The sequence below is a fragment of the Hyla sarda genome, chromosome 8 (assembly GCF_029499605.1).
Source record: "Hyla sarda isolate aHylSar1 chromosome 8, aHylSar1.hap1, whole genome shotgun sequence".
In the NCBI taxonomy this organism is placed as follows: domain Eukaryota; kingdom Metazoa; phylum Chordata; class Amphibia; order Anura; family Hylidae; genus Hyla; species Hyla sarda.
Genome location: NC_079196.1, coordinates 34,497,794 through 34,641,972, shown reverse-complemented (window position 1 = coordinate 34,641,972; position 144,179 = coordinate 34,497,794). Strand labels below are relative to the sequence as shown.

At 44.6% G+C, this 144,179-nt stretch overlaps 2 long non-coding RNA genes and 1 pseudogene across 2 annotated transcripts; 2 read left to right on the top strand and 1 right to left on the bottom strand.

Moving 5' to 3' along the window:
- Window positions 1-44,535: 44,535 nt before the first annotated feature.
- Window positions 44,536-100,240, top strand: LOC130285215 (uncharacterized). The gene is made up of 3 exons (XR_008847297.1): window positions 44,536-45,048; window positions 93,325-93,435; window positions 99,058-100,240. It is a non-coding gene; the product is annotated as an uncharacterized LOC130285215 (long non-coding RNA).
- Window positions 71,130-97,603, bottom strand: LOC130285216 (uncharacterized). Its single transcript, XR_008847298.1, has 3 exons — window positions 97,470-97,603; window positions 81,623-81,710; window positions 71,130-71,530 (listed from the first exon to the last, which is right to left on the bottom strand). It is a non-coding gene; the product is annotated as an uncharacterized LOC130285216 (long non-coding RNA).
- Window positions 92,181-92,272, top strand: LOC130289964 (U2 spliceosomal RNA; annotated as a pseudogene).
- Window positions 100,241-144,179: the final 43,939 nt, after the last annotated feature.

Below are 144,179 nucleotides of genomic sequence, written 5' to 3'. Positions count from 1 at the left end.
GTTGGATCAGGAATGATAGCTAATCTAATGGTATGACCAGCTTAGAGATGTATTCCCATCTTAGATATTTATAGTACATCAATAGGATGACACAGGTCCCACCAATGGGGCCCAAAGCTATCTCAATGTCACCACCCCCACCTCCCCCGGCTTGTAGTCAGAGGTGGTTGGGAAACCAAAACCAACTAAACGGCCTGTTTTCCACAGTTTACAAAACTCCTATAGAGGTTCAAAAAGGATGCCTTATTAGCGTAGTACTGTGAGCTATACTGATTCTGTAATTCAGGAGACACATCAACAACAGTGTACCTGTCACTTTAAAAAAAAAAAATTCACGTGTCTCTGGAACATGTTTTAATGGGTCAGGGTCTGAGTATTCAGACCCCGACCTATTGCTAGAACAAGTGAGGAGAGAAGTGCGGCTCTGTGTTCTTAGGTCACACTTTTCCCAGTTTGTTCTAGCGACTGGTCTGGGTCTGAATATCCAGATCCCAATCAATCGAAACTTTAGATATGTCTCCACAACATGTTTAAAGTTTTCGAAAATGAAAGTGCACATTTAAAAACGGTGTAAACAGCCAAAATAGCTGCTTTCAACTTCCGGATCACCTCCTGTGGCTGCACACCACACTGGAGGAAGTCAAGGAGCCTTCACTCTCAAAAAAGGCGCATGTCTCAGACGAGGGACCTCCTTCTCTCAGACATTTATGGAAACACCTGTGGATATGCATAAATGCCCAGAAGGGAATAGGTAGCGGGGAATGTTTGCAGACACACTGCGTTGTGCGATTCACAGTATACTCGCACATCGCGGGAGCTCTCTGCCTAGCTCAGAGCAGGGAGAGTGGCTGCGATGTGCGAGTACACCGCGCACATCGCTGCAATGTGTCTGCTCGTTGCGGCGTATTGCCACTACGAGCAGGCACATGTAAAGACAGCATAGAGCGGGGCCTTCACCATCGGATCCGCAGTGTAAAATACGCTGTAAATCTGCTCGTGTGAACGTACCCTTAAAAGGATAGGGGATAAAATGTCTGATCAGGGGGGTACTGCCGCTGGAGACCCCCGTGATCTCCCTGCTGCACCCTGCATTCGTTTAGAGCGTCGGGTGCAGCACCGGAGGCTTGTGATGTCACGCCCCCTCAATGCAACGTCACACCCCCTCCCATAGACTTGATTTGGGGGGTGTGGCCAAGACGTCCCAAACTGGGCGTGACCATGGCGTAACAAGCCTCCGCCCCACATGACCAGTCATCCGGCACGGAGGGGATAAGATGCCTAGGGGAGGAGTAACCCTTTAAGAGTATGTCTTGCCTTAAATAACTTGTGAAGTAGTTACATAACTGGTCATATTGATGCTGAAGATAATACTCAGTGACACTTACTGTAACTTAAATATGTTGAGTCAAAGTAAAGTTTGCATTACCTAATGTAACTACCGTCGGCAGCTCGAGCCGACCTGACAGCTCTGATGTTCAGAGGAAGTGAAATGCTGATGTGGAGTGCAGAATGCTTGCACTGCAGAATGGACTATGCTGTCCAGCAGAGCATCAGATAATTGATCCGACTCGCTCCGGACCTCGGGGCTCTTGTCAGTAAAATTATCTGGCACATGAGAGCACAACAAATGGAAGTGCATGACGGCTAAAATAAGAGAAGCATGCAGGCATCTAATAGCAGGCAGATGAATGGGAACTCTTTTTACACATACAGATGGGATTCCTTTTCTTCTGCCCAAGTGTCAGAAAACTGAAAACGTGAAATAATATGAAGGCCTGAGAGATGATGGGCTATCCACATAGTCGCTGGATCTAAATGGTTAAGTACACCTCTAAATATCTTTTAAAATATCACTGAGACAATCAAAAGATGTTATTGGTCATGATCCATGAGCCAAGACCTCGTCAAGACCCTCACCGGCCTGCAGTATGCTGGAGAGCACTATGACCCTTCGGCTACCATCCAATGTTTTCTATGAGTTGAACTGACGGATCGTTCCATTGATTCTCTACATGAGCGTTCTCCAACCGGTGGCCCTACAACTCCCAGTAATAGGTGGAGGTCTTAGCCTTCTGAACTCCATTCACTATCGATGATATCTCAATGTTCTAAGGGTTAATCATTTTAAAGAAATCCTTAAAGGGGTACTCCGCTGCTCAGCGTTTGGAACAAACCGTTCCGAACGCTGGCGCCGGGAGCTTGTGACGTCATAGCCCCGCCCCTCATGACGTCACGCTCTGCCACCTCAATGCGCCCCCTCCCATAGACTTGCATTGAAGTGGCGGGGCGTGACGTCATGAGGGGGCGGGGCCATGACATCACAAGCTCCCGGATCCGGCTCCAGCGTTCAGAACAGTTTGTTACTTTAGTCACTCCAAAGCTCAAAAAAAAAGAGGTTGCAGTTACCAGTAGATACTTTAGGGGGGGGGGATGTGATCACTAGTGTTGAGTGTGAATATTCGAATAGTGAATTGTTATCGCGAATATCGGCACTTCATGAATATTTTGAAAAATATATTCATTATGACGAATATTCCTTTATTTATTTATTTTTTTCACACTACATGTGACAATGATGTATACTGTGTAAATAAAAAGTGATCATCCCTCCCTGCTTCCAGCTAGTGGTCCAGGCGAATATGCGAAAATTCATGAATATCGACACTTCCAGAGGACACTGATTCTTCCCTTCTTTTAGCTTGTGGGCCAATGAGAAGAATGTAAATACAGTTGTCAGAGGTTAGCAACATCCCTAGCAACCAATAGGAAAGTAGTTAGTCGAAAGATATAATCGTGCATGCGCATTTTGCTAATTTCATTACGAATTGCGCATGGAAAAAAGCTAATGGAAAATTTGCGAATATATGACGAATATTATATTCGTCCATATATTCGCTAAATATTGTGAATTCGATTATATGGCCTATGCCGCTCATCACAAGTGATCACATACCTGTTAACAGAATGATGATCACCCCCCCAAGCTATCTACTGGTTACTGACACAGGCCTTCTTTAAATGGATTGGCCCATTTGGATAAACCCTTTCTGTATGGCCTATTAGGCCCTATGGATGTCATAACGGGGTAATCTGCTCTATGAGACAAATTTTTATTGTCAATAGAATCAACAGGTCCTACTCAGAAACATTTGATTGTGTATTTAAAGGGGTATTCCGGCCTTAAACATCTTTGGATAAGGGATAAGATGTCTGAACACGCGATCTCGGTGGAGCTCCCGGCATTCTGTGCCAGGTGCTGCTCCAAGATGGAGACATGACGTCATGCCACGCCCCCTTATGATGTTACACAACGCCCCCTTAATTCATGTCTATGTGAGGGTGTCTGTCGACCGTCAGATTCCCTCCCATAGACATAAATGAAGGGGGCATGGCGGGACTTCATGTCTCTGTCTCGAGAGCAGCGCCCGGCACCGATTGCCGGGAGTTGCACCAAGTTCGCCAGTGTCCCATCGGCGGGCCCCCACGGTCAGACATCTTATCCCCTATCCTTGGTGTGACGTCACACCACACCCCCTCAATGCAACTCCCATAGACTTGCATTGAGGGGATGTGACCGTGTCATCACTACCCCCGTGGCCCGCTCCAAACGTCGTAACAAACGCTGGGGCAGCAGAGTACCCCTTTAAGATGGGCCCAGCGTTGGTCGGTTCAGGGTAAATTGTTTACTATACAGGATTATAAAAAGAGAGTTGATTTCTTCTAATAACAGCACCACACCTGTGTCCAGGTTGTGTGGGGTATTACAACATGCCTCCATTGTGGTATTACATCCTCACACCTTATTAGCCCAGAAGATTCCTGTTTAAAAAAAATAAAACACACAGATAATAAAAATGTATTAGGCTTTCATTAGAACAAATTCATATTTCATTCCGCTAATGGATTTGCATTGGCTTATTTTTTTTCAAGGTAAAAAAAATTCTGAATCTACATTCCGGATGGGCCGGCTTCCATTAGTAATTAATTATCCCAGGATCTTTAATGAGATCGGTCCGACAAAATCCATTTAGCGCTGGCGGTGACCAGAATCGGGTTGAGACAGTTAACAACTAAAGTTATTTGCATCCGTTTATCTTCTTTGCGACAACAGCAAAACCTTACAAGTCCTGCCTCTTTATTCTTTTTCCATTTAGAATTTAAAGGGGCACTCCGGGGAAAAACACGCCCCCTCCCAGAGACTTGCATTAGGGGGGCGGGGTGTGACGTCATGAGGGGGTGGGGCTATGACGTCACGAGCTCCCGGCCCCTGCTCCAGCGTTCGAAACAGTTTGTTCCAAGCGCTGAGCAGCAGAGTACCCCTTTAAGTGCTGCAACATCCTCTTCCATGGTGTTATGTGAGTCAATCAGAGAGTTGTGGGAGTTGGCAAACTCACCAAATTTAGTTTCCAAGTGATCTACTCTGCCACCTAGGTCATCATTTGTAGCATACATGGGGTGCACCATACAATGTCTTGGAGAAATGTCTTTCTGAGTAGCATCAGCATATCTTTTATTGCTGTATCAGTGAGGTGTTGCCCTGTAACTGGATTATTTTCTAGCAAGTCTTCCTCTGCTCTTGGAGTGTTTAAAGGGGTTAGTCAGGAAAAAACTTTATATATATATATATATATATATATATATATATATATATATCAACTGGCTCCAGAAAGTTAAACAGATTTGTAAATTACTTCTATTAAAAAATCTTAATCCTTTCAGTACTTATGAGCTGCTGAAGTTAAGTTGTTCTTTTCTGTCTAAGTGCTTTCTGATGACACCTGTCTCGGAAACCACCCGGTTTAGAAGCAAATCCCCATAGCAAACCTCTTCTACTCTGTGCAGTTCCCGAGACCAGCAGAGATGTCAGCAGAGAGCACGGTTGAAAGACAGAAATCAACAACTCAACTTCAGGAGCTGGAAATTATTGAAAGGATTAAGATTTTTTAATAGAAGTAATTTACAAATCTGTTTAACTTTCTGGAGCCAGTTGATATAAAAAAAAAAAAAAAGTTTTTTCCTGGAATACCCCTTTAAGGGGAGAACCATCTGTCCTACCTTAGTTTCTGGAGAGGCAGGTGAGACGTTGTTTTGCAGGGCTCTGAGAGGGAGAGCATGCAGGAGAGCGAGCCGCCATGCCAGGTGAAGAGCAGCTGCTGTATTGCCCGGAGTACCGCCCCTGGAGTACGGCTATGCAGCGGGAGGACCTCATCTTGGAGGTCTGATGGAGGAAGCTGGACCTGTGACAATCTCAGCTCCGGATCTGAAGAGGAGCAGCGGTGAGATGAAGTATGTGAGGTGCTGCCGCGAGCTCCTGTAGGATGCTGTGAGCGCGGTGTGCGGTCATCACCGCCGGCGCCATCTTGGCAGCAGGCCGTGCAGAGGTAAAGCTGAATTTCGCTAGCGTGGCGGCTTGTACCTGCTTTCTTTCTTTCCGCGCATTGCTGCAGGTGCCAAGGGTTGTCCCCGAGCTGTCAGCGTAGAAATTTCCTGGTGGGGATTGCTGGAAATGGTTGATGGAGCAGGCTTATGTGTGGAGCTCTGCTAGTGTGCGTCCATCCTTCTCGGCAGCCAAGGCCACGCCTCCCTCGTATGCTTGATTAATCCAATGCCTCTCTTAGTAAATCCCCCTCTTTGTGTCTCAGTAAGGGTACGTTCACATGTAACAAATTTTGATACCATTGACTTCAATAGGTGTGCGGAATAATAGTGGCAGATTTGCGGATTTTCCGTAAACCCATTGAAGTCAATGGAATTAAAATCTGTTATGCGTAAACCTACCCTTACAATTTTCACTATACATCAGTGGTTTTCAGATTGCGGGCCTCCAGCTGTTGCAAAACTACAACTCCCAGCATGCCCGGACAGCCAGCGGCTGTCCGGGCATGCTGGGTGTTGTAGTTTTGCAACCGCTGGAGGTCTACAGTTTGGAGACCACTGCTATGCATGATGGGTTACAATGTAGCTGCTGTAGTAAAAATGCTCACACAAAAAAACGCAAAACGCTTGCCACAGTCATACAACCAATGTCCGTAGTCATCACCCCAAAGATCGCGAATGTGATGAATAGCCTAGTTTGCCAGGAAAAGCTTTGTCCAGCCCTGTCCCAGCAGCCAATATAAACAAGAATGTGCCGATTCACGGGCAGCAAGCAGGATTTTTCATCCTGAAGCTATTAAATTGGGTTGTCCAGCTTTGTTTAAATAAAGTTTTATCATTCTATAATGAAATATTAGGCAACCATGCATCGGTCAGGCTCCGGTTGACACTGTGCATTTCATTAATGACTTCAAAGTCCATTAATCATCGGAAAAAAATAAATTATACACACACACACACACACAATAATGTGTGATATTTTGCTTTCATTAGAACAAATTAATATTTCATTCTGTTAAGGGATTTGCATTAGTTTCTTTTTTTTATTTTTTTTTATTTTTTTCAGTTAAAAAACTTGGTGAAGAATAAACTGATGTATTTTTCTGAATCTACATTCCGGACGGGACGGCTTCCGTTAGCAATTAATTATCGCCGAATCTTTAATGAGATCAGTCTGACAAAATCCATTTAGTGCTGGCGAAACAGTTAAAGAGTACCACTCATTAACTTGATACATTTTATAATCCTCCCAGTTCACTCCCCCCATCATGATAAACCACCCTCTGCCTTTATTTTTATTATTTTTTAGTTTTCTACCTTGATATTGCTCTGTATTTTCTGCTCAGTCTCAGTCATATTCACAGACTGGGAAGGGGCGTTCCCCAGCAGGCGTGACATCATCTGAAGCCATACAGGGGAGAACTTCCTCCCTCACAGCCCAGAGCAGTTCAATGTGAGATGAGCTATGATTGACTAAGGCTGGACACACACACCCTCAGCACTCCAGACTGCATTTCCTGTGTTTGGACTTCTGCCAGGCCAGCAGGAGTCCAAAGTCGGTGCAAAAGATGGGGGGAAATGTGCTCTGGACAAGTAGGTATGAGCCAAATCACCCCAAAGGGCATAAGGAGCCCTTCTATATGCAATTTAACGCAACCCCAGGGCCGTAGCCCGGGGTAAAACACCCTTTTTGATATACCCCGAAAATATAACTTTTAATAAGTGCTCAATTAAAGTATAATATAAACCCAGAACTTGTTAAAATAGATGCCAGATAGGTAATGTATGTGTAGTTCCTCTATTTGTGGTACTGCAGATAGCAATAAACCCTATCTGGAGATCATTAAAATAGTCACACTATATAGCCAGCTATAATCCAACACAGCCAATCACCACCCAGAAGTTATAAATAACATAAACAGACAGAAAATGGGCCATTGATGGCGCTGTTCCTGATGGAAAGAAAGTTCTAAAGACCCTTCTCAGTGTCTAAAAACCGAGAAGGGTCTATAGAACTTTCTTTCCATCAGGACCAGCGCCATCAACGGCCCATTTTCTGTCTGTTCATGTTATTTATAACTGCTGGGACATCGCTGTTGCTCCAGAGGACCGTGGCTGCAGACCTGAGATCTTATCTAAGGCTATCAAAGGTGTTGTGCTCTCAGCGCAACGCAAATCGGTGAGTGCAACAATTATACCTGTCTCCATCTCACCTTAAACATCCTTCACTAGGGGGCGCATATCCCTGTTTTTTCTTTATCTTTTCTATAACCACCACCCAGAGGGAATGAAGTGGCTGAAATCCACTTGGGCATGTTGGTGGGCATGGTTTTGCAAGCTGATTACCTGTAAAATCATGCGACCATTGTGTCTATTTATTAATGGGCGTGCAAACCACGCTAAGCATCATGTCTGCGCAGCCTTCAGCTGGATCGCGATACTGTACACAAAGTCTTCTACGAGTCACTGATCAGAGACCTCCTTAAAGGGGTCCAAAGGATAAGGGATAAGATGTCTGATCTCCAGCGTGGCACCCCAGTCATCCGTGCGTGGTGCTAACTCCGCTCCATGCCAGATGAATGGCGACTGCAGCTGCTACCCACCTCCATTCATGTCTATGGGAGGAGGCATGACGGCTACGAAGTAGCCGTCATGCCTCCTCCCATAGACATGAATGGAGTGGGTGTGGCGTGACACCACAAACACGGAAGCTCCAAACTTCCGTGTTCCGGACGCCGCTGCTTGCCGGCTCGGAGATCGCAGGAGTCCCTAGCAGCAGGACCCCCACGATCAGACATCTTATCCCCTATCCTTTGGATAGGGGATAAGATGTTTTTCGGCCGAGTACCCCTTTAAGCCAAAGGACTGGCCATACACGAACCCTGCGGATAATTCTTCTTCTATGTAATTTGCTTTTGCACCGTGTATCTTACCGTAATCTTTCTTAATAACCATCTATGGCATAAATTCATTACTTTGCTTTTACAGTAACGAACGGCACTAAATTTAAAGACGACCGTAACAATTAAAAACGTCAAGTTCTGTTTCACCTCATTTCCACTGCCGTGAAGCGCATTGTTCCTAATACTTCCGTGAAACATTGAAACATTCTTGTCAAGATTTCCTTTCCTTTGCTCTTCATGTGTATACCATGCTGTCAAGAAAAATCAGATAATCCCCATATAAAGAATGACCTTTAGTTAGTACTGTAACAGTTTAAGCCTCACGTTGAATCTCATGAATTTCTGTGGATATAAAACGTCAGTCAGCTGCTTCAGTTCTGTCAGTCCTCAGAATAATAACACAAAGTAAGCACAAGACATACTTTAAAGTGAAGAGCTATTTTGGCACATGTAATAAATAATGCAACCTTCAAAAAACAGGGGACAAGAGTTTAACTCATTCAGCACAGCTGAACCTGCAGAGGTGGAGATATCATCAGATGTAATTCTGGGTTATACGTTCTACAAATTAAAGACATATAGAGAAATATTTTAATGTCTAAATATGCTCAGGGTGGCAAGAAAGATAAAAGCACACATACTTGTGTTGCTCAGGGATGAGGGGTGAACAGGGGTGTTGCAGTGTAGTGTTGCTGGGTATAGGATTAATCCTTGATTGTCGTGACGCCAGGGTGAAGATTTCCTCAATGTATATATATATATATATATATATATATATATATATATATGTCCAACCGCCACCCGTAGGGAGGAATAAAGGATTGTCCACAACCGGAATTGTATTGAACTTGGAATAACTTTACTGCAGATTTTATGCAGGATGCAATTAACAACTGTCTTTACAAGAGGACTGGAATTTAGGCTCCTCACAGGTTGGCTGGGACCTTGTAGGGAATAAGCTTTGAATCCTTGGTTTATGCTGTTCCACTGAATTTAGGGGGATATTTTAGGTTCAGTAGTCACGTAGGATTTTAGGATGGAGTTGGATAAACTCACGGTTCAGTATGCAGCTGAAATTGATAGGCTTCAGGCCTAATTTGCTTGTAGAATTGTACAGAGCTCCGCTCGCTGTCATATCCCGGAGGAAAAAGAGCGATCATTGGATACAGCGCCCTTATATCTGAAGGGGCAGGTTCAAAGCTTATTGGTTCCCCAAACCTGTCAGTCCTAGTACAAAGGATTGTGGTTAAAACACATCACCTAGTCACATGACCCGAAGGTCCTTAACCTCCAATACAACACAAATATCATTGATCACGTGACCTAAGGTCCTGTACATTACTTGCACTACATTATAATATATTAAATATATACAATTTTAAGAAGACTAGGAGGCAACTAGGGACTATCCCACCAGAAGAGCCCTATCAGCTTGAGGAACTCTGACTATGGGACCGAGTCCAGTACCAGGACACCACATACTCACCTGCCCTCAATCCCTTGCAGGTGCTGTTCCCTTAGTGTCAGTCCCACTGCTCAGAGCTTCATGTTCTCCATCCTGGCATGCATGTAATGTCCCCTCAGCCAATCTGAGACTGAGAGTGGTCACCTTTGTGGCTTTGTGTCAGGCAGGGCTGGTGCAAGGATTTTTGCCATCCTAGACAAAATCTAATTTTGCCGCCCCTTGACCCGCCCATTGACGCTGCCCTTTGACACGCCCCACCTTACTACTGGGGTGACACACTGTAATAAACCTCCTCCTTACGGGGCAGATGTATGGAGGCGCGCTCGATGTCAGGATGCTAGATGGACCTGACCTGCCTGTCTGGCCTTGGAGGTGGCACTGCGCTCCTCCAGCAAGCTGAAAAATGCAGATTATTATGGTACCGTGAAGGGGGGGATGTTGCAATGATGGTGCTGGCTGGGTGGGTGCTTCGGATGAGCGATGGGGGCTTTGGATGCTGGCTGGCTACTAATTTTCATGCAGTAGGGAGAGCGGGACCCCCATCAAGAGGTCGCTCTATGCGGCTGCCTATTTTGCCTATAGGCAGAACCGGCCCTCGTGTCAGGAGAGAGAACAGGAAGCAATGGAGCTGACATCATCTGAATGGCATTAGTGAGGGATCAGCAGCATATGAGTAGGCGTTATTATTACTCCCGACACCCTGAGTACATTTAAACATTAAAGTAGTTATCTTTGTTGTGTCCCGGTAAAGAACGTGGTTCTGTACAGTTCCTAAAGTCCCCTCAGGCAGAGTCCCTCAAGTCCACAGGGCTCTCCTGCAGGATTCCCCTAGGTCATTATTATGATGTCTATTGTACATTAATTATGTATGTTTATTTCAGGTATTATAATGTGACTATAAGCTATGTGCAAAGGTTATTAGGATGTTTAAACTGTATAGGACCTTCCTAAGGTCATGTGACATGGTCATGTGATATGTGATCACCTGATACCCAGAATTGCAGAGGCACAGGTAACCACAGGTAACCAGCTACCAATGGGCTTTAGTCCAGCCCCTGAGATATAAAGGGTTGTAGTCTCCACACTCTTCTCTTCCTGGCTCTCTTGGTTCCTTCTCTTTGTTCCTGGACAGTGAGGCAAGCACCAGTCCTGTACGAGTTCAGTCCAGTCCAGCTAGGTCAACACCTATAAGTCTGCAGCCACATCTAATCTATAAGTCTCTTCTATGTCTACAAGTCAAGTCTCTACTGTCCCTTCCAAAGTCATAACAGTAGCAGCATAACAGTGGCTGCATCATCATTATTACCACTACAAATCCAAGCAAGCCTGAGAGGTTCCCTGTGTCCCGGTCACCTCTGTGGAAGTTCGCTATCAGTAAGAAATGTTATACAGTGACCCCCCGACCTACGATGGCTTCGACATACGATAATTTCAACATGCGATGGTCTCTCAGAGGCCATAGCATGTTGAAGGCAGCATCAACATACGATGCTTTTGTGTGTCGGGGCCATCGCATAAACGGGTATCCGGCAGTGCTGACTGCTTCAGCTGCCGCCGGATAGCCGTTTACTGTGCCCCGTGTGCTCCAGTGATGGTCTCCTACCTGTCTCTTCGGGATCCCCTCCATCGTCGTCATCACGTTGCGCGCACGCCGTCCCATCGTGCAATAGGAGCAGCGTGCTTAGTGACGTGATGACGGCGACGTGAGAGCGACGATCCCGGACGATCCCCGAGCAGTGGGGACATCACGGGGACGTGGCAACAGCGATGGAGCGCAACATCCAGGGCAGCGGTGACGAGTGGTGACGGTCCGGAGCAGCGGGGACAGGTGAGTACAACTTCCTATTCTTTACATTGCACGGATCCCTCAACATACGATGGTTTCAACAAACGATGGTTCATTTGGAACGGATTACCATACTATGTTGAGGAACCACTGTACTGCCTTCTTCAGTAAAGTTCCAGTTGCATCAAAACCTGCTTTGGACTCTCATTTAATACATGCCGTTCCTGGGTTGGTTGTCAGCGGTACCCTACACCAGACAACCACATCCTGGCATCACGAACACTAGGGGTTAACAACATCTCGCCCCAGGGGTTAATACCATCTGGCCCCCCCACCTACACCGCTAAACCCTGTGGTCCCGCCATACACCGTGTGTCACCACATCTTGACGTACTGAGCTGTACTGCACCTAATGTGGGGAGCTGTACTGCACCTAATGTGGGGGAACTGTACTGCACCTAATGTGGGGGAAATGTACTGCACCTAAAGTGGTGGAACTCTATTGCACCTAATGTGGGGGAATTGTACTGCACCTAATGTAGGGGAATTGTACTGCACCTAATGTGGGGGAATTGTACTGCACCTAATGTGGGGGAACCGTACTGCACCTAATGTGAGGGAACTACAACCTAATGTGGGGGGATCTATACTGCAAACCTAATGTGGGGGGGGGACTGTGCTGCATACTTAAAGGGATAGTCCACTAATAAGATATATAAGTCTGCATAGGAATTTGTTCATGTTTTTTAATCTATAGTCCGGCCTGAGGGACCGTGAAGTGGCCAAAATCAAAAGTGGGGCCCAAAAAGTCGTAATAGTGCACTAACCAGATTTGCACATTTTTGGTCACTTCAAATACCATAAAAATATCTAATAAGCAATTGAAAAGTCCCATCAAAACAAAAATGGTACCGATAAAAACTACAAATCACAGCACAAAAAAATTACCCTCATACATCCCCGTATACAGAAAAATAAAAGTTAAAGGGTTTAGAATAGCACAATTTTATATTTTTGTATAATTCCCCCACATTAGGTTGGCAGTATAGTTCCCCCACATTAGGTTGGCAGTATAGTTCTCCCACATTAGGTTGTAGTTCCCCCACATTAGGTTGTAGTTCCCCCTCATTCAGTTGGCAGTATAGTTCCCCCACATTAGGTAGGCAGTATAGTTCCCCCACATTAGGTTGGCAGTATAGTTCCCTTACATTAGGTTGTGGTTCCACCACATTAGACTGGCAGTATAGTTCCCCCAGATTTTTGGTCACTTCAAATACCATAAAAAATATCTAATAAGAAATTGGAAAGTCCCATCAAAACAAAAATGGTACCGATAAAAACTACAAATCACAGTGCAAAAAATGACCCTGATACATCCCCATATACAGAAAAATAAAAGTTATAGGATCAGAATAGTACAATTTTATATTTTTGTACAATGCCCCCACATTAGGTTGGCAGTATAGTTCTCCCACATTAGGTTGTAGTCCCCCCACATTAGGTTGGCAGTATAGTTCCCCCACAGACATACAGCCTGTATATCTGTGTATGTCCCCACTTCAGTGCTCCGTCCACCGCTCCTCCGATCCGGGGTCACGATCTACTGCTATGGCCTATAGGCCTTAGCAGTAGGTCTCGGGACCGGAGAAGTGGTGGTTGGTGCAGCTGGTAAATTACCAGTCCGCCAGCACATGTCCTCCTACAGGATGCTCCGCTGCTCCGTTCCTATGGGCGCTCACACAGGACGTCAGTGACATCCCTACGTGCGCTACCTCCCGGCGGCCCCTGCATTTCTATAGTTAACGTGGGTCTGCAGAAAGGTAACCGGGACATCCTTGTGTCCCGAAAAGATCTTTCGGGACACAGGGATATTCCCAATGTGAAGGGCGCCCCCTGCGGACTGCTCAGTAGCGGATGATGGGGGCCCAGGGCAATTGCCCGGTTTGCCCCATCTTAACGCCGGCCCTGTGTATATCCATTAGGTCTCAGTGGCCCTAGTACTGATAAAAACAGATGCTACACTTGATCTTAGCCAAAAGGCTCGAGTTGCCACTGCAGGGAAATTGAGTAGAGACACCTTTAATTGGCAATGTCATTTGAAAATACGGGGGACAAGCAGGGCTATAGACACACCCCCGGCTCACCCAGCAGGCTAATGGACAAGCCAGGAGCTTGCACAGAGCCCTGCTTGTCCCGCCCACACTTCCTATATTTTAACTCTGCACAATTAACTCTGCGCATTCTTTAACCAATGTATATTACAAATACACGTATTGTAATTATCTACAATTGTTACATAAATGGTTTTTACAAATGACAGTGCCCATTTAAGTAAAAAAAAAAATATATAAATTATAATTACTAAATATGTTTGTATCATTCACAGCTATGGATACAGAGCTCCAAATCCTCTGGAACTACATAGATTTATGTCTGTAACTAGGACTATGTTATGCTCACAGCAGTCTGGTGTATAACTTTATTTAACTTCTTCCCTCACAACAACGTAAGTGTCCAGTGAGTTTTGCACATTGAGTTCTCTACATGGAATGCCTAGTTGCAACTTGATATACAGTTACTTTGCGGAGGTCAAGACCTGTGCTTGTAGCCATCCGCAACGGGAGCCAGCTGAAATATACTGCCAATCTCCCACTACAATGGGCAGGATTGGAAGTAGTACCCTCTGTAACCTAGTTGGCACCCTGCAAATACAATTGCTGACATATGATGAATTGCCATGGTTGCCGGGGGTACGAAAGGCCTGTAGGCCACCCCATCTGCCAAGTGTTTCTGTCTCTAGGACCTATTAAATTGCTCATCGACAAAACAGCTTGAGCTCACACCAGTGTTTCCCAACCAGGTTGCCTCCAGCTGTTGCAAAACTACAACTTCCAGCATCCCCGGACAGCCGAAGGCTGTCCGGGGATGCTGGGAGTTGTAGTTTTGCAACAGCTGGAGGCACCCTGATTGGAAACCACCGGCCTACACACACATACACAGCTCTGCTTACATGTCCTCAGGATAAGGTGAAAGAAACAAAAAATAGGGAGGACAGCGCCTTGTGTAATTCTGTGGATCCAAGTGGCTGTCTGTGAGGGTCTGTGATGGGACTCTCACCTGGATATAGCCTTGAGGTAAAGCATATGACCCCTGTAATTGGGGTACTCTGGGAGACTTGGAAGCCGTATGGGATTCGACCGGAGCAAACTGTGTGGAACCTATAAGGAATATGCAGAGAAGAAAGGATAAAAGACTGTCCCCACTAGGCGCTATCTCCAGAGGAAGAAATAAAAAGTGAGGAGAATCCTCTTAATCCAATAAAAACTTGTTTATTAAATTGTTACGCCGAGCGCTCCGGGTCCCCGTTCCTCCCCGGAGCGCTCGCCTCATCTTCGTTGTTGCAGCGCCCCGGTCAGATCCACTGACCGGGTGCGCTGCGGTCCCGCCTTCAGCCGGGGTGCGATTCGCGATGCGGGTAGCGCCCGCTCGCGATGCGCACCCCGGTCCCCGTACCTGACTCGCTCTCCCTCGGTCCTGTCCCGGCGCGCGCGGCCCCGCTCCCTAGGGCGCGCGCGCGCCGGGTCTCTGCGATTTAAAGGGCCAGTGCACCTATGATGGTGCCTGGCCCAATCTTCCCAATTAGCTTAATTGGCTCCCTCCTGTGCACTTCCCTATATCTAGTCACTTCCCTTGCACTTCCTTGCCGGATCTTGTTGCACTTGTGCCTAGTGAAAGCATTCCTTGTCTGTTCCTAGTCCGTGTTCCTGACCTCCTGCCGTTGCCCCTGACTACGATCCTTGCCGCCTGCCCCCGACCTTCTGCTACGTCCGACCTTGCTTCTGCCTACTCCATTGTACCGCGCCTATCTTCAGCATCTTCAGCAGCCAGAGAGGTGAGCCGTTGCTAGTGGATACGACCTGGTCACTACCGCCGCAGCAAGACCATCCCGCTTTGCGGCGGGCTCTGGTGAAAACCTGTAGTGGCTTAGAACCGGTCCACTAGCGCGGTCCACGCCATCCCTCTCTGGCACAGGGGATCCACTACCTGCCAGCCGGCATCGTGACAGTAGATCCGGCCATGGATCCCGCTGAGGTTCCCCTGCCAGTTGTCTCTGATATCGCCCGACAGATCGCCCATCTAACCCACCAGCTGTCGGAAGTGTCCACCATTTTGCACCAACATCCCCTGCCAGTTGCCTCTGATATCGCCCGACAGGTCGCCCTTCTAACCCACCAGCTGTCGGAAGTGCGCCAACATTCGCAACTTCTTCAGCAATCATCTCCTCCGCCAGCTCCTGCACCTCCTCCGCAGCGAGTGGCCACTCCTAGCCTCTGCCTGTCCTTGCCGGACAAATTTGATGGGGACTCTAAGTATTGCCGTGGCTTTCTTTCGCAATGTTCCCAGCACTTGGAGATGATGTCGGACCAGTTTCCTACTGAAAGGTCTAAGGTGGCTTTCGTGTTCTGCCTTCTGTCTGGAAAAGCCCTGTCATGGGCCGCACCGCTCTGGGACCGCAATGACCCCGTCACTGCCTCTGTACACTCCTTCTTCTCGGAAATTCGAAGTGTCTTTGAGGAACCTGCCCGAGCTTCTTCAGCCGAGATTGCCCTGCTGAACCTGGCCCAGGGTGTTTCTTCCGTTGGCGAGTACGCCATTCAGTTCCGTGCTCTTGCTTACGAGTTGTCCTGGAATAGTGAGGTTCTCTGCGCGACCTTTAAAAAAGGCCTATCCAGCAACATTAAAGATGTTCTGGCCGCACGAGAGACTCCTGCTGACCTACATGAACTCATTCATCTAGCCACTCGCATTGACATGCGTTCTTCCGGATGGCGTCTGGAGCTCCGCCTGGATATGGACTTTGTTCGCACGAGGCGTTTTTTCTCCCCGGCTCCTCTCTCCTCTGGTCCTCTGCAATCTGTTCCTGTGCTTCCCGCCGCGGAGGCTATGCAAGTTGACCGGTCTTGCTTGACACCTCAAGAGAGGACACGACGCCGCATGGAGAATCTTTGCCTGTACTATGCCGGTACCGAACACTTCCTGAAGGATTGTCCTATCCGTCCTCCCTGCCTGGAAAGACGCACGCTGACTCCGCACAAAGGTAACACAGTTCTTGATGTCAACTCTGCTTCTCCACGCCTTACTGTGCCTGTGCGGATATCTGCCTCTACCTTCTCCTTCTCTACAGTGGCCTTCTTGGATTCCGGATCTGCAGGAAAATTTTTTTTGGCCTCTCTCATCAACAGGTTCTACGTTCCTGTGACCAGTCTCGCCAGACCCCTCTACATCTATTGTTTTTACAATAAAAGATTGGACGGTCTCGTTCGTTTCCACACAGAACCCCTCCTAATTTGCATCGGACCTCATCACGAAAAAATTGAGTTTTTCTTTCTCAGGTTCTTTGGCCCCAAGAAGAGGGGGAGACCCAAGGGGGGGGGTACTGTTACGCCGAGCGCTCCGGGTCCCCGTTCCTCCCCGGAGCGCTCGCCTCATCTTCGTTGTTGCAGCGCCCCGGTCAGATCCACTGACCGGGTGCGCTGCGGTCCCGCCTTCAGCCGGGGTGCGATTCGCGATGCGGGTAGCGCCCGCTCGCGATGCGCACCCCGGTCCCCGTACCTGACTCGCTCTCCCTCGGTCCTGTCCCGGCGCGCGCGGCCCCGCTCCCTAGGGCGCGCGCGCGCCGGGTCTCTGCGATTTAAAGGGCCAGTGCACCTATGATGGTGCCTGGCCCAATCTTCCCAATTAGCTTAATTGGCTCCCTCCTGTGCACTTCCCTATATCTAGTCACTTCCCTTGCACTTCCTTGCCGGATCTTGTTGCACTTGTGCCTAGTGAAAGCATTCCTTGTCTGTTCCTAGTCCGTGTTCCTGACCTCCTGCCGTTGCCCCTGACTACGATCCTTGCCGCCTGCCCCCGACCTTCTGCTACGTCCGACCTTGCTTCTGCCTACTCCATTGTACCGCGCCTATCTTCAGCATCTTCAGCAGCCAGAGAGGTGAGCCGTTGCTAGTGGATACGACCTGGTCACTACCGCCGCAGCAAGACCATCCCGCTTTGCGGCGGGCTCTGGTGAAAACCTGTAGTGGCTTAGAACCGGTCCACTAGCGCGGTCCACGCCATCCCTCTCTGGCACAGGGGATCCACTACCTGCCAGCCGGCATCGTGACATAAATAAACAAAAGAATAACAGACTACATCAAAGCAAAACGCGTTTCGGTTGTTGTACCACCCTTCCTCATCTGCAACTGAGGAAGGGTGGTACAACACCCGAAATGCGTCTTGCTTTGATGTAGTCTGTTATTTTTTTGTTTATTTAATAAACAAGTTTTTATTGGATTAAGAGGATTCTCCTCACTTTTAATGTCTTCCTCTGGAGATAGCGCCTAGTGGGGACAGTCTTTTATCCTTTCTTCTCTGCATGTCCTCAGGATGGTCTGAACAGGTTCCTTAGAACACCTATATGAAGGAGCCTGTTCAGACCATCCTGATTATGCCACAATGGCTACTGCAGAAAAGGGTTACGGAGCCCTTGAAAGGCCTTTAGCTAGTAGACTTATCAAGTGCCCACCAGTGAAAGATTGATCTTTTGCCATTCTTCACCTTTCATATCCCTTATCTCTTTCAGCGCATTGAATACAAAGAGGGCCCACTCTAACACACGGACCCCCATATTACACTGCATTAATAAGACTTCTTCCTCTAGGCACTTTCGTGCGGGCGGCTTGCTATCCCATATCGGCCGCTCATGATTGCGAGAGCCGAGGACACAGTAGAAAGAAGCAAAAGACTGCGCTCCGGATCATCACATCAGGAACAGCACGCTCCTACAGCAGGATCATCCGTAGAGGGGTGAGCGGTACATAGCACCAAGACTTTTCTTTCCTCACAGGAATTACAAGCTGTATCTTCAGAAAAAGCGTTCACCTACAACTGTGCAGACGCACCGAAAAAAAAACTCCAAGCAAAAGTAAGAAGTAGAACTAATTCAATAAATCTTTATTTAGTATACAACAAATATATTAAATCCCCATAGAAAACTTATCCTGCTCTGGACAGTTCTTAAAATGGACAGAGGTGTCAGCAGAGAGCACTTTGGCCAGACCGAAAGGAAATTCAAATAGAAAAGAACTTCCTGTGGATCATTACAGCAGCTGATAAGTACTGGAAGGATTAAGTAATTTACAAATCTCTTTAACCTTCTGGCACCAGTTGATAAAAAAAAAAAAAATGTTTTCCAGTGGAGTACCCCTTTAAAGGAACATAAACCGATAACTTAGTATAGCATCTTATGATTATCTTATGAACAGACATACAGCTGACAACCATATCAGGACTTTCATCCAAGTACCCCTGTGCATATATGCATATATATATATATATATATACCAAAAAACAAAGAGAGCGGCACTCCAAATACGTGTAACCCCGTGCGGGTGTATTTATTCACACATCTGTAGAAAAGCGCTTTTCTACAGATGTGTGAATAAATACACCCGCACGGGGTTACACGTATTTGGAGTGCCGCTCTCTTTGTTTTTTGGTGAATTACTTGGGGCCTGAGTCGGACCCTGGAGCTGAGCACCCAACAGGATCTGGAATCCTTGGCAATAGCCACGCATGGTGCTTCTTCATTTGGATTGTTACTATATATATATATATATATATATGTGTGTGTATATATGTATGTATTTTCTCCATTCTTTGTGTGATCCCTTATATTTGTTTTCAATATATTTTTTGTATACTAAATAAAGATTTTTTGAGTTAATTCAACATCTTACTTTGCTTGGGGTTTTTTGGTGCGTTTGCACAGTTGTAGGTGAAGATTATTATGTTTTAGGCAAACCTCCTTTTCATGTATTTAACATTGGAGCCTATTTAGGGGAAGGGCTTTATAGGTTAAAGGGGTATTCCGGGAAAAAACATTTTATCCCCTATCCAAAGGATAAGGAATAAGATGTCTGATCGCGCGGGGCCCGCTGCTGAGACACCCCTCGATCTCCCTGTAGCACCCTCATTCTATGTGGGTGCTGAATCTCCAGTTTCGGAAACCTCCGGGTTTCCGGGACTGGGGACGTGACATCGCGCCACGCCCCCTCCATTCATGTCTATGGCCGTCACGCCCCCTCCCATAGACATGAATGGAGGGGGCGTGACGTCACATCCCCAGTCCCTGAAACCCGGAAGTTTCCGAAACTGGAGATTCAGCACCCGCATTGAATGCGGGTGCGGCAGGGAGATCACAGGGGGTCTTAGCAGCAGGCCCCCCGCAAGCAGACATCTTATCCCCTATCCTTCGCCCCCTCCCATAGACTTGCATTGAGGAGGCGGGATGTGACGTTACATGACGCGGCGTGACGTCACGAGGGGGCAGGCGTGAACACGGAAGCCCGCACACAGCGTTAGGAACTCAATGTTCCGGATGCTGGGTAGCGGATAAACCCTTTAAGTTGTGTCTCTGAAAGACCTTATCAAAACCTGTGCAGAGGAAAAATTGCCCAGTTGCCTATAGCAACCAATTAGCTTTCTTCTTTCATTTTTGAAAAGGCCTCAGAAAAATGATTGGTTGCTACACAGGTTTCCGCTACACAGGTTTTGGTAAATCTCCCCCTATGTTCTTAAAGTACTTTACATTACAAATGTATTCTTCTGTTTTACAATGCAGTGATCCCTCAACTTACAATGGCTTCAACATACAATAGTTTCAACATACAATGGTCTTTTCTGGACCATTGTAAGTTGAAACCAGACTCAACATACAATGACAATCTGAACAAAGACAGACCAGATCTGTGAAACTTGTCAATGGCCAAGAGAACTGACCAATCAGAATGGGCAATTTACTGGTAAAACACCTGTATTACTGAAGTGCATGCACTGACTGATGTCTGGTAGTGCCCCCTACAGTACAGAGAGGTATTACATGTTCTGTACACTTTACCTGTGCCAGGGTTACCTGCTCCTTTGGACACCAGGTGAGGGAGTCTCCATGTTACTTTTTTAGGACATTGCGTGTACTGTACAGGACCCCGAAAAAGCTCCTGTCCTCTACATAGACCAGTGTTTCCCAAGCAGGGTGCCCCCAGCTGTTGCAAAACTACAACTCCCAGCATGCCCGGACAGCCTTTGGCTGTCCGGGCATGCTGGGAGTTGTAGTTTTTCAACAGCTGGAGGCTCCCTGCTTGGGAAACACTGACATAGACAGTGATTTACAGCTCCCAGCAGATCTTTCTTACTTTTATATGTAAGGACTTGCTTTATATATATATATATATATATATATATATATATATATATATATATATATATATATATTAGTGTTCTACTTATTTTTCTTTAATCCTCACTTTTTCCTATTTTTGGATGACATTTTAGGGCTTTAGAACCAATTACCAGGTTTCCATATAGTTCTGGTCTCAACATACAATGGTTTCAACTTACAATGGTCGTCCCAAAACCAATTAATATTGTAACTTGAGGGACCACTCACATAGAGAGTAAAGGGTTAAGAATTTCTACTCAAAAGCCCATTTCACTGTAAGAGCATTGGTAATCTTAACATGTCCACCCCTTAGCCAATTAGGGTTAAGGTCTGTCCTGTCCTCAACCCACCTACGCACCACCCCCCGATCCTGGAAAAAGGGAGAGGATCCAAAAAGCCAGTGGTGTAGGCAGCATTGGTGTCACCTGGGATGGTAGAAAATGGCAGCTGCTTCTGGGCTCACAAGACTTCAGTGTGCAGAGGCAGCAGAACAGGAATGTGGGAGGAGCCCAGGCTGTCAATCATGTTTGAGTAGGCGTGGTTACGGAGCTCAGTGACTACCTGAGGATGCCGCACCGCCCCGGGGACTATTTTCGGCTAATAAGCAAACAACGTGGAATAACTTTAAAACCTATTTTCGGCACTATCTCTGCCGACCCTGAGGACATGAGGACATGCTGAGCAAGATGATTTTACCCTATACATTCTGTTGCCAATGGTTATATAGGGTAAAATCTGTTGACAGGTTCCCTTTAAGTATTTACACAGGAGATTAGCAGCTCTAGAATAAAGAGTTGCCATCCTGCTGCCTTTGCGCTCATACTGTTAGTTTAATGTTAGTTTATGGGTTTCTGGGATTTTTTTTGGTTGTTTTTTTGGTTATGTTATGTGTTGATTTTGTTTTTGTTTCACGTTTCTAGGTTCCACTGCTGATTCCCATTCTGGACACTGTCCCAGTTCTTATCCTAAGGGCTCGTTCACACTGCAGAAAGTCAAGACAGAATCCACAAAGAATGTCCGCGTTAATTTTCACAGGGATTCCACCTTGTATCCGATGCCTATTAGGTTCAGTGGGTTTTTGGCTAATCTTTGTACAAAGAGTCATTTCCACGTGGACATTTTTGACGCAGAAACTTTTTCCGGCCGAGAAATGAACATATAAAAACCCTTTGAATTTCAGTAGTAAATTCGGAACAAAATAGCTAATTTCACATAATTTCTGCTTCATTTCTCCATGGAACAGAAATAGGATTTCAGCAAGAAAAATCCTGCAGGATAGGGGATACGATGTCTAATCGTGGGGGGCCCGCCGCTGGGAACCCCTGCAATCTCCGTGCTGCGTTCGTTTAGAGCGTCGGGTTCAGCGCCGGAGGCCTGTGACATCACAGCCGCACCCCGCTCATGATATCGCCACCACGCCCCATCAATCCAAGTCTATGGAAGGAGGTGTGACGGCCGTGAAGTCCCATAGACTTGCATTGAGGGGGCATGGCCGTGACATCACCAGTCATCCAGCACTGCGCGAAGTTTGCTCCATGCACCAGATGTCTGGGGTGCCGCAGCTGAGATCGTAGGGGTCCCCAGCGGCGGGACCCCCGCAATAAGACATCTTATCCTCTGTCCCTTGAATAGGGGATAAGATGTCTAGGGGCGGAGTACCCCTTTAACTAGTAGAACAACAAAATGCAAAAAAAAACATGAAAAAGAAGCACTGCGGGAAAAAAGAACATGCAACATAGGCCATAAAAAAGTAAAAAAAAAATAATAAAATGTTCTCCCCATAGTCTTGTAATCTATGTATTCTATGTCCTTATCTAGGAATGTTCCAGGGACTATAATTCCTAGCATGCTGGGAGTTTTAGAACAGCTAGGGTGCACTTATGTACAGTTTGGCCAGCACTTGGACAGCTCCTGCATCTTTTGCAGTGTTTTTGGCCATTGATTTACTATACCTGATCCTAGTCTGGGAAAACAGGGACATCTGGTTCTCTAAACTGTTTATTGAGCTTCATGGCAGTCAGAATCCTCCGTGAACCGTGTTATCAGCGGGATCATCTGGGACTTTTATTGTTTGCTATCAGAATAGACAAGTCCTCTGGATACGATTCCTTTTATGGCATTCTGAGAAGTAGAATATTACTTGCATAATTGTGTCACACAGCATTATACAATATTGTAGTGACCAGGGTGATCATAAAGCGCAAGTTATTGGTTCTAATGAATATTAAATGAGTTTTATAGAATTTGGAGAACATGGCGGCTTTCTTTCAAAAACAGAACCACACCTGTTCATGGTCACTGAAATGGAGCAGAGCTGCAATACCAGGCTTAACCCATGGGCAGATGTGGTACTCTTATTTCCATTTATGTAGTGCATTCATGCATGTACAACAAACCCCCCCCCTCCCCCCCAAAAAAAAACACTTCTGTGAAGGCCACCCCCCCTATCCAGACTAGACTTCCAGTGACAGTCATTTCCATCATATTCTATGCATGCTGTTCCAGACTCCTTTTCCTTTTGCTATTTTGTTGTCAGAACTTTTGATCCCATCAGGTCTCACTCCTGAGACCCGCTGAAATCACCATTTATAAATCGAAGACAAAAAGAAAAAAGGACACGCGCCCCTAGTGTAATACTTCAAAAACTTTGGGGTAAGGGAAGGGGTTGGTATTCCACTTACCAGATGGTGTTGCGCTATGGGCACAACACCTAGATGAGCTCGAGTGATGATGCAGTGTGCTGAATGCAGCCTGGATCCTCCGGTATCAGCGTGGCTGGCCGGCTTGCAGAGATATCAGGAACAGGAAAGGGGAAAAAGGATCCTCAATAGGCGCAATGGACAGCAGTGAAGGAGAATTCAATGGTCATCCATCATTAATATAAAGATATTTATTGAGCACACAATGGCAACGCGTTTCTTGCCCGGATCGGGCACTTCCTCAGGCAAATGTGCATGTCAGGTCTTGGGAGTAATGTGCATGTCAGGTCTTGGGAGTAAGACACAAAACATTTCACATGTATGGACAACATGTGAAAAGTTCTTTTTTAAACAATAGTAACCTTTTTAATTCTTGCAACCAGGGCCCTGTATACAAGCAGTGCCACCGTTGTTTTGTTTTTTACTTTATAAAGAATTGAATAAGACCAGCGATCTTGTTTGTTTCTTTTCCCATTTCCCATGACGGAGCTTCCACTTTTAATTAGAAGCATTATTATTCAGAGCTTTCAAAATATGCAAATATGATGTACAAAAATAAAATTATCATCAAAGATAGAAATTTGGCAGCTGAGCCGGTGACCCATGGCGCGCATTCTGTGACCCCCAAAGAACATTCAAATCCCAAATCATTGCGTCTGTAAGGTTGGCTTTATCTGCTTGTTGTCCTTCATGGATTTCTATGTCATTTCTGAATAATGGAGTTCTGAGTAGAGAGAAACTCATCAAGGACTGGACTAATATTGGTTATGCACACAATAGACATGGTGATTTAAGTGGGGCCCACGGACCATCTAATGTGTATGGTGACTGAGCATTACATGCATGTGACAGCTAACTTATGTGTATGACCAGCACTCCAGTACCTATACTCTAGGACGAGTGTCTAATCACGAGGGGTGTGACCTCTGAGACCTTGACCCTCCCAATCTCCAGATCAAGGGTGCTGGCTATCCCTGAGCATGTAGGGGTGGGGTCGCCGGAGATACAAAACACTTGTGTAACTCTTGTGCTCCTCTAGACAGTGCATGAAGCACGCGCTTACCCTACTGCTCCATGTAAAGTAGGGGGTCTCAGAGGTCAGATCTTCTATCCTGTATGTAGGGGATAAGATTTAACCCCTTAAGGACTCAGCCCATTTTGGCCTTAAGGACTCAGACAATTAAATGTTTACGTTTTCATTTTTTCCTCCTCGCCTTCTAAAAATCATAACTCTTTTATATTTTCATCCACAGACTAGTATGAGGGCTTGTTTTTTGCGCGACCAGTTTTCCTTTGTAATGACATCACTCATTATATCATAAAATGTATGGCGCAACCAAAAAACACTATTTTTGTGGGGAAATTAAAACGAAAAACGCAATTTTGCTGATTTTGGAAGGTTTTGTTTTCACGCCGTACAATTTATGGTAAAAATGACGCGTGTTCTTTATTCTGAGGGTCAATACGATTAAAATGATACCCATTATTATATACTTTTATATTATTGTTGTGCTTAAAAAAAATCACAAACTTTTTAACCAAATTAGTACGTTTATAATCCCTTTATTTTGATGACCTATAACTTTTTTATTTTTCCGTATAAGTGGAGGTATGGGGGCTCATTTTTTGCGCCATGATCTGTACTTTTTTTTGATACCACATTTGCATATAAAAAACTTTTAATATATTTTTTATAATTTTTTTTTAATAAAATGTATTAAAAAAGTAGGAATTTTGGACTTTTTTTTATTTTTTTTCGTTCACGCCGTTCACCGTACGGGATCATTAACATTTTATTTTAATAGTTCGGACATTTACGCACGCGGCGATACCAAATATGTCTATAAAAAATGTTTTTTACGCTTTTTGGGGGTAAAATAGGAAAAAACGGACGTTTTACTTTTTTATTGGGGGAGGGGATTTTTCACTTTTTTTTTACTTTTACTTTTACATTTTTTTACATTTTTTTTACACTTGAATAGTACCCATAGGGGACTATTCATAGCAATACCATGATTGCTAATACTGATCTGTTCTATGTATAGGACATAGAACAGATCAGTATTATCGGTCATCTCCTGCTCTGGTCTGCTCGATCACAGACCAGAGCAGGAGACGCCGGGAGCCGCACGGAGGAAGGAGAGGGGACCTCCGTGCGGCGTTATGAATGATAGGATCCCCGCAGCAGTGCTGCGGGCGATCCGATCGTTCATTTAAATCGCGAACTGCCGCAGATGCCGGGATCTGTATTGATCCCGGCACCTGAGGGGTTAATGGCGGACGCCCGCGAGATCGCGGGCGTCGGCCATTGCCGGCGGGTCCCTGGCTGCGATCAGCAGCCGGGATCAGCCGCGCATGACACGGGCATCGCTCCGATGCCCGCGGTTATGCTTAGGACGTAAATGTACGTCCTGGTGCGTTAAGTACCACCTCACCAGGACGTACATTTATGTCCTGCGTCCTTAAGGGGTTAAAGGGGTACTCCGGTGGGAAAAAATTTATTTATTTTTTTAATCAACTGGTGCCAGAAATGTAAGCAGATTTGTAAATGACTTCTATCAAAAAATCTTAATCCTTTCAGTACTTATTAGCTGCTGAAGGAAATTCTTTTCTTTTTGGAACACAGTTCTCTCTGCTGACATGAGTAGGAGAAAATCGCCATAGAAAACATATGCTGCTCTGGACAGTTCCTAAAATGGACAGAGATGTCAGCAGAGAGCACTGCTTTCCACTGGAGTACCCCTTTAAAGAACTGGAGTATTCCCTTAATGTGTACGGGTGAGTGGAAAAACAAGGGTGTAAAAAAGCACATGGGCTTCTCATCATAATCCAGGCATAACTTTTTTATTTTAATAATAATTTTCAGCGCAGAGATATAAGACTTTTGGTCAGTATGTAAATTAGACTTGCATACGCTTGCCCTGCCTTTGATTGACAGCAGACACAGAGGCAGATAATAAGAGGAAATGAGTTGGCCAACCCAGGGCTCTTGCCGTTCTGGGGAACGCCCACTAGGCACTTGAGAACTATTGAAATAAATAAGGTACGTCAGGATGACGTGTTCTAACTAACCAGGGGCTTATTTACACCCCTGTTTTCTTGGTCTGCTTTAAAGAGGACATGTGGCCCACCTCAAAAAGTGAGATGTTACTGTTATTAAATAGCTAAGGGTGCCCTGATTAAACACCTTTTTACAGATTATTGATATGCCTTTCTGTTCCCGCTTGTCTGTCAACTCAGCCCACTTTTAATCTGCCTAATACCAGTTGCACAACTATGAACATTCTAGAACAGTGGTCTTCAACCTGCGGACCTCCAGATGTTGCAAAACTACAACTCCCAGCATGCCCGGACAGCCAACGGCTGTCCGGGCATGCTGGGAGTTGTAGTTTTGCAACATCTGGAGGTCCGCAGGTTGAAGACCTCTGTTCTAGAACTTATTTATTCATTTGTTTATATATTTATTTATTTACCGTATATACTCGAGTATATGCCGAGTTTTTCAGCACGATTTTTCGTGCTGAAAACGCCCCCTCGGCTTATACTTGAGTGAACTGTGAGGGGTGACTTAGCTGTGAGGGGATGGTCCGGGCCGTCCATCTTCGGCCATCTATGCTGCAGGGACTGTCCGGTGGGGAGGGTTAGTCGTTCTGGGCTGTCCATCTTCACCGGGAGGCCCTCTTCTCCGCTCCGGGCCGGCCCCAAACTAGTGACGCTGCATAGACGCCACCGCGCAGGGACATTCATGCGCAGGGACGTCACTGCGCGTCGTCGTCAAGGCAACGTCACTAGTACGTGGCCGGCCCGGAATGGAGAAGAGGGCCTCCCGGTGAAGATGGACAGCCCGGAACGACTAACCCTCCCCACCGCACGGTCCCTGCAGCATAGATGACCGAAGATGGACCGCCTGGACCAGCTCACCCTTCCTTCCCACCGACAAACTGGGTAGGTGAGTAGGAAACAAAAGGGGGGTCTGGATGATGACGAAGGCCGCAGTGGTCTTCAACCTGCGGACCTCCAGATGTTTCAATACTACAACTCCCAGCATGCCCGGACAGCCGATGGCTGTCCGGGCATGCTGGGAGTTGTAGGCTTGCAACATCTGGAGTTCTGCAGGTTGAAGAGTGAAGACCACTGAAAGAGATTGACAGGCGGTGATGATGACGAGGGTGATGATGATGGGGGTGTTAATGACGGGGTCTGGATGATTACAGGGGGGAATGATGACATGGGGGGGATGATGTATTTACCACCCTAGGCTTATAGTCGAGTCAATAACTTTTCCTAGGTTTTTGGGGTGAAATTAGGGGCCTCGGATTATATTCAGAACGGCTAATACTCGAGTATATACGGTATGTATATATATATATATATATATATATATATATATATATATATTTTTTAAGATAACTTCTCTCCGTTCACTTTTCTACTTTTCTACAACTCAGTCTACTTTATTTTCCTTTCCGGGAAGCTAATTCCCTGTTCTCAGATAATCCCAAAAAAGTTTTGCAGAACTGATGACAAGTTGCAGAAATGTAGCGGGACAGATGTTATAAATCAGGAGTCTACTGCTGTCTAATGATGTTAGGAGTCAGACAGATGTGATTGATCTCGGTGACTGTCCAGAGCCATAGTCTCACCTTACATGTTTCTCTCTGCTAAATAGATTAGATGTTTCCCAAAGAGACTGAAAATGGGATCACATATCCTTGAACTTTAGACACGAGCCTTCATCCAAGACAATTGAAGCTTGTTATAATCCTTGCAATATGATTTAATGACTTACAAGGGAACTGTAAAGTTCTAGGCCGGGTTACTGCACTGTATTCTGTACGACTGACCTTGGATGAAGGAAATCTTCTTGTACATAATTCATACCCGGTAAAATATAAAAGCAGACTTCCAGCTATATTCAGCCATTCCTAAAGTAGAAAATATTTGGGGCACTGGTCCATAAAAAAAAAAAATAGACAGAGCTGGATAAACCTTTAGGGTGCGTTCACACGCTTTTTGCGGGTTTTCCGTATTTGAAAGGGGGCGGGCTCTTCTCGGCTGTCCGCAGCAGATTTTCCACAGAGGAATTTACACTGCGGAAAATCCGCCGCAAGCCCCGTTGAAGTCATTAGGAACTGCGGCCGTTTTTTTCGCAGCGTAAATTCCGCTGCGGAAAATCTGCTTCGGACAGCCGTGAAGAGCCCGTCCACTTTCAAATATGCAGCGGAAAACCCACAAAAACTAAAAGCGTGTGAATGCACCCTCAGGGTGCTTTCCCACTTGGCGTATACTGCGTATTCCTTGCTCACTATACACACAGGGCTTTACAACGGCAGTCCTATGTGTGTAGTGAGTTTTGGAGGCGGAGCCGTGTGCCGGCGTGACTGTGACGCGCGGCTTCACCTCCAAAACTCACTACACACATAGAGGGAGATTTATCAAAGCCTGTGCAAAGGAAAAGTTTCCCAGTTGCCCATAGCAACCAATCAGATTTCTTCTTTCATTTTTAACAAGGCCTCTGCAAAATGAAAGTAGCAATCTGATTGGTTGCTATGGGCAACTCAGCAACTTTTCCACTTCACTATTATTGATAAATCTCCCCCATAGCGCTGCCGCCATAAAGCCCTGTGTGTATAGTGAGCAAGGAATATGCAGCGTATTTCCCGCTGCTGCCGTAAATTTTGAGCAGCGTGATTTACGCTGCGTATACGCCAAGTGGGAACGCACCCTTAGTACGAATCTGAAACTTCTTATAAAAATGAAGACTGATATTATCTAAGAAATTAAAGCAGTCGGGGAGATTTATCAAAACCTGTGCAGAGGCAGATTTGCCCAGTTGCCCATAGCAACCAATCAGATCGCTTCTTTCATTTTTCACAGGCCTTGTTAAGAATGAAAGAAGCGATTGGATTGGTTGCTATGGGCAACTGAGCAACTTTGCCTCTCCACAGGTTTTGATAAATCTCCCCCAGTATTCTTATTTCCTTTAATGGCTTCCCAAAGCCCTCCAGTCTGTTTGTGGCTCCTGAAGGGGGTCAGAAAGGCAAAAACAGTTGCTGCAGGTGAGTTACATTGTTTGCTTAAAGGGGTACTCCGGTGGAAAACTATTTTTTTTTACAAATCAACTGGTTCCAGAAAGTTAAAAGATTTTTAAATTACTTCTATTTAAAAATATATATATATATATTAACCCTTCCAGTACTTATCAGCAGCTGTATGCTCCACAGGAAGTTGTGTAGTTCTTTTCAGTCTGACCACAGTGCTTTCTGCTGCCACCTCTGTCCATGTCAGGAACTGTCCAGAGCAGGAGAAAATCTCCATAGCAATCCCCTGCTCCAGACATGGACAGAGGTGTCAGCAGAGAGCACTGAGGTCAGACTGAAAAGAACAACTCAACTTCCTGTGAAGCATAAAACAGCTGATAAGTACTGGAAGGATTAAGATTTTTTAATAGAAGTAATTTACAAATCTGTTTATCTTTCTGGCACCAGTTGATTTGATAAAATAAAAATAAAAAAATTCCACCGGAGTACCCCTTTAAAGAGAATCTGACAGCTGGTTCACCCGCACTAAAACCCAGGATACTGGGTTATAGTGCAGGTGAAGAGCTGTAAAATAATGGGTCACTTACTTAAAGGGGTACTCCCCCCTAGAGGATAGGGGATAGGATGTCTGATCATGGTGGTCCGGCTGCTGGGACCCTCGTGATCTCTGAACCGGCACCGTGGCACTCTCTGAACACAGAAGCTTGCAGCTTGAACTATCCATCCCACCCCCTCCCATAGACATGAATGGAGGGGGCGTGACGGCTGTGGTTGCCTGTCATCCGACTTCGCTCCATGCACCAGATGACTGATGTGCCGCGCCATATCCTTTGTATAGGGGATAAAATGTCTAGGGGCGGAGTACCCTTTTAAATCTGTTCTTTAGGTGCATCGTTATGGTAGTAAATAGCTTTATTCCTAATGTGCCCCAGCGCACACACGGAGGTGAGAAGCAAGCTGGCTAGGCTCCCCTGCCTCATTTATATTCTGCCTGTGGACTGTCCCCAGCTTCATTATTAAAATCCTTCACTCTCACGTCACTAGGATGTGAGAGCCAGCTGGGTGAGGTGAGCACTGGCTTGCTGCACCCGGAATTTGGGTGTAGTGAGGCTTCAGTGGCGCAGGTAAAAAGACTTGCTCACTTACCCCGTCTGCTCTCATGTCCTAGTGACGTGGTGGGCTCCCAGCAGAAAATAGATGGGACAGGCGAGCCCGGCCAGCCTGCTCCCTACCTCCAATAAGCACTAGGGTGCATTAGGTATAAAGTTATTTACTATTGTGACACTGCAACTAAGAAATGGATCTAAGTACTGTACAGCTCTTCACCTGCACTATAACCAGGGCTCAAGTCCTGCAGGAACGCATGGGAACTGAGTTCCTGCACTTTTTCCACAGCAGGAACCCCGTTCTCATTAGCAGGACCAGCCCTTTAGTAAAAATCATGGGTGAGTTCCCACACTTTTTTTCCCCAAGACTTGACCCCTGACTATAACCCAGGTTTAATGCGGGTGAACCAGCTGTCTGATTCTCTTTAATTCCCATTGATTAATTGGGACTGCTGTTAAGAAAAGAGTGTAGCTTGTGGGGCCATCCCATTGATGCAATTCTCGCTGATGTCAATGGGAGTTATGTAAATTGCATAACTGGTTGTTTTCAGCTTCACAGCCACCTCGGACTGCTGCATTCTGGCTGGAGGGTGATGGGAATAACCCTTTGACTTTCTTCTTGTGACTTTGGACCACGAGTGAGAGAGCATTTAATGACCAAATATGTAAAGTAGCTGCCCTCCAGAAGAAAAAGAGTTGGCTTTCTAGTGGCATCCCTGTTAATCAGTGCTCGATCCCTAAAAGAGCCTTAAAACATGTCAGAATTTCCTCCAAAAGGAAGAGAACCCATCTGTAGACAGCTGTGTCAAGGTTCTTGTCTTTTGTCAGTACAAAGCAGGGTGCTTGTTGGCTGGGTGAGAGGCCTTTCTTTCATATGGGTCTGAAGTGTGTGCATTATGCCCATCCTTATACATGGGTGTAACTACCAGAGTAGCTTCTATGAGGTCCAGCAGCCCAGGGGGCCCATCCCAGTTAGTGGGAGGAGTAAAAAGGGGCAAATTAAAATCAATTCAGACCACTACGAGACCAAGTAATGTAGAAAAAGAACTGTAGTCTGAGCGCATACAAAAGTAACCATAAGCTTTCCATGTCTTGAACTCACTTGCTATTGAAGTGTTCTGTAGTAGTTCTTCTACATGGGCCAATGGTTCCATGTTACATGCACCTGCTAGCATTCATACATGGATTGAATAGTTACTCATGTGACAAACAAGGAGTAAGGACATGCAGCCCTATTCCCTACCTGCACCCTGCCCACTTAGACAATCTGCCCTAGACAAAGCACCAGTACATAAGGTATATCAAATTAAAAGGATTGAACAACATGGTCCCTTTCTTTCAAAAACAGTGCCACAGCTGCCCACAGGTTGTATGTGGTATTGCATCTCAGCCCCTTTCACTGTAATGGAGCTGAGCTGCAATACCAGACAGAATCGACGGACAGACTTGTGTTTGTAAGAGAGCAGCCATGTCTTTTCAATCCTGTACAATCCCTTTAAATAAGTCATAGGTAACACTGAATAAAGCAAAGCGTTTATAATATCTATATATAAAAATATAAGGAAATTCATGAATCTGAGCATACACAAGAATGATGTATAAAAATAGTTTCACCAGAACTCACCTTATCATACAAAGTCCTAACATAAAGTCATGTAATTCAATAGATTAAGGAACTGGAAAGAATTCGGCAAACTGTGAAATGACCTTGGGTCGACCTTGACTCCAAACCAAGACAAATTGTTACTCTTTGAAATATATTCATTTTGATGTTCTCCCCAGAAGACATATCGATGACCTAAAGTTCAGATGGAAGACAAAATTAAGAAAAAAAACAGAGCGATCATCAAACAGATACGACTGTCGGAGTGGGTCAATGGTTGAGTGTTTTACCCACCATGAAATAGACAGAGCTGTGAAACCCAGTAATTGGCATTCTCCAGCTCAGAAGTCCGAGAGTTACTATTCTTATTCTTGAAAAATGTCGAACAATAGCTGTAAAACTGCAAATATAGAGAAAACTGCCAGGAAAGTGGTATAGTGTAAAGTCTTTCCATTTACCTATGGAGGATTTTAAGGAAGATGGTTTGCAATTTCAATAGTGAATGTGCATTTTCTCTTTATAACAGTTCTGCGTGGGTGGGCTTTTCCTAGTGGGGGCGTGGTAGCTGAGCTCTGAGACTGCAAGAAAGGGAGTCTGCAGGGGAAAGAAGGGGGAAAGGTGGGAAAATGCTCATTAACAAATGAGTGCCCCAAAATCTTCACAGAAAGAGGCAGGCCCCACCCCTGCTGTAGTGTGTAGGCAGTACATGTGCTATGTGACTGGGTGACTAGCTTGATGACTATGATGTCCCAGCTTGGTGAACCTGTACAATTACCTGGTGGTCACCCCATCCTCATAAGCATGCTCCTAAATGACTGCAACAAAGTGTCTGCCCATCAATGGGGACCCTCAAAGACACTCACTGTATGTAGCCCAGCACCATCTGTCCATCCTGAAGGAGGTCGTAAAGCCCCTGCCGATGGAGCTCTGGAGATGTTGCTAAACCTGAGGTGAGATGACCCTACTATGTGTACACATATGCCATATGTGTGTGTGCTGTATAAAGCAGCGCTCCCCCCAACCTGTGGCTCTATAGCTGTTGCAAGGCTACAACTCCTATGGTGTCCATACAGCCTTTGTCTGTCCAGGCATTATTAAAGTGGTAATTTTGTACAGCTGGAAAGCCACAGGTTGGAGAACTTGACTGTATGCAGTGCATAATATGTATAAATATGTATTGTGTATTGTATTTATAATACACACTGTGAATATGTTTTATGATATATATGCATATATGGTATAAATTTTATGAATATGGTCTGTATACAATGTCATCATGTATGGCAGGTGAGCTGTGGTAAATACCAATCAGAATCTGATCGCCTTTCCTTTCTTGATTTTCAGATAACCCCATTATAGGGGTACTCCGGTGGAAAACATTATTTTTTTTTTTAAATCAACTGGTGCCAGAAAGTTAAACAGATTTGTTTCTTCCAGTACTTATCAGCTGCTGTATAATACAGAGGAAGTTCTTTTCTTTTTGAAATTATTTTCTGTCTGACCACAGTGCTCTCTGCTGACACCTCTGTTCATGTCAGGAACTGTCCAGAGCAGGAGAGGTTTGCTATGGGGAATTGTTTCTGCTCTGGACAGTTCCTGACATGGACAGAGGTGTCATCAGAGAGCACTGTGGTCAGACAGAAAGGAAATTCAAAAAGAAATGAACATCCTCGGTATTATACAGCAGCTGATAAGTACTGGAAGGATTGAGATTTTTAAATAGAAGTAATTTACAAATCTGTTTTAACTTTCAGGCACCAGTTGATTTAAAAAAAAAAAAAAATTCCACCGGAGTATTCCTTTAAGTACTCAACAGGATTTCAATGCATTGGTTAAAGTAAATGCATCACTTATATTTTCTTTTTACAGATAAGGGCAGATACACTAAAACATGTTCTTTTTGCTAATCTGCTTCTATTTTCTGATTGTCATTTTTTTTTTCGTGCATTATTGTGGAGGCAGACATCTTGCCTGAGCTGTTTTTTTTTTTTGTTTGTTTTTTGATAGTAAAGATTTTATTAAGATTTCAAGGTATAAGCATGAATATACATAAATGCACACTAGTGAACACAAATGAACATTATCAAAGGTCACAACAGTAGTAACGCTATCGTGAATCGAAACAGTTAACATGGTATCAAGACTGTTGAGACCCAATTAGCTCCTAGCAGGCTATAACTACCCCTCCCCCTTATTACAATAATGAATTAAATAATAACTGACACAACAACAATTCAACTTTTTATGGGTGGGGATCGGCCACAGCTTTATTTATAAAATTACTTATATAAATAACAATTTAACTGTAACAAAGACACCGATTGGCTTCTTACCAACCCGAGAGGTGCTGCCACACTGTCCTGTGTGAAGGTCTACCCCGGGTTGACCCCGCTTTCACCGTCTTCTTACCGCCAAGCTGTGACTTACAATAAACAGAGATACAAAAAAGGGAGGGAGGGAGGGCAAAACCCCGGGTCCTGGGCAGATTGAGGGGGGAAGGGAGGCACCACAGCTATAAATACCCAGGGGAGGGCCCCTGAAAGCCCGGGAAACTATTAAACCCCTGATTGGTGCACTCCTTCCCCCCCACCCATGGGACATACCACTATAGTTACCAACAAGTTTTTACAGACGGGGGAGGGGGCTAAAAACCTTGCCTGTATATTTCTTAACCCCTTAACTGCTCACCAGTCAGGGGGCAAGCTAGTTATGTACAGCTTGCCCCTCCAGGGGACGGCCCCTGAAAACCCGGGAAACTATTAAACCCCTGATTGGTGCACTCCTTCCCCCCCCACCCATGGGACATACCACTATAGTTACCAACAAGTTTTTACAGGCGGGGGAGGGGGCTAAAAACCTTGCCTGTATATTTCTTAACCCCTTAACTGCTCACCAGTCAGGGGGCAAGCTAGTTATGCACAGCTTGCCCCTCCAGACTGTTGAGACCCAATTAGCTCCTAGCAGGCTATAACTACCCCTCCCCCTTATTACAATAATTAAATAATAACTGACACAACAACAATTCAACTTTTTATGGGTGGGGATCGGCCACAGCTTTATTTATAAAATTACTTATATAAATAACAATTTAACTGTAACAAAGACACCGATTGGCTTCTTGCCAACCCGAGAGGTGCTGCCACACTGTCCTGTGTGGAGGTCTACCCCGGGTTGACCCCGCTTTCACCGTCTTCTTACCGCCACGGAGGAGACCAGTTAGCCCTACACTGGGCTCCGACCCCCACCCAAGAGATACTGGATAGCCAACACCTGGGGCCACTTCAGCCCCCCGGACACACCCAACACATTTCCTCTCCAGGAAATCCGCCCAACACATTTCCTCTCCAGAAAATCCGTTCAACACATTTCCTCTCCAGGAAAACCGCCCAACACGTTTCCTCTCCAGGAAAACCGAGGTACCTGCCGCCAGGACCTATTTCTTATATAAATTTGTATTCATTCCTTTTATTTATTAATCTTTTATTTATTTATTTATTTATTTTTTATAACTCTTGTGCGAACACATCTCTCAGACTCACCCATACATCGAAGAGAGCCGCAGCACTCACACCACCTTGCGGAAAACCACTCGCAAAACATAACACATATGGGAAACATCAAACTGGGCTAAAATAGCAACGCAACATGCAGATCGCCAGCGCCCCACGCGCTGCGCTACCCTCTCCGGAAACCAAGCCATCTCCGCCGGCCCCGATACAAAAGAGGGCGAATCTCAAACTCACAACACCCCATCCTATCAAAGAAAAGCAAAACCCAAAACAGGCAAAAAACTCGAAACTGAATAATCGGGGGCGTGGAGCAAAAAAGAAAAAAGGGGGGGGGGCGCCCCACAACCGCCCCGTCAAGCAATAGGATGACAACCCGAAAAAACTGTAATTCGCTGACCCTCATGCAGCACAAGCTGCGCTACCTGGATCGCCGAAGCAGTCTCGGACAAAAAAGGGGGCCTTTAATTTTTATAATTTCTTTTTATTTTTTTTATTTTATTACTGTGTCGCAAATTGCACAAAATAGGCACCCAAAAAACAGACACCCCAGTCCCAGATAAGGAGAAAGGAAGTGCCCCATCCACATAGCCCCGAAAAAAAAGCCAGCGCAAACCTCGGATGAGCAAAACGACGCAAAAGCGACAACCAAAAATCCGACCCGCAGCTGCCACCAAGTGACCCAAAACTGAAAAAGAAAAAATTACCCCCCGCCATGCGCCAACCGCACCCCACTGGGTCGCAGCACAATGGGAAAGCCACCCACCTGTTTTCTCCTTTTTTTAAATAGAAGGTGATTCACATGAACAGGTGAAGAAACCCGGCGTCATGTACTAAGAATGTTATTTGGATGCACAGAGAACACAGCCCAAATCTCGAACCTCCTTGGAGAGGTGACACAGCAGTCAACTTCCGTCATCACATCATATGAAAACGAAATAGGAATAAACATCAGAGCCCGGAAGGTTACTACAAAGGGCATTCCAGGTACCAAAAACAAATCCCCTATCCACAGACACATTTGGAACCTCCAGGACCCCCCTCCACTGTAGACATCCCGGCCACCACACCACCAACCACTCGCAAACGCCTTACCGTGAGTGTGACCAAGTCGCAGGAGCCACCAAAGCGGACCAAGAAATACACACCAAACTCCACGATGACCCACGGGCCAGCCACACAGGCAAACCTTCGGAACCACTGCCAGAGAAAAACGAGACAAAGCGTCAACACCCAATACCGACCCCAGGGAGCACAACCCCAAAATAAATAGTAACTCCAAACAGCGAAGCACTAGGCACAACAAGTCGAACACAAGAAGAAATCCGCAAGAGTAATATCAGTGATAACTCCCCGAATGTCAGACCGACAACACGCCACGATCACTCAAAGCACCCCAGAAAAGAAGAAAAGTAACACCAAATTAGAGCGCAGGGGCCAAGCCAACCCACACAGTATCGTTACAAGTCCAGAACATGAGCTGCCGAAGCAAGCACCCAAAGTCCCACAACCAATACCAAGGCAAAAGCGCTAACAAAACCCAAGCATGGCAGAAACCCACTGACTACCAAGACCCAGGGCTAAACCACCCAGCAGCACCACTGGGAAACCAAACCACACCAACAACCAACCAAACCGGCCACATCCGGAAACAGAGCGAGCTTCCTGTGATCTGCAACGGGGGACAGAAAGCAGGCCTGTCCACTGCACGACACATGAAAAAACCCCAACCAGCCGAAACGTCAGCCCTTAGTGCACCCGGGGCACATATGCGGGGGCACAGATACCACACACCCTCGGCGGCCAGAGACAACCTGGAGGAAAAAACTCCGCCCGGAACCATATTCCACGTGGAACAATCAGGAAACCAGCAAGGACCGTAACCAGGGCACCTATCGAGCCCCGAAGAAACCAAAACAGAGAAAACGCAATCACACCCTGACCACAGGAAAGCAGCAGACCAACGCCAACGCGGCATGCGGAACCCATGCTAATCTACTCAGTATTGTTCCAATTTTAACATATGTGCTGCCGAAGCGAGCACCAAATATGGAACGCTTCACAAATTGCATGTCAGCCTTGCAACAACAAACCACACCCCCACAAGCGCAGAGCACAGGAGAAATGCCCTCCGGAATACCACCACGAACAGAAAAACTCACAAGGCAAGGCAAACAGAGACTCAAGCGAACCTACCCCCGGAGACTCAAGCGAAACCTACCCACCGAACACATCAGCTAAAGCACCCAAAACGACATACAGAAGTCCCATGCCTACCAGAGATTGGGGAAAATACGGAGAGATTAACCAAACTAAGGGGGAGAAAACCAAAAGAAACAAAACCGTAACTGGGCGGCACCCACTGAATCAGGAAAAGGAACAAGCCGCAGGAGCCAAGTCTGCCAAACCCCGGCCACCCAGAGCGTAAGGCCAAAAGAGCACTCACCACAGAAAACATTTTTTTATTTTTTACTTTTTTATGATACCCTACCAAAGCACCATGAAATAGAGGAGGAAAGCAGGATTAGAACGCTGGTCTCCCACACAATACACATTCAACTGATGGCTGCTCAGACCACTGACCTACAGCCAGAACCCAAGAAGAGACGTACTCAACTCCCAACCAGAGACCAAACTCAACATACACACAGAAACAAAAGGACGAACACTGCACAGAACGCAGCCATAAGCACACTAACCGGGGAAGGGGCCAAGCCCCACATCAGAAAACCCACCAATTCCAGAAGATGGAGAAGCCAAGAGCTGGAAGAACCACTTCACCACCGCCGCAGGCGTGGGACAAGGCAAGTCGGAGACCGCCGGGTCGCGGGCACTCCGCCACCACACTCACTACCCCTCCACGGGGGGCATTGGAGAGGCAGGAGGAAGAAGGGGGGGGGGAGATCTGGGAACACGGGGCGGAGAGGTGATGGGGGGGGGCAGATGCAGTGGGCAGGGGGGGTGTGGTAAGGGGAGAGGTGCCAGCGTGGGCGGAGTGAGAAGCTGGGTAAATGAGAGGGGACGATAGGAGAGCTCAAATAGTTTGCGCCGTAATCCGAAAGAGCCCGCAGTACCCTTGCCATTTTCTCGGATTGTTTTTTTATTTATTTATTTATTTATTTTTTTGTGAACGCCGTTTATTAATACATACAGTAGAAAAATTGACCGAATATGCTAAACAGAAATGCAATATGTGTATTAAATTACCAATATTATTTATTATGTACATCACGTGTATAATGAAATTTAATATTTATTTATTTCTTTTAATTTAAAATTATTTTATTTGAATTATTCATTTATTTATATTTGCGTGCACGCCATAGACGGAACACTTCAAACGACGACATATTGTTATACCCCAGACATGCACGCATGAGGAGATACCACATACATGCATGTCTGCAACACACATATTTTTTATTTTATTTTTTTTTTTTTTTTAGTTATACCTATATATACATACATACACATATATACACTTTTATTTATTTATTGATTTTTTAATTTTTTTAAATTATTATTTTCATTTATTTATATATATATATATATATATATATATATATATATATATATATATACACTTTTATTTTTATTTTTGTATTATTTATTTATTTATTTATTTTGGATGGGGAAAAGGGGGCAAACCAAACTTTTATTATTGAAGGGTTAAATGACCTTTATTGACTTAATTCTTTTTTTTTTTTTTTTTGTTTGCAATGTTACAGCTCCATAGGAGCCATAACTCTGCACACACTGCTCCTAACACCGATCACTTGCCATGTATTAACATGGCAATGATCGGTGCCATCAAGGATCGATTGCTGAAGCCTGAATTTCAGGCTTGTAGCAATCAATCAACGAGCGGACGCGCAGGAGGCAGGTAAGTGACCCTCCTCCTGCGTCCCAGCTGATCGGGACAACGCGATTAGATCGCGATTGTCCCGGTCAGCCCGACTGAGCAGCCGGGAGGCTTGAAAGTACACCTTCAGAAGCGGTGATGAACTTAGATCGCCGCGTCTAAAGATGTAATGCCGGACATCTGCCTGATCGGCGATGTCCGGCGTAGCATGGGTCCTGGTTGCTAAGAGCAACCGGGACCCCACGGATATAACGCGCGCTCACCTTGTGAGCGCGCATTATATCTGAAGGAGCGCAAATGGACGTTAATAAGCACATAGGGACGTTAATAAGCACATAGGGAGTTAAAACAGCAGCAGCCCCCAGGGGCCGCTGCCTCCAGAGCCAGGGGGGGGGGGGGGGAACAGGGGGGGGGAGAGACGGAGGGGACCGCAAAGAGGAAAAAGAGACGGAGGGGGACAGGGGGGGGGACAAGGAAAACAGCAGAGCATGCTCATAAGGAGAACGCCCATAGGGAGGGATACAGGCACAGGCAGGGGAGAGGGCTTCAGCCCTGGGCAGGGAAGAGGGCAAAAGGAACGGACGGGACAGGGCTCACAGGGACTATAGTGGGTAGGAGAGCGGGACTGTGAGAGGTCCGCCAGCCTCCCAAACCCGCCTCGGGTGCAACAGGAGGGGAGGCCAGCTCAGCCACAAGGGAGCATGCCAGCCCTCACCCTCCTGCTCCATCCGGGCCACAAATAAAAGGAAGACACATACCAGCCAGCAGTCAAAACTCCGGGTCCTGGGCAGATTGAGGGGGGAAGGGAGGCACCACAGCTATAAATACCCAGGGGAGGGCCTCTGAAAGCCCGGGAAACTATTAAACCCCTGATTGGTGCACTCCTTCCCCCCCACCCATGGGACATACCACTATAGTTACCAACAAGTTTTTACAGGCGGGGGAGGGGGCTAAAAACCTTGCCTGTATATTTCTTAACCCCTTAACTGCTCACCAGTCAGGGGGCAAGCTAGTTATGCACAGCTTGCCCCTCCAGGAGGCCATAACAATATAATTGTGGAATGGAACAAGGAGGATAGGCCCAAAGGGGTTTAGGGGATTGCCTCTACAAAACAACCGTAACTGATGAGCGATGAGATAGTAGCGAGAGGATAAGAAAAAAAGGAGATGAAACAGGATACATGTTGTGCGTTTCAAATGCACTTGTTTGGAAGGAGGGAGGAAAATAAGGAATATGGAAACTGAAACATAAAGGGTCAAGCAAGGGAGAGATAAACAAAAAAAATTAAAGGGGGAAGAAACACAGGGGGGGGGGCAAAGAGTTAGAGAGAGAAAAGAAAAATGAACTACAGTAGGAAGGAGCGCAGGACCAAAAAGGCAGGAAAAGGAGAAGCCTGGGCTGTTTTTAACAGCATTTAGTGATATGCTTTACAGCAAGCCCTATGGACAATAATGAACATTTCCCTATTCTTTGCATGGATCATGCTTGTAGTTATCCTCTGAGACCTCTATGACCTGTGTAGAGGTCATTCTACAGGGAGGGGGAGGCTGAGCCGCTATTGCCTCATCTATACACTGGTGTCACCTTCTCCTTATCATCACACGGAGAATAGGAAGTCTCATCTTAGTTTTAGGCCTAGCGGCGAGGATTATTTTTTAATATTATTATTTTTTAATTGTAAAAGGAAAAATTACAAATAACATCACCAAACAAAAATCCTTTAAAAAAAACTGTTTAACATAAAAATTTTAGAAAATATGAAAAAAAAAAAATTATTTAAACAATTGGTCATTTTCTGATGACACATTCCCTTTAATGTTAATACTTCACGTAATAAGCAAAAGGGTGCATGATGAAGACAAACAACAGATATTGCTTGGAAATATCATCTTCTTCTTGTAAGAATTCTTTACACTTAAAAAAAACGTTAGATATCCTGATAATGTAGTCAGTACATGTCGGAATCCTATTTGAGTCTTCCAGAAATTTCTTCTGGATTATTGATGGCACTTACAGTATAGAACTATCTGCGTCTCTGGAGTGATACATGTAGAGTATATGAACTGTATGATCTGTATAGGCTCCTACACACGCAGTGTCCATACCCATCATTATCTGCTTGTATTATTCAGTATAATTCAGAAAAAACTATTTCTTCATCAGAAATGCTGATTCCTGGCGATTAAACACGTCCTTGGTAATGAAGTACAGTGGTCCCTCAACATACGATGGTAATCCGTTCCAAACGGACCATCGTTTGTTGAAACCATCGTATGTTGAGGGATCCGTGCAATGTAAAGTATAGGACAGTGGTCTACAACCTGCGGACCTCCAGATGTTGCAAAACTACAACACCCAGCATGCCCGGACAGCCAACGGCTGTCCGGGCATGCTGGGAGTTGTAGTTTTGCAACATCTGGAGGTCCGCAGGTTGAAGACCACTGGTATTGGAGGTTATACTCACGTTTCCCCGCCACTCCGGACCGTCACCGCTCGTCACCGCTGCCCTGGATGTCGCCGTCCATCGCTGTCTCCGCGTCCCCGGGGTGTCCCCGACGCTCCGGCAAGGCCTCTGCTTCCCCGGCATCCTCGCTCTCCATCGCCGCCATCACGCAGCTACGCACACCGCTCCTATTAGATGACGGGACGGCGTGCACAGCGACGTGATGACAACGATGAAGAACGCCGACGATGCAGGGGATCCCGAAGAGGACGCGCCGGAGCCCCGAGGACAGGTAAGTGATCGTCAGCGGACCACACGAGGCACCGTAAACGGCTATCCTGTGGAAGCTGAAGCAGTCTGCGCTGCCGGACAGCCGTTTATGCGATGGCCCCGACATACAAAAGCATCATATGTTGATGCTGCCTTCAACATGCGATGGCCTCTGAGAGATCATCGTATGTTGAATAATCATATGTCGGGGCCATCGTAGGTCAGGGGGGGGGGGTCACTGTATTGTATTACTGCTGCCTGCTGGGGACCATAATAAGAATTGTTGGTTCCGGAACTGTATGGGGCCCGGTGCTCCAATATCTCTAACTAGTATTGGAATACAAGAAAGAGAACGGTGCGCACCTCGTGCAGGTAAACAAGATAACTTCGTGTGTAAATGGTTAGATAAATGGGCCAGCAGGGTGGTCCCTTACCTTACGGTGTTATGCTCAGAGCATAACACCTGCCGTCACTTAGAAATTAGAGAGGGGTCGCAGCATCCAGGTTCCTATGGGCTCTGGGTAGCAGGGTCCAGCACATCAATAGAAAAGTGGAGCGGATGATCCGATCACAAAAAAGTGGAACATCTGAAGGAGCGCAGACCTCTAAGGGTTAGGTTAAAATGAATGGTTTATTATAAAAGATGCTCTTATAAAAGATTCAACGCAACATAAAAACAGCGTTTCGAAGAGCCCGGTACGGGCTGGAAACGCTGTTTTTATGTTGCGTTGCATCTTTTATAAGAGCATCTTTTATAATAAACCATTCATTTTAACCTAACCCTTAGAGGTCTGCGCTCCTTCCGATGTTCCACTTTTTTGTGATCGGATCATCCGCTCCACTTTTCTAACTAGTATTGGAAACATATACAGAAAGAACATTATCTCAGGAGTCATGGTAACTAATTTCCACTTGAATATGGCAGTAAAAACATTGAAAGTATAGTTTGTAGCCCACGTCCCTTCTCATGATGTAGTTGTGGGTGTTGCCCCTGTTTCGTGTGTGTCCCCTGTTGTCCTCTGTGGTTCCGTGGTCCCCATTGTCCTTCTTTTTCCTTTCTTACTTCTAATTTAGTTCTATTTTGTATTTTGTTATGTATGCCCTGATGGAGTGCTCCTTTGTGTTGGCCCATTTCGCGTTGATCGCCCCGGTCTGCCTCCTTGTTCATTATTACTGTTAAAGGGGTACTCCACAGGAAAACACTTTTTTTTTAAAATAAACTGGTGCCAGAAAGTTAAACAGATTTGAAAATTACTTCTATTAAAAAAATCTTAATCCTTCCAGTACTTATCAGCTGCTGTTATGATCCACAGGAAGTTCTTTTCTTTTTAAATTTACTTTCCGCCTGACCACAGTGCTCTCTGCTGACACCTCTGTCCATTTTAGGAACTATTCAGAGCAGGATAGGATACATTTTCTATGGGGATTTTCTCCTACTCTGGACAGTTCCTAAAATGGACAGAGGTGTCAGCAGAGAGCACTGTGGTCAGGCAGAAAGGAAATTAAAAAAGAAAAAAAATTCCTGTGGATCATAACTGCAGCTGATAAGTACTGGAAGGATTAAGACTTTTTAATATTAGTAATTTACAAATCTAGAAGAAAATGGTCCTCATTTACTATTCTAAACCCGACTTCTTTTGTCAGGTTTTTTTGTCGCATCTTTGTCTGCGCCATGTCGCAGACATCGTGCGCCAGTCTGCGACACGATGCGACATTTTTTCCCGACGGACCCGATGTGGATTCTCCCAAACCCGAAAAAGGGGCGTAACCCGACATTTCTGAGCTTTCCCACATATTTATAAAGGTTTCCAACCCGAATTTGTTGAATTATTGTGGATTTTTTCCCGACAGCTCAGAGGAGTTGGAAACCAAAACCAACAAAACACATGTGCGACAAACAGGATGCGACATAATAATAAATACCAGGGGAAAAAAGCAATCGGGTAAGAAAGCAACATAGACTTACAACCCGATTTTCTAAGTAAATGAGGGCCACTGTGTTGGTGCAGCTCACAATTATACACTTACCGAGGTGATATGGGGTGCACACCTATACCACGGTGTGTTAAATATATCAAAAGAACAGAAAAACAGTATCCCCCACCTCAAGGTTAGTGTTTGAAATAGTAATAATATTGCAATAAGACCGTGCTTCAATTATTCCAATAATTTATTAAAAATTCATTATAATATCTTATATTCCGCTCTCACAGGGCCCTTGTGGGAGAAGAAACAATGTTAAAATACAAATAAAAAAATATATAACATAATGCAGAGTATTCTATATGCCACTTGTTTGTTGTGTTAGTTATTAGTAGTACTGCAAATTCTATCCATTAATGGACACCGATAAACTTATTAAATGTAACTGTCCTTTATGTTGCAGCAATGGTCGCTACAATGATGTTACAATGATATTATGTTGTCTCTGGTTAGGTTATTCAAGTGCACTACAAACTGTAGCAGATGATGTAATAAACGATGTTTTGTTACCAGTTCCTATGGTGCTCCTTTATAGTCAGCAATCCCTCGCTGAGCTGCAGATATACTTGCAGAGATGTGTGCTGGCATGCACAGACGGCGGCTGGTCCTGACGGCGCAGGGCCCGGGTGATACCGCCCGATGGTACCGAGGAGATGAATGCAAAGCCTTGTGTTTTCAGTGTCTGACGTCAGGAGTCTTGCAGACCATAGGAGCTGAGACTGGTTGAGTCCGGACCTAGAAGCAGGTAAGTCCTGGAGGTGGATTGCTCATTCAGAGCTGTAGGAACTGTCCAGAGTGTAACTGTCCAGAGTGTGGCCGACCAGAGTCCTTGCAGTAATAACTCTCTAAGCGACAGGTGGCATAAGTGGCATAAATACAAGTAACTAGACGCGTTTCAGGGTGCTTAATAATATCTGACCCTTTCTTCAGTAGTAGATGACTACTGAAGAAAGGGTCAGATATTATTAAGCACCCTGAAACGCGTCTAGTTACTTGTATTTATGCCACTTATGCCACCTGTCGCTTAGAGAGTTATTAATAAAGGTGTCGGGGTGTCGGGGTGTTGCAATGGTGATGCAGGGTCTGGTGGTATTAACCCTTGATTTGTCGTGACGGCAGGATGTGATTTGCTTAGTATAGGAGATCATGCTGCCAACCGGCCCATAAATGGCAGGGATAGTAAACGGAATGTCCACAGCAGAATTTATGAGATAACTGGAACTTTTACTGAACTTCGTATGCAAACAGTCTCTATAAACATACAGTCTCTCTTGAGGTAACCGGGATGCAGGTTCCTCACAGGGACTAATAGTCTTTAGCTTTAAGCAGGCCACTGTGCTACTAATTGTATGAGTTAAGTTGAATAGTAGTCACAAGGATTTAGGGAACAGAGCTTTATAATTCACGGTTTTAGTGGCTGCTGGTTCTTTAGGCTTTGGCCTAGTTGAGATGAATTGAGATATGCTGATTGTGCTTGACTGAAATCCAGGAGATAAGAGAGAGAATTTACAGACTACAGCCCCTTATATACTAGGGGGGCTGGACTAATCCCATTGGCTGCAAAGCCTGTAAGTCCTGAACCCAGAGAACTCTGGGTACATCACATGACAGTATCACATGACCCCGGAAGGTCCTAAATATCTGTACAACCATTATAATGTATCATGTGACCTGGGTAGGTCCTTTACATTTGTACACTATACAAAAATACGTTTCTATGAGGTGACCAAGGGGCAAGCCCTGCAGGAGAGCCCTGGAGGTACTCTAGCTGAGGGGACTTTAAACAGGGACCGGACCAGGTCCTGTACCGGGACACCACAGCATTATTACAACATATTTTAGCTCACTAGGTTGAGGTTAACCACTTCACTGTTGTGTTTGGATGATTAGATATTTTAACGCATACCAATAAACTGTATTCAATAGTAGAAAGAAACAAACTCGGCACTGCTTCCTTAATTATAAGCACCTGACATCCAATGCCTCTGCTGGCTCAACCACGTCTGATGGTGCTCACTGGTAATAGCAAAGTCCAATGCAAATAATCCGTAGAGAAGAGAAAAAGAAACCAGGGCAACTCACCAATTACGTAAACTTCAAGCTTCTTTATTGATCCATGAAGGGTATAAACTGTGCAAGACACGGGTGGACAGACAACAAGGGGACGTTCGTTCGGGGCTACGGTGCCGTTTCGCAAGATATGCTTCAACTGGCCCACATCGTCTTCCAGCCGGAAACACATTTAAATAACCCTCCCCTCCGTTGCCATAGAAATGAGCCAAACAAAAGGTAAGTGTAATTAAAAATGTTAAAAACAACTGTGTGATACTCCTAAGATATTCATTTAAATTAGTAGTGCACTGAGCTCAGTACGTTCATTAAGACCCAAAGGCCCCATTGCTTCTAACCGAAGAATCCATTTGGTTTCATTTTTTAACAGTATTTCTTCTTTATTTTTCCCAGCAATACCATGTTCGATCCTCTCAAGTCCGACAAAACGGAATCCATATTTTTCTTTCGAATGAACTTCATTAATATGTTGAATAAATCTAGTGGCTCCGATGCCGGTTCTGAGGGATCGAACATGTTCGCGGATTCTGTGAAATAGGGGCCTCTTTGTCTTCCCAATATAAAATAATTTACATTTACATACCAATGCGTACACTACATGAGAGGATCTACATGTAATACATTGTTTCACATTAATAGTATTACCTGCTAATTCTACAACTCTACATTTCATGTTTAGAGAGCAAAATGAACATGAACCGCAACTGAAATTTCCTTTCGGGCGTAATTCAGACAACCAATTCTGTCCCGTTGCGTTTTTTCCTCTTTTCAATAAATCTCCAATTGTTTTCGTTTTTCTATATGTAACGATAGGTTTTTCACTAGTAGTTATTGCTATGTCAGCATCCTCTTGTAGAATATACCAATTATTCATAATAGCTTTTTTAACTATATTATTAATAGGAGTATTTGAAAAAGAAAAAACGCAACGTTTATTGTTAATTCTATCTTTCGTTTTCAGCAACACTTCTCTTGGTACTCGATCTATTTTCTTTCTTGCATCTAGAATTAAATTAAGGGGATATCCTCTCTGTTCCAAACGATATTGTAAATCATCTGCCTGTTTTTGAAACAGTATGGGATTGCTGTTGATTCGTTTTAGTCTGACTAACTAACTGTATGGGATACTATTTTTGACCTGGGGGGGATGAGATGAGTGATAATGTAACAATGAATTTTTGGCAATCGATTTTCTAAAACCAGTTGTCACTATATTGCTATCCACAATATCTATCTGTACATCCAGAAATTCAAGATGTTGATCTCCAACTACATATGTAAAAAACATGTTAACTCCATTTACTTGGTTGAGATATTCAACAAAGGCAGTAAATTCCTTCTCTGAACCGTCCCAAATGATAAAGAGGTCGTCCACATATCTGAGAAAAAGTTTAATTTTACCAATAAAGGGGTTCTTGGATGTGAACACCCATTTGTCTTCCAACATGGAGAGAAAAATATTGGCATAAGCACATGAGGTAGGAGACCCCATGGCTGTACCATGTGTCTGTCTATACCAATCCCCTCCAAACTGGAAGACATTATTACTCAACACGAATGTAAGGGCTTCAGTAACAAATTCAATAAAGTCGGGAGACTTACCTGTTTTCCGTAGGATAGCGGTCATAGCCTCCACCCCCGAATCCAAAGGGATTCGGGTGTATAGGCTCTCCACATCCACGGAACACAGTTTAAACCCAGGTTGCCAATGAAAATTATTCAAAATTTTTATTAAATCTCCGGTGTCCCTAAGATAAGAAGGTAATTCTCTCAATAGAGGTGAAACTAGCCAATCAATATAACTGGACAAATATTCTGTCGGTGACCCAATCCCAGAGACAATAGGACGTCCCGGGGGCTGGGTCACCGACTTGTGGACTTTCGGCAAAATATACCAAGACGGTTTTTTAATGTTCCTAGGGAGGAGGCGTTCAGCACTTTTTCTACTTATAACTCCTTTCTCATGGAATTTTCGAAGTAGCGATCTCAAATTATTGAGTATCTGTGGACAGGGATCTTTTTTTAATTTACAGTAAGTATTCTCATCTCCTAACTGTTTGTGAGCCTCTGCGTTGTAGTCAGTAGTTTTCCATAAAACAACCCCCCCACCCTTATCAGCCTTGGTAACAACAATATCTTCCCTTTTTCTTAATTTATTCAGGGCTATTTGCTCTCTATCTGAGATGTTGCTCTGGACCTTCGGGTAAATGAGGGCTTTAACTTCTTTCAAAACTGACTTCTGGAATATATCAATTGGGCTCCCTGGTATAACAGGAGGATTAACCATCGAGGGATTACCACCTGAAAAAAACTCATCATTAGTATTCCCTGTTCTATCAGACACCTGATCATTGACATCAGCAAGGAACGTGACTAAATCCTGCTCCTCCTCATTAAATTCACTAGGTACACAAAATCCTAAAGGTCCTATTTTACAGCTAGTCTCACCTTCAAGTAAGACTACATTTTTATTTTCATTATTTCCTGTAGAAAAAACTTTTGTTAAATTTAATTTGCGGACACCCTTGAATAAGTCCTCTTGGAACTGGACAAAGTCGAATTTCTCTCTAAGACCAAAGTTCAGTCCCTTGTTCAATAGTGAAATCGTGTCCTCATCTAAATCTTCATCCGTGAGGTTCACTACTATATTTTCAGAAATTACTTGCGCCAAGTTACATTCTTGCGTTTGGGTATGCGTTTTCTCAGAATTCTTTGATTTTCCTCTCCCTCTTCGGGTTCTGGGTCCAAAGGGATTCCGGCAGCTTTTTGTTTGATATCCCCCACATCTCCAGTCGATTCTGTCGAACCACTGCTGTCTGTGTCAGTTGTCATAAAATCCGAACTTTTCTTTTTATTTTTATTCCTGCTTAAATTGGACTTCACCGGGATATTTTTAGAGACTTTTCGATTAGCATTAGACTTTTTATTCCAAGTGAAGACTTGATGATTCTCAAAATTAAGATTATTAAACGGGACAAATTTATAAGAAACAAAAAAGACTTTGAGAATCATCAAGTCTTCACTTGGAATAAAAAGTCTAATGCTAATCGAAAAGTCTCTAAAAATATCCCGGTGAAGTCCAATTTAAGCAGGAATAAAAATAAAAAGAAAAGTTCGGATTTTATGACAACTGACACAGACAGCAGTGGTTCGACAGAATCGACTGGAGATGTGGGGGATATCAAACAAAAAGCTGCCGGAATCCCTTTGGACCCAGAACCCGAAGAGGGAGAGGAAAATCAAAGAATTCTGAGAAAACGCATACCCAAACGCAAGAATGTAACTTGGCGCAAGTAATTTCTGAAAATATAGTAGTGAACCTCACGGATGAAGATTTAGATGAGGACACGATTTCACTATTGAACAAGGGACTGAACTTTGGTCTTAGAGAGAAATTCGACTTTGTCCAGTTCCAAGAGGACTTATTCAAGGGTGTCCGCAAATTAAATTTAACAAAAGTTTTTTCTACAGGAAATAATGAAAATAAAAATGTAGTCTTACTTGAAGGTGAGACTAGCTGTAAAATAGGACCTTTAGGATTTTGTGTACCTAGTGAATTTAATGAGGAGGAGCAGGATTTAGTCACGTTCCTTGCTGATGTCAATGATCAGGTGTCTGATAGAACAGGGAATACTAATGATGAGTTTTTTTCAGGTGGTAATCCCTCGATGTTTAATCCTCCTGTTATACCAGGGAGCCCAATTGATATATTCCAGAAGTCAGTTTTGAAAGAAGTTAAAGCCCTCATTTACCCGAAGGTCCAGAGCAACATCTCAGATAGAGAGCAAATAGCCCTGAATAAATTAAGAAAAAGGGAAGATATTGTTGTTACCAAGGCTGATAAGGGTGGGGGGGTTGTTTTATGGAAAACTACTGACTACAACGCAGAGGCTCACAAACAGTTAGGAGATGAGAATACTTACTGTAAATTAAAAAAAGATCCCTGTCCACAGATACTCAATAATTTGAGATCGCTACTTCGAAAATTCCATGAGAAAGGAGTTATAAGTAGAAAAAGTGCTGAACGCCTCCTCCCTAGGAACATTAAAAAACCGTCTTGGTATATTTTGCCGAAAGTCCACAAGTCGGTGACCCAGCCCCCGGGACGTCCTATTGTCTCTGGGATTGGGTCACCGACAGAATATTTGTCCAGTTATATTGATTGGCTAGTTTCACCTCTATTGAGAGAATTACCTTCTTATCTTAGGGACACCGGAGATTTAATAAAAATTTTGAATAATTTTCATTGGCAACCTGGGTTTAAACTGTGTTCCGTGGATGTGGAGAGCCTATACACCCGAATCCCTTTGGATTCGGGGGTGGAGGCTATGACCGCTATCCTACGGAAAACAGGTAAGTCTCCCGACTTTATTGAATTTGTTACTGAAGCCCTTACATTCGTGTTGAGTAATAATGTCTTCCAGTTTGGAGGGGATTGGTATAGACAGACACATGGTACAGCCATGGGGTCTCCTACCTCATGTGCTTATGCCAATATTTTTCTCTCCATGTTGGAAGACAAATGGGTGTTCACATCCAAGAACCCCTTTATTGGTAAAATTAAACTTTTTCTCAGATATGTGGACGACCTCTTTATCATTTGGGACGGTTCAGAGAAGGAATTTACTGCCTTTGTTGAATATCTCAACCAAGTAAATGGAGTTAACATGTTTTTTACATATGTAGTTGGAGATCAACATCTTGAATTTCTGGATGTACAGATAGATATTGTGGATAGCAATATAGTGACAACTGGTTTTAGAAAATCGATTGCCAAAAATTCATTGTTACATTATCACTCATCTCATCCCCCCCAGGTCAAAAATAGTATCCCATACAGTCAGTTAGTCAGACTAAAACGAATCAACAGCAATCCCATACTGTTTCAAAAACAGGCAGATGATTTACAATATCGTTTGGAACAGAGAGGATATCCCCTTAATTTAATTCTAGATGCAAGAAAGAAAATAGATCGAGTACCAAGAGAAGTGTTGCTGAAAACGAAAGATAGAATTAACAATAAACGTTGCGTTTTTTCTTTTTCAAATACTCCCATTAATAATATAGTTAAAAAAGCTATTACGAATAATTGGTATATTCTACAAGAGGATGCTGACATAGCAATAACTACTAGTGAAAAACCTATCGTTACATATAGAAAAACGAAAACAATTGGAGATTTATTGAAAAGAGGAAAAAACGCAACGGGACAGAATTGGTTGTCTGAATTACGCCCGAAAGGAAATTTCAGTTGCGGTTCATGTTCATTTTGCTCTCTAAACATGAAATGTAGAGTTGTAGAATTAGCAGGTAATACTATTAATGTGAAACAATGTATTACATGTAGATCCTCTCATGTAGTATACGCATTGGTATGTAAATGTAAATTATTTTATATTGGGAAGACAAAGAGGCCCCTATTTCACAGAATCCGCGAACATGTTCGATCCCTCAGAACCGGCATCGGAGCCACTAGATTTATTCAACATATTAATGAAGTTCATTCGAAAGAAAAATATGGATTCCGTTTTGTCGGACTTGAGAGGATCGAACATGGTATTGCTGGGAAAAATAAAGAAGAAATACTGTTAAAAAATGAAACCAAATGGATTCTTCGGTTAGAAGCAATGGGGCCTTTGGGTCTTAATGAACGTACTGAGCTCAGTGCACTACTAATTTAAATGAATATCTTAGGAGTATCACACAGTTGTTTTTAACATTTTTAATTACACTTACCTTTTGTTTGGCTCATTTCTATGGCAACGGAGGGGAGGGTTATTTAAATGTGTTTCCGGCTGGAAGACGATGTGGGCCAGTTGAAGCATATCTTGCGAAACGGCACCGTAGCCCCGAACGAACGTCCCCTTGTTGTCTGTCCACCCGTGTCTTGCACAGTTTATACCCTTCATGGATCAATAAAGAAGCTTGAAGTTTACGTAATTGGTGAGTTGCCCTGGTTTCTTTTTCTCTTCTCTACGGATTATTTCCAATAAACTGTATGTTTTAATATGCACTCCCCTTAATTGTTTATATTTGTTTTATGCCTGGGAATAAGAAGTATCCGGTGTACATTTAGCCTATAATTATATATGTTGGATTATTAGTTTGCACGTAACCCCTACTTATAGTGGGAGATTCACCAAAGCTTGTGCAGAGGAAAAGTCGACCAGTTGCCCATAGCAACCAATCAGATCGCAAAGCGATCTGATTGGATGCTATAGGCAACTGGTCGACTTTTCCTCTGCACAGGTCTTGATGAATCTCCCCCATAGGCCTAAATTTATTAAAGGGGTACTCCAACACTAAACATCTAAGATTTTAGAGTTCCCTGTTTTTCAGCTGCACAGAGTGAGAGCCGCCACGCCCCCCCCCCCCCATAGACTTGCATTGAGGGGGCGGAGCCATGACATCACGATACTCCGTCCCCTGCATCGCCCGTCATCAGCCACAGACCGATCCTCGCTCTGTGCCGCTGAATAACGGGGGTGCTGCAGGAGAGATCGCGGGGGTTCCCAGTGTCGGTCGATCTAACATCTTATCCCCTATACTTTTGATATGGGATAAGATGATTAGCGCCGGAGTACCCCTTTAATCTGTGTGTGAGAAAACCTCATGCCAATAACAGCTCAGCTTTGGCTGTCCAGGCATGCTGGGAGTTGTAGTTTTGCAAAAGCTGGAGGCACACTTGTTGCAAAACATTTTGCAAAAGACATGTCAAAAGTTTTGATCGGTCAGGGTCTCAGTGCTGAGACCCCCGCCGATCGTTGGCTACTGTCAGGAGGGTTTTTCTCCCCAGCTCGCTATGATCTCTGTCTTTCTACAGGAGACAGTTTTCATAGACTCTGTTAGAAAGACCGTTTGCTGCAGGGAGACAAAAATAAAAGGCTTATCCCCTAAGCATAGGGGATGAGATATCTGATCACGGTTGTCCCGCCACTGGGGACCCCCACGATCTCCGGCACGGCACTGCAGTCATCCGTGCCAGATGACTGGTGATTACAGCACCACATCCACACCAAACCCACTCCATTCATATCTATGGGAGCAGGTGTGATGGCTATGTACTAGCCGTCATTCCCACTATCATACACATGAATGGAAGGGGAGTGGCGTGACGCCGCAAACGGGAAGCTCCAAGCTTCTGTGTTCCGGATGCTGCCGCTGCCGTCCTGGATATCGTGGGGCCCCCAGCGATCAGACATGTTATCCCCCATGCTTTGGATAGGGGATAATATGTTTATCGGCGGAGTACCCCTTTAAAGGGGTACTCCCGTGAAAAACGTTTTTTTTTTAAATCAACTGGTGCCAGAAAGTTAAACAGATTAGTAAATTACTTCTATTAAAAAATCTTAATCCTTCCTGTACTTATTAGCTGCTGAATACTACAGCGGAAATTCTTTTATCTTTGAAACACAGAGCTCTCTGCTGACATCATGAGCACAGTGCTCTCTGCTGACATCTCTGTCCATTTTAGGAACTGTCCAGGACAGCATATGTTTGCTATGGGGATTTCCTTTTACTCTGGACAGTTCCTAAAATGGACAGAGATGTCAGCAGAGAGCACTGTGCTCGTGATGTCAGCAGACAGCTCTGTGTTTCAAACGGAAAAGAATTTCCGCTGTAGTATTCAGCAGCTAATAAGTACAGTAAGGTTTAAGATTTTTTAATAGAAACAATTTACAAATCTGTTTAACTTTCTGGCACCAGTTGATTTAAAAAAAAAAAAAAAGGTTTTCATCGGAGCACCCCTTTAAGCTCATGTCTTCTGCATATAGAACTTTTTGTTTTCTTTTATAATATTTACGAAATATAAACATTTGTAAAACATTCCCAAAACAATTATAAATTGCAAGCTTCACATAATGTTTCCTTATTATAATAAGAAATCATATACAGAATAACATGCAGTCAACAAGTAAAGCCGTTACTCAGAAAAGCAATTTACAAAGAACAGTAGATTGCACAAAACCTCTGCAGCTGACCACTCGGCCTTGGATTCGGCGTTGGAGAATAATTGCCTGATACAAGCTTAGCTCGAGAAATACATTTTCTTCATTTCCCTTCTACACTTAACCTGCAATACAATGGAGAGCCCCGGTGATGTACACTGAAAGCCTCTGTTGCAGCCTCCAAGTGCTTTACATTCCCATTGTTATGTAAGTGCCTGAGGAGGAAGTTACATTGACCACAAATAAGATTAGTGCATCACAAGCCCTGGTGGATGGATGTATCAGAGGAGATGTCTTCGGCGTGTTTACTGAACACATCATTACATTAAGAAATTACATTTACAGATTGAGATGTCAGGAGTGTCAATAACAATGTATCATCTTACATTGCAAAGCACCAATCTTTCCGGAAAGGAACAATTGTTTATTCACAGCATCAGGGCTTCGCATTAAAATGTGTGGTTGTTTAAAGGAGTACGCCAGTGGGGGAAAAAATGTCTTTCATATCAACTGGTGCCAGAAAGTTATACAGATTTGTAAATTACTTCTATTACAAATGTTTAATCCTTCCAGTACTTATCAGTATTACAGAGCAGGATGTGGATCCTCTAACCTGTTTGGCTGATGACTCGGACATTATCGGGGAGCGGAGTCTAAGGTGCCACTGGTCTTCACCAGAGCCCACCGCAAGGCTGGATGGGCTTGCTGCGGCAGGCGACACCCAGGTCGCTAGCCCCCGACACGGCTCGACCACACAGGTAGCTGGGCTAGGCAAAGTACAGAAGGATAAGGCAGTAGCGCAGTCAACATAACAGAAGGTCAAGGCAGGCGGTAAAGGTGCGAAGTCAAATAAAATAGCGGGAAGGTCTGGATACACAGGTAAGGCAACAGGCAATATGGAATGCTTAATCTCAGTCTAGGGGCACTGAAGATCCGGCAGGGAAGTGTGGGAGGAGCAGGGACTTTATAATGTAGTGTCAGGTGTAACAACTAATTTTGGGAGTACTGGCCCTTTAAATTTCAGAGCTCCGGCGCACACGTGCCCTAGGAGATGGGGACGCGCTCGCCGGAGCTGAGACACCGACGGAGGAGGGCGGCAAAGGAGCATGTAAAGTGACAAGCTGGGATTTGCATGCGAATCCCAGCCCCGCCGGCAGTTGGGGATTCAGGGACCATGCGCTTACGGCCGGAGCTTGCGGCCAGAGCGCAGTGTGTGACAGCGCAGCTGCTGTATGCTTTACAGGTAGTTGTGTCGTTCTTTCAAGTCTGACCACAGTGCTCTCAACTGCTATCTCTGTCCATGTCTGGAACTGCCCAGAGCAGGAGCAAATTGCCAGAGGTGTCAGCAGAGAGCACTGTGGTCAGACTGGAAGGAACTACACAACTTCTTCTAGAGCATAAAGCAGCTGATAAGTACTGGAAGGATTAAGATTTTTAAATAGAAGTAATTTACAAATCTTTTTAACTTTCTGGCACCAGTTCATTTGAAAACATTTTTTTCCACCGGAGTACCCCTTTGAAGGGTGCCACCAGTTACTTCAGAAGAGGAATTGTCATGTTGTGAATAGAAATCAGATTTTTCGTTAAAAAAAATAATATTCCTATTATAGCAATTGCAGAATCATATGCAGAATATTGTAATACCCTTTTCATTGGACTAACAGTATTTTGTGGAGAAGCTTTCGGGAGTCCTCCCTTCAAGTTAAAAGCATTTCTGAGCACATAAGAAAACACACAGGTTACATCTCACAAATATGCAGGGGTTAATATGACAGTGTATTTCAGCACTGAAATACTAAAATACTGTATAGGAAGTGTTGTCATGGGTATACTTTTGTAATTTCCCAAACTATCCTAAATGTGTACCTTCATTTATTGATCACCTACCGATTATATTGATAGGCTATTAATATCAGATCGGTGGGAGTCCAGCACTGATTAGCTGCTTGCCACAGCCACAAAGCCTACTGTGGGAGTTTTGCTTGGTAGAGATGAGAAAACGGCAGTAAACAGCAGTCAGAGACAGTGACAGAGTTTAAATGGAGGGCTCCTCCTGCTCTTTACTTTCAAACCCAAAATACAGCTTGAAGAGAAAGAAATGGAAGCCCATCGCAGTACATGTGTAAAAGTATGCTGGTCTTTATTGTAATCCAGGAAACATCAAGGATAAGTGAACACCACAGATAGTGACGCGTTTCAAGAGGAGGAACCGCTCTTAATCATTAATCAGTATGATAAGAAGCGATTCCTTGACTTGAAACGCGTCACTATCTATGGTGTTCACAGGGAAAACACAGCGATCCCCGACCACCATTCCTGTCACTGTTTCACACTACATACACAGTGAACGGAGCCAGAAGCAGACAGTTATATACATTTTGGGTCTCTGTTAATATCTCCTGATGAAGACCACACGCACATTTCCGAATGGTCATAGCACCAGCATGTTGAATCTGAAGAATGTCTGCCCATGTTTTTGGGGCAGACATTCTACAAAGCCATGTGAACACAGCCTTCGACTAGTGAAGACCAGTTTTTGAAGATCTCCCCCACTGTCTCTAAGACATGTGAAAAGTTTTTAAAGTGAGAGGTAGCCTTTAACTACATATCTATGCTGTGTAGCTGTAGCTCTATATCATTAAATGGAGCTAGAACCTTAAAGGGGTACTCCGGCCCTAATGCTGGAGTACATTATCGGGGAGCGGAGTCTAAGGTGCCGCTGGTCTTCACCAGAGCCCACCGCAAGGCTGGATGGGCTTGCTGCGGCAGGCGACACCCAGGTCGCTACCCCCCGACACGGCTCGACCACACAGGTAGCTGGGCTAGGCAAAGTACAGAAGGATAAGGCAGTAGCGCAGTCAACATAACAGAAGGTCAAGACAGGCGGTAAAGGTGCGAAGTCAAATAAAATAGCGGGAAGGTCTGGATACACGGGTAAGGCAACAGGCAATATGGAATGCTTAATCTCAGTCTAGGGGCACTGAAGATCCGGCAGGGAAGTGTGGGAGGAGCAGGGACTTTATAATGTAGTGTCAGGTGTAACAACTAATTTTGGGAGTACTGGCCCTTTAAATTTCAGAGCTCCGGCGCACACGTGCCCTAGGAGATGGGGACGCGCTTGCCGGAGCTGAGACACCGACGGAGGAGGGCGGCAAAGGAGCATGTAGAGTGACAAGCTGGGATTTGCATGCGAATCCCAGCCCCGCCGGCAGTTGGGGATTCAGGGACCATGCGCTTACGGCCGGAGCTTGCGGCCAGAGCGCAGTGTGTGACAGCGCAGCTGCTGTATGCTTTACAGGTAGTTGTGTCGTTCTTTCAAGTCTGACCACAGTGCTCTCAACTGCTATCTCTGTCCATGTCTGGAACTGCCCAGAGCAGGAGCAAATTGCCAGAGGTGTCAGCAGAGAGCACTGTGGTCAGACTGGAAGGAACTACACAACTTCTTCTAGAGCATAAAGCAGCTGATAAGTACTGGAAGGATTAAGATTTTTAAATAGAAGTAATTTACAAATCTTTTTAACTTTCTGGCACCAGTTTATTTGAAAACATTTTTTTCCACCGGAGTACCCCTTTGAAGGGTGCCACCAGTTACTTCAGAAGAGGAATTGTCATGTTGTGAATAGAAATCAGATTTTTCGTTAAAAAAAATAATATTCCTATTATAGCAATTGCAGAATCATATGCAGAATATTGTAATACCCTTTTCATTGGACTAACAGTATTTTGTGGAGAAGCTTTCGGGAGTCCTCCCTTCAAGTTAAAAGCATTTCTGAGCACATAAGAAAACACACAGGTTACATCTCACAAATATGCAGGGGTTAATATGACAGTGTATTTCAGCACTGAAATACTAAAATACTGTATAGGAAATGTTGTCATGGGGATACTTTTGTAATTTCCCAAACTATCCTAAATGTGTACCTTCATTTATTGATCACCTACCGATTATATTGATAGGCTATTAATATCAGATCGGTGGGAGTCCAGCACTGATTAGCTGCTTGCCACAGCCACAAAGCCTACTGTGGGAGTTTTGCTTGGTAGAGATGAGCAAACGGCAGTAAACAGCAGTCAGAGACAGTGACAGAGTTTAAATGGAGGGCTCCTCCTGCTCTTTACTTTCAAACCCAAAATACAGCTTGAAGAGAAAGAAATGGAAGCCCATCGCAGTACATGTGTAAAAGTATGCTGGTCTTTATTGTAATCCAGGAAACATCAAGGATAAGTGAACACCACAGATAGTGACGCGTTTCAAGAGGAGGAACCGCTCTTAATCATTAATCAGTATGATAAGAAGCGTTTCCTTGACTTGAAACGCGTCACTATCTATGGTGTTCACAGGGAAAACACAGCGATCCCCGACCACCATTCCTGTCACTGTTTCACACTACATACACAGTGAACGGAGCCAGAAACAGACAGTTATATACATTTTGGGTCTCTGTTAATATCTCCTGAGGAAGACCACACGCACATTTCCGAATGGTCATAGCACCAGCATGTTGAATCCGTGTTTTTGGGGCAGACATTCTACAAAGCCATGTGAACATAGCCTTCGACTAGTGAAGACCAGTTTTTGAAGATCTCCCCCACTGTCTCTAAGACATGTGAAAAGTTTTTAAAGTGAGAGGTAGCCTTTAACTACATATCTATGCTGTGGAGCTGTAGCTCTATATCATTAAATGGAGCTAGAACCTTAAAGGGGTACTCCGGCCCTAATACCTCTTATCCCCTATCCAAAGGATAGGGGATAAGATGTCTGATCCCGGGGGTCTTGCCGCTGGGAACCCCCGCAATCTGTTATTCAGCACCCACCTTTGGCCATCACGCCCCCTCCCATAGACTTGCATTGAGGGGGCGGGGCAGGGCATGCCATCACACGGGGCGGAGTCATGACATCACGATACTCCGGCCCCATGGTCGTCACGCTGCACACTCAGAGCCTCCAGCGCTGTAGAGAGCTCACAAAGTTGGGTGCTGAATGACAGATTGCGGGGGGTCCTCAGTGGCAGGACCGTCGAAATCAGACATCTTATCCCCTATCCGTTTGATAAGCGATAAGATGTATTAGGGCCGGAGTACCCCCTTTAAATCCAAATCATAAATTAATCAGTACAGAATTATATGCCTAAAAAAATTACGTTGAAGGAGATATATCATGGGGAGAAAAGTATCCCTTATCCAAAGGATAGGGGATAAGTTTTAGATTGTGGAGGGTCCAACCACTGGATCTCCCCGGAAGCAGCACATCACAACCCCCGCACGATCCGACAGCCGGTACGTCCCCCTCCATATATCTATATGGGAGAGTCGTACGGCTATCCCATAGCGATATATAGAGGGGTCATGAAGTGCTGCCCCCAGGGAGATCACGGGGGGGGGTCCCAACAGTCAGACCTCCTGCGATCTAAAAACTTATCCCCATGATACTTCTCATTTAAGGTAAACAGACAGAGCAAATAAAAAAAAAATTATAATTTGAGAATAATTTACTCGATGACATGAATGACTGGTTGAGTGATGGAGATAACAAATGTCAATCTATTTCACAGGTTTTCATTGATTTAAAGATTCTTGTCATACAGTTCTGCTCATCGTCCATGACTCTGTGAGCGATATTAGCATAAAATGAGTCAACGATATGGATATATATGGATGAGTGATTACCTGACAATACGGCGTAGACGTCACTCACCCAAACGCCTCAGGTGTGGGCACCCATTCATTATGAATATTATAAAAAAAACATTACTGAATATGTTATAGAGCCTAAGTGTCCAACTTACGGCCCTACAGCTGTGGTGAAACTACAACTCCCAGCATGCCCGGACAGCTGACGGCATGCTGACGACAGTTGTAGTTTTGCAACAGCCGGAGGACCGCAGGTTGGACACCTCGGTTATAGAGTTTCAAAATTAAATGTGGACAGGCTTTGGTGAAAACAAAAAGCATTAAAGGGGTTATCCAACGTAAGGTGACTTTAGTAATTAGGTGTCATACAGTAATGGACATGCTTACCAAGGATCTGTGCTTGTGTTGGTGGTAAATGGCCGTGTCCTGTGTCCCACATCACGCTGCTGGCTTGTTTTTGGGAACTGATTACTTCCAGTTTCCGTGGCCTCCCTCAGACTACAACCCCCAGGATCTTTTGTTTCAAGGTGGGAGGTGACTTATTTCCCACCACACATATGTCGCCCCACCCATTTCGGCACAGACATGCTCCCTTTGATCACATGTCTTGCTCGACATCATCTGACACACAAGCTGTGGATCTGTGAGATGATGAATGCACGCACATGTGCGCCGGTAACACCATCAGGGGGCTGGCTTCATACACAACAGACGAAGCAGCCAAGCCCCCTTTCAGCACCTGACTTGTGATGTAGTGTCTCGGGCCACACAACAAGCTGGGAAAGGTCCGAGACAACACTCACTTTATAAGCTGCAAAAAATGAACTTTCGGGGAAAAGAAAGGCAAAGAAATTTGATACCAGACACCAATGACAGGTAAGGGAAGTATTTTAGTAACTAGACTAACTTTGCTACCCCTGTTTTACATTCAAAGAACCAAAAGTCCCAGAATACCCCTTTAAAGCAATTTATTTTGCAGGTCGCTACAGCTCGGCATTTACCTTGGCCGCCAACTCCGGTTATCTCATTATAAATCTACTTGCGTCTATGTCATAAGCTTCTCGAGCTTTTATGTCCTTCACCACAATAAACAGTGTTATTAGGTTTCTTTAGTACACTGCTGTGTCAGTAACCGGCGTCCTACAATTTAAGGCAATTGGCAGAGTAGTCATGCTTTTCATTACATAAGTGTGCCTCTTTATAAATAGCCTATATATATCATATATATGAAGGCGCTATTCAGCCTCTTCATTGAATCAATAGCCCGAAGCCATCACCAAACGCAGCTTCTCCATTAGAGTAAATTTCAAGGTGTGCAACGTCTATAAAACCTTCAATTCAGGGACTTGTATGCAAAGCACAACTTAGCAATCAATTAAACAATACCGACGCGGTGACAGACTGGGATTTGCCGTCGCTTCCTAGCCGTTATTTCAAGCTACATCTGTTCAGAGATGTGCGAGTAATAGTCGCTTTATTAGAAAAGCAATGTGGGATTTACTGCCCTTATTTGTTTTCTGTAGCCTACTGTCTACTTTCCCACTAGGGTTGTTTTTGTTTGTGCTGCGCGTCAAAGAAATCGTTGCCCCCTCGCATTGTTTCTCGCGTATAGGGAATCCTACATTATGTTATTTTCACAATGAAGAAAAAGTAGAAAAGAAGAACTTTTGTGTCTTGAAGCCAAAAGAACAGAACATTCATCACCGTTCAGCGTTTGTAAAGGGAGAAGGGACCAACCGGGGATGGAAAGAAGATGCATTTTGAGTCCGCGCCTATAAATTAGTGTCAGTCATCTTGTCAGCTCAAGCAATATTCACGTTGGAAGATCCTATAAATCAACCGAAAAACTATACAGTCGCCTACGCTGGTAAATGTTGGTCGTAAAGTGCATTGTAATAGTTCCAAGAACACGGCAAGGACTTTTGGGAAATAAAGGTCGAAAGGCGAGAGAGAATTGTTTTCCAGCTCCGGTTGCTATCTTTTTCCCTCCCACATGGTAAGGAGCATTCCAAAAGTTACTACAACATTAGCAAAAGACAGAAAAATAGGGTTACATAGTTCACACGGTTAAAAAAAGACCAGAGTCCATCAAGTTAAGCCTGTATCCCTACTGTGTCCCTAATGTGTTGATCCAGAGGAAGGCAAAAAAAACTTCTGAAACTAATGCCAATTGCCCCATACCAAGGGAAAAGTTCCTCCCCAACTCCAGTATGGCATCAGAATAAACTGATTTGCTCCCAGCAAATCTAAATCAGTCTCTACTTACTCAGAGCTGCAATGCCCCCTATGAAATGCAGGTCACTTGAGGAAATGTAGCTTGGGTAGCCACTTGATTCCTAGGCCCGGCATAAAGCTATGGAAGGTTCTAAGTTTAGCTATTGGGTACATTTACACTTTTCTCTCCACAGACTCTGTATAACTCTTTTTCTCACTTTCTTTTCCTCTTTTCCGTCCTCAGTACATCATCAGTACAAGGCAAGTACTTTGCAAGATCTATAAACCCCTGAACAGTTCTTGCTTGGCACCTTACTGACAGAAGGGGGGAGATAGGGTGCTTCTCTCACTCTACTACTTGTGAACTTTACTCTATCCACTTTAAAATGTTCTCTGCATAAAAATATGAGAATGCACATAGTGCTTTGGTTAACCCCTTGCTTTCAGCCAAGGGTGGTAGAAAATGCAACATATCAGGAGTACAAAACAATACAAAAATTATATAAAAGTCCAAAAATGCATGTTAGGGAAGACACAACTTACCAACATTCAACAACCACAAGGGTTTCCAGTGGGACATGGCAACATCAAGGTTAAATATAGTATCTATAGATCAATAGCCTGTGCCATGGTGACACAGAGAATGGGTTTCCTGTACAAGTTGGTCTCTACTCTCTCACTCATGGTGCGGGTGAACCTAAGGAGAATCTCATCACTCCAAAGGCACTGTAATGTTACCAAACAGAAATGAAGAAGAATGAGCTAGAAGGTAATTTGGCCATTTTCTACTGAATAGGATATGGGAATGAAAATAATGCCAACTCCTACTTTCAAATCTTTGAGCTTGATAAATCAAAATCGTTCATTGGGTTGTGAGAGTCTATAGCTGGGATTCTCAAACTTTTTTTTACTTAAAGGGGTTCTCCTCCATAAGGGGATTTTAGTACTTACCTGCCAAACAGTAATGGACATGCTTAGGAAGGATCTGTGCTTGTCTTAGGGCTAAATGGCTGTATTGTGAGTCATAACACTGTTGATTTGATTTTGCGAAATGGCTGTTTTCTGTTGGAGTTTCCTCCCTCCAACTACAAGTGCCAAGATCCCCCACCTAGTGGTCGTTCCACCCATTGAAGCACTGCCATGTTCCCATTAAACACCTGACTAGTGATGTAATGTCTCGAGCCGCACTGTAACCATGGAAAACCTGAGACAACACTCATTTTGTATGCTGTTAAAAATGAAGATTGGGGGAAATATCACATAAGAATTGCGAGACCAGCCATCAAACACAGGTACTATATTATAAACTACACTAGCTTTACCGCCCTGGTAGCGTAGTTAAATAAAATAAAAAATCCCGGGATACCCCTTTAAGGTCCACGTTTAATCATAACAGGTGTAGCTGAGGCCTATTAGCAAATATTTAAAAAGTGCCTGTCACCAAATGAACTGTTCTAAACTAACTCAGGCTATGTTCCCTGGCTAACACCCCTCCAGCCCTTAAAAAAAATGTCAGAGCTTTAAAAAGCTCTGTATCATACCTTTCTTCTTGCTCACAGTGAGGCTCTCCTGTAGCTTTCAGTCTGTGCAGCTTTCTGTGAGAATCTGTGGAGCTTTCAGTTTCTGTGCAGTCGTCAATGAAGCCCCGGGCAGAGAAACCCTTTCTGAGTTTGGACTCTTGCAAGGCTGGGAGGAGACCAAACTCACTGTTCAATTGTGGCAGGGAACAGAACAGAGTCACTTAGTGGCCTTTTTTTATATTACATTTTAATCACATTTATGTTGATAATTTTAAAAGCAAGTGAATGGGAAAGTGTCTGCTAATTACACAAGGAAGGCCATATTAAAAGTTTTATTTGGTGACAGGTGACTCTTTAATAATGGTCACTTAGAACAGAGGTTTAGATCTTCACAAAGGTCCATACAGCTGCACACTGTAGTACCAGCTACTGTACCATGCCAGTTGCGGCAAAACTGTGGTTACAAATGTCTGGTTTTAAAAAGAAACCACATCGGTGTTGCCACATTTTTGTATCAAAACCATGATTTACCAGCAATGACCGAATAGACCCTAAAAGAGCTTTGGGCAGGGCCTAACTTGCACCGTACATATTTTATTGCTGCATCTGAGAACACAAGTCCTTAGTGAATTGAAGGGCTACAATTGAATAAGCAATGGTTTAAATTATAAAGCGAAGCCTCCAGCTTGGAGAACCTAATATAGTGTAATGAGATGGTTGGTTCTTCACTAAATTACTGAGCTTTTATGCTGTAATGCGGCCTCCGGTTGCATAATAAATCATGGTGTCACCTTTCCACAAGACCTTAATGTGGTCCTGGTCTCTAGATACAACTGAGCCCTCGTGATCACCAGAATCAATTGAGCTGATCACAGGCTTCCTCCTCCCAGGCCGCAGTTCAGATGAGATTTTATTTTTACTTTTGTTTTAATCGATTTTTTTCATTATGTTAGTTCTATATTTAGAACATTAAAATAACTCCCAAAAAAAGAAAAAAATCAATAATGTTCTTACCCTGCCTGACCCTAATAAGGTTATAATCACAAATAGTAAAAGGATTGATTTTTGCATAAAACCTTTACAAAAATAAAAAAAAATAGTGTCAACGCTGTAACCGGAGGAAATTCGAAAGAAATGTGGGTAAAAAACCTAAGGCCATGTTCACACTCCTGGAATATCCACACGGAAAATCTCTGCGCGGACATTTCAGAGACTGCGGGCGCTAGGACCACACGGGAATGTGCACTCTCATTGACGGCTATGCATTCCGTGCCGAGTCTGCAGAAAGAATGAACAGGTGGGTTATTTCTGGGGACACGGACAACGGAATTTCCGTGCCGGAAACATCTGGCGTGGAAATTCCGCCGTGTGCACAGTGTACACATGGGACTCTGCCGCTCCGGAATCTCCTGCAGAATTTCAATGCGGATAAGAGTTTATATCAGTGGTTTCAAACTGTGGCCATCTAAATGTTGCAAAATTTCAACTCCCAGCATGCCCAGACGGCATGCTGGGAGTTAAAGTTTTGCAACGTCAGGAGGACCACAGTTTGAGACCACTGGTTTAAATACACATTGCACATTTTTTTCATCAGTTTTCCAAAATTGGGGCAAAACCACTGCAATTTTATATCGGAATTCTAAAATTAAAAAGTCCAGAGGAAAAGTGGAGCAGTTGCCCATAGCAACCAATCAGAGCGCTTCTTTAGTTAAAAAAAAAAAACTCTGAAAAATGAAAGACGCGATCTGATTGGTTGCTATGGGCAACTGGGCAACTTTTCCTCTGGACAGGTTGTTGATAAATCTCCCACCTGCTTGTTACGCCGAGCGCTCCGGGTCCCCGCTCCTCCCCGGAGCGCTCGCTACACTCTCGCTACTGCAGCGCTCCGGTCAGATCCACTGACCCGGTGCGCTGCGATACCGCCTCCAGCCGGGATGCGATTCGCGATGCGGGTGGCGCCCGCTCGCGATGCGCACCCCGGCTCCCGTACCTGACTCGCTCTCCGTCGGTCCTGTCCCGGCGCGCGCGGCCCCGCTCCCTAGGGCGCGCGCGCGCCGGGTCTCTGCGATTTAAAGGGCCACTGCACCGCTGATTGGCGCAGTGGTTCTAATTAGTGTGTTCACCTGTGCACTCCCTATTTATACCTCACTTCCCCTGCACTCCCTCGCCGGATCTTGTTGCCATTGTGCCAGTGAAAGCGTTTCCTTGTGTGTTCCTAGCCTGTGTTCCAGACCTCCTGCCGTTGCCCCTGACTACGATCCTTGCTGCCTGCCCCGACCTTCTGCTACGTCCGACCTTGCTTCTGTCTACTCCCTTGTACCGCAGTCAGAGAGGTTGAGCCGTTGCTAGTGGATACGACCTGGTCACTACCGCCGCAGCAAGACCATCCCGCTTTGCGGCGGGCTCTGGTGAAAACCAGTAGTGACTTAGAACCGGTCCACTAGCACGGTCCACGCCAATCCCTCTCTGGCACAGAGGATCCACCTCCTGCCAGCCGGCATCGTGACAGTAGATCCGGCCATGGATCCCGCTGAAGTTCCTCTGCCAGTTGTCGCCGACCTCACCACGGTGGTCGCCCAGCAGTCACAACAGATAGCGCAACAAGGCCACCAGCTGTCTCAACTGACCGTGATGCTACAGCAGCTACTACCACAGCTTCAGCAATCATCTCCTCTGCCAGCTCCTGCACCTCCTCCGCAGCGAGTGGCCGCTTCAGGCCTACGACTATCCTTGCCGGATAAATTTGATGGGGACTCTAAATTTTGCCGTGGCTTTCTTTCTCAATGTTCCCTGCACTTGGAGATGATGTCGGACCAGTTTCCTACTGAAAGGTCTAAGGTGGCTTTCGTAGTCAGCCTTCTGTCTGGAAAAGCTCTGTCATGGGCCACACCGCTCTGGGACCGCAATGGCCCCGTCACTGCCTCTGTACACTCCTTCTTCTCGGAAATTCGAAGTGTCTTTGAGGAACCTGCCCGAGCCTCTTCTGCTGAGACTGCCCTGTTGAACCTGGTCCAGGGTAATTCTTCCGTTGGCGAGTACGCCGTACAATTCCGTACTCTTGCTTCAGAACTATCCTGGAATAATGAGGCCCTCTGCGCGACCTTTAAAAAAGGCCTATCCAGCAACATTAAAGATGTTCTGGCCGCACGAGAAATCCCTGCTAACCTACATGAACTCATTCATCTAGCCACTCGCATTGACATGCGTTTTTCCGAAAGGCGTCAGGAGCTCCGCCAGGATATGGACTTTGTTCGCACGAGGCGTTTTTTCTCCCCGGCTCCTCTCTCCTCTGGTCCCCTGCAATCCGTTCCTGTGCCTCCCGCCGTGGAGGCTATGCAGGTCGACCGGTCTCGCCTGACACCTCAAGAGAGGACACGACGCCGCATGGAGAATCTCTGCCTGTACTGTGCCGGTACCGAACACTTCCTGAAGGATTGTCCTATCCGTCCTCCCCGCCTGGAAAGACGTACGCTGACTCCGCACAAAGGTGAGACAGTCCTTGATGTCAACTCTGCTTCTCCACGTCTTACTGTGCCTGTGCGGATATCTGCCTCTACCTTCTCCTTCTCTACTATGGCCTTCTTGGATTCCGGATCTGCAGGAAATTTTATTTTGGCCTCTCTCATCAACAGGTTCAACATCCCGCTGACCAGTCTCGCCAGACCCCTCTACATCAATTGTGTTAACAATGAAAGATTGGACTGTACCATACGTTTCCGCACGGAGCCCCTCCTAATGTGCATCGGACCTCATCACGAGAAAATTGAGTTTTTGGTCCTCCCCAATTGCACTTCCGAAATTCTCCTTGGACTCCCCTGGCTTCAACACCATTCCCCAACCCTGGATTGGTCCACTGGGGAGATCAAGAGTTGGGGCCCCTCTTGTTTCAAGGACTGCCTTAAACCGGTTCCCAGTACTCCTTGCCGTGACCCTGTGGTTCCCCCTGTAACCGGTCTCCCTAAGGCCTATATGGACTTTGCGGATGTTTTTTGCAAAAAACAAGCTGAGACTCTACCTCCTCACAGGCCTTATGACTGCCCTATTGACCTCCTCCCGGGCACTACTCCACCCCGGGGCAGAATTTATCCTCTCTCTGCCCCAGAGACTCTTGCTATGTCTGAGTACATCCAGGAAAATTTAAAAAAGGGCTTTATCCGCAAATCCTCCTCTCCTGCCGGAGCCGGATTTTTCTTTGTGTCCAAAAAAGATGGCTCCTTACGTCCTTGCATTGACTACCGCGGTCTTAATAAAATCACGGTAAAGAACCGCTACCCCCTACCTCTCATCTCTGAACTCTTTGATCGCCTCCAAGGTGCCCACATCTTTACCAAACTGGACTTAAGAGGTGCTTATAATCTCATCCGCATCAGAGAGGGGGATGAATGGAAAACGGCATTTAACACTAGAGATGGACACTTTGAGTATCTGGTCATGCCCTTTGGCCTGTGCAACGCCCCTGCCGTCTTCCAAGACTTTGTTAATGAAATTTTTCGTGATCTCTTATATTCCTGTGTTGTTGTATATCTGGACGATATCCTGATTTTTTCTGCCAACCTAGAAGAACACCGCCAGCATGTCCGCATGGTTCTTCAGAGACTTCGTGACAATCAACTTTATGCCAAAATGGAGAAATGTCTGTTTGAATGTCAATCTCTTCCTTTCCTAGGATACTTGGTCTCTGGCCAGGGACTACAAATGGATCCAGACAAACTCTCTGCCGTCTTAGATTGGCCACGCCCCTCCGGACTCCGTGCTATCCAACGTTTTTTGGGGTTCGCCAATTATTACAGACAATTTATTCCACATTTTTCCACCATTGTGGCTCCTATCGTGGCTTTAACCAAAAAGAATGCCAATCCTAAGTCATGGCCTCCTCAAGCGGAAGACGCCTTTAAACAGCTCAAGTCTACCTTTTCTTCGGCTCCCGTGCTCTCCAGACCTGACCCATCTAAACCCTTCCTATTGGAGGTTGATGCCTCCTCAGTAGGAGCTGGAGCGGTCCTTCTACAAAAAAATTCTTCCGGGCATGCTGTTACTTGTGGTTTTTTTTCTAGGACCTTCTCTCCGGCGGAGAGGAACTACTCCATCGGGGATCGAGAGCTTCTAGCCATTAAATTAGCACTTGAGGAATGGAGGCATCTGCTGGAGGGATCAAGATTTCCAGTTATTATTTACACCGATCACAAGAACCTCTCCTATCTCCAGTCTGCCCAACGGCTGAATCCTCGCCAGGCCAGGTGGTCTCTGTTCTTTGCCCGATTTAATTTTGAAATTCACTTTCGGCCTGCCGATAAGAACATTAGGGCCGATGCTCTCTCTCGTTCCTCGGATGCCTCGGAAGTAGAGCTCTCCCCGCAACACATCATTCCTCCTGACTGCCTGATCTCCACTTCTCCAGCCTCCATCAGGCAAACTCCTCCAGGGAAGACCTTCGTCTCTCCACGCCAACGCCTCGGAATCCTCAAATGGCGTCACTCCTCCCATCTCGCAGGTCATGCGGGCATCAAGAAATCCGTGCAACTCATCTCTCGTTTCTATTGGTGGCCGACTCTGGAGACGGATGTTGTGGATTTTGTGCGAGCCTGCACTGTCTGTGCCCGGGATAAGACTCCTCGCCAGAAGCCCGCTGGTCTTCTTCATCCTCTGCCTGTCCCCGAACAGCCTTGGTCTCTGATTGGTATGGACTTTATTACAGACTTACCCCCATCCCGTGGCAACACTGTTGTTTGGGTGGTCGTTGATCGATTCTCCAAGATGGCACATTTCATCCCTCTTCCTGGTCTTCCTTCAGCGCCTCAGTTGGCAAAACAATTTTTTGTACACATTTTTCGTCTTCACGGGTTGCCCACGCAGATCGTCTCGGATAGAGGCGTCCAATTCGTGTCAAAATTCTGGAGGGCTCTCTGTAAACAACTCAAGATTAAATTAAACTTTTCTTCTGCATATCATCCTCAATCCAATGGGCAAGTAGAAAGAATTAACCAGGTCCTGGGTGATTATTTACGGCATTTTGTTTCCTCCCGCCAGGATGACTGGGCAGATCTTCTACCATGGGCCGAATTCTCGTATAACTTCAGAGTCTCTGAATCTTCCTCCAAATCCCCATTTTTCGTGGTGTACGGCCGTCACCCTCTTCCCCCCCTCCCTACTCCCTTGCCCTCTGGTTTGCCCGCTGTGGATGAAATATCTCGTGATCTTTCCACCATATGGAAAGAGACCCAAAATTCTCTCTTACAGGCTTCATCACGCATGAAGAAGTTTGCTGATAAGAAAAGAAGAGCTCCCCCCATTTTTTCTCCTGGAGACAAGGTATGGCTCTCCGCTAAATATGTCCGCTTCCGTGTCCCTAGCTACAAATTGGGACCACGCTATCTTGGTCCTTTCAAAATTTTGTGCCAGATTAATCCTGTCTCTTACAAACTTCTTCTTCCTCCTTCTCTTCGTATTCCTAATGCCTTTCACGTTTCTCTTCTTAAACCACTCATCATCAACCGTTTCTCTCCCAAACTTGTTTCTCCCACTCCTGTTTCCGGCTCCTTGGACATCTTCTCCGTAAAGGAGATACTGGCCTCCAAGAAGGTCAGAGGGAAAACTTTTTTTTTGGTCGATTGGGAGGGTTGTGGTCCTGAAGAGAGATCCTGGGAACCTGAGGACAATATCCTAGACAAAAGTCTGCTCCTCAGGTTCTCAGGCTCTAAGAAGAGGGGGAGACCCAAGGGGGGGGGGGTACTGTTACGCCGAGCGCTCCGGGTCCCCGCTCCTCCCCGGAGCGCTCGCTACACTCTCGCTACTGCAGCGCTCCGGTCAGATCCACTGACCCGGTGCGCTGCGATACCGCCTCCAGCCGGGATGCGATTCGCGATGCGGGTGGCGCCCGCTCGCGATGCGCACCCCGGCTCCCGTACCTGACTCGCTCTCCGTCGGTCCTGTCCCGGCGCGCGCGGCCCCGCTCCCTAGGGCGCGCGCGCGCCGGGTCTCTGCGATTTAAAGGGCCACTGCGCCGCTGATTGGCGCAGTGGTTCTAATTAGTGTGTTCACCTGTGCACTCCCTATTTATACCTCACTTCCCCTGCACTCCCTCGCCGGATCTTGTTGCCATTGTGCCAGTGAAAGCGTTTCCTTGTGTGTTCCTAGCCTGTGTTCCAGACCTCCTGCCGTTGCCCCTGACTACGATCCTTGCTGCCTGCCCCGACCTTCTGCTACGTCCGACCTTGCTTCTGTCTACTCCCTTGTACCGCGCCTATCTTCAGCAGTCAGAGAGGTTGAGCCGTTGCTAGTGGATACGACCTGGTCACTACCGCAGCAGCAAGACCATCCCGCTTTGCGGCGGGCTCTGGTGAAAACCAGTAGTGACTTAGAACCGGTCCACTAGCACGGTCCACGCCAATCCCTCTCTGGCACAGAGGATCCACCTCCTGCCAGCCGGCATCGTGACACTGCTGCATTTAGTGGTGACAATTTAAAAAATATAATAAAAAATCTGCTGCAGAGAAAAATTATGGAAGAAAGAAAAATGTACTCTAAATTATTGCTGAATAAAAGAATAGATAGATTACTTTCCGAGGAGCGTTACCAGTGCGAGGAACCAGTTTCCAGCATACAAATAAGGTTAGAGGCCAGTAAGCACGAGGTCGGGGTTATTCATTTCAATGGTAAATTCCATAAACTCGTAGGTCACACACAGAGCATCTAATCTTCCTCAAATAGCAGGTTACTGCTCCGCCGTTGTGCATAATCTTCCACAGTCTTTACGTATTCATACATTACTGCATCGCTCAGTCATTCGCACTCCGCACATCACATCTGTTGTTCTCATTTGCAAGCGCTCGGCGCGGAATATTTTCTGCAGAAACAAAAAAAAATTGCATAATTTTGTATATATATTGAATTTATTTATAGAGTTATAATAAGCCTGTTACAATGATCAGTGAGTAGTGACTGATACTATGAGATCATTTGTGATCCAGACAAGTGGTAATGTCGTTCAATATAGACATCAAAAGGTGTAAACCTGCTACTCTCCTTGCCCCAACCTACAAATAACCACAAGTATCGGGCAAAAATGATGTGCGTTACACTATGGTTTAACATTGAAATTATTAAAGGGGTACTCTGTCAATCTAATATTTTTGTTCAGAATTCTCAGAGCCGAAGGCTGTGATTGTGATGTCATGGCCACACCCCCACATGATGCCATGCCCCCTCCATTCATGTCTATGGGAGGGGGCTTGTTGGCCGCCACTCCCCCTCCCATAGACATAGATGGAGGGTTTGTTGCGTGATGTCACGAGGGCGTGTTCGTTACATCACGACAACTGCAGCAGGAATCCGGCGTTTGTTTAGAACGCTGGGTGCTGTGGGAGTTTGGGGGGGGGGGTCCCGCAACATTTTATCATCTATCCTTTTGATAGGGAATAAGATGTCTAGCAGCGGAGTACCCCTTTAAGCCTACTTCAGAGATCCTATCATAAAAATTGCAACACTTCACCCCATGGCTAGCCTGGACAAAGCTATCATCTTTCAACCACGACACACCTATACCTTGGCCATCATAGGCCATATTCAAGTGCCGTAACTGTCATAGGCCCACAAATACAACATCTTACTCAGATCTTAAAGGTCCAAGAAACACAGGTTTTTGAGACTGGAGCAGCGCCCGGCATAGAATGTCGATGCTGCACGGGGATCGAGGGGGGATAAGATGTATAAGCCCGGAACACTCCTTTAATACAATTTTGCCATTGACAGTGAACAGCACCAAAGCCCCTGGTCTTTTTTGTCTAAGTACAGTATATGGGCCGAGGTCAGGTGGAGTTGTCTCTAAATTGTACATAGTCAGGACAGACAAAAGACAGTTAGAGGAGGTCAGGAACCAAGCAAGGTCACAAACTGGGTAGACAAACTCAGTAGAACATACTTGCATTCACTTTGGCTTAGAAGGACGAATGTTGGAGCACACTGGACCTTTGAGAGGCCAGAAGCCAGTACAGGTAGCCCTAGGTAGCATTAGAGGTCCCAGTAAGAGGAAAATGAAATCAGGATGGGCACAGGGAGGGCGACCAAGAGCAGCAGCCATAGAGATGAGTGGGCATGGCAGAAAAGATTGCCCTTTACATAGTCTTTTTAATACCCACAAACAATGCTAAAATTTGAGAACATGATCATTAATGCTTCCCTCCAGCTCTCAGGCTCTTTTCTTGGTGGAATATGATAGACTGGAGTGTCTTGCTGGATTTGGTGAGAGAGAATAGCCCCAATTCCTACAGAAATAATGTCCATCTCCAAGACAGGCTACAAGTGTGGTGGCCCAGTACAGAATATAGCATACTGCCCATCCTGTATGGCAGATGTGGCCTTCAGTGTCCGTCTTGGGCCCACGTTACTCAGGACTCAATATCTATTAATGTTATGCTATGGTTAATGTATTGGTATTTTCTGTGTACCTGTTGCTTTAAGCCTGTTAGAAATCCTGCTGTTTGGGGAGTGTGCATGAGGTGAACCATGTGACTTATCTGCCCAATGGGAGTCCTCCAAATCTGCCCCACATATAGTGTGCAAAGAGATCCGAGTTCAGTTCTTAGCTGAGGTACAGTGTGTAGAAAGTCTGAGGAGAGAGTGTGAGGTGATTCTGAGGAGGCCACAAGTCTGATCCTGCAACCACGCATCTTCTAAAGCAAATCCCAGGGGTTCCAGGGATCAAAGTCAGTGAAGTCCCAGTCAAGTCATCTAAAGCAGTCATACAAGTCAGTCACTCAAGTCACTAAAGTCAGCATGGGTTGCGATACAGAAAGTCAGTCATATACAGCACAATCAACTACAAGTCCCAGCAAGCCGATAAGCTTCCAAGATTTACCCTGCACCTCCCTTTGTACCAATCTGAGCTTTAATGGATTTTACCATCTATCCTGCCTCAGTAAAGTCAGAGTATTCATTGCCCTGTGCCTGGCCCAGGAGAAGCTGTCTGAACCACGGACGATGTACAGGCTAACTGTGCCCTGGTGTCACGAAAAGGTTAATTTGCACATTACCCTCCCCCCGACACCACGCAAGGGATTAGATCAGCAAAAGAGAAGGGTTATTTAAACTCTAGGGAAGTAGCTTTAGCATGAGGAGTACAGTTCTTACCTTCAAAGTCCAGGTCTTGTACTGTAATTGTTTTTTGTTTAAGGCAGTAATGGGTGCCACCAAAGTAGAAAAAGAAGAATGAACTGTCTGTAATAGTGTGTGAACCCTAATAGGCGCTGAATGACTCAATGTCCCTGTGGACACGGTCCTTGTGGTAGAGTACACCCATTCTAACTTCTGGAGACTTAAAGGGAAGGTGTAAATCTACTGGACAACTGACCGATTGTAAGATAAGGTCTTAACTTGCTGCTTAAGACATCAGCATAATAAGTACAGCTCTCAAAAATCACATCATTTCACTTTGTTGGGCTTAGGCAGAAGTGGTCGTGACAGGAAGACAATGGAAGTGGCAGTGTTTGTTCCATCTGGTAATCTGGCTGGAGGTCCATTCAATGACTGTCAAGTGCATGTGACAGGCAGCAAGTGACAACACTGACAAAGTAATGTTATATAGAATAGGCTTGGAAATGGATCAAACACAGTCACTATTATGCCACGTTCAGTCCATTGAATCTAATGGAAGCAGCACAGACACACCATGTTATCTACATAGGCATATCCTTCTGCTGATATGCTGATGTTAACCCCAAATGTAGGCTCATTTTAAAATGTGAACATAGCCTTAAAGTGGTACTCCGTCCCTAGACATCTTATCCCCTATCCAAAGATAGGAGATCGCAGGGGGTCCTAGCGGCATGACCCCCGCGATCAGACATCTCATCCCCTATCTTTTGGATAGGGGATAAGATGCCTAGGGGCGGAGTACCCCTTTAACGTTGTAAGTTGTGTTTATAGTTTTCTTTATAGTATAGGTTTGTTTTGTTTTTTTTGTGTATAGTTTTCTGTATAGCATTCTTGTTTTCCCATGACACAACTCAAACTTGTTTAGATTTTAAAAATGATTACAATGCAACCTTTTTCACCACAAAATATTGCATTAAAGAGTGGCCTTCTTTGAGGGTGGTCTTAACATGGTTGCAATGCATAATGCATGGTGGGCTAAAAATCCGGTCTGGATAAGGAGGTGGTTTTCTGAAGAGGTTTCACTTGTTTTATATTTTATTTTTGAATTCCTGTGAATGAAAACTTGTTTCTTCAACTGCAGTTTGGAGACTAGAAGAATGTTGTGTTGGCTGTTACAGGAAATTAAAAATTGCATTTGTATCAGATAAAAAAAAAAACATGCAATATTAAATGTGTTTAAGGGTATAAATAATGTTATCATTGATGAGAGACAATTTTTGTGAAGAAGTCATTGAATAATTCTTATTAACCTTTCCTATCTGGCTCTTAAAGGAGAACTCCGGTATGGGTGGGAAAAAACAACTTATCCCCTATCCTAAGCATAGGGGGTGTTAGATCGCGGGGGGTCCGACAGCTGGGGGCCCCCCGCGATTACGGGGACCCAGCTCGCTCCTGCTCAATGCAGGAGCCGAGCGTTTTTTGACCACAGCCGAAGCTGCGGCCGACACGCCACCTCCATACACCTCTATGGCAGGGCTGGAGTGCTGCCTTCGGCAATCTCCGGCCCTGCCATAGAAGTGAATGGAGGGGGCGTGTCGGCCGCAGCTTCGGCTGTGGTCAAAAACGCTCGGCTCCTGCATTGAGCAGGAGTTGTCGGACCCCCCGCGATCTAACACTTATCCCCTATGCTTAGGATAGGGGATAAGATGTTTTTTCCCACCCATACCGTAGTTCTCCTTTAATATGTTCTTTGTTTTGTTTTTTGTTTTTCTTGCATTTTTTGTGTAAACAATACACATATTGGCCCTCATTTACTATTCTAAACCCGACCTCTTTTGTCAGGTTTTTTTGGCGCATCTTTGTCTGCGCCATGTCGCAGACATCGTGCGCCAGTCTGCGAAAGGATGCAACATTTTTTCCCGACGGACCCGATGTGGATTCTCCCAAACCTGAAAAAGGGGCGTAACCCGACATTTCTGAGCTTTCCCACGTATTTATAAAGGTTTCCAACCCGAATTTGTTGAATTGTTGTGGATTTTTTTCCCGACAACTCAGAGGAGTTGGAAACCAAAACCCACGTGCGACAAACAGGATGCGACATAATAATAAATACCAGGGGAAAAAAGCAATCGGGTAAGAAAGCAACATAGACTTACAACCCGATTTTCTAAGTAAATGAGGGCCAATGTTGTTTTTGGAAAGTGTGTTTTGAAGTAAATTTTATTTTTTTGCTCTGGTTTTGCTTATGTACGACATATTTATCTTACTATTGCAGGGGTGTTCATACATTTGGCACACATTAACAAAAGAAAAAAAACAAGCCACTTCAGAAAACCACTTTGTATGATTTCTCCTCTCCTCTGAAAAAAATTTGCCATGTGGCACTTTTATATATATATATATATATATATATATATATATATATACACACACGCATGCATATATGCATAATTCTTATTATTGCTCTTTTTTTACTTTTTTATTTTTTGTCCACATAAAAAATAATTTACGTTTGTAATTTTTTTTATTTATTTACACTTTTTAAGCATATACAGTACAGTACACATCGGTACTGTACTGCATTATGCCTATTCTTGTCAGTATTACACTGACAGGCCTAGTACAGCTGAGCAGACTCAGCCTCAGGCAGAGTCTGATTGGCTTTTTATGGCTACTATCGGCACCCCGCAAATGTTTTGCAGGGCGCTGATGAAGTGCAGAGGAAGCCCCCTCTCTCATCCTATAGATGCTGCGGTGACCGCAGTTTCTATAGCACCCACTCTGCAGTACTGGGATGGGGCTGGCAGAGCGGGTGCCTTGATTTCATCCTCCCCTTCAGGAGCCATGATTGGCTGGTCAGTTTCGACCACTCATGGCTATTGGCGAGAAATATGAAATCACAGTGTCAGAATGGGGGGGGGGGGGAGGGGGCAGCGTGTCTGACGGCTCATGTCACCTTTAGCTCCAGGATGAGCCAGCTCATTCTTAGACGGCAGCATGTTAAACATGCTTTCCAAAGGCGGTCTTGTAAGCCAGGTCTGGTTTGGCACTGCTGTGTTTCGGAGGGGCTTGCGACTTTTTATGTGACATTCGCCCTTGATAAATTTTGTAATCACTGCAAAGTGAAAACTAAAATTTTTTTTTTTGTTTGTTTGTTTTAAGCATAAATACAAAATTCGCAAAAAAAAAAAAATTCTAAATTTTATGTGCCAAATGTAAGGCCCCTTTCACACTATACATTTATCATTTTTTAAAGATCAGTTATATGTTCCATTATGAAAACCCTGAAAATCAGCCGTTAAACGGCCGTTACAAAATCCCATTATAGTCTATGGGATTTTTACATTATCCGTTTTAACCCGTCATAGCCCGTTATTAATAACGGACGTTATTTTATAACGGGAGAAAGTAGTGCATGCACTATTTCTTCCGTTCTTTCTCCCATCACAAAATGAAAAGTTAAAACGGATAATGTAAAAAATCCCATAGACTATAATGTGATTTAGTAACGGCCGTTTAACGGCCGATTTTCAGGGTTTTCATAACGGATCATATAACGGATCTTTTAAAACGGAGGAATGTATAGTGTGAAAGGAGCCTAAAAACAATGATAAATCTCCCCCATTGAGCATATAAAAATGTGTTTTGTTCCTGTAAATAAAACCGTTCATCTTCACAGAAAACTGTCGGCTATTTTTAGACGTCGTAACACTTTAAAGTTACTGTCACATTGATTAGAGCATCAGATCTGCTGCATCTGTTTATCACTCGCTGTCACAGCAGGGAATTGGGCTCATATATACGGCCTCCAACAAAGAACGCATTGCCATACATGGCTCCACCTTCTGCTACACATGAATCATAGGGCACCCAATTGCCTGCTATCTCTTCATCAAATTTGTCAGGGCGGTTCATTAAGTTGAAAATAATTTATTCAATAAATGAAGCAGATTTATATTGGTGACTTTTTTTTTTATTCCAATAATAAATATTGTAATATTATGATGATCAGACCAGTGTTTCCCAACCAGGGTGCCTCCAGCTGTTGCATAACTACAACTCTCAGCATGCCCCGACAGCCAAAGGCTGTCGGGGCATGCTGGGAGTTGTAGTTTTGTAACAGCTGGAGGCAACCCCGCCTGCCACACCCCCCCCTGACTGAGCTGCGAGATGCAACTGGAAAGTAGAGATGAAGCAGAGATCAAGATGCTGCCGATAAATTCCTGTTAGGTGTCAATAACACCTTTGATGCTGTAGGTATAGAAGAGATAGACTCTCCCCTGATGACAGGTGGGCTGCTCTAAATCCCTCAGACCCAGCAGGACCGCAGCTGTGGTAGCCACAGGGGTGCTAGGAAATACCTTATCACTTCGTGATGCCAGGGCACCGTTAACCTATACACAGTCCGAGGTTGGAGACAGCTTCTCCTGGACTAGACACAGGGAGTAAAGGAACACAACGACATCAGGTTATGGATAACTGTCTTTACTGAGCAGAGTAGATGGTATTACACTGACAGTATGGTGCAGAGTGAGAGGTTACAGCATAACCCCTTGGAAGCCATGTTGCCTTGCTGGGACTTGTGGTGCTTTCACCCAATAGATCTATTCTGACTTGAGAGACTTAAAGATTAATCCTTGTAGCTAGGGTTCTGTTAAGGTCCTGTAGCTTTCTCTGCCAGGGCAGATCCTTGCAGAATTACCGGATAAAGTAGATTTGATCTGGTTTGAGCTTTCCCACACACCTCACACTTTTACCACACTTGTGCTCTGCTTACAGCTCTGGGCTGAACTGAACTCTGAACTGGGGCAACTCCTCCCCCCAGTTCTCTATATACTAAAGAATTTAGGGGTTCCCATTAGCAGGGAGGGTCAGATGGGGGGAAATGATCCTCTTCTTAAAGGCACAACACATATAAATAACATTTACAGAAATAACATAACATGATAATTATTAAAATATATAAACTTTTAGCAAAGTGCTGGGACATAACAAAAACCGTAATAAGTCCCCCAGTGGTCCCAACACCTGTGCTGCAGGTCTGCCTGAGGAAGTCCAAAGCCACAGGACAGCCTTTGGTGCTGGAACACCACACGGCCAGTAATGGTCTTGCAGCAAAGCACTATGTAACACTTTGAGACCTCATTGGCCAGGACCTGTTGGAGCTGTACAGGGAGATGTGGTGGAGGGCAGAATGCCTTTGTCGTTGAGGGAGGCAATGATCATGATCTTGTCTAAGCAGGAGGAAGAAAGACGGGATTTAAAAAAAACTGGCGTCCCATCTCTCTCTTGACTATGGACTAAAAGATCCTCTCCATGGTGCTAGCCGATCGGCTAAAGGTCGTCATTGGACGGATCATCCACCTGGATCAGTCCTGCGCCATTCCTGGCCATTGGATCACAGACAACATCGCCCTCATCAGGGACACTGCACAAAATGTCAAAGACTGCCATGTGTCCCCAGCCCTGGTCAGTCTTGATCAGGTAAAGTCCATTGATCGCGTTTTGCATGTGTTTATGGGCAGGGTGCTGTGTAGGTTCGGGCTGGGGGAAATGTTCTGTTCTTATGTTGACCTGATGTACCTCGATATTTTCAGCAGGGTGTTGGTGAACGGCTGGAAAACTGACCACTTTCTGGTCTTCTCTGTGGTCAGGCAAGGCTGCCCTTTTCACCTCTTGTACCGGAACCAGACCAAGTGGCCAAGTGTTCCCCACACAAGGTTGACGTGACCATCTTTTGCATTGTCCACCAGATATCCCTATTGTATTTCAGGCCTTCTTTGCATGTGACACTTTTTTCAGGACTATGATGAATACAAAAAGGAGGTTTGGCAGGCCGATCCGTGTCTCGCTTTTTTCTCCTGCCTCTCTGGAGAAGGCTGGGATGGGAAAAGTTGGACAACTCCTACCCTCACAATTGGGAACCCCCCCCCCCCTGGTACTAACCGGAAGTTCTCAGGTTTGTGAGGAAATACCAGCTGGAGAGACTTAAGACTTTCTACAAGCTCATCTGAGCAAAGGATTCAGTGGAGTCTATTCAAGGGCTCTTGGAAGCCACAGTTAAGACAATTAGAAAATCTGTGGCTTCTAGCAGGCTTACCAACTTACCAACGGGTGTATAGTGTTGGGGCTTCTGTGCTGTATGTTGTGCTGTTATGCTATGTATGGTAATTGTATTAGTTTATTGTGTGCTGTGTTGCAGTACATCGTATGTATATGTAATGAAGTTTGATTGGTAATAAAGTTATTTTCAACCAAAAAAGTGTGGCCCTGCAAAACCCAAAATACTTTACATATTTTTTGTGGTTCTCCTCAAGGAAAAATGTAACAAAGTAGTTGCTATTCTATGTATGGTTAGGATGCAGGTTCTTAAAATTTTTGTAGAAGTTTAACAAAAAGGAGTTTTTGGGTTTGCATATTTTTTTTCCAGAGTAGCATTGCATAGCCTAAAATGCATTACATGACTTTTGCTGTTCTTTATCATAGTAGGGGCTGCCCTATGTATTGTCAGGGTTGTTAGAGGATGAGAAGAAGTTAAAGGGGTACTCCGGTGCTTACACATCTTATCCCCTATCCAAAGGATAGGGGATAAGATGCCTGATCGTGGGAGTCCCGCAGCTGGGGACCCCCGTGATCATGAAAGCGGCACCCCGTTTGTAATCAGCCCCCGGAGCGTGTTCGCTCCGGGTCTGATTACGATCGGCCGTCACACCTCCGCCCCCGTGTGACGTCTCGCCTCCGCCCCCGTGTGACGTCTCGCTCCGCACCTCAATGCAAGCCTACGGGAGGGGGTGTGATAGCTATTTTTCAGCACTGGATATCTCCTTTAGCTTTCTGGCACCAGTTGATTTTCTAAAAAGTGTTTGACACTGGAGTACCCCTTTAACACAGTACCATATCTGAGGCCATAGTGATGCCACCTTGCCTGGCTTGATTACTGCTGATCTGTGTATGCTTAGGGAGCCGAACAAAGTCATGGCCAGTCAATATAAACAAGTGTGTGTCACTATGTCCCAATCAATTTGATGCTGATAATTAAGTCTACCCGCCCAGGTGGCTACTTATGGAGACATCTTCATTCCGCTAGGGTATGGTCACACGTAGCGCTAATGCAGCACATTTAAAGCTGCATAGCAGGAATCTGCTGTGTATCTGGAGATGATCATACGCCAGGCCTGCAGATTCCTTGGTTTGTATGCGGGGCTGTGTGCCACCATTACTGTGACATGTGGCCCAGTTACCAAACCACACTTCAAACACAGGGTTTGCGCTGTGTAGGGTTGTGTGTATGGTCATCGCAGAATCCCCAAGTGTATTTCTTGCTGTGTGCTGTGTGAAAATAGTTTTCTTGAATGCTAGGTGGGGCCCAAAATTTGTTATAGGGATACTCCACTGCTCAGCTTTTGAAACAAACGGTTCCGAACGCTGAAGCCTACACCAGGAGCTTGTGATGTCATAGCCCCGCCCCCTTCATGATGTCACACCCCACCCCCTCAATGCAAGTCTATGGGAGGGGGTGTGACGGCTGTCATGCCCCCTCCCATAGACTTGCATTGAGGGGGCGGGGCGTGATGTCATGAGGGGCAATGAAGCCACAAGCTCCCGGCTCCACTGTTCAGAACAGTTTGTTCCAACCCCTGAGCAGTGGAGTACCCCTTCAAACATTCCTGGGTGACCATAAGGACTACATGGATCTAGAAGATACAGATTCAAACATATCTTCCGCCTTTTCAAGTGTTAGATATGTTTGCAACCTGTATTGCAATAACTTTAATACTTTATCAAACTTCTTACAAGGGCTTCACCTTACTTTTTATAAAAAAATAAATAAAACAACAGCACTTACCTCCACAAAATCAGTCGTAGATGATGACGCAGCTTGCTCCGTATCCTCACATTCTTCCTTCTCTCACTGTATGTGTAGGCTGATTTTTCTTTTGTCAAAATAAAAATAAAAATGAGTTTTGGTTAAGGTCATGTACAATCTGTAATCAGTTAGTTACCTTTGTTGGCAGCTATGATTTAGCACATTTTTTCAATGTGTTTTTGCTCTCTGACTTTCAGATCAGAAAATCGTTTATTGGCAGACACAGTGCCAAACTTTTGGAAGAGTTTACAGGAAAGATGTTGCAGAATGTGCGTGTTATTTTTATGTAGCTTCTTTTTTCATAACCATGTTTGTCCAGAAATTTCACAATTTCATATATCTCCTCTGTAGAAAAAGGACTATTACGATAAGCAGGTTTGTTTGTTTTTCTTGGTTTTCTTTACCTGGAGGGAAAATTTAACAAAAACATGATTAAATAACACCAACATTAGCTTTAAGTGTACCTGTTGTCCACATAAAATTAGGTTAAAATGTACATCATACCATTATATGTATATTTATAATAAACATTTGTGCAAAAACATGTATATCTTTTTCCATGCAGCTATTGCCTGGGTGTCTCTGTGTGGAGAACAAATACAGGAAGTGAAGGTGGACAAGCAGGGCTCTGTACACTGAGGACAAGCAGGGCTCTGTACACTGAGGACAAGCAGGGCTCTGTACACTGAGGACAAGCAGGGCTCTGTACACTGAGGACAAGCAGGGCTCTGTACACTGAGGACAAGCATGGCTCTGTACACTGAGGACAAGCAGGGTTCTGTACACTGAGGACAAGCAGGGCTCTGTACACTGAGGACAAGCAGGGCTCTGTACACTGAGGACAAGCAGGGCTCTGTACACTGAGGACAAGCAGGACTCTGTACACTGAGGACAAGCAGGGGTCTGTACACTGAAGACAAGCAGGGCTCTGTACACTGAGGACAAGCAGGGCTCTGTACACTGAGGACAAGCAGGGCTCTGTGCACTGAGGACAAGCAGGGATCTGTACACTGAGGACAAGCAGGGCTCGGTGCGCTGAGGACAAGCAGGGCTCTGTACGCTGAGGACAAGCAGGGCTCTGTACACTGAGCACAAGCGGGGCTCTGTACACTGAGGGCAAGCGGGGCTCTGTACACTGAGGACAAGCAGGACTCTGTACACTGAGAACAAGCAGGGCTCTGTGCACTGAGGACAAGCAGGGCTCTGTGCACTGAGGACAAGCAGGGCCCTGTATACTGAGGACAAGCAGGGCTCTGCACACTGAGAATAAGCAAGGCTCTGTACACTGAGGACAATCAAGGCTCTGTACACTGAGGACAAGCAGGGCTCTGTACACTGAGGACAAGCATGGCTCTGTACACTGAGGACAAGCAGGGCTCTGTACACTGAGGACAAGCAGGGTTCTGTACACTGAGGACAAGCAGGGCTCTGTACACTGAGGACAAGCAGGGCTCTGTACACTGAGGACAAGCAGGGCTCTGTACACTGAGGACAAGCAGGGGTCTGTACACTGAAGACAAGCAGGGCTCTGTACACTGAGGACAAGCAGGGCTCTGTACACTGAGGACAAGCAGGGCTCTGTGCACTGAGGACAAGCAGGGATCTGTACACTGAAGACAAGCAGGGCTCGGTGCGCTGAGGACAAGCAGGGCTCTGTACGCTGAGGACAAGCAGGGCTCTGTACTCTGAGCACAAGCGGGGCTCTGTACACTGAGGGCAAGCGGGGCTCTGTACACTGAGGACAAGCAGGACTCTATACACTGAGAACAAGCAAGGCTCTGTACACTGAGGACAAGCAGGGCTCTGTACACTGAGGACAAGCAGGGCTCTGTACACTGAGGACAAGCAGGGCTCTGTGCACTGAGAACAAGCAGGGCTCTGTACGCTGAGGACAAGCAGGGCTCTGTACGCTGAGGACAAGCAGGGCTCTGTACACTGAGGGCAAGCGGGGCTCTGTACACTGAGGAAAAGCAGGACTCTGTACACTGAGAACAAGCAGGGCTCTGTACACTGAGGACAAGCAGGGCTCTGTACACTGAGGACAAGCAGGGCTCTGTACACTGAGGACAAGCAGGGTTCTGTACACTGAGGACAAGCAGGGCTCTGTACACTGAGGACAAGCAGGGCTCTGTACACTGAGGACAAGCAGGGCTCTGTACACTGAGGACAAGCAGGGCTCTGTACACTGAGGACAAGCAGGGCTCTGTACACTGAGGACAAGCAGGGCTCTGTACACTGAGGACAAGCAGGGGTCTGTACACTGAAGACAAGCAGGGCTCTGTACACTGAGGACAAGCAGGGCTCTGTACACTGAGGACAAGCAGGGCTCTGTGCACTGAGTACAAGCAGGGATCTGTACGCTGAGGACAAGCAGGGCTCGGTGCGCTGAGGACAAGCAGGGCTCTGTACGCTGAGGACAAGCAGGGCTCTGTACACTGAGCACAAGCGGGGCTCTGTACACTGAGGGCAAGCGGGGCTCTGTACACTGAGGACAAGCAGGACTCTGTACACTGAGAACAAGCAGGGCTCTGTGCACTGAGTACAAGCAGGGCTCTGTGCACTGAGGACAAGCAGGGCCCTGTATACTGAGGACAAGCAGGGCTCTGCACACTGAGGACAAGCAGGACTCTATACACTGAGAACAAGCAAGGCTCTGTACACTGAGGACAAGCAGGGCTCTGTACACTGAGGACAAGCAGGGCTCTGTACACTGAGGACAAGCAGGGCTCTGTGCACTGAGAACAAGCAGGGCTCTGTATGCTGAGGACAAGCAGGGCTCTGTACGCTGAGGACAAGCAGGGCTCTGTACACTGAGGGCAAGCGGGGCTCTGTACACTGAGGACAAGCAGGACTCTGTACACTGAGAAAAAGCAGGGCTCTGTACACTGAGGACAAGCAGGGCTCTGTACACTGAGGACAAGCAGGGCTCTGTACACTGAGGACACGTAGGTTTCTTAGCACTTGAGAATCTATGAACCACACTCCAAGATTAAATATCTGGATCATTGTGAATCCTGTAGCCTGCAAAGAGGCCTGCTTGTTCAACATTATTATCCTGTATTTTGACTCCTCATACATACAAAAAGCCTTAGCTGCAGGGAAAACATATTTTCCTGTTAGAAATTTACCTTTTATGTTAACAATGGACACTACAAATATTCCATTATATGATGTACATTACAACAATTGTGTGTAAGGATTTCTCCCTGGGGATAGCTCTGGGATCGTCCTTGACACCGCCACGGGACATGTTTCCACTTCAATAAACCGGCAAACATCAGCTCTTTATGAAAGTCTGGCTTCTCGCCAGCTTTATTAGACAGGTTTCAGGTTAAAATAAAACATAAGCCAGGAACAAACAAAACCCTAGACTGTCTAGTCACTAAATAAACAATCCAGTGTGCCCTGACTATCAACTGGTGGGCTTTTCCCGGCCAGTTACATTTATGCATCCTGCAACCTTCTACTCACTGTTCGCACACAGCGTTTGCAACCTCTTGCTGTGTGTCTCGTCCACACCACTCTTTGGGGACCACTCACAGCTCTGGCTGTGTGTTCCTCACCAAAACCCCTGCCTCTCCCCTACAGCCAGCTTGCTGTCTTCTAGGGAGAGCTCCAACTATCCTGTCTGACTTCCTTTTAAACACACTTCCCCTTTCTGCTACCTCATTAATTAGGCCACAGGGGAAGGTTTCTCCAGTGTTAGCTAGGGAAATACACCCTTCCCTTTCCACACTATCACATATCTCCCCCCCCCCCCCCCCCCTCTGCTCAGACCACTGGGAAGGAGCACTTGTATTCAAAAGGCAGAATCCCACTGCCTTGCCTTTCCTTTTTCTTGAACAACTTCATCCAACAGGTTTTTAGGCACTTGTCTTACTTCTTCAGTGGGTTTTATATGCACCACTTCAATGGTGCACCCTTCTTTCGCACTTTCATCAGCCACCAAGCACAAGACTTTTGGTCACCTTGTAAAAGGCTTTATTCATGTCACACCTTTCCAACGCAAGGTGTTCCAACGCAAGGTGTCCGCTCTGGACACTAGGTGCGGACAAGGCAGATGCTCCAGGCCTTTGTCTGCTTCTGTCACCAGTACGGCCATCGCCAGAACTTTGCTGGTGGCAAACCAAGCCTGTATTACCCATTTGCAGGACTTCTGTGGTTATCTCTGGTTTATCTTCTGCCTCAGAGAACTTCTATGCCTCAGCATTTTCACCATCCAATGTCCATATCTCTGCAGCTTCAGAGGACCTTTCATAGGGTTTCACCTCAGTTTCAGCTTCAGAGGACCTCTCATATGGCTTCCTCTCATGGTCTTCAGACTCTACCGTTTCTTGAGTCCATTGCTCAGACTCTGCCACTTTAGAGAAGCATCTCAGTCACCGGTAGCTTTAAATGTTTCTGCTGATCACTCTTGAGCTTAGCAGAGTTCACCATCTCACTTTCCAGCAATTCTATCAAGTTTCTGACAGTATCCTCCAGGGAGAGCAGTTGCTCTCTCATCGCCTCATTGTTTTTATTCATCTGCGCCATCTTGGACACTTTCTGCTCATAGACTTTTAGCTGAGCCTCTTGTTCAGAGAGCTGCATTCCCAGTGAATCCAAGACAGCTGCATGAGACTTAAGGTGCGTTTCGTTCTGCGCCTCCAGACTTTGCACCTTATAAGCCATTACTACTTTCTCCTTCTCCAGCTCTTCCATGGCTACCAACCTAGCCTTGTGGTCACTTTGTAGAGCCAGATATGCCTCACACAGGACATTCATTTCTTCATCCCTGAATGAGACCTGCTTGGGCAGACTCTCCAATTATCTCTCCTTGCTGGTCACAAGATCCTGGGAGCATGACAGTTCATCCTGCAGAGCCGCAAGCTAATTTTTTTGCAGCTGAAGCTTTGCTCCCTGCTCTTTCAAGCCAACACGTTCCAATTTTTCTCCTCCTTTAGGGGTTGTCATCCCCTTCGCAAGGAACTTGGCCCCTTGAGCCTCAGGGTAATCCCCGGCCAGTTTCTCTGGACTGTTTCTCTGCTCTCCGGCAGACTTCTCTTTCACTTCACCACCATCTCTCCGCTCACTCGCAGAAACCTCAAGAGCTCCTGGGTCTGCAACAACAACATCTGAACCAGTGGTTCGACCATCCTGGTTACAATCCAACTCTGGTCCAGACATCACATCTCCTTCACCCAGGACTCTGTCTATGACAGTAAGCGCAGCACCCAGCTCCACATGTACTCTTTTCAGTACTTCTGCATTATCCACAGACATCTCTGTAGCTTATTTTCCAGTCACCTCTTCCAAATGACCGCGCAATTCTAGCCCCACCTTGGGCTCATCTTCAGCTGGCAGATGGAACCCATGTTGCTGTACCTGATCCATTTCTGGCTTTACTGAAGATTCTGTTTCAGACAGAGGCACACTTGTCACTTGAGTCTCTGGATCCTCTTGGACTTGACTCATGGTCTGTTCTTCAGCTCTCCCAGCAGTCTGGCAGACCAGTACCTGACATATATCTTGTGACTGCTGACGCTCCCTATCCTCAGCCTCTGTTGAGTAACTGTCAACTAGTATGTGGTGCAAGTCAAGTGTTGTGGGCCTATCAGGTGTACCCACTCTAGTTACCTGACAGTCTTCCCATAACTGCTGAAATAAAGGAAAATTTATCCCCAGTACTACATCATACTCCAAGGAGGGCTCCATTGCAGCCTTGTGACTAACAGTACCATGGGGGGTAGAAAAACAGACATTAACAGCTTTACAACCCCAAATAACTGTATAGACACTATGACAGGGTCTGGCTTCACAAGACTTATTTATACCCCAAGGCTCTAGCAAAGCAATCATCTTTTTACCACCTACTACCAGCTCACACAGGTTTTCTTTTGTCCTGTCAGAGTTAGCAGCAGTACACATTACTTCAGAACACATAGGCATGATTTTTTGACAAAAAACATTATCCCACTGCATAGGTTCAAAATTTACAGGACAGTTCACACAGTAAAGTAGTGACACACCAGTCATCATTAGCTCAGAAAACTTTGTGTGCGGTTTCTCTGGCACACTTCACTCTTCACAAACGGTATTATGTCCGGCATGACTCTGGATACAGCCTGGTTACAGTCCAGTTCCACAAACAGTGGGATTCTACCCACCAGTAACTTATCTATCTTGGCAACAACTTGCTGTCCACGTTGGTTGCTCCTAGCAAAGGCATTTTGGCGTTGACCCATTTTTCAAAACAAACAACACGGCTTACTCCTGTTGCACTGCACAGGTGGCCCGTCCACCTGTCTCCTTAGCTGAGAGAGCGCTCACTCGCTTGATGCAATCCATTGCCCCTGGCAACACTTTCACCACAAGCTCAGTCCTGCTTGTACTACACAGCTGGGCTTGTCCGACTTGTAACATGCAGGGTGGGTTGCTCCTGGCAACTCGATCGTTGGTTGCTCTTAGCAACGTGCTGCCCGCATCCTCCACCAATTGTAAGGATTTCTCTCTGGGGATAGCTCTGGGATCGTCCTTGACACTTCCACTTCAATAAACTGGCAAACAACAGTTCTTTAAGCAAGTCTGGTTCCTCGCCAGCTTTATTAGACAGGTTGCAGGATAAAATAAAACATAAGACAGGAACAAACAAAACCCTAGACCATCTAGTCAGTAACTAAATAATCCGGCGTGGGCTTTTCCCAGCCAGTTAAACTTATGCCTCCTTCAACCTTCTACTCACTGTTCACACACAGCGTTTGCAACCTCTTGCTTGTGTCTCGTCCACACCACTCTTTGGGGCCACTCACAGCTCAGGCTGTGTGTTCCTCACCAGGACCCCTGCCTCTCCCCTACAGCCAGCTTGCTGTCTTCTAGGGAGAGCTACACTTGTAACTAATACAAATACTGCGTATATTGCCATCTGCTGACTAGGTGTTAAACACTTTTTTTTATAAATAATGCTCGATATATATATATATTTTTTTAACTAATTCGTTTTTTTTATATATATAAAAACAAAAAATGTAAAACAAAATAGCAAAGAAAAATAGTACTTACTTTAATCAAACATAACAAGAAAAAACACTCTTGGTATGTTGGATGAAAGGGTTACTATGCCCCTAGACTACTAATAATTAAAAACATATTTATTGTTGAAGGAGATGTTTATCGACATATGCTGGTTAACTTTTTGTAATCGCATAGATTTGTTTAGATTTACAAAACAAACAAAAATAACATGTATTGCTTAACATAATTAACTAGGTTATGTTGATCAGGGGGAAAATGTTGTTGGAAACATTTAAAACAACAGACACATGTTGGTCACAAAACCCTTTGTTGGTTTAAAATTAACTTGGACAGAAATTGAGGTAATAATACCTGTATTATACCAATACCAAAATGAAAAGCGACGAAGATATCGTCCACGAGTGTATCGGGAAAGACTCCCGTTTGCCTCTCTATCAAAGGAAGAGGTACACAAGCGATTTTGGCTAAATAGAGCTGCTGCAATCATTGATGTTGCGCCAGATTATATTAACCCCTTAAGGACGCAGGGTTTTTCAGTTTTTGCACTTTCGTTTTTTCCTCCTTACCTTTTAAAAATCATAACCCTTTCAATTTTCCACCTAAAAATCCATATTATGGCTTATTTTTTGCATCACCAATTCTACTTTGCAGGGACATTAGTTATTTTACCCAAAAATTCACGGTGAAACAGAAAAAAAATCATTGTGCGACAAAATCGAAGAAAAAACGCCATTTTGTAAATTCTGGGGGCTTCCGTTTCTACGCAGTGCATATTTCGGTAACAATGACACCTTATCATTATTCTGTAGGTCCATACGGTTAAAATGATCCCCTATTTATATAGGTTTGGTATTGTCGTACTTCTGGAAAAAATCATAACTACATTTATACGTTTAAAAATGTCCTCTTCTGACCCCTATAACTTTTTTATTTTTCCACGTACAGGGCGGTATGAGGGCTCATTTTTTGCGCCGTGATCTGAAGTTTTTATCGGTGTGATTTTTGTTTTGATCTGACTTTTTGATCACTTTTTATTCATTTTTTAATGGTATAAAAAGTGACCAAAAATACGCTTTTTTGGACTTTGGAATTTTTTTGCGCGTACGCCATTGACTGTGTGGTTTAATTAATGATATATTTTTATAATTCGGACATTTACGCATGCGGAGATACCACATATGTTTATTTTTATTTACACAGTTTTATTTTTTTTTATGGGAAAAGGGGGGTGATTTAAACATTTATTAGGGAAGGGGTTAAATTACCTTTATTAACACTTTTTTTTTCCCAATGTTATAGGTCCCATAGGGACCTATAACACTGCACACACTGATCTTTTACACAGATCACTGGCGTGTATTAACACGCCTGTGATCAGTGTTAGGCTGGGTTCACACTACGTTTTCTCCCATACGGGAGCGCATACGGCAGGGGGGAGCTAAAACCTCGCGCTCCCGTATGTCACCGTATGCGCTCCCGTATGTCATTCATTTCAATGAGCCGGCCGGAGTGAAATGTTCGGTCCGGTCGGCTCATTTTTGCGCCGTATGCGCTTTTACAACCGGACCTAAAACCGTGGTTGACCACAGTTTTAGGTCCGGTTGTAAAAGCGCATACGGAGCAAAAATGAGCCGACCGAACGTTTCACTCCGGCCGGCTCATTGAAATGAATGACATACGGGAGCGCATACGAAGGCATACGGGAGTGCGAGGTTTTAGCTCTCCCCTGCCGTATGCGCTCCCGTATGGGAGAAAACGTAGTGTGAACCCAGCCTTATCGGCGCTTGACTGCTCCTGCCTGGATCTCAGGCACGGAGCAGTCATTCGCCAATCGGACACCGGGGAGGCAGGTAAGGTCCCTCCCGGTGTCCTGTAAGCTGTTCGGGATGCCGCGATTTCACCGCGGCGGTCCCGAACAGCCCAACTGAGCAGCCAGGATACTTTCACTTTCATTTCAGATGTGGCGGTCAGCTTTGATCGCCGCATCTGAAGGGTTAATACAGCGCGATCGGTGATGTCCTGTATTAGCCGCGGGTCCCGGCCGTTGATAGCTGCCGGGACCGACCCGATATGTTGCGGGGTCACTGCGTCGTTAGGAGTTAAATTCCCTGAAACTGTTAATGAGATTGCAACAGTGGATGCTGTATTTCAACGTATTGCTGGATTTCCAAATGTACTGGGTCTCATAGATTGCACCCATATTGCTTGGTAGCAAGATATCCTGGCTCAACACATGACGCCTTCATCCTGGATAGTAGTGGCATTGCTGGCGGCTTTGAGAATGGTGAATTTGGCTCCGCCTATCTCCTTGGTAAGATGTTTTCAGATATCTTAATGTTTTAACATGTTTATTAGATTTTCGTATAATTGTCCGTAATGTGTCCAAGTGTTGTCTGTATTTTGCTTTTCACCTTAAAGGGGTACTCCGACCCTAATACATCTTATCCCCTATCCAAAGAATAGAGGATAAGATGTCAGATCATGGAGGTCCTGCCGTTGAGGACCCCCGCAATCTGTCATTCAGCATCCACCTTTGCGAGCTCTCCGCAACGCTGGAGGCTGCGAGTGTGAAGTGTGACAACTACGGGGCCAGAGTATCGTGACGTCACGACTCCGCCCTGTCTGACATCACGCCCCGCCCCCTCAATGCAAGTCTATGGGAGGGGGCGTAACGGCAAGTTGGGGTTAGGGTTTTAATTTTCCCAAGGAAGGATTGTGTAGCTTATAAAATTGTAAATGTCTTTTGGTGCTCTCCCTAAGTGGAAATGTACCAGGAAGATAGATTTATCAAAACCTGAGCAGAGGAAAAGTTGCCCAGTTGCCCATAGCAACCAATCAGATCGCTTCTTTCATTTTTGAAAAGGCCTCTGAATAATGAAAGAAGCGATCTGATTGGTTGCTATGGGCAGGTTTTGATAAATCTCCCCCCATGTCTTTATTTTAAGTATTGTATTGCTGGTTGGGGGGTTAGGATTTTTGTTTTCCCAAGGAAGAATGGGTTAGGGTTAGTTTTTATATTTTCCCAAGGAAGGACTGTGTAGTTTATAAGATTTTAAATGTCATTTGGTGCTCTCCCTAAGTTGAAATGTACCAGGAAGATAGTACCTTTGAAAGGGTTCATGTCATCATACTATAGGGGTGCTCCGCTGCACAGCGTTTGGAACAAACTGTTCCGAACGCTGGAGCCGGCGTTGGGAGCTTGTGACTTTATAACCCCGCCCCCTCAATGCAAGTCTATGGGGCTTGCATTGAGGGGGCTATAACGTCACGAGCTGTCTGCTCCAGTGTTCGGAACAGTTTGTTCCAAACGCTGAGCAGCGGAGTACCCCCTTTAAGTATTGTGTTGCCTGTTTTAGGGTTAGGGTTTTCCTACAGGAACATTGCATAACTGAAGATAATTTACCCATCATTTGGTTTTCTCCTCAATGAAAATTGTACTCGATTAATTGCTGCCCTATGTACTATTAGGGTTTTCTCAAGTGAGATGTCACAGCTACAAGCCGGACAGCTCAGCTGATAATGTAAGATCGCTTCTCGGCCTTTTGGCTAAGATCAAGTGTAGTATCTGTTCTTATCAGTTTCATGCTGGTGGCAGGCGACGCCAGTGTGGGGCTGGTTGGGATGGGTGCTGCATGGGAGGGAGCAGGTGTACCAGGGCGTTCCGGGGCTGGTTCTGAGGAATCAGCTCGACGGCTGCCCCGATGTGACATGTTTCCGGGGTCTCGCGTCTAGAGCCAAGGTACTTTAGTGCCTCGGGGAATGGTGACCCTGAGGTGCCGAAACTCACTGGGAGTATTGGCTCACTGAGTTGAAGCATGGGCACCATGATCTCTTCACCTTTGTGGCACTCACCTCTTGATTCCCGGCCTTCTGGCTAGGATCAGAGAAATTTTTATAGATCCGGCCGGATGTCCGGGCAGTATATCTGCACACATTCACTTATTTATTTCATTTTGTCTCACTGTGTCACTTTTTGCGTGTTGTGTGTTCACAGGATTTGTCAGGATGCGGTAGCCCTTCTGGGTGTCCCTCCTGGCGGTCTAGGGGAGGTGTGTTGGGCCATTAGGTTCCGCACCTTCCTGCAAACACCCCGGGTACTCCTGCTTTGGCAGGGTACTGACCGTTATCGTCTTTGTGGGCAGATACCTTGGCTAACGCCAAGGGGGATGCCGGGAGCATTTGTGGTCCCTTAGTAGCTTCCGCGAAAAGGGACATTGAACCTGGAACCTCGCAGGTACCTTTTGGTCCGGAGGCGAAAGGTAAGGTTTGTTGGGGGGCCTCTCTCCCATCGGAGAAGGGCTTGCGATAGACCGCATCCTTTGTGCACGTTTTTTTGTGTAACACGTTTGCACTTTTTCTTGCACTTTGGGTGATTCGAGAGCATGTTCCTCGGCTCTTAGATAAAAAAAAAAATAAGACAATGTAAGATCTCTGCACTATGGCTAATAACACTATATTAGTAAGTTACTTTATTATACTTTTTGACACGATACGCAGGTTGTTTCATTATCCGGACAACCCCTTTAATACAAATTTCTTCCTTGAAAATCCACACATCTGACTTTTTCCCTACTTCGCAGCTAAGATGCTTCTAGTTTCTCGCACTTCATTCTGCAAAGGCACAAACAGCTCTTATTTTAACTTTTTTTTTTGTTTTTTTCATATCTTAGGAGAAAGAATTCTTGCAGACTGCTACCGATACACAGCACCGCGCCTGCACTCCGCGCAATCGAAATGAGATACGTGTGTGTGATGAATCTCATCCCCGGGAAAAGAATATGGTAATTTCATTTTACAGATTTTAGCTGTGAAGCAAAAGTATTTTAACACCCATCATAATCTGATTTCTGATAATGATCCCAGTAGGCTGCCAGGGATTAAATTGGATTTTTTTTTTTTCGGAATGGCAGCTTCTTAAAAAATACAATTTTCGGCTGCTGCCAGACTTCTCTGAACCCCGCTTATCTGATCTGAATAACAAAACACCGTTTTGTGCCGTTCCTATGGTGTCATTAAACTGTAATTACAATCCTTTATTTTCTCAATTGGATACATAGGGAGGAGATTTATCAAAACCTGTCCAGAGGAAAAGTTGCTGAGTTGCCCATAGCAACCAATCAGATCGCTTCTTTCATTTTAACAAGGCCTCTGCAAAATGAAAGAAGCGAGCTGATTGGTTGCTATGGGCAACTCAGCAACTTTTCTTCTGGACCGGTTTTGATAAATCTCCCCCCATAATGTTTCAGGTCCTAACCTCCCCCCAACCTTATAATAAATTAAAGGGGTACTCTATTTTTTGCTAAAAGAGTTTTTAAAATCTTCAAACAATAAGCTGTCTCCTGCTCCTTAGACCAGTTTTTTTTTTATCCAGTGTGCCTCTAGATGCTGAAAAACTACAACTCCCAGCATGCCCGGACAGCCAAAGGCTGTCCGGGCATGCTGGGAGTTGTAGTTTTTCAACAGGTGGAGACACACTGGTTGGGAAACACTGTCATTGATCATCAGTAGTGTTGAGCACGAATGTTCGAAATGCAAATTTTTAGCAAGAATATCAGCACTTCGCGATTTTGCGAATATTTAACTCCTTAAGGACTCAGGACGTACCGATACGTCCTGAGCCCAGCTCCCGGTGTTTAAAACGGGGTCACGCCATGACCCCGCATTACACCGGGTCGGTCCCGGCTGCTAACGATAGCCGGGACCCTGGGTTAACAGCGCGGGGCACCGATCGTTGTGCCGCGCGCTGTTAACCCTTCAGACGCGGCGATCAAAGTTGACCGCCGCGTCTGAAAGTGAAACTAAACGCTTCCGGCAGCTCAGTCGGGCTGATCGGGACATCGCGATGAAATTGCGATGTTATGATCAGCTGGGACGCAGGCAGAGGTCTACTTACCTGTGTCCGCGGCGTCCAATCGGGGTTTGATTGCTCCAAGCCTGAGCTACAGGCTTGAGCAATCGAGCCCCTATCTCGCTGATCCATGCAAAGCTATGGCTCTGCAGGGATCAGCATAGGAGATCAGTGTGTGCAGTGTTATAGGTCCCTATGGGAGCAATAACACTGCAAAAAAAAGTGAAAAAAAAAAAGATAACAAAGGTCATTTAACCCCTTCCCTATTAAAAGTTTGATTCCCATTAAAAAAAACGGTGTAAATAAAAATAAAAACAAACATATGTGGTATCGCCGCGTGCGTAAATGTCTGATCTATAAAAATATACCATTAATTAAAGCGCACGGTCAATGGCGTACACGCAAAAAAATTCCAAAGTCCAAAATAGCGTATTTTTGGTCACTTTTTATATCATAAAAAAATTAATAAAAAGCAATCAAAAAGTCTGATCAATACAAAAATGGTACCGATAAAAACTTCAGAACACGGCACAAAAATTTAGCCCTGATACCGACCTGTACGGGGAAAAATAAAAAAGTTATTGGGTCAGAAGATGACAATTTTAAACGTATAAATTTTCCTGCATGTAGTTATGATTTTTTTCAGAAGTGCGACAAAATCAAACCTATATAAGTAGGGTATCATTTTAACTGTATGGACCTACAGAATAAAGAGAAGGTGTCATTTTTACCGAAAAATGCCCTGCGTAGAAATGGAAGCCCCCAAAAGTTACAAAATGAAATTTTTTCTTCAATTTTGTCGCACAATGATTTTTTTTTCAGTTTCGCCGTGGATTTTTTGGTAAAATGACTGATGTCACTGCAAAGTAGAATTGGTGGCGCAAAAAATAAGCCATCAATTTTATGTGCAAAATTGAAAGCGTTATGATTTTTAGAAGGTGATGAGGAAAAAATGGAAATGCAAAAACGGAAAAACAGTCCTTAAGGGGTTAAAATATGGTGATATAGATTCGTAATGACGAATATATATATGTGTATATATTTTTTTTTATTTTTTTTTTGTGAATATACCAATACATTTGAATATGCAAATATTTGCGAATATCGGCACTTCCAGTCAGAAGACACTGATCCCTCCCTTCTTTTAGGTGAAAGATATAATCGCGCATGCGCACTATACGAATTTCAGCATGAAAAAATACGAATACAGGACAAATACAGGACAATACAGGACAAATATTCGTCTATATATTGGAGAAATATCGCAAATTTGAATATGGCCTATGCCGCTCATCACTAATCATCAGCAATCAGCTACAATTAGTGGAGGTACCTGGGGACCTGTGTTTGGTGTCCCTGTAGCGCCACCACAGGGGAAATCATGCATTACACAGTTCTTGTTAAAATCAATGGGGGAGATTTATTAAAACCGGTGTAGAGGAAAAGTTGACCAGTTGCCTATAGCAACCAATCAGATTGAGAGGTCCTTTAAAAAATAAAAGAAGCGATATTCCTAGCTGCTATTGGTCAACGTTTTCTCTGCACATGTTTTGATAAATCTCCCACAATGGGTTTGTGTATCACTTGGTCCTCCAGAGTGGAAAAAATGCTGTATGTAGCTTTTCTGTGCTCTGGCTATTAGCTAAAATGGGTAATCCAAAAGAACAAAAAATATTCCAAACCAACTGGTGCCAGAAAGTTATACAGATTTGTAAATTACTTCTATTTAAAAATCTTAATCCTTTCAGTACTTATCAGCTGCTGTATGCTCCAGAGGAAGTTCTTTCCAGTCTGACTACAGTGATCTCTGCTGACACCTCTGGCCGTGTCAGGAACTAAGGTCACACGTAGCGCATCCACAGCGTCTTTGATATTGCGGACGCACTACTGACCACCCCTAGAGTCAGCCTCCTACTTTGTCTGTGTGTCGTGGTTTGTCTGCTTTTAGAAGCCATACGCAGCTACGAGCAGACACGGACTGAGCTGAAAGTTGCGCACGCCACGTGCAGCGTACTGACAGACATCACAGTTGAGGAGAGGGAGTGACCGCAATGCCAGAGTACACTGCGCATGCGCGCTTGATTTGCAGCTCAGCTCAGTCAGTGTCTGCTCGAATGAATCGCGGTGATCGCTGGGGGGCCCTGGCGGTCAGACCTCTGTGGACAGGGGATACGTTTTTTCTGTTGGAGAAAAAATGATGTTATGCAGGATTTTAAAACATAGCTGCGTTATACTATAAAAACTGCCACCCTGGTCCTCAGGTTGTGTGTGGTATTGCAGCTCGGGTTCATTGAACTGGATGGAGCTGAGCTATAGCATTGCCGGCATTTTTAAAGGAGAACTCCAGGGAAATTCTCCTCCATACTGCCGGCAGTAAAAAAATAAACAGGTACATACCTTCCTTCACTCCCCCGGTGCCTCTGGCAACCGGCTCCGGTCTCCGCCGCGATCCTCTTCCTGGATGCCGATAAGTCATACTGCGCTCAGCCAATCACCGGCCGCAGCGAAGTCCCGACTCGGCCAGCAATAGGCTGAGTGACAGTGTGAGAACGCTTCAAGACACACAATTCTTCACTACACCGGCACCTGCTGCCGGGGCCGAAAACGTCACACTGCCGCTCAGCCTATCGCCGGCCAAGTCAGGACTTCGCTGTGGCCGGTGACTGGCTGAGTGCAGTATGAAGTATGACTCCCCGACCACCGGCAACCAGGAAGAGGATTGCGGCTAAGGCCGGAGCCGGTTACCGGAGGCACAGGGGGAGCGAAGGAAGGTATGTACCTGTTTATTTTTTTTTACTGCAGGCAGTATGGACGATAATTTTCTTATTCCGGAGTTATCCTTTAATACCGTCTGTGCGAGTAAAATACCCGCCAGGTGGCAACCCTATCCATGGTCCAGTTCATATGGTCACATGCCTATTATAGGCCCATTTAGCAGTGGACAGGATTCAGCACGGGTGCTCTAACCAGTCTCAAGTTGCGATGCCCTGTGTGTTCTGACACCTATCGACAAGTATTACTTTTTTTTTAGTCGATCCTTTGTGGGATCAGACCAGATGGGCCAACCATCACTCCTCAAGTGCATCAAAGGGGGAGATTTATCAAAACCTGTGCAGAGAATAAGTTGCCTAGTTGCCCATGGCAACCAATCAGATCACCGCTTTCATTTTTTTTTAAAGGGCCTGTGCAAAATGAAAGAAGCGATCTGATTGGTTGCTATGGGCAACTCTGCAACTTTTTCTCTGCACAAGTTTTGATAAAACTCCCCCAAAGAGCCTGAGGCTCCTGTGAATTACATAGAGTCCTTCCAAAATCTAAGTTTCAATAATAGATGTTCTTGCTGTTGTGATTTACAGGACATGATGCCAGGAAAACAGCTTTTTACTCAGGTCTCAGTTTCCTCACACTGTCTGACCATTAGCCAACTCAATAATGCAAATCTTCCCAAGGGGAACCGCTGACATTTTCACTGTCTATTGATTAAACAGAAGTAGCGAGAAGAAAGTGCGGCCTGTTCTCAGCTGCGCCATGACAACCCCGTCTTGTTGGATATGTCAGTATACGGTATATCTCACCAAAAATGACACTTTTATTTCTTTGTTTTTAGTAAACTAGCAGCAATGACTTGGGACAGTTGACTGAGGAATGAGGCCTGATCGAGAAGGATGGGGTTACAGGTTCAGGTTTATAGATAAAGTTTTTAAAGTAAAGCCAGGGACAGGTCATACTGTAAGTAGAGGAAGCAAATAGAGATGAGCGAACTTACAGTAAATTTGATTCCTCACGAACTTCTCGGCTCGGCGGTTGCTGACTTTTCCTGCATAAATTAGTTCAGCTTTCAGGCGCTCCCGTGGGCTTGAAAAGGTGGATACAGTCCTAGGAGACTCTTTCCTAGGACTGTATCCACCTTTTCCAGCCCACCGGAGCACCGGAAAGCTGAACTAATTTATGCAGGAAAAGTCAGCAACCGCCGAGCTGAGAAGTTCGTGATGAATCGAATTTACTGTAAGTTCGCTCATCTCTAGAAGCAAATTAAAGAAAATACTGGTTTAAAGGGGTACTCTGGCCGTGAGACAACTTATCCCCTATCCAAAGGACAGGGGATAAGATGTCTCACCATGGGGGGTCCCGCCGCTGGGGACCCCCGCAATCTTGTATTCGCCACCCACCTGTTTGAGCTGCACACCGCGGTGCCAGCTCACAAACAGCCGGGTGGAGACCACAAGGCCGGAGTATCGCGACATCATGACTCCGCCCCCATGTGACATCACCCCCGCTATGCAAGTCTATGGGAGGGGGCGTGATAGGGGATAAGATGTCTAGGGGCAGAGTATGCCTTTAAATCATTAAGTTGATTACACCTACAACTACCAGTGTTCCATTTTTGAACTATTGAAGTTACAAACTACTACTACTTATATAAGTTTTTATGAATGTTATTTCAATCAGCGATTTTTATATTGTGGTGTCATCACCAGTAAGGGCCCTGCTGGTGTAGGCGACTGTATATCATGCTGTATCTTTATTAAAACAATTATTTATATATTATTTCCAGATTATAAAGTCAGCTGACCCAGGACAGACCAATTGCTGAGACACATACACCTATAAGCTGGTCTCATGACCAAGTTACAGTTATGAAGCATATGGATGCAGCTGAGCTGGAATGAAACAGATGGTAGTTCAGCAATAGTTGGTAAAAAAAAAAAAAAAAAACTTACTATGCTTCTTCAAATGTATTTTTTTATTTATTTATTTTTTTTTTGAAGATAGAACACATAAAGAAACTTTAGAACACCTCTAGGCAAAAAAGATGTACAATCGAAATTAGATTCCAATCGGTGATGTCATTACCCGGGAAGCCCTTGTGGCTCATGTATCATCAGGACTTTTATTATAAAGGACTGTATCGATTTGCAAAGAGTCATAACTGATGTAAACAATGGCGCCGGCCTGCGGAGCACTTTATAAACCCGACATCCTATTTTTAGGGGATGCTGTGCAACTGCTGGATAACATGAAGATTAATATATAGATTCATCCTCCGAATAGTCACCGTGGGATACATCTTGCCTTTGCACCGAAGCGTCTTCTGTTTACAGCTCGGCAGCTCAGGGACCGTGATGGACCGATATTGACAGCTCAGACTATTCTGGCTTGATTGTTGTTTGCACAAGCTACAAATTAAAGGGGTACTCCGGCCCTAATACATCTAATCCCCTATATGCTGCACACTCGGAGCCTCCAGTGATGCGGAGAGCTCACAAAGGTGGGTGCTGTATGACAGATTGCGGGGGTCCCCAGCGGCAGGACCCCCGCGATCAGACATCGTATCCCCTATCCTTTGGATAGGGGATAAGATGTATTAGGGCCGGAGTACCCCTTTAAATTCTCCCTGCGGCTGTTTAGCCTAACATAGCATTTAGTGTGCTATTTTTACACTATACCATAATTCCTAGTATCGATTCGGCATTGTTTTGTTTTCTTACTGCCTTTCAGGTAGGCGAAAGAAAATGTAAGACGCTTTCAGATTGTGATTAAACATTACGCAGATCATTAACCCAGCGTGGGGAATTTACTGACTCAGTGTTTGTGCCTGTGTTGTGAATGTGTTTGTCGCTGACTGCGGGTTTTAAGGAGCCGTCGATGCATGTCTTTAGTCTATCAGCCTTATGTTTACATAGGTTTGGTGATCTCATGTGAGAGCGTTATTAAGCGCATAAGGCGTCTGTGTCACACCTGACGTAAGTAATTCAAGCTTGAAAATATGTAAAAGGAGGATAAAGCATTTATTTTCGGTGGTAAAACACTTGGATTGCCGGCACTTCTGAAAATCTTCAATTTCTTGCAGGTAAAAACAGGATACAAAAATACAAAAGCAAACTTCCATGTAGCATAGAATAGCAAGATTGACGCGTTTTGGGTGCGCAGACCCTTTCACAGGAACCTAAACACGAAATGGCATTCACAGGTATATATAAGGAGGAAAAGGGGGAGGAGGGAGGGGAAGACACCTGAATTCCTTAACCCCATCATTACTTTTTACACAGGATATAGAAATCCCTATATCAGACACACGAACGCAAACTATTTGGCACATAGTGTGAATATATCCCAATAGAAAGCAATATCGGCAAAAGAGACATGAACACATAGAATATTAAATAAACCTCAATCATGAAAGAATAAATCAGTGTGATTATTGAGACCTTTAGGCCTTTGCCATTTCTTGTTTAGGTTTCTGTGAAAGGTCTGCGCACCCAAAACGCGCCAACATTGCTATTCTATGCTACATGGAAGTTTGCTGTTATATTTTATATCCTGTTTTTACCTGCAATATATTGAAGATTTTCAGAAGCGCCGGCAATCCAAGTGTTTTTCCTATTCTACTAAGTGCAGCCGTGCACCCCGCCCTGAGGAAGCGGACATACTTTCCTTCTCACTTTTTTTGGTGGTTCATGAAATTACACTGATCAGCCATAACATTAAAACCAATAGCCTAGTACTGCCACCAAAACAGCTCTGACCTGTTGGGGCTAGGACTCTACAAAATCTCTGAAAGTGTACTGTAGAATCAGGCCAAGACCTCAGAAACAGATTCTTGAAACCTTTAAGAACACAGTCAAGCGTACCTGTCATATCACAGAAAAAAATTATGCTTATATATGTCACTCACTAGATTATGCAGATTCTTTCCATGTCTTTTCATGTGTCTAGCTGTATTTGACTGACAAATCACTCTGTTCTGCTGCTCATTCACTCTGACATTCTCTGCTCAGGAAGGGGTGTGTCCAAGGCAAGCACTGAGCCCGCCCTCACTCACCATGCATTATTTTCCTCCTACAGTCTGATGTGCCGTACTGGGTCTCATCATCCAATCATTGCAGGCTGCTCTGTAACCCCCTCCTCTCTGTTTTCATGCTGCAGTCTGATAGGACAGGAGTGAGCACAGAGGAGTGCTAGTCCTGCCCTCACTTACTGGACCCAGCCTTTGCTTCATCTGGGACAAAGATGTTGCTGCAGACGTACAAGATTATGTTCTTAATGGTATAGGGACCCCTAGTGGTATTTTTTATTAGCCAAGATTTCTATAAAGGAGATTATAAATAAATATTTTTATGAAGTATATAAGAAAGGTTAATGTTTTGCCAAGATGTACAACATATTAAAAGTTTTTGAATTTGACAGTGCACATTAAAATTTTGTGTTTTCATCTTCTAAGATCCATAACTCTTTTATTTTTCTATCCACAGAGCCATATGAGGGCTTGTTTTTTGTGCGACCCATAGTACTTTGTAATGACACCTTTCATTTTACCATAATAAGTGTGGCAATACAAAATATTGTATTATTATAATTTTTTATTTTTTTTGGGGGGGGGAGGGGGGTTTAAAAGGCGCCATTGCAACTTTGGTTGGGAACTTGCTTTCACGCAGTGCATTTTATGGTAAATCTGACATGTTTTCTTTTTTCTGTGGGTCAGTATGATTAAAACAATACCCATGTTTACACGCTTCTCTATTATTGCACTATTTAAAAAAAAAAAGTTTAACTTTTAAGACTAAACTAGTTTGCTTAAAACTGTGCTCTTCTGACCCCTATAACTTTTTTATTTTTCTGTATACAGGGCTGTATGAGGGCTCAATTTTTGTGCTGTGATTTGTTGTTTTATCTGTGCCACATTTGTTTAGCTGGGAGTTTTTGATCACTTTTTTATTAATTTATGTCTGATATATGAAGCGACCAAAAATCTGCAATTATATATATTGGTATATATTTCACTTCATTAACAAGGACCTTTTTAATGTTCTAACTGATTGCTGATCATATAATGCAGTGTTTTCCAAACAGTTTGCCTCCAGCTGTTGCAAAACTAGTTTGTAGTCTCAAAAAAAAAAAAAAAAAAAAAAAATATATATATATATATATATATATAGACACACACAAGCGCTACTGATCAAGGTGCCTACAGCAGCTCAGAATACAGGTGGGGTACCCTGATCACCACAACTATAAGATGAGCTAAAAAATATATATAAAATAACGTATTAGGCGATTTGTAGGACTTACTCTAATTTTGGACCATAAAATTAAATGTATTAAATATGGGTGTGCATAAATATTACTTGCAGTTATGATGAAATTTCATTGATAAGTAATATATTTGCACACCCATATTTAATACAGTCATTTTTATGGTACAATACTAGACTGTGTCCTACAAAGCGCTTAATACGTTATTTTATAGTTTGTAGTTTCACAACAGCTGGAGGCACTGATATTGGAGGCACTGACACTGATATTAAGGTTACTGTTGTATCTAAGATACATAAAATTTTCCAAATATACTTTCTGCATCAATTTTTCATGGTCAAGATCTCTGCTTGCTGTAATTCAATAGGAACCTTCATTGTTTACTTCTAGAGGATAAAATTCTGTTTGGGTCATGTGACAGCCAAAGGCTCTCAGAGCATGATGGGAATTGTAGTAAGGCATTAGCTGTTGAGCCACAGGTTGGGGAGCACCACCCTAGAATCACAGTACTGCATGGCTTTTTAATGCCACAAGAGGGCAGCACTACCCTAAGAAACAACTATACACAAATTGCATCGCTTCTCAGCCTTTTGGCTAAGATCAAGGGTAGTACCTTCCTGTTAGTTGGCGTTGTGGATGACCACCAAGGCAGGATAAGGGAACCACACAGAATGGTGCAGGTGTACCAGGACTGGCTGTATGGCCAGGCGGCGGGCCCTGAAGCAACCTGTATCTTCTGGATCTCGCCCTAAGGTTCGGGTAGAGTGAAGGCCGAGGTGCAAAAGTGCCCTGGGAGTGGTGACCCCAGGGTGCCGGAACTCACTTGGGAGTAGCGACCCCACTTGACTGATGGCATGCAGCACGCACTTTTTCTCTCACTCTTCTGAGCACTCACCTCTAGCGTTCCTGCCTTCTGGCTGTTGATCTGCAGAGGAATTTTTATAGATCCGGCAGGATGTCCGGGCAGTATCACACTGTGCACATCCACTTGTTTATTTTATAAGTTTTGTCACTGTTCTCACGTTTGTGTTCTTTTTATGTACACTAGGATTTGGTCAGGGTGCGGTAGCCCTTCTGGGTGTCCCTCCTGCAGGTCCAGGGGAGGTGTATGTGGCCATCAGATTCCTCGCCTCCCTGCCATGCCCCATGGTATTCCTGCTTTGGCAGGAATGCTGAACTGGTTTTGCTGGATCCTCGGTGGCAACTTGATTAACGCCTAATTGTTCGCCAGAAACACTTTTCGGTCCCTGAGTAACTTCGGCGAAAGAGGACATCATACCTGGAACTTTGCAGGTGCCTTTTAGCCCGGAGGCGAAGGGTTTGGTTTGTTGGGGGGCATCTCTCCTGTTGGAGAAGGGCTTGCGATGGACCGCATCCTCGTGCAATTTTTTTGTGAGGCCACCTTGGTGGATGGGGGGGGGACACGTTTTGATCAAAAAGTGCGCTAAGAGCCTCCATTTTGTTGACCAAGTGTGCTGCTGCTATCTACATCTATCTATCTACATGTTTTGTAGATAGATAGATAGATAGATATGAGATAGATAGAAGATAGATAGATATGAGATAGATAGAAGATAGATAGATATGAGATAGATAGATAAAAAATCCAAATAGAAGCAGCACATCAAGCAGTATTGGCTGATAATAGACGCGGGGTGCTCGTATACTTGGAGCCTGGTTCCACCGGTTCCTTAATCCAGAAATGCAAAATAGGATGCAGCACACCACGGATGCAATCAAAGTTGATGGTTTATTCCATAACGTGCAAAAGACAACGTTTCGCCAGCCTCACACTGGCTTTTTCAAGTCTTGAAAAAGCCAGTGTGAGGCTGGCAAAACGTTGTCTTTTGCACGTTATGGAATAAACCATCAACTTTGATTGCATCCGTGGGGTGCTGCATCCTATTTTGCATTTCTAGATAGATAGATAGATAAGAGATAGATAGATATTAGATACAGTGGGGATCAAAAGTTTGGGCACCCCAGGTAAAAATTTGTATTAATGTCCATAAAGAAGCCAAGGAAAGATGAAAAAATCTCCAAAAGGCATCAAATTACAGATTAGACATTCTTATAATATGTCAACAAAAGTTAGATTCCTGATGACTGCCATTTATTAATTACATTCCGAACAGAGGATATTGACATCTGAAAACGTTTTGCTATCTTCTTATAGCCTTCTCCAGCTTTGTGAGCGTCAACTATTTTCAGTTTCAGATTTCTAGACAACTGCTTAGAAGAACCCATGGTGCTGATTGTTGGGGCAAGGTCAGATGAGTCTGGGCATTTAAAACCTTTGAGATTGACATCACCTGGTCTTCCCAGATGATGATTGAGAACAATCCATTACACTGGCAGGTCTCAGCTTTGCAAAGGGGGCAGTGCATGCTATAAATCTGCAGGGTGCCCACACTTTTGCAGACGCCATTTTTTTGTTTTCTGTTATTTTGAAAGTGTAAATGATGGACATAAAATCTAACTTTTGTTGACATATTATAAGAATGTCTAATCTGTAATGTGATGCCTTTTGGAGATTTTTCCATCTTTCCTTGGCTTCTTTATGAACATTAATACAAATTTTTACCTGGGGTGCCCAAACTTTTGATCCCCACTGTAGATAGATATGAGATAGATGGATAGATAGATAGATCCAGTGCTGGTCACTTATAGTACATTCACATACACAGTAGTTCGGTCCCACACCCGGATTCTCTTGTACACAGCAGCTGAATGATTCCAGCTATTTTGCTGCCACCAATAAAAATGAGTGCACTAAAAGCGTTGTCTTCTGACCAAGGGGGGCGCCATAACAAGTATGTAACAGTAATATGTACACATAGGAGTATGATTTTATGTTTCATATAACTGTTGGAATACAGATAGGCAAGTGTTAAAATATATACATTTTTGTTTATTTATTTAAAGTTGTATAAGAAAACTCTTATGTAGTTCTTGTATCCATGCAGTACGAGGCCGCCATGTAATTACCTTTCTCTAACCTTTATAGTCTGACTACATTCCCTTTTCTATCCAGTGATAACCTTTTTATCTCTTCACGGATCCCTAAAGTAGAATGTTGACATTTTCCTATATGATGCATTGATCTGTGTTACTAACACACCGCAAGAGCGTAAAGTTTAATAGAGCACTGACTCCCTAGCTGATGAACTCTTCGCTTAAAAGGTCACTTATATAGGGAACCTGTCATCAGATGGTACCCCATATAACTGGTGGCATTATATCTGCACTTACCACGACCTATTGTTCTCACTGATGGACATTATCCCTTTTTTAATGGTCCCCGCTTCATGGTAAAGTCCTGTAAGTAGTCTTAGGGGCGTATGGTATCTTACATAGTTAGTACGGTCGAAAAAAGACATATGTCCATCAAGTTCAACCAGGGAATTAAGGGGTAGGGGTGTGGCGCGATATTGGGGAAGGGATGAGATTTTATATTTCTTCATAAGCATTAATCTTATTTTGTTCCAGGAATGTATCTAATCCTGTTTTAAAGCTGTTAATTGTTCCTGCTGTGACCAGTTCCTGAGGTAGACCGTTCCATAAATTCACAGTCCTCACGGTAAAGAAGGCGTGTCGCCCCTTGAGACTAAACTTTTTTTTCTCCAGACGGAGGGAGTGCCCCCTCGTCCTTTGGGGGGGTTTAACCTGGAACAGTTTTTCTCCATATTTTTTGTATGGGCCATTAATATACTTATATACGTTTATCATATCCCCCCTTAAACGTCTCTTCTCAAGACTAAACAATTGTAACTCCTTTAATCGCTCCTCATAGCTAAGATGTTCCAAGCCCCATATTAGTTTAGTCGCGCGTCTCTGCACCCTTTCCAACTCCGCAGTGTCCCTTTTATGGACAGGTGACCAAAACTGAACAGCATATTCCAGGTGAGGCCGTACCAATGCTTTATAAAGGGGGAGTATTATGTCCCTGTCCCTTGAGTCCATGCCTCTTTTGATACATGACAATATCCTGCCGGCTTTGGAAGCAGCAGCCTGACATTGCATGCTATTCTGTAGTCTTTGATCTACAAGTACACCCAGATCCTTCTCTACCAGTGACTCTGCCAGTTTAATCCCCCCTAAGACATACGATGCATGCAGGTTATTAGTACCCAGATGCATAACTTTACATTTATCCACATTGAACCTCATTTGCCAAGTGGATGCCCAGACACTTAGTCTATCCAAGTCATCTTGTAACTTATGCACATCCTCTATAGACTGTACCGTGCTACAAAGCTTGGTGTCATCTGCAAAGATAGAAACAGAGCTGTTAATACCATCCTCTATATCATTGATAAATAAATTAAACAACAGCGGTCCCAGTACTGAACCTTGGGGTACACCACTAATAACCGGGGACCAATCAGAGTACGAATCATTGACCACCACTCTCTGGGTACGATCCATGAGCCAGTGTTCAATCCAGTTACAAACTAAAATTTCCAAACCCAAAGACCTTAACTTACCTGTCAGACGTCTATGAGGGACAGTATCAAATGCTTTAGCAAAATCCAGAAACACTATATCCACAGCCATTCCTCTGTCAAGGCTTCTACTCACCTCTTCATAAAAGCAAATTAGATTGGTTTGACAACTTCTATCCTTAGTAAACCCATGCTGGCTATCACTTATAATACAATTATCCCCTATGTATTCCTGTATGTAATCCCTTATAAGTCCTTCAAACAATTTACCCACAATGCACGTTAAACTTACCGGTCTATAGTTTCCTGGGGAAGACCTAGAGCCCTTCTTGAAGATTGGCACCACATTCGCCTTGCGCCAGTCCCTTGGCACAATACCAGACACCAGAGAATCTCTTAATATCATGAACAGGGGTACAGATATTACTGAACTTACCTCTCTAAGAACTCTTGGGTGTAGTCCATCCGGTCCTGGGGATTTGCTTACATTTATATCACTTAACTTACCTTGTACCATCTCTACATTAAGCCAGTTCAGTACATTACACGATGTGTTACCAGCACTGACCTGGCCAATGTCAGCTCCTTCTTCCATAGTGTATACAGAACTAAAGAACCCATTCAGTAGCTCCGCCTTCTCTTGATCGCCTGTGACAACCTCCCCATTATCATTATTAAGGGGTCCTACATGCTCTGTCCTTGGTTTTTTTGCATTTATATATCTAAAAAAATATTTAGGATTAGTTTTGCTTTCTTTGGCCACCTGTCTCTCATTTTGAATTTTTGCTGTTTTTATTACATTTTTACAGATTTTATTAAGCTCCTTGTACTGTTTAAATGTTATCGCTGACCCATCAGATTTGTATTTTTTGAAGGCTATTTTTTTGCTGTTTATTGCTCTTTTAACATCATGTGTCAGCCATGTAGGATTTAGTTTCAATCGTTTATATTTGTTCCCCTTTGGTATATATTTAGCTGTATAGTTATTTAGAGTTAATTTAAAGATGTCCCATTTACCTTCTGTATCAGTATTTGAGAACACCTCCCCCCAGTATATGTCCTGTAGTGCAGCCCTCAGCCCAGGGAAATTTGCCTTTTTAAAGTTATATGTTTTTGCCTTCCCCGCCTGTCTTTGTTTTCTACATTTTAAGTCAAAAGTAACTATATTGTGGTCGCTATTCCCAAGGTTTTCCCGCACAGTTACATTACCAACCAGCTCTGCGTTGTTGGAAATGATCAGATCCAACAAGGCATCACTTCTTGTTGGGTCCTCCACAAACTGGCCCATAAAATTATCCTGCAATAAATTTAGGAATTGTCGCCCCTTTGTAGTTTTAGCCAACCCCGGACCCCAATCTATATCTGGATAGTTAAAATCTCCCATTATTACCACTGTACCTGCCCGGGCGGCCCTCTCTATTTGTTTATGAAGCCGAACTTCTATCTCTTCAGTGATATTAGGGGGTCTGTAGATTACCCCAAATATTATTTTTTCAGTATTTCCCTCCTTTTGTAATTCTACCCACAATGATTCCACATCCTCAGAATCATCACACACTATGGCATCGTTCACACTGACTTTCATACCACTTCTTACATACAGACAGACTCCACCACCTTTTCTGTTCATTCTATCCTTGCGAAACAATGTAAACCCCTGCAGATTGACAGCCCAGTCATGCGAGGAGTCCAGCCATGTCTCAGTGACCCCAACTATATCAATATGTTCCTCCAGTATCAAGGCCTCAAGCTCCCCCATTTTATTTGCTAGGCTTCTGGCATTTGTGAACATACACTTTACATTTCCATCCTTTATGTTATTGGGGTTAATGGGATTCAAGGGTGTAAGTTTTATTTTCATGTAGTCACCGCTGTAACCACGCCTTCCAGGTCTGATTGACAGCTCAGGCACCACCAACATCACTGCTCAGGGAGCAGAGCAGTGACTAAGGCCATGCCCAACTGTCAATCAGACCCAGTAGGCGTGGTTACAGCGATGACCACATAACGATGCCGTACACCTCTGGGACTTCTTATGAGACATTACCATGAAGAGGGGGACCATTGGAAAAGTAATTATCTCCACCAGTAAGGATGATCTGGAGGACAATGGGGCATGGAAAGAAAGCAGATTTTACCCTATATCATGTGGTGCCACCAGTTATACTGGGTAAAATGTGACAGTGACAGTTCTCCTCTAAGGCCATGTTCACACGGCGGAATTTCCAAGTGGAATTCCTCAGAAATATTCCCCTTGTAAATTCCGCAAAATTTACTTCACATTATCTTCAATGGGGATTCCACTGTCCCGTTCACACAGTGGAATTTCCACGGCGAACATTCTGTATTATGAATTCCACAAAATTATAAAACTAGTCTTTAAATTTTTCAGAATTCTATTCAGAGCCCCTGTTAAGTTAATGGGACTCTTAATTCAAGCGGAATCTGTGTTTGGAAAGCAGAGAAATTCCACTCGAATTCTGAAAAATAAAAAAATCCTGTGTGAACGTGGCCTAAAGGGGAGTTCATTTTGACAAGTAGAGGTTAAAGGGGTACTCCGCTCACAGACATCTTATGCTGTATCCAAAGGGGATCATGGGGGTCCCACCGCTGGGACTCCTTGCAATCTCCGTGCCGCACCTGGCATTCTAAACAGTATGTATAGAATGGTGGGTTTCCACAGTCAGAGACGTGATGTCACACCACGCCCTCTCCATTCATGTCTATGGGAGGGAACGAGATCTCTGGGCAGAGTACCCCTTTAACCCCTTAAGGACACATGACGTTCTCATACGTCTCCATTTCCGAGTCCTTAAGGACACATGACGTATGAGAACGTCATGTGTTTTACCGGCCCCCCGCAACCATCTGGAGCAGAGCCGGTCCCCGATGCCTGCTGAAATCGTTCAGCAGGCATCGGGGCATATCGCCCAGGGGGGTCATTATGACCCCCCATGTCGGCGATGGCCGCAGATCGCTGGACAATTCAGTCCAGCGATCTGCGGCAGATTCCGGGTCAATCGGGTCTCCAGTGACCCGATGACCCGGAATTACTGGCTGATCGGGGCCGTCAGAGACGGCCCCGATCAGCCAGAGCCAGCAGGGGTGAGGTGGCACTGGTGCCACCTCACGATCGCCCTGATTCGTCGGCCGGATTACCGGCCGACCAATCAGGGCGCCTGCTGCGGGTGTCACTCCCGCAACCCGCTCCGCCCCTCTTCCGGAGGACGTGAGCGGGTGCGGGACGTGCACCCCGGGTGCTGGGGACCCCGATCCCCGGCGCCCCTGTTGGGATCGGGGCCCCAGAAGCAGCGGCGGCGGCGGAGACGACGAGGGACTGACCTGGTGCAGCGAGGATCGTTGGAGGTGAGTGACAGCCTCCTGCTGTTGCTTAGCAACAGCTCCCAGCATGCAACAAGGGCATGCTGGGAGCTGTAGTTATGCAACAGCAGGAGGCAGACCACCACAACTCCCAGCATGCCCTTATGGGCATGCTGGGACTTGTAGTTTTGCAACAGCTGGAGGCACATTCTTTCTATGGAAAAGTGTACCTTCAGCTGTTGTGTAACTACAACTCCCAGCTTGCACAATCAGCTAAAGTGCATGCTGGGAGTTGTAGTGGTGCATCTGCTGGTTGCATAACTACAACTCCCAGCATGCCCATTGGCTGTCGGTGACTGCTGAGAGTTGTAGTTTTGCAACAGCTGAAGGCACACTGAGTTAAGTAGCAAACCAGTGTGTCTCCAGCTGTTGCATAACTACAATCCCCAGCATCCCCAGCCAAAGTAGTATGCCTCCAGCTGTTGCATAACTACAACACCCAGCATGCCCTTCCGCTGTCCGTACATGCTGGGGGTTGTAGCTTTTGCAACAGCTGAAGGCACACTGGTTGCAAAACACTGAGTTTGTTACCAAACTCGGTGTTTCACAACCAGTGTGCCTCCAGCTGTTGCAAAACTACAACTCCCAGCATGCACTGATAGACCGTACATGCTGGGAGTTGTAGTTTTGCAACAGCTGGATGTTCCCCCCCCCCAATGTGAACGTACAGGGTACACTCACATGGGCGGAGGATTACAGTAAGTATCCGGCTGCAAGTTTGAGGTGCGACAAAATTTCTGCCGCAGCTCAAACTGCCAGCGAGAAACTACTGTGAACCCCCGCCCGTGCGACTGTACCCTAAAAACACTACACTACAGTACACTAACACAAAATAAAATAAAAAGTAAAAAACACTACATATGCACATACCCCTACACAGCCCCCCTCCCCAATAAAAATGAAAAACGTCTGGTACGCCACTGTTTCCAAAACGGAGCCTCCAGCTGTTGCAAAACAACTACTCCCAGTATTGCCAGATAGCCGTTGACTGTCCAGGCATGCTGGGAGTTTTACAACAGCTGGAGGCACCCTGTTTGGGAATCACTGGCGTAGAATACCCCTATGTCCACCCCTATGCAAGTCCCTAATTTAGGCCTCAAATGCGCATGGCGCTCTCACTTTGGAGCCCTGTCGTATTTCAAGGCAACAGTTTAGGGCCACATATGGGGTATCGCCGTACTCGGGAGAAATTGGGCTTCAAATTTTGGGGGGTATTTTCTGCTATTACCCTTTTAAAAAATGTTAAATTTTTGGGAAAACAAGCATTTTAGGTAAAAAAAATATATATTTTTTTACATATGCAAAAGTCGTGAAACACCTGTAGGGTATTAAGGTTCACATTATCCCTTGTTACGTTCCCCGAGGGGTCTAGTTTCCAAAATGGTATGCCATGTGTTTTTTTTTGCTGTTCTGGCACCATAGGGGCTTCCTAAATGCGGCATGCCCCAGAGCAAAATTTGCTTTAAAAAAGCCAAATGTTACTCCTTCTCTTCTGAGACCTGTAGTGCGCCAGCAGAGCACTTTTCACCCCCATATGGGGTGTTTTCTGAATCGGGAGAAATTGGGATTCAAATTTTGGGGGGTATTTTCCGCTATTACCCTTTTTAAAAATGTAAACATTTTGGGAAAACAAGCATTTTAGGTAAAAAAAATTTTTTTTTTTTTACATATGCAAAAGTCGTGAAACACCTGTAGGGTATTAAGGTTCACATTATCCCTTGTTACGTTCCCCGAGGGGTCTAGTTTCCAAAATGGTATGCCATGTGTTTTTTTTTTGCTGTTCTGGCACCATATGGGCTTCCTAAATGCGGCATGCCCCCAGAGCAAAATTTGCTTTAAAAAAGCCAAATGTTACTCCTTCTCTTCTGAGACCTGTAGTGCGCCAGCAGAGCACTTTTCACCCCCATATGGGGTGTTTTCTGAATCGGGAGAAATTGGGATTCAAATTTTGGGGGGTATTTTCCGCTATTACCCTTTTTAAAAATGTAAACATTTTGGGAAAACAAGCATTTTAGGTAAAAAAAATTTTTTTTTTTTTACATATGCAAAAGTCGTGAAACACCTGTAGGGCATTAAGGTTCACGTTACCCCTTGTTACGTTCCCCGAGGGGTCTAGTTTCCAAAATGGTATGCCATGTGTTTTTTTTTTGCTGTTCTGGCACCATAGGGGCTTCCTAAATGCAGCATGCCCCCAGAGCAAAATTTGCTTTCAAAAAGCCAAATGTGACTCCTTCTCTTCTGAGACCTGTAGTGCACCAGCAGAGCACTTTTCACCCCCATGCGAGGTGTTTTCTGTATCGGGAGAAATTGGGCTTCAAATTTTGGGGGGTATTTTCTGCTATTACCCTTTTTAAAAATGTAAAATTTTTGGGAAACCAAGCATTTTAGGTAAAAAAAATATATATATTTTTTTTACATATGCAAAAGTCGTGAATCACCTGTAGGGTATTAAGGTTCACTTTACCCCTTGTTACGTTCCCTGAGGGGTCTAGTTTCCAAAATGGTATGCCATGTGTTTTTTTTTTTGCTGTCCTGGCACAATAGGGGCTTCCTAAATGAGGCATGCCCCCCAAAAACCATTTGTCGCTCCTTCCCTTCTGAGCCCTCTACTGCGCCCGCCGAACAATTAACATAGACATATGAGGTATGTGCTTACTCGAGAGAAATTGGGTTTCAAACACAAGTAAAAATTTTCTCCTTTTTATCCCTTGCAAAAATTCAAAAATTGGGTCTACAAGAACATGCGAGTGTAAAAAATGAAGATTTTGAATTTTCTCCTTCACTTTGCTGCTATTCCTGTGAAACACCTAAAGGGTTAATACACTTACTGAATGTTTTTTTGAATACTTTAGGGGGTGTAGTTTTTATAATGGGGTCTTTTATGGGGTATTTCTAATATGAAGACCCTTCAAATCCACTTCAAAACTGAACTGGTCCATGAAAAATAGTGAGTTTGAAAATTTTGTGAAAAATTTCAAAATTGCTGCTGAACTTTGAAGCCCTATGGTGTCTTCCAAAAGTAAAAACTCATAAATTTTATGATGCAAACATAAAGTAGACATATTGTATATGTGAACCCAAAAAAAATATATTTTGAATATCCATTTTCCTTACAAGCAGAGAGCTTCAAAGTTAGAAAAATGCAAAATTTTCATTTTTTTCATCAAATTTTGGGATTTTTCACCAAGAAAGGATGCAAGTTACCATAAAATTTTACCACTAAGTTAAAGTAGAATATGTCACGAAAAAACAATCTCGGAATCAGAATGATAACTAAAAGCATCCCAGAGTTATTAATGTTTAAAGTGACAGTGGTCAGAATTGCAAAAAACGCTCCGGTCCTTAAGGTATAAAATGGCCTGGTCCTTAAGGGGTTAATAGATTAAGCACTGATAATGCTCAAAATGTTCACTGTGATCCTGCAATAGCGACACCTTGTATCTCTCCCTCATGTCTTCTTATCATAAATCTCTTCGATTAGCAAAAATCACGTGACTGCATGATCAGACTACACAATGTTTGTAGTCTGTTACCATGGAGAACAGCTGAGGACACAAAACTGTGCAATATTTTAATTGCACAGTGGTGGTGAAGTCATGTCATGCCCCCTCATGACGTAACCCCACACCCCCTCCATGCATGTCTATGGGAGGGGGCGTGACGGCCGTCACGCCCCCTCCCATAGACATGCATGGAGGGGGCGTGGCCTGATTTCCCAACAACTGGTGCCCTACCAGCGGTCGTTCAGAGCAGGACCCCCCACCGATCAGACATCTTATAAGATGCCCAGCAGCGGAGTACCCCTTTAACCGACTGTAAATGTTTGGCTTTGGCTTTGTAGCCTTAAACTCCTACTAGAAACCAAAAAGCTATACTTCTAGTACACAACTAAAATGCTGCTTTTAAATAGGGCAGTGTGTAAGATGGCGTACATAACATATGCGCTGCGAAATCAAGTAAGTTATAAATAGTAGGTTGGAGTATGACAGCTGTGATACTTGTTCTCACTCAGCTCTGCATAATATCATCTCCGCACCTGATGTACAAACTATTCTCTAGTAAAAGTGAGAAATGGTAATAATCTGAATATCCGAAGGCAGAGAAAAGCTCTGCTGCCTCTTCATATGTGAACGCAGCTACGTCATAGATGAACTATGGATATTGACCTCGACCAGTGTTTCCCAACCAGGGTGCCTCCAGCTGTTGCAAAACTACAACTCCCAGCATGCCTTGTCAGCCATTGGCCCTAAGCACACAGCGAAGTCCTGAGTAAAGGGTCTGAACACTTATGTCAATGCAATAGTTTTGTTATCATTTTTCTTAAATTAGTCATTTTGACATTCTATTTTCCCCTTGTCATTGAGGGAGATTAAATGCAGAATAATAGAGAAAAATATACTTATATATTATTATTATTTATTTATTAATTTTTTTAGCACAAGGAGCGACAAGGCAAAATGTGAGAAAAGTGAAAGGGTCTGAAGACTTTCTGAACACATTGTACATAGCACATAATATAGCAGACATTGGGTTAGAAAGTGGTGAGAGAGAGCTTTGAAAAAAGGTTAGTAAGCCAATACAAAAAAATATATAAACGGGTTAGTTTAAGAAAATAAATAAATAAATATATTTCCGATTAAAAAGAGGGTGGTTCAGGATCCTCATATTTTGGCCAAACGGAAGTGTGGCTACAAAGGATAGGGATCGACCGATATCGATTTTTTAGGGCCGATAGCCGATAATTTATACTGATATTCCGGAATAAGTTATCGGCTATTTCGCCACCCCGAAGAAGCAGCTGCAGATCATTGATTTAAAGCGGGCGCTTTAAATCAATGAACTGCAGCAGCTTTTGCGGGGCCAGAGACTGCTGCCGCCACCCGCTTCTCTCCCCCTGCCTGTCCTGGGGTCCTCCTGAGTCCACTCCCCCCCCCCCCCCCTATCCTCTGGCCAGAGACCGCCGCCGCCCGCTTCTCTCCCCCTGCCAATTCTTAGTCCAACCACCGCCACTGCCCCATTGTTTCCCCCATCACCGATTTTATAATTACCTGTTCCCGGGGCCCAGGGTCCGCGCTACTTCTGGCTCCGGTGGCGTCCTGAGCTGTCACTGTGCGCACTGACGGTGACGTCACGTTGAGGACATCACTCGTCATTGCGCAGCGCACAGCGTAACGTAGGATGCAACAGGAGCCAGAAGTAGCGCGGACCCCGGGAACAGGTAATTATAAAACCGGGGATGGGGGAGGCAATGGGGCAGCGGTGGTCTCTGGCCGGGGTGGTGCGGTGGAGGGGGCGGTGCGGTGGAGGGGGCGGTGCGGTGCGCAGGGCATTATCAGATTATCGGCAAGGTACCGATAACTTTCAAAATCGTTGTTTCCAAAATTGTTGTTCTAAATCTGTCCTGTTCTGTATGATTCCCATGCATACTGTGTGATACCTAAAGTGGTACTCCACTGCTAAACAAACGCCGGTTCATGTGGCAGTGGTCGTGACATCATGCCCCCTCCATTCATGGGGGCAGTGGTCGTGACACGGCCTCTCCCATAGACATGAATGGAGGGGGCGTGGCGTGACGTCATGAGGGGCCGTGGCTATGACGTCATGATCACCACTTCAGGCTCTGAGCGTTGTTGGATGCCGGAACACCGGAGTACCCCTTTAAATGATATATCATGCCAAATAAAAACTTTAATTATACATAAAGATGTTATATTATATTGGACCCCAATAGCCCCCATACACAGCCTTTTAAAATCCTGATGAGTGAGGCAAAAACTCCACAAACCATGAGCCCCTGCTGCTTGTTTACTGTGTGAGCTGCAGGGAGGAGTTGCCTTTAGTGAGTGAGCAGGTCACATGGTTAGAGATGCAGTGCATATTAATGTGGGAGGTGTGGGAGCCTCAGCCAATCAGGGACAATCACACAGAAGCTTAGCCTTCTGAGCTGAGGAGAAGAGAGTGTGATGTGTAGATGTGTACTGGTAGATGTGTAGAGTGTACTGGTAGATGCTAGTCATCATATGTGATAAGATCTACTGAACTTCCTGCCTGTAGAAAAAGCTGAGAGAAACAGGGTATGTGTTCAGCAAAGATTACACTTTTCATTGCAAAGTTACATAATTTTACATGTGTAGCTATATAAAGGCCATTTTCTGCCAGACCCCCTTACTGATTGTAGACAATTACTGGGGGTCCCTGCTGAAGGACACTTTATGGTCAACTTGTTATTAATGGACCCTTCTAGCAATAAAGAACTGTCCAAAGTGGAGAATATCTTTAACCCCTGTGACGATCCGTCTTGGGGATTAGCTCTGGGATCGTCCTGGACCACGCAACAGGATGCGTTTCTTCTCAATAAACCAGCAAACAAATGCTTATAATGCAAATCTGGCACCTTGCCAGTTTTATTAGACAGGCTGCAGGGAAAGAAATAAACAAAAAGCAGGAACAAACAAAATCCTAGACCGTCTGGTCACTGACTAAACAGATCAGCTTGTCCTGACTAACAACCGCTGAGCTTCCCTCAGCCGGTTAAACAGATGTCCCCTGCAACCTTCTATTCACACTTCATGCCACTCTCTTTGAGCCCCTCATAGCTCGGGCTGTGTACTCCTCAGCAGGCTCTGTCTCTTCCCTACAGCCCACATGCTGTCTCCTAGGAAGAGCCTAGATCAGACTGAGTCTCCATCTCATATACACTTCCCTTCCTTCCTGCCTCATTACTTAAGAAGCAGGTGAGAGCTTCTGCAGGGTGAGCCAAGGAAATACACCCTTTCCTTGCCACACTGCCACACCCCTTAACGACCCATGACCCACACATGCATCATAGGTGCAATAGGGGACTTTGCAAGCTGAGCTTGCTTCATACATAGTGATGTCTGACCATATAAAAAAAATAAAAAATAAATAATGATTCATGCACGAGCAGCTAAGATGGTAGCCAGAGGTCTTTCTACCTCCTCCATAGCATAGCATTGGTCAGTGTTATAGTGCCCCACTTCTACAGCCTATAAAGGTAGACTGTATAATCAGGGTGATGATGGGGCCCCATCATCACCCTGTTTATACAGTCTACCTTGATAGGCTGTAGAAAGGGGGCATGATAACACTGACCAATGCTATGGCATAGCATTGAATAGTGTAAGCAATGGTAAGATTTCCTGTAATAGTCCCTATGGGGACTAAAAAAATGATAATAAAAAATATAAATAAACCCCTCCCCTAATAAAAATTTTAATCACTCCCTTTTCCGATTTTATAAATAAAAATATGTAAACAAAACAACAAATAAATATATGTGTTATCATCCTGTGCAGAATTGTCTGAATTATTAAAATATTATATTATGACCCGACACAGTGAACGGCGTAAGTGTAAAAAAGACGTAAGCCCAGAAGTGCTGATTTTTGGTCACTTCATTTACCAGAAAACAATAAATAAATAAAAAGTGATCAGAAGGTCCCATCTAAACAAAAAAGGTACTACATAAAACAATGCAAAATAATAATACCCTCATACAGCGCTGCATATAGAAAAATAAAGGGATCAGAATAGGGCAATTTTAACCCCTTAAGGACTTTTTTGCACTTTAGTTTTTTCCCTCTTACCATTAAAAAAACAATCATAATTCTTTAAATTTTGCACCTAAAAAAACCATATGATGGTTTATTTTTTGTGCCACCAATTCTACTTTGCAATGACATTAGTCATTTTACCCAAAAACCATTTTGTAACTTTTGGGGGCTTCCGTTTCTACGCAGTGCATATTTCGGTAAAAATTACACCTTATCATTATTCTGTAGGTCCATACGATTAAAATGATACCCTACTTATATAGGTTTGATTTTGTCGTACTTCTGGAAAAAATCATAACTACATGCAGGAAATTTTATACGTTTAAAATTGTCATCTTCTGACCCCTATAACTTTTTTATTTTTCCGCGTAAGGGGCGGAATACGCAAAAATACGCTTTTTTGGACATTGGAATTTTTTTGCGCGTACGCCATTGACAGTCCGGTTTAATTAACTATATATTCTTATATCAATTGCAACAAGAAAGAGGGTTGCGGAGCACTCACACGATAACTGTATCCCAGGCTGGTAGGTAGACATCAAAGGATTTCTTCCATTAGTGGGGAGGCGGTGGATGGTCTGAGGCTCCCCCCGAACCATCCACCACCTCCCCACTAATGGAAGAAATCCTTTGATGTCTACCTACCAGCCTGGGATACAGTTATCGTGTGAGTGCTCCGCAACCCTCTTTCTTGTTGCAATTGATATTTAGATAATTTAGTTTCGGCGTGAGCACCTCCTGACATTCCGTTCTCCGATATATATCATCTCCAGTATAAGTACTAACAGATCGTTTTCCCACAATTATACGGATACTTTCCATAGGTATGTCAGTGCCGGTTTACAGAATTTCTTTTCCAGTTTAATTGATATATATATTTATAATTCGGACATTTCCGCACGCGGCGATACCACATATGTTTATTTTTATTTACACAGTTTTTTTCTTAATGGGAAAAGGGGGGTGATTCAAACTTTTATTAGGGAAGGGGTTAAATGATCTTTATTCACTTTTTTTTTTCACTTTTTTTTTGCAGTGTTATAGCTCCCATAGGGACCTATAACGCTGCACACACTGATCTTTTACATTGATCATTGTTATCCCATAAGAGACTATAACACTGCATACACTGATCTTTTACATTGATCATTGTTATCCCATAAGAAACTATAACACTGCACAAACTGATCTTTTACATTGATCATTGTTATCCCATAGGAAAACATTGCTCAATGATTCTGCCGCTTGACTGCACGCAGGGTTCGGAACAATAAACTTCCGGACGCTGGGGAGCGGAGCTTACGAAGCAGAGCAGCCGAGTACCCTTCTAAGCATACCTTTTTTCTTACAAAAAGTATAAAAATAGTAAAAGTAATAAAATGAATAAATCATATAAAAATTGGGCATTGACCTACAGAATAAAGATAACATTGTCATTTTTACCGTAATGCACACAGACCCTCATTTACTAAGAGTGTTGTGTAGGTTTCTTTGTGGGTTTTAATTCCCTTCAATTTATTTTCCACGGTATTTACTAAGGTTTCACTACAGTTTCCACTTTCCCTACACTGTTTTTTTTACACCTGCTCTGATCTGTAGGGTTTTCCTCAGCTGAAAGCCACTACATTTTATGTGGAAACCTTAGTAAATATGTTAGTTTTTTTGTGAAAATGTCGGGAACACGCCCCTTTTCGGAGACCGCGCTCCCTTTTCCCATCGACCACGCCCCTTTTTCGGGTTTCCTTAGCAAAATGGAGAGTTAGTATGGGTTTTTTCAATTCTGGCGCACAATCTGGCGCAGACAGAATTTCTGGCTCAATACGACAGAATCTGGCGCCCAACCCGACAAAATATGTAGAGTTTGCAATAGTAAATGAGGGCCACTGTGTAGGAACAAAACCAGCAAAAATTTGCAGAATTGTGTTTTTCTTTTTTGCCCCTTACATAATCTATTTATTTATTTTTTTGCCATAGATTTTGTGGTAAAATTAAGGATGTCATTACAAAGTACATATAATCACACATAAAACAAGAGAAAATGTTAATACAAACATGAAAAATCACTGCATTATTGAGAGGTTAAAGGGGTACTCCAGTGGAAAACTTTTTTTTTAAATCAACTGGTGCCAGAAAGTTAAACATATTTGCAAATTACTTCTATTAAAAAATCTTAATCCTTCCAGTACTTATTAGCTGCTGAATACTACAGAGGAAATTATTTTCTTTTTGGAACACAGAGCTCTCTGCTGACATCACGAGCACAGTGCTCTCTACTGACATCTCTGTCCATTTTAGGAACTGTCCAGAGCAGCATTTGATTGCTATGGGGAGTTTTTCCTACTCTGGACAGTTCTTAAAATGGACAGAGATGTCAGCAGAGAGCACTGTGCTCGTGATGTCAGCAGAGAGTTCTGTGTTCCAAAAAGAAAAGAATTTCCTCTGTAGTATTCGGCAGCTAATAAGTACTGGAAGGATTAAGATTTTTTAATAGAAGTGATTTACAAATCTGTTTAACTTTCTGGCACCAGTTGATTAAAAAAAAAAAAAAGTTTTCCACCGGAGTACCCCTTTAAAGGGATATTCCAGGATTTTTTTTTATTTGACTATGCTACAGGGGCTGTAAAGTTAGTGTAGTTCATAATATAGTGTCTGTACCTGTGTTTGATGGTGGTCTCACAATTATGTGATTTTCTCCCCGTTGTTTATTTCTCACGTTTTTCAGGTTGCAGTGCGGCCCGAGACATTAAATACGTCAAATGATGGGTGGCAGAGAGAGATCAATGTTCAACTAATTTTGTTTTACAACAGCTGGAGGCACCCTGGTTAGAAAACACTGGTCTTTTGAATGGAATGCATCTCATTTGTGTTTCAATGGGTGGGGTGGCTGATGTGTGGGAGAGAGGAAAGTGGCCTTACACTTACACAAACAAGGAACTTTGGGATTTGCAGTTGAAGAAGGAAACTCCAACAGGAAATAGCCATTTCACAAAAAGATGGCCACAATGTTATGGTAATCTCACAACACAGCCATTCAGCCCCAAGACAAACACAGATCCTTCCTAAGCATGTCCATTACTGTCTGGCAGGTATGTACTAAAATCACCTTATGTTGGAGAACCCCTTTAACAAATCTTCTTGGTAGCACTAATAGTGCCCTAAAGTAAGGACGCTCGATAAACTAAAAGGATGTTTTCTTCCTAATGTCAGTACTTTGGTGCATGGCTGATAATGTGAAGAATAAAGCAAAGTTCTTTAATATCATTTTGCGCCGCACAGTAAAAATAGTATAACATCCCTGCATCACATGGCAGATACACAATGAGCGAGAACAATGGAGAACGGGAGGTTGGTGTCAAAGCTTCAGAATAATCATAGTGTTTCCCGGGAGCTGCTCCATTATCTATGGCCATGATCCATAAGCTGCTATTAACTATTTTAGAAGGAAAATTATAGATAACTCTCAAGTTCTCCTAATATGAAAACACAATAGTCTTAGCTACTTTGTGGTTGTATGTAGGAGACCATCTGCAAGAGCCTACCCAAGTGTCTTCACAATTACCATATGTTTGGTGCAAGGACATTTAAACGGCTACTCCAGCCGTTAACTACTCCCTACTTATGGTAGAGGACCTAGGTCTCCAAACTGGGGACCTCCAGCTATTGCAAAACTACAAGTTTTAGTTTTGCAACATCTGGGGGTCCACCATTTGGAGACCACTGGTAGAGGATATAATTGTTTGAAGGGGGCCCAGTCCGCCTCCTTTTTCACACAATGAGACTGCCGTCGCCACCCGCTTCTCTCTCCCTGCCTGTCCTGGGGTCCTCCTGAGTCCACTCCCCCCTATCCTCTGGCCAGAGACCGCCGCCGCCCGCTTCTCTCCCCCTACCGGTCCTTAGTCCAACCACTGCCGCTGCCCCATTGCCTCCCCCATCCCCGGTTTTATAATTACCTGTTCCCGGGGTCCGCGCTACTTCTGGCTCCGGCGGCGTCCTGAGCTGTCACTGTGCACACTGACGGTGACATTGCATTGAGGACGTCACTCGTCATTGCGCAGCGTAATGCAGGACGTTGCAGGAGCCAGAAGTAGCACGGACCCCGGGAGCAGGTAATTATAAAACCGGGGATGGGGGAGGCAATGGGGCAGCGGCGGCTGCAGTCTCTGGCTGGGGCGTGCGGTGCGGGGGGCATGATCGGATTATCGGCAAGGTAATTGCCAATACCGATAACGTCCAAAATCATGAATATCGGCCAAACCGATAATAGGTCTATCCCTAGCAAAAACATGGTATAAGTGGAACATATCCAAAATGTAGTAAAGATGCAACATGTAAAAATGGCCTTCAGATCAATATAAAACTCATCAATTGTGAGTATAGGTCACATTACTGACTGTTGAGACCCAATTAGCTCCTAGCAGGCTATAACTACCTCTCCCCCTTATTACAATAATTAATTAAATAATAACTGACACAACAACAATTCAACTTTTTATGGGTGGGGATCGGCCACAGCTTTATTTATAAAATTACTTATATAAATAACAATTTAACTGTAACAAAGACACCGATTGGCTTCTTGCCAACCCGAGAGGTGCTGCCACACTGTCCTGTGTGGAGGTCTACCCCGGGTTGACCCCGCTTTCACCGTCTTCTTACCGCCAAGCTGTGACTTACAATAAACAGAGATACAAAAAGGGAGGGAGGGCAAAACTCCGGGTCCTGGGCAGATTGAGGGGGGAAGGGAGGCACCACAGCTATAAATAACCAGGGGAGGGCCCCTGAAAGCCCGGGAAACTATTAAGCCCCTGATTGGTGCACTCCTTCCCCCCCACCCATGGGACATACCACTATAGTCACTACAAGTTTTTACAGACGGGGGAGGGGGTTAAAAACCTTGCCTGTATATTTCTTAACCCCTTAACTGCTCACCAGTCAGGGGGCAAGCTAGTTATGCACAGCTTGCCCCTCCAGACTGTTGAGACCCAATTAGCTCCTAGCAGGCTATAACTACCCCTCCCCCTTATTACAATAATTAATTAAATAATAACTGACACAACAACAATTCAACTTTTTATGGGTGGGGATCGGCCACAGCTTTATTTATAAAATTACTTATATAAATAACAATTTAACTGTAACAAAGACACCGATTGGCTTCTTGCAAACCAGAGAGGTGCTGCCACACTGTCCTGTGTGGAGGTCTACCCCGGGTTGACCCCGCTTTCACCGTCTTCTTACCGCCACGGAGGAGACCAGTTAGCCCTACACTGGGCTCCGACCCCCACCCAAGAGATACTGGATAGCCAACACCTGGGGCCACTTCAGCCCCCCGGACACACCCAACACAGTTCCTCTCCAGGAAATCCGCTCAACACATTTCCTCTCCAGGAAAACCGCCCAACACGTTTCCTCTCCAGGAAAACCGAGGTACCTGCCGCCAGGACCTATTTCTTATATAAATTTGTATTCATTCATTTTATTTATTAATCTTTTTTTTTTTTTTTTTTTTTTTTTATAACTCTTGTGCGAACACATCGCTCAGACTCACCCATACATCGAAGAGAGCCGCAGCACTCGCACCACCTTGCGGAAAACCACTCGCAAAACATAACAAATATGGGAAACATCAAACTGGGCGAAAATAGCAACGCAACATGCAGATCGCTAGCGCCCCACGCGCTACCCTCTCCGGAAACCAAGCCATCCCCGCCGGCCCCGATACAAAAGAGGGCGAATCTCAAACTCACAACACCCCATCCTATCAAAGAAAAGCAAAACCCAAAACAGACAAAAAACTCGAAACTGAATAATCGGGGGCGTGGAGCAAAAAAGAAAAAAAGGGGGGGGGGCGCCCCACAGCCGCCCCATCAAGCAATAGGACGACAACCCGGAAAAACTGTCATTCGCTGACCCCCATGCAGCACAAGCTGCGCTACCTGGATCGCCGAAGCAGTCTCGGACAAAAAAGAGGGCCTTTAATTTTTATAATTTTCTTTTTTTTTTTTTTTATTACTGTGTCGCAAATTGCACAAAATAGGCACCCAAAAAACAGACACCCCAGTACCAGATGAGGAGAAAGGAAGTGCCCCATCCACATAGCCCCGAAAAAAGCCAGCGCAAACCTTGGATGAGCAAAACGACGCAAAAGCGACGCAAAAATCCGACCCGCAGCTGCCACCAAGTGACCCAAAACTGATAGGAAAAACCGTTCGCCAACAGCAAGGCCACCCACTCGCGGGCCCAGCCCCTAGGTACACACCAACATCCCACCAACCGCAAAGTAGAAAAGAAAAAATTACCCCCCGCCATGCGCCAACCGCACCCCACTGGGTCGCAGCACAATGGGAAAGCCACCCACCTGTTTTCTCCTTTTTTTGAATAGAAGGTGATTCACATGAACAGGTGAAAATACCCGGAGAACACAGCCCAAATCTCGAACCTCCTTGGAGAGGTGACACAGCAGTCAACTTCCGTCATCACATCATATGAAAACGAAATAGGAATAAACATCAGAGCCCGGAAGGTTACTACAAAGGACATTCCAGGTACCAAAAACAAATCCCCTATCCACAGACACATTTGGAACCTCCGGGACCCCCCTCCACTGTAGACATCCCGGCCACCACACCACCAACCACTTGCAAACGCCTTACCGTGAGTGTGACCAAGTCGCAGGAGCCACCAAAGCAGACCAAGAAATACACACCAAACTCCACGATGACCCACGGGCCAGCCACACAGGCAAACCTTCCGACTCCGCCCAAGGGAGCAACCTCCGGAACCACTGCCAGAGAAAAACGAGACAAAGCGTCAACACCCAATACCGACCCCAGGGAGCACAACCCCAAAATAAATAGTAACTCCAAATAGCGAAGCACTAGAAGAAAAGTAACACCAAATTAGAGCGCTACCAAGCGCAGGGGCCAAGCCAACCCACACAGTATCATTACAAGTCCAGAACCTGAGCTGCCGAAGCAAGCACCCAAAGTCCCACAACCAATACCAAGGCAAAAGCACTAACAAAACCCAAGCATGGCAGAAACCCACTGACTACCAAGACCCAGGGCTAAACCACCCAGCAGCACCACTGGGAAACCAAACCACACCAACAACCAACCAAACCGGCCACATCCGGAAACAGAGCTTTCCGTGAGCTGCAACGGGGGACAGAAAGCAGGCCTGTCCACTGCACGACACATGAAAAAACCCCAACCAGCCGAAACGTCAGCCCTTAGTGCACCCGGGGCACATATGCGGGGGCACAGATACCACACACCCTCGGCGGCCAGAGACAACCTGGAGGAAAAAACTCCGCCCGGAACCATATTCCACGTGGAACAATCAGGAAACCAGCAAGGACCGTAACCAGGGCACCTAGCGAGCCCCGAAGAAACCAAAACATAGAAAACGCAATCACACCCTGACCACAGGAAAGCAGCAGACCAACGCCAACGCGGCATGCGGAACCCATGCTAATCTACTCAGTATTGTTCCAATTTTAACATATGTGCTGCCGAAGCGAGCACCAAATATGGAACGCTTCACAATTTGCATGTCAGCCTTGCAACAACAAACCACACCCCCACAAGCGCAGAGCACAGGAGAATCGCCCTCCGGAATACCACCACGAACAGAAGAACTCACAAGGCAAGGCAAACAGAGACTCAAGCGAACCTACCCCCAGAGACTCAAGCGAAACCTACCCACCGAACACATCAGCTAAAGCACCCAAAACGACATACAGAAGTCCCATGCCTACCAGAGATTGGGAAAATACGGAGAGATAAACCAAACAAAAGGGGGAGAAAACCAAAAGAAACAAAACCGTAACTGGGCGGCACCCACCGAATCAGGAAAAGGAACAAGCCGCAGGAGCCAAGTGTGCCAAACCCCGGCCACCCAGAGCGTAAGGCCAAAAGAGCACTCACCGCAGAAAACATTTTTTATTTTATTTTTTAACTTTTTTATGATACCCTACCAAAGCACCCTGAAATAGAGGAGGAAAGCAGGATTGTCTCCCACACAATACACATTCAACTGATGGCTGCTCAGACCACTGACCTACAGCCAGAACCCAAGAAGAGACGTACTCATCTCCCAACCAGAGACCAAAGTCAACATACACACAGAAACAAAAGGACGAACACTGCACAGAACGCAGCCATAAGCACACTAACCGGGGAAGGGGCCAAGCCCCACATCAGAAAACCCACCAATTCCAGAAGATGGAGAAGCCAACAGCTAGAAGAACCACTTCACCACCGCCGCAGGCGTGGGACAAGGCAAGTCGGAGACCGCCGGGTCGCGGGCACTCCGCCACCACACTCACTACCCCTCCACAGGGGGCATTGGAGAGGCAGGAGGAAGAAGGGGGGGGGAGATCTGGGAACACGGGGCGGAGAGGTGATGGGGGGGGGGCAGATGCAGTGGGCAGGGGGGTGTGGTAAGGGGAGAGGTGCCAGCGTGGGCGGAGTGAGAAGCTGGGTAAATGAGAGGGGACGATAGGAGAGCTCAAATAGTTTGCGCCGTAATCCGAAGGAGCCCGCAGTACCCTTGCCATTTTTCGCCGTATAAGACGCACTTTTTCTTCCCCAAAACTGGGGGGAAAAAGTCGGTGCGTCTTATACGGCGAATGCACCCCTATCGCGGTGGTCCCTGCGGCCATCAACGGCCGGGACCCGCGGCTAATACAGGACATCACCGATCGCGGTGATGCCCTGTATTAACCCTTCAGACGCGGCGATCAAAGCTGACCGCCGCGTCTGAAGGGAAAGTGACACTAAACCGGCTGTTCAGTCGGGCTGTTCGGGACCGCCGCGATTTCACCGCGGCGGTCCCGAACAGCCCGACTGAATAGCCGGGTTAGTGCTTACAGGACACTGGGAGGCACCTTACCTGCCTCCTCGGTGTCTTCTCCGTTCAGGGATCCCCTGTATGGCCGGCGCTCTCCTTCCTCGTCATCACGTCGTCGTGTACGTACGTCGGCGTGCGTAACGACGTGATGGCGGCGACGGAGAGCGAGGATACCCGGCCGGCAGCAGAGACGTTCCGGAACGACGGGGACACGGTGACAGCGATGGAGCGACATCCAGGGCAGCGGTGACGGGTCCGGAGCGGCGGGGACACGTGAGTATTACCTCCTCCTGCAGTGGTCTTCAATCTGCGGACCTGCAGATGTTGTAAAACTACAACTCCCAGCATGCCCGGGGTTGAAGTTTTGCAACATCTGGAGGACCGCAGGTTGAAGACCACTATTGGGTTCAAAATCTTTATTTTTTAAGATTTTGCCCCTAAAAATTGGGTGCGTCTTATACGCCGGTGCGTCCTATAGGACGAAAAATACGGTAATACATACAGTAGAAAAATTGACCGAATATGCTAAACAGAAATGTAATATGTGTATTAAATTACCAATATTATTTATTATGTATATCACGTGTATAATGAAATTTAATATTTATTCCTTTTAATTTAAAATTATTTTATTTGAATTATTCATTTATTTATATTTGCGTGCACGCCATAGACGGAACACTTCAAACGACGACATATTGTTATACCCCAGACATGCACGCATGAGGAGATACCACATACATGCATGTCTGCAACACACATTATTATTTTTTTTTTAGTTAAACCTATATATACATACATACACATATATACACTTTTATTTATTTATTTATGTTTTTTTTTTTTTTTTTTTTTTATTTATTTATAAATATATATATATATATATATATATATATATATATATAAATATAAATATATATATATATATATTTTTTTTTTTTTTTATTTATTTATTTATTTTTTGGGGATGGGGAAAAGGGGGCAAACAAAACTTTTATTATTGAAGGGTTAAATGACCTTTATTGACTTAATTTTTTTTTTTTGGTTTTTTTTGTTTGCAATGTTATAGCTCCATAGTAGCCATAACCCTGCACACACTGCTCCTAGCACTGATCACTTGCCATGTATTAACATGGCAATGATCGGTGCCATCAACGATTGATTGCTCAAGCCTGAATTTCAGGCTTGGAGCAAAAAAAATCAACGAGCGGACGCGCAGGAGGCAGGTAAGTGACCCTCCTGCTGCGTCCCAGCTGATCGGGACAACGCGATTAGATCGCGATTGTCCCGGTCAGCCCGACTGAGCAGCCGGGATGCTTGAAAGCACACCTTCAGACGCGGCGATGAACTTAGATTGCCGCGTCTAAAGATGTAATGCCGGACATCTGCCCGATCGGCGATGTCCGGCGTAGCATGGGTCCTGGTTGCTAAGAGCAACCAGGACCCCACGGATATAACGCACGCTTAATAAGCGTCCATTTGCACATAGGGAGTTAAAACAGCAGCAGCCCCCCAGGGGCCGCTGCCTCCAGAGCCAGGGGGAGGGAACGGGGGGGGGGGGGGGGGGGGGAGAGACGGAGGGGACCGCAAAGAGGAAAAAGAGACGGAGGGGGACAGGGGGGGGACAAGGAAAACAGCAGAGCATGCTCCTAAGGAGCATGCCCATAGGGAGGGATACAGGCACAGGCAGGGGAGAGGGCTTTGGCCATGGGCAGGGAAGAGGGCAAATGGAACGGGCGGGACAGGGCTCACAGGGACTATAGTGGGTAGGAGAGCGGGACTGTGAGAGGTCCGCCAGCCTCCCAAACCCGCCTCGGGTGCAACAGGAGGGGAGGCCAGCTCAGCCATAAGGGAGCATGCCAGCCCTCACCCTCCTGCTCCATCCAGGCCATAAATAAGGGGCAGACACATACCAGCCAGCAGTCAAAACTCCGGGTCCTGGGCAGATTGAGGGGGGAAGGGAGGCACCACAGCTATAAATACCCAGGGGAGGGCCCCTGAAAGCCCGGGAAACTATTAAACCCCTGATTGGTGCACTCCTTCCCCCCCACCCATGGGACATACCACTATAGTTACTAACAAGTTTTTACAGACGGGGGAGGGGGCTAAAAACCTTGCCTGTATATTTCTTAACCCCTTAACTGCTCACCAGTCAGGGGGCAAGCTAGTTATGCACAGCTTGCCCCTCCATTCACCTCATGGCAATATTTTATTTTTTAAACGCACTCTGAGTAAGAATGCACTCTGCTTAAAAAAAGCATATATTGAGAACTGACCTCTATCCACTTATGGATCAGCAGTTTAGGCTGCCGGCATCTAGCCAGGTGATTAGGTTGGTCTCATTAAGTGAATTGCAGTAATGAGATTCCACCCCTTCTCTCTTTCTCTCTGCAAACCCAGAGGATTCATGAGAAATGTAGGCAGCATGAGAAAATAATCTCAGCTGTGAAACAGAAACCACTATGGCTGAAAACTCGTGCCTGCCACATCAACTAAAACAGGTAAGCACAAGGCATACACAAGAACCTCTACATTATTCTCTCATAATAGACTATGCTGAATTATATAAGCAAAACAACAAAAACAAATTCCCGGAGTGCTTCTTTAAGGCTCTACAGTGGCTAAGGATGAGAGCTCCTGTGGGCGAGGCAGGATTTTTCTTACTACTTTGTGTCTCTCTAAGCCAGTGTTTTCCAACCAGGGTGCCTCCAGCTGTTGCAAAACTACAACAATTTTTATTTCTCTAACTACTTAACCCCTTAAGGACACAGCCCATTTTCACCTCTAGGACGCAGCCCTTTTTTGCACATCTGACCACTGTCACTTTAAACATTAATAACTCTGGAATGCTTTTACTAATCAATCTGATTCCGAGATTGTTTTTTCGTGACATATTCTACTTTAACATAGTGGTAAATTTTTGTGGTAACTTGCATCCTTTCTTGGTGAAAAATCCCAAAATTTAATGAAAAAATTGAAAATGTTGCTTTTTTCTAACTTTGAAGCTCTCTGTTTGTAAGGAAAATGGATATTCCAAATATTTTTTTTTTTGGATTCACATATACAATATGTCTACTTTATAGTTTCATCATAAAATTTATGAGTTTTTACTTTTGGAAGACACCAGAGGGCTTCAAAGTTCAGCAGCAATTTTACAATTTTTCACAAAATTTTCAAACTCGCTATTTTTCATGGACCAGTTCAGGTTTGAAGTGGATTTGAAGGGTCTTCATATTAGAAATACCCCATAAAAGACCCCATTATAAAAACTACACCCCCCAAAGTATTCAAAATGACATTCAGTAAGCGTTTTAACCCTTTAGGTGTTTCACAGGAAAAGCAGCAAAGTGAAGGAGAAAATTCAAAATCTTCATTTTTTACACTTGCATGTTCTTGTAGACCCAATTTTTGAATTTTTACAAGGGGTAAAAGGATAAAATTTATACTTGAGTTTGTAGCCCAAATTCTCTCGAGTAAGCACATACCTCATATGTCTATGTAAATTGTTCGGCGGGCGCAGTAGAGGGCTCAGAAGCAAAGGAGCGACAAGGGGATTTTGGAGAGTAAGTTTTTCTGAAATGTTTTTTTGGGGGCATGTTGCATTTAGGAAGCCCCTATGGTGCCAAAACAGCCACAAAAAAAAACATGGCATACCATTTTGGAAACTAGACCCCTTGAGGAACGTAACAAAGAATTAAGTGAGCCTTAATACCCCACAGGTGTTTCATGACTTTTGCATATGTAAAAAAAAAATAAAAAAAAATTCACTAAAATGTGTGTTTCCCCCCAAATTTCACATTTTTGCAAGGGTTAATAGCAGAAAATACCCCCCAAAATTTGTAACCCCATCTCTTCTGAGTATGGAGGTACCCCATAAGTTGACCTGAAGTGCATTACGGGCGAACTACAATGCTCAGAAGAGAAGGAGTCATATTTGGCTTTTTGAGAGCAAATTTTGCTCGGGGGGCATGTCGCATTTAGGAAGCCCCTATGGTGCCAGGACAGCAAAAAAAAAATGACATGGCATACCATTTTGGAAACTAGACTCCTTGAGGAACGTAACAAGGGATAAAGTGAACCTTAATACCCCACAGGTGTTTCACGACTTTTGCATATGTAAAAAAAAAATATTTTTTTTTTTACCAAAAATGCTTGGTTTAGCAAAAATTTTACATTTTTAAAAAAGGTAATAGCAGAAAATACCCCCCAAAATTTGAAGCCCAATTTCTTCCGATTCAGAAAACACCCAATGTGGGGTTGAAAAGTGCTCTGCTGGCGCACTACAGGTCTCAGAAGAGAAGGAGTCACATTTGGCTTTTTGGAAGCAAATTTTGCTCTGGGGGCATGCCGCATTTAGGGAGCACCTATGGTGCCAGGACAGAAAAAAAAAACCACATGGCATACCATTTTGAAAACTAGACCCCTTGGGGAACGTAACAAGGGGTAAAGTGAACCTTAATACCCCACAGGTGTTTCACGACTTTTGCATATGTAAAAAAAAAAAAAAATTTTTACACTAAAATGCTTGTTTTCCCCCAAATTTTACATTTTTACAAGGGATAATAGCAGAAAATACCCCCCAAAATTTGTAACCCCATCTCTTCTGAGTATGGAAATACCCAATAAGTGGACGTGAAGTGCACTGGGGGCGAACTACAATGCTCAGAAGAGAAGGAGCATCATTGAGCTTTTGGAGAGAGAATTTGGCCATGTGCATTTCCAAAGCCCCCCCCGTGGTGCCAGAACAGTGGACCCCCCCACATGTGACCCCATTTTTAAAACTACACCCCTCACGGAAGGTAATAAGGGGTGCAGGGAGAATTTACACCCCACTGGCATTTGACGGATCTTTGGAACAGTGGGCTGTGCAAATTAAAAATGTAATTTTTCATTTTCACAGACCCCTGTTTCAAAGATCTGTCAGACACCTAAGGGGTGTAAATGCTCACTGCACCCCTTGTTACATTCCGTGAGGGGTGTAGTTTCCAAAATGGGGTCACATGTGGGTATTTATTGTTTTGCACTTATGTCAGAACCGCTGTAAAATCAGCCACCCCTGTGCAAATCACCAATTTAGACCTCAAATTTACATGGTGCACTCTCCCTTCTGAGCCTTGTGCGCCCCCAGAACACTTTGCGCCCACATATGGGGTATCTCCGTCCTCAGGAGAAATTGCGTTACAAATTTTGGAGGCTTTTTTTCTTTTACCGCTTGTGAAATTTTAAAGTATGGGGCAACACCAGTATGTTAGTGTACAAAAATGTTTTTTTTTACACTAACATGCTGGTGTAGACCCCAACTTTACCTTTTCATAAGGGGTAAAAGGAGAAAAAGCCCCCCAAAATTTGTTAGGCAATTTCTCCCGAGTACGGAAATACCCCATATGTGGCCCTAAACTGTTGCCTTGAAATACGCCAGGGCTCCGAAGTGAGAGCGCCATGTGCATTTGAGGCCTAAATTAGGGATTTGCATAGGGGTGGACATAGGGGTATTCTACACCAGTGATTCTCAAACAGGGTGCCTCCAGCTGTTGCTAAACTCCCAGCATGCTTGGACAGTCAATGGCTGTCCGGAAATGCTGGGAGTTTTTGTTTTGCAACAGCTGGAGGCTCCGTTTTGGAAACACTGCTGTAGGATACGTTTTTCATTTTTATTGGGGGGGAAAGGGTGGTGGGGGGGGGGGGGGCAGTGTACGTGTGTATATGTTGTGTTTTACTCTTCATTTTATGTTAGTGTAGTGTTTTTAGGTTACATTCACACTGACGGCGGATTACACTGAGTCTCCCGCTAGGAGTTTGAGGTGCGGCTGCAGCTCAAACTTGAAGCAGGGAACTCACTGTAATCCGTCGCCAGTGTGAATGTAACCTGTACATTCACATGGGAGGGGGGGGACTACAACTCCCAGCATGCACTGACAGAACGTGCATGCTGGGAGTTGTAGTTTTGCAACAGCTGGAGGCACACTGGTTGGAAAATACTGAGTTAGGTAATAGAACCTATTACCTAACTCGGTATTTCCCAACCAGTGTGCTTCCAGCTGTTGCAGAACTACAACTCCCAACTACAACTCTCATTGCCAAAGGGAATGCTGGGAGATGTAGTTATGCAACAGCTGGAGGCACGCAAGTACAACTCCCAGCATGCCGAGACAGCCATTTGCTGTTCCTGAATGCTGGGAGTTGTAGTTTTGCAAGATTTAGAGGGGTTCAGGCTGGAGATCACTGACAGTGGTCTCTAAACTGTGGCCCTCCAGATGTTGCAAAACTACAAATCTCAGCATGCTAAGACAGCAAACTGCTGTCTGGGCATGGTGGGAGTTGTAGTTTTGTAATATCTGGAGGGCTACAGTTTAGAGACCACTGTCAGTGATCTCCAGCCTGAACCCCTCTAAATCTTGCAAAACTACAACTCCCAGCATGCCAACACAGCAAACAGCTGTCAAGGCATGGTGGGAGTTGTAATTTTGCAACATCTGGAGGGCGACAGTTTAGAGACCACTCTCTAAACTGTCGCCCTGCAGATGTTGCTAGGCAACAGACTCTGGACACGCGGCGTCATACTTACCTCCACCGCCGCCGTAATCACAGCCGCTGCCGCCGGGTAAGTGACCGCCGCTGCCGCCGCCGCTATTACACGGTTCCCCCCGCTGTGCCCGGACACCGATGGGTGGGCATAGCGGGGGGAACCGAACTTTAACCCCCCCGCCCCCAGTCTGCTATTGGTAGGCCGCTCCGCCGATCAATAGCAGGGATAGGAGGGGTGGCAACCCTGCCACCTCACTTCTATCTCTTCAAGGAGGATCGAGGGTGTCTTGGACACCCCCGATCCCCCTTATTTTATCGCGGCGCCGCGATTGATGGGCAGGGGGAGAGCGCTCCCCCTGCAAACACCGTAGATGCCGTGATCAGAACTGATCACGGCATCTATGGGGTTAATGCTGCCGGGACCGGCGCGATCGCTGCCCCGGCAGCTGCGGTGGGACTCCGGCTGTGATTGACAGCTGAGTCCCACCCGCGATCTCCTGCGCTGCCCGCGGCAGAGCAGGAGATCGCTTGGACGTATGCATACGTCCATTTGCGCGAACGTGTAATTCGCCTGGACGTATGCATACGTCCAATAGCGGGAAGGGGTTAAAAAATAATTATAACTACATGCACCAAAATTAGTATGTTTAAAATTGTCCTCTTCTGAACCCTATAGCTTTTTTATTTTTCCATATACGGGGTGGCATGTTGGCTCATTTTTTGTGCAGTGGTCTGTAGTTTTTATCGGTACCATGATTGTTGTGATCGGACTTTTTGATCACTTTTTCAAAAAAAATTTTTAGGGTATACAAAGTGACCAAAAATACGCAATTTTGGACTTTTTTTTACGTGTACGCCATTGACCATGCTGTTTAATTAACCTTATATTTTGCTATGTGGTAGCTTGGGGGGTGTAGGGTATGGGGAGTGTAGCTGTGCAGGTAATAAAGGGTATTTGTTAACTCTTGCTATTCGTGATGCCAGGGTGGGGGCTACTCAATAAAGCTTTTCCTACCGCCGCCCTTCCCAGGTACGATAGGGAGGTAGATGATACTGAGTTTAAGTAGATGGTAATAATGGATTGTCCACAACCGGAAAGCTTCTGTAAACAGCGTTAACTTTACTGAAGATTTTCTGTACACTTCATCAACATTACAGTCTCTCATCAATACAGCTTCCTTTTGGAGATTGACAATGGTTGGGACTTTAGCTTTAAGAGTCTCTAGTATATTGCGCTGCTCCACTGGATTTAGAGAATTAGTTGCAGTCCAGAAGTCAGGCTAGTATTAACAGGAATTAGTATAAGACTCACGATTTTTGGTTCTGCTGAGGCCGTAGGTTTTGAGGCCTAGCGTGTCGTTGAAAGTTGCGTAGCACACCGTCCTGTTAGTCCGGCATCCACGAGAGCAGCAACCCAAGAGAGCGATAATTGGACGCAGCTCCCTTATATGGGCAGGGGCTGGACTAAAGCTAATTGGTCCATACGGATGTCAATCACCATTACAGAGATTTGTGGGTAACACGTGACCCAAGAACCTCCTAAGGTCCTGCAACATACCATAGAGGTTACCAGCTTGGTCACATGACCGAAGGTCCTGCGACGCTGAACAAGGTAAGTACTATACATTCCTATATAATATAGATAGAATTACTAATATATACATTTATTAATATACAAGTTAAACTTAAGGAGAGGCGACTAGGGGCTGTCCCACCTGAGGAACCCTACCTGAACGTAGTTACTCTGACGTTGGGGACCTCTACACTAGGTACTGGATGCAATACTGAACCGGGACACAACATATAGTTTGGACATTTGCGCATGCGGTGATACCACATGTTTATTTTTATCATTTATATATTTTTTATATGAAATTTGGAAAAAGGGGGGTGATTTAAACTTTTAAAAAGGAAGGGGTTAATGTGTGTTTTTAAATTTTTTAAAAACTTTTTGTTTTACACTTTTAGTCCCCTTTGCTCTGCGCTCGATTGATAAAGCCTGGTCCTGCCGGGCTTTATCATTCACAGCGCAGCAGCCAGCACTACAGGAGAGGTAAGCCCTCTGGCTACTTCCGAAGGGGCAAGTCCCATGCAAGTATATAGGACTTTTGGTACTTTACTTTACAAGCTCCACTCTGCTTCTCCTGGTGAACGCATCAGTTACTGGCAAGCCACACCCTCCCCACATTTCCTGCCCCATGTTGCAAAGACACACCCGCCCTTTAAGCCACACCCCTCTTATTTTCAGCTTACAATATCTTTACCACAACTTAGCCCCACCTGAGGACGGGATATGGGGATTAGAAATAAGGATTAGATATTGGGACTGGATATGAGAACAGAATATCAGGACGGGATATGAGGTTGGGATATGAGGTCTGGATTTGGGACGGGATGAGAGATCGGGATATGGGGACGGGATATGAGGATTAGATATGGGGACGGGATATGAGGACGGGATATGAGGTCGGGCTATGAGGACTGGATGAGGATGGGATATTAGGATGGGATATGAAGTCAGGATATGAGGTCGGGATATGAGGACTGGATGAGGATGGGATATTAGGATGGGATATGAGGTCAGGATATGAGGTCAGGATATGAGGTCGGGATATGAGGTCAGGATATGAGGACGGGATATGAGGATGGGATATGAGGTCAGGATATGAGGTCAGGATATGAGGGCGGGATATGAGGTCGAGATATGAGGATGGAATATGAGGACAGGATATGAGGTCGGAATATAAGGAGGGATTTGGGGTCAGCATATGAGTAAGGGATATGGGGTCAGGATTTAAGGATGGGATATGAGGACAAAAGCTTCCTCCTTTGTTGCTTTTCCTCCCCCACAAGGATAAGGTAAGAAAAACTGGGCAGCGCCAGGTACTCAGCTAGTAATAAATAGAAATTAATATTTTGATAGTTTAGACTTAGTATATGTGCTGCTTTGATAAGGAATTCAGCTTTTTAATTATACATTATCTTATGAATATCATTCCTATGTAAACAGTTATGGTTAAACCATATAAACACCTAATGGTGTCACTACTCTTACATGGATATATGCACGTAATGGTTACTTTATTAGAAACACTCATCTAGTAGCATGTTGGACCTACTATGGGCCTCAGAACCGCAGCAGTTCATCATGGTCATGAAATCATCAAATACCAGCCCATGTGGACAGGATTTATTCTCACAGATCATTCCCCTGGAATGAAGGTTCCAGCATGCTCTCAGTATCATGTTCTACCACATCCCAGATATTCCCTTTAGGGTATAAAACATGTTGTCAAGTTTCTGATACCAATCTATGAATATATGACCCACGTGGATGGTGCATTGCCTGCCAAAAGTCAGTTGGCCACAAATTTGGTCGGCCACTGCTGTACACTTCTGGCCACCAGGGGTCTCCCTTCTTGGCCGGAATACATTCCGTCTGGTCAAAATCTCAGATTTTGGTCTCCTGCTTGTAATGGCAGGAGACCAAACTCAGGAAATGTTTCTCTGCATTGAGCTTGATTGACAGCGGCAAAGAGCCTCACTGAAACATGTATAGAGCCACACTAAAAGCTGCACAGACTAAAAGCTGAACAGAGCCTCACTGAAAGATACACAGACTTAAAGCTGCTTCACAGAGCTTGAGGTCTTCTATTCATTACAATGCTTCAACCATGTGAGGGTGGAAGGGGTCCCCAAGCAGGCTTCAGTGATGTCATGCCTGCTGGGAAACACCGACTTTCTTCTGCTGGGAGGTTTCACTATGTGAGCAAGAAGAAAGGTAAGATACACAGCTTTTTAAAGCTCTTACATTTTTTTTCTAAGGTTGGGAGGGGTGATAGGAGTAGTTAGGGAAGATAGCCTGAGTTAGTTCAGAAAAGTTATAGTGACAGGTACTTTCTAACCGTTGATACCAGGCAGGATGGATCAAAGCTTGTGTACACCAAATTCTGACCTTGTCATTTGAATGTCGCCACTCATCAGACCAGGCAACGTTCTTCCAATCTTCCATTTTCTGATTATGGTGCCTGTGTGAATTGTAGCCTCTGTTTCCTTTTTTTTTTTTAGCTAACAGGAATGGTCTGCAATAGTCCATCTGCTTCAAGGTTGGACATGTTGTGCATTCAGAGTTGGTATTCTACCTTGATTTCAATGAGTGGTTATTTGAGTTACATTTGCCTTTCTTTCATCTCAAACCAGTCTGCCCATTCCCTTCTGACCTATGACACCAACAAGGCCACACAACTGCCACTCACTGGATGTTTTCTCTTTTTTGGACCATTCTCTGTAAACTCTAGTGATCGTTGGGCTTGAAATACTCAGACCAGCTCATCTGGCACCAACAACCATGCCATGTTTGAAGTCTTAACTTCAGCAAGTTTTCTTGACCATGTCCACGTCTATTTGTGTTTACAAGCAATTAAAAGGTATTTTGTTTTTTTATTTAACCATTCACCAAACAGTGTGAATCTAGAAATCAGGGAAGAGAGGGTGATATGTTGGTTATTAACATAAAAGAGGCCATCAAGTGATATAATTTTATCTTAATATTTATATTGCCTTTTTAGTAGTTGTTGCTAAGGCAACCATAATAAGCATATCATGCTAATGACTCTGTTACATAAGCACATTGTACCGAGAAATGAACTGAGGTGACCAGGAGAATGCAAACAAAAATCTTTTTTTAATACGTATAAATTACAATCAGTGGTTTTGCATTTCTATAACACAATTGTTATTTATGCATTTTATTCCAAGCGCATTTGGCGGTTTTACGGTTGAAAGCAAATAGCATGCTATCCGAATGTACATATAATTAACATATGTCACATTTCAAATGTGCTTTCCGCACACAGCATATGGTATCCAGGGAGCACAAGCTACAATGCAATATGTCATTTTTTATTCCCACCCGCATCGTAAAGTTAATCAATATTCACAGGTGACCTTCCTAAGTAAACTTGTTTCTCTACGGTTAAATGCTCCCATCCATGTGAAGTGCTATGAACCAGTCATAAAGAAGGACTTTCACGGGACATCGCATCGAAAAGAAAGCATAACTGCCCGCATAGTCCAGATTGTTTTTAACCAGTTTATAAGTTTATAGCTGGGGTAATGAGATCCTGCTGTTAATGTATTAAAGGGACAGTACACCTTAAAGAACGGCCCAACGGTCGCAGCCTCCCCGTCATCAACTACTTATGCCTTATCCTGTGGATAGGGGATAAGTGAATACTGGGATCATTCTTTAACTCTGACCTTTGGCTTTGGCTTGAATATAGAAACTTTTACCACCCCAATACCTGTACTAGTGAGTTGGAATCAAGACTATTAGTTGAGGTGTGGCCGCAAGCAGGTTGACCATCTCACGGAACGCAGGATTAGTGTCTACACTGGGAGGTTTTTGAACAGACATGATGTGAACAAACCAGAACAAAAGCCAAAAGTGGTGACCCATGGCTTCTCCTGACATGCCTGTTTAATATATTCCCCATAAGATATTAATTAGGGGTGAGCGATGGTAAGTCGGTTCCGGCAGCAGCACACACAATCCCCTAGGGTGCAACATTAAAACCCTGCTCACTCTGCAGACAACACCCATTATAGATGTTCTTTCAATCACTATCTTCTGACCTGTTACTTGACCTTTTGTCTGTTTTCTGATGTTGCCTTTCCTGTTTTGCTACTACACTACTGTCTAGGTTTAACCCATTGTCTGTTTCCTTTGAAGTTGATGTTGCATTTGCCTTTAGATTTTGTACGCCGCTACTCTCTAGATTTCACCCATACCTTGTCTCTTGTAGCTGACTCTGTGTTTGCCTTTGTGATTTTGTTCCTTATCTGCCCATGTTTTACAAACCTATGACACCCCTGCACGCAGTCCAGTGTAGGGACTGTCCCCCAGTTAGGGGCCGGCGTTTAGGGTAGATTATTCAAGTAGGTAGTGAAAGAGGTTTGGGGAAAGCAGTAGATTACACTCTTTCCCTACCCCGGACATTTTATTGTTGCCATGTTTGACAAAATAGCCAATTGGGGCTTACCAGTTGGGGGGGTGGACCGCAATATAATCAGAGGTGACAGTGCCAGACAGTGTAGGGGTACACATTTCTACTAAGAGTACTAGAGAAATGGCACAGCACAGAGCTATAAGAAAAAATGTTCCAGAATTGTTATTTCATGAGGAAAAATGTCATACGAGGCAAAGAAAATCCCTTACAATAGAGTTACAGTAAGCATTGTAATGGATGGTGGAGCTGTAATGACTGGTTGTGCTCAGCTTGTGATAACATCTGCAGGTGTGTTTATATGGAAGCTATCTGTGTGCAGCTCATATAACGCACGGCAAAACACGAAAGAGGAATATTATCTGCCTGCCAAAAACCAGCGCACACAGCGACAGGCCGGCTTCCATAATAATTAGCAACCGCTCAAACAAATATTATACAGTGGAACAAGCCCAAGTCCTCTCCAAACACATTTTGTTAAATATTCCACTCAAAATGCCGAAAATCAAATCTCTTTATCTTTTCCGCAAATATTTACATTTCCAAAAATGCCCTAAAATTCCATTTTAATGTTTCGGAACATAAAACACCCCTTTGCAAAAAGCAAACTCATTTATTATGGATGTAATAAAAAAAAGAGAAGCTGCAAAGAGCCACTTTCCAAATTACTCATCATAAACTGCATACTAATGTAGTATCATTAACTGCGGAAGATATATGAAAGCAGCCATCACCGCGAGAGCAAAGAACACTATTATGGGAAGAGGAATACGGTCTGGTAATCCGCATATGTCCCACTATGGTGAGCGGCGACTATTGTACGAATAATAAAACCAGCGCTAAAGACGATCGCTCAGTAATGATTGCCTTTATTGCATCATTACTGCCGAGGAAGGTTTTCAAGTGACACGGTGTGTAACGGCTTTTGGGGAGATTTATCAAAACCTGTGCAGAGGAAGAGTGGTGTAGTTGCCCATAGCAACCAATCAGATTGCTTCTTTCATTTTCCACAGGCCTCTTTAGAGGCCTGTGGAAAATGAAAGAAGCAATCTGATTGGTTGCTATGGGCAACTGCACCACTCTTCCTCTGCACAGGTTTTGATAAATCTCCCCCTTTATTGTTATTTATCACACTGTTCAAAATGCTAACTATTTAACCCTTTCCTCCACCCTTCTAAGACCCACAACTTTTTTTTTTTTTTTCTCCTCTGACAAAGTTGTATTAGGTCTTATTTGTTTGTAGGGCAAGTTGTACTTTTCATTGGCACACTTTATTTTATCATATAATGTATTACGAAGCCAGAGAAAAATTATATGAAGGGCAAATCTTAAAAAATACATGGAATAGTGCAAATTTGTGCTACAATAATTTTTTCCCGGAGTTTACAATATGGTAAAACAGACATGCAAACTTTATTCTATGGGTCAGTACGATTCCATTGATACCAAACTTGGATAATTTTTGTTTAGTTTTATGGTTTTAAAAAAATTAAAAAAAATAAAACTTGAAAAAGAGAAAAAAAACTGTTCTGACCCCTATAACTTTCCTATATCTCCACCTACGTTGCTGTGTTAAGGGTTTTTCTTTTGCATCATGAGCTGCAGTTTTTATAGGTACTTTTGTACGGCTCTGGCTTTTTGATCACTTTTTATTCAGTTTTTTCTGGGATGAGATTTGACCAAAAATCTGTGATTTCACTGTTTAGAATATTTTTTTGTGTTTACGCCGTTGACCGTGCAGGATCAGAAACATAATGCTTTAATAGTTCAGACAATTACGCATGCAGGGATAACAAATATATTTTTTTTTAAGTGTTTTCTGTTAAAAATGGTAAAACGGGGGTGATTTAAAGGGGGGATTTTTTTTTATATTTTTAAAAACCTGTTTTTATTTTATTTATTTATTTTTTATTTGTGTTCGGCTGTCGGAGCATGTTGGGAGTTGTAGTTTTGCTACAGCTGATGGCAAACTGATAGGACAACACTAATCTAGGGAATAAAACGGACATGATGAAAGTTATGTCTGATCCTGCCTGTCACAGTGGGTGTCAGCTGCAGCTAACAGCCAGCACCCACTGTGTATAGAGTGGGTTCAGCTCCTGAGTTTCATCATGCTGAATTCCCTCTAAGGGCCCATGCATAGCGGAACTTCTGACACGAATCCGGAAATGCCCATTGTCATTGGAACTTTGAATTGCATGGGGTAATTTCTGCAGCAAATTCATCACAAATATAAACTCCAGATATACTGTTAGGGTACGTTCACATGGGCGGATCACTTGCAAAATTTACACCGCTTATTTTTTCCAGAAAATCCGCATCAGATTTTGCTGACAGTGACTTTCAAGAGTCATGAGAAAAACCGCAATAGAGGCACAATAGCTTATTTTCCTTCAGACCCATTGAAGTCAATGGTAGCAAAATTTGCTGCGGAAATTCTGCAGGTAATCCACCTGTGAGAACTTACCCATAGAAGGGAAATAGCGAATACAGCATCCAGGTGGTTAGACAGATGGTGGCGGTCTTCTTTTCTTTATCAAACCCTAAGAGCCTAGCGATACTTATTTAAGTTTCCTAGGAAGGGAAAAAAGTGGTTAAAAAAATAAAATATATATATATATATATATATATATATAACAGTACGTGCTTTAAAATTTTTATAAAACTCTTTCCCAGTATATTATATTAAATAACAACAAAATAAAATAAAAATAATTGTTATTGCTGTGAATGAAAATGTTCAAACTAATAAAATACTTGCTGAAAAAGGGAAGGAGCAGCGGGAAATTGACTGTACGGCTGGGGCGATTAAAGACCATGAAAATCATTTCCGTAATTTTCTTGGTAAATTGGGGCCTTATTCTAAACCCTTCTCTATGGGTCAACGAAGGGAGATCATAATTTCCAAGTCTGACTCATAATGTGTCTTTCTGGTGTTTTAGTTTGGTAATAGTGAAGAAGAAATAATCTTAGATGTTCTAAAATACTTTGCGATCCTTGGGGGCTCAAGTAATCATCTAAATGTCTAATAACTCATCCTGCTATCTGTTTCCCATGGCGAGTTCTCCGACTCATCAATTCCCTTTCACTCATATGATGAAAACTCTTTTACCTTAAGAAGTATCTTATTAAACGGTCTCATTTCCTTCCAAAGTTTCTTAATGAATTCTCCTCTACTGTATCAAGTTCTCATTCCACGGAACTTCTCCCAATTGTCGTTTCCTTGGTAACAATGCCGGCGTCATCATTTATCTCTGAAATTCTAAATTTCAGTGGAAGAGATGGAGTTGTGCTTGATAGATGCTCTTTACTGAAGGGCAAGATTACATTTTATAACTTTAGCCTGGAAAGTGTTATTCAATTAAATTTTAAGTAAAAATTGCTACTTTTCACAAAAAAAAAATTACGATTAAAATGATGTAAGGGAATCTGTCAGTGCTATATTGTGTTAAGAACTGCAGACATGGGCAGATAGCTCATAGGGAGAGAAAACAAATTATACCTGTCTCTTAGCTGATGGCTGTTTGCAAAGTTATAAAATCATGTTTTCCTTTTAAGCAACTTCCTCGTCTTTTCCTGCCCTGCATAATTGACATACAGGGATTGTCTTCCAGCACTGAGCTCTGTACATCAATCATGCAGGGTGGGGTGGGTGAGGTAGGAGGCATGCATGCTGTAGCTTAGCCCTGCCTCTATGACACTTGTGCTTGGAAGGAAAACGTGATTTTATAACTTTGCGAGAAGCCATCAGCTTGGAGACAGGTGTCCTTTATTTTATCTTCTTATCAGTAATCTATGGAGATTCTGTATATTGCAGGAACTTCTATAATGAATAGGTGCTATTACTGCTTGGAAATGAGCCGTCTCCATTGATGGAAATACAGTTTCTGCCAAAAGAATGAACATGTTTATTCTTTCGGCAAAGTCCGGAATTTGAATTTCTGTGGTAAAAAATTCAGCATTGGCTATTCAGCAGTGTGCACAATGCAGCAGAATCCCATTAAAGGGGTACTCCGCCCCTAGACATCTTATGCCCTATCCAAAGGATAGGGCATAAGATTTCTGATCGCGGGGGTCCCACCGTTGGGGACCCCTGCCGTCATCAAAGCACGGAGGCAAATCTCTGTACATGATGACGGGGCGATAAAGGGGCCAGAGCACCATGACGTCCCGCCCCCTCAATACAAGTCTATGGGAGAAGGATTGGTGGCTGTCATGCCCCCTTCCATAGACTGACATTAAGGGGGCGTGGTGTAACATCAGGAGGGGTCGGAGCCGTGACGTCACAATGCTTCGGCCCCTGTATTACCCCATCATCACGCACAGAGATTTTCCTCTGTGCTGACGGCGGGGTGCCGCTACTGAGAATGCGGGGGGGGGGGTCTCAGACATCGTATCCCCTATTGAGCATGGCATCTAAGTGGTTTAACAGTTAGAATTGGAGTCCATATAATCACAAATATGTACATGCTGCATCAATTATTTGAAATTAATGAAACCAAAGTGGAAAATTGTTATTACTACTAGTATTCAAGAGTACATTCTCCTATACAACACCTGTTTATAATTGTCCCAAAGGATCCAAAATGAAAAAAGCCACTTTGCTAAATTCTTAAAGTGGTACTCCGCTGCCCCAGCGTTCAGAACATTTTGTTCCGAACGCTTGGAGCAGGAGGCGGGGTCATGGCGGCACGGTCACTTTCCGCTCATGACATCACGCCCCCCACACCCAGCGTTTTAAACGAACGCCAGGTGCTGCACTGAGATTGCGGGGGTCCCAGCAATCAGACATCTTATCCCCTATGCTTTGTATAGGGGATAAGATGTCTAGGGGCAAAGTTGTGTGTCTGAAGCTTCTAA